We start from the raw sequence: 105,000 nt of genomic DNA, 5'->3' as shown, positions 1-105,000 counted from the left end.
AAGAAGGGAAATGTTTGCTTTTGTAGATTGTTTTGAGGATTACTTACAGAGAAAAGGCTTAGTCGTGTTACCCCTTCAAAAAAGTGTGTTTGTGACAGAAATTATGGGGCACAGGTTGTCATGGTGCAGTATACACATTTCAAAGGTATCCACATGTGGCAGTTTATAATTTCATAATATTATTATCGTAAGAGAGGTTTTTATTATCAAGGAGTATGATGAAAACGCTGTGCCAAAGTGGAATCCGCCGGCCCTCTTCCGCATCTCTGTAATGATTCCCCGATGAGATCATAGAGCTGATGTGTTGTGTAACGTACAGGAAATCTATTACCATTGACAGGCTCCGCGGAGCCAGAAAATGTCTGCCTTACATCAAGAAATTCTTGTCTAGTATAATACAGCAGTCTCGCTTGACATCTGCGAGGCATTGTTCGTGATCAAGATCCTTCAAATAGACCTGACAGCTTGGTTTGATGCTACTAAGGCCGACCATGTGACACATTGGCTATAACTTAACCCTAGAGGCTACTTTGAAAATGACCTGAATTGGATGACCTCATGTTAAACACAGATCCCCCCCCCCTTGGGAATTAGGCCCAATCCCATTTCTACCCCTTACCCCTTCCCCTTACCCCTCCCCCTTGCTTCGAAGGGGTAAGGGGAAGGGGGAAGGGGTAGAAATGGGATTGGGCCTTATTTTCCTCTGTGTTCGAAGACCCCTTATGTAATGTCATGCAGATTACGTAATAACACAGCAAGACTGCCACCAAGAATCATCATTGTGGGCTATTTGTTGACCAAACAGCTGTGGTAGAAGGGGCTTCGCAGACTGGCAAATGACGGCAAAATAAATGGTTCCACATTTTGACTGTTGCAAACCCATAATAGTGACCCTTGCAACGCAATGAACATGGTATTGGTCAGGGAACACGTCTGAACCGAAGTGGTGAAATGCCTCGAAAACCATTTGCTCTGCGCAAACAAAAAAAAGCACGGTTGGCAAAAGCTTTCGGTTGACAAGGCACTGGGGAATGTTGAAAACGCCAGAATCAATACGTGGATAAAGATTTTCCACCCACCAGCCCTGTCTGCCAGCCCTGACTTCCCTCCACCCCCATCCCCCCCCCCCCCCCCCCCCCCCCCCCCCCCGCCAACCCTAGAAGTAAGCACTTCAGTCAACGGAATGGTCAGAAACACCAAACTGCTGTATCTTCAGTCAATTCAGGATGGAACAGGCCAAGGCATTTTTTGTCATTTTTGTCATCATTTCGTCAGGATGACATTCGAAAGAGGCTGCCTTTGATGAACTTCTGAACAGGCAATGAAGACCCTGCCCTAGACTATAAGTATACAAGAACGGACCTGGGGTGCCCAGGCATAATTATGATACTTCAGAGACGTCTAAAGCTAACAGCATTCTCCATATCCAACTGGAAGAGGAAAAATATCAGGTTGTACTTGTATGTATCCCCAATGGTATATGTTGGTGTCATAGCAGAAATTACAGGACGGTAGCAGAATTAAAGAAATTTAAGAGAAAATAAATAGCCTACGCAATTTTGTCTATGCCCTATGTAATCAGAATTATAGATGCACAAAAAAACATAAATATTATCAACAGTGGAGGCCACGTGAGGATAGGTCTGTACTAATAAGCTGAACAAGATATCTAGTCATCCAAAAAATTAACTATTTAGTGCATGTTGTGTAATTAGCCTACTGCAACATTAGCAGCACAATCCCAGAATAGACGTGACAGGAAATATAATGGATGAGTCTATTGATTTGCCGTTTGGTAGACTCTGCATTCAAGTAGTCCAGCAGTGGTCCTAAATAAGCTATAGATTGGGGGGCAATTACACTAATTGGCTTCCAATGTAATACAAAGAAGCAAAGTATCCTGTTTGTATTAAGGCTGTAATACTGTTATACCATGATCCATCCATCCACTATTAAAGGCATGATGTTCTCTTTCTCGTATAGCGTGTGCGTGTGCGTGTGTGTGTGCGTGTGCATCCGCACGTACGCAGTACAGAGACATGTACACCGTCTTGAAGGAAGAAAATCCTAAAATAAAAGGAGATATTTATTAATAATGCAGGGACAAGGCGGTAAGGGAAAACAAACTTAGGAGTCTTCCCAAGCCCGGGTGTGGGACCGTCAGACTCTGTGAGACCCAGGGAAACACACAGGGAGATGGTTGGGTAAAAGGGGTCAGCTAAATGGGGAACCATTGCTTGCTTTGCAGATATCTGTAGTTTATTGTACACTTGTTAAATGTAATATGGGGCACTGCGTGTTTTCATGAGTTCATACAGGAGGAAATCTACACACTGTCCGTTTCTCCCCCAACCTTCCGAAGTTGACCAAGCAGTCCCGATGAAGAGCCAGTATATCTGAGTGACCAACCTCTCTCCCCCCCTCTCCCCATGGGTCCTCTCCAGCTACCCGTTTGCTCTCTCCTCAATTGGTTGATTGATTGCAGCTGCCTCAGCCTCCCACATCTTTAAAGGCAGCAAAGATAAGTATCTTCCTTCCAATACCACACCCAGGCACTCCTGAGTGTGTGTGTGTGTGTGTGTGTGTGTGTGTGTGTGTGTGTGTGTGTGTGTGTGTGTGTGTGTGTGTGTGTGTGTGTGTGTGTGTGTGTGTGTGTGTGTGTGTGTGTGTGTGTTGGAAATGTATGTGTAGATTTGAAAGCACTGAAAGTGGGTACGCTGTTCAAAGCTAACTATCTGCAGTGTGTTTTTGCATGTTATATTTACAGGTTTGTCTCCACTGAATTCCTGGTCCCTATCGGCAGCAAACAGGGATGGCTTGTTTAATTGCCAATTTATGACCGCTGTGTAGAGAGAGAGAGAGGGGGGGAGGGCGAGGATGAGGGCGAGGGCAGGAGAGAGAGAGATAGGGAGAGAGGGAGAGAGAGAGAGAGAGAGAGAGAGAGAGAGAGAGAGAGAGAGAGAGAGAGAGAGAGAGAGAGAGAGAGAGAGAGAGAGAGAGAGAGAGAGAGAGCACTTTGGGCAAACTCCCGTAACCTTCTGCAAGGTGCCCATAGGACATGAGAGATCTTGTGGAGCTCATGCCCGGGGCTCTTACCCTCTTACACTCTGCATTACAAATACAAAAAGGTTGGCATTGGTTTGGAATATTGAAAATACCAATGCATGATTACCATACGAAAGACAGTATTACTAACGTTTCAGTACCGAATAATGGGGGATAGTTCCTATTCTGCCAGGTCTATTTAAGCAATCCAACATCTAGACTCCTAACAGTAACTAATGATCCCCTAGCCTAGGGACTCATTAGTTGCGTGTAATATGCAGTGCCTCCTCACTTCTCTCTGTCCCATATCACTCTGAAGAACTGTAGAAGGGATGCCGCACTCATTTGTTCCTTCTTCTCCAAAACCATCTATAATTACCGCAGCACTTCAAAGATATAAGTATTTGTTTAGGTTTTCTCCCCACTGGGGAACCAGGTTGAGAAGGATCTAATTAGGTATTCTATTGTCAGCTATTGATTCCCTGCAGGAGTGCTCCTAAATCACAGTACAAGGTGCCTTCTTCTCTTTACGACTCCATCACCCTGACACGACCCACAAAGGCTCTGCTGTTGTACTACAATTGTGTGTGTTCTGCTGTGAGTATGAAAAACATTTTACTAAATTGGGGGGAAGTAATACCGCTCTTTGGTGTGGCAATAAACCACTGTCTTTCTACTATGTTTGCTAAATGTTTCTCTTGAATTACATATCTGCTGTCCAAAAAATAAAAACGGGTGCACGGAATCATGTTTTTGTATATTTTCATTGTATATCCTTTGGCTATATCTGGCTCTGTGAAACAGATTGATTAAAAAGATAGAGCGCAGCAACAGCAAACAAACAATTTTAATTAAGCTCAAGTAGTAAATCCTCTGTGTGAATTTGTAGCAATGAAACAGCTGTTCTTAAAGCCCTATAGTGTGAGTCTTTTTGGTTTTCTTCAGCATGTACAGAGAATGATCGATAGCCCAAGTATTCTGTGGATGGAGTTTAGTCCCAACATTATACACAACTCGGAGTTATGAGGAAAAGATGGGGGGGGGGGGAGGGACAAAAACACTCTATGCTAGGCTCCGAGGTAAAGACAAAAAGTGCACTCAATAAACACTTAATTTAAGTCGAATTAGTATACTTCCATGTGCGAACATGATTAATTTACTGAAAGTGTGCTGAAACAATGCACTTAATATGCTAGTGATGCGTCATCAGTGCAACAAAAGACATAGGCTACTTAAATGCACTTAAATGAGCTTGACCTACCAATGACTAATGCATGTCATTTTTTGCTAGTGCTATACTTTTTAACAATTTACCTTTCTACTATAATTATATTTCAAACTGTTTTGTTTTTTTATAACTGTTATTACACTCATACTTATGTAGAAATATATTAGTAATACAATAAAAAAATATATCTATACCTTAAAAATACATTATACTTCATTGTAATTTGCAATTAATTTCAAAAGCCATTACAATATATAGATTTTTATTTTTTTTAATACTTCCAGTTTACACCTTTTAGGGCTCTTCAGTAAAGGGCTCCATCACTTACCCCAGTTTAACCTTTTATTTAGACATAAAATATTATATTACACATTTTATGTGGTCAGCATTTCCCACTAACACAAAAAGTCTGATTTACACAAATGACCACTATTCAGTGGACTCAATAAACTGTCTATTCCCATGTAATATATATATATATCCCGTTCCAACATAAATAGATAGTCGAATGAATACCTCTGAAATAAAACTCAATCTGTGCAGTTGAATAAAAAAAATATATATTGATCGCGAATCTGAAAGACTACAATCAAAGCCTAGCGGGACAGAAAGACTACAATCAGAGCCTAGCTGGACAGAAAGACTACAAACATAGCATAGCTGGACACAAAGAATCAGAGCCTAGCTGGACATATGACTATCGGGATTGAAGACTCACGCTTTCGTCCAAACCCTTGGCAGTGAGCAAAAGAACAATCAAACCAAGCACACAATCAAAACTGCAGCGGTTGCAAAAAAATAAAGAGCCGAACAAACCCGTTTAAACAAGAAACTGGAGACATTGCAGAATGCCATCGGGATTAGAAAAACAGCTCCTGCCCTCCCCTCATAGGACAGGACAGATATCCCCTGACTGTGGCGGTTTTCCCAGTGCCTGGCCGAACTTCGGGAGTGCAGGTATAAAGTTATTTAATGTACTCGTGCGCTATACTGTACTGTCACCCTGTTCTAGTACTGTCTGCAGGCTACTTATAGGCATCCTTGAGGTGTCTAACCCCTCACTAAAGCTACTGTAGGCATGAGAACGCAGCCCAAAGTAAAACTTTATGTGCGCAATGCAATATAGTGCCACAAAGCCCCCCTTACTTCAGATATCAGCCACAAGGCCCACACACCACACACCAGAATTGCTCAGGAACTTCCTACTTAACTCCTCGCACTTCGAACAAATTCAATTTGTGGAAGTTATTTCTCTGGTGGTTCACCCTGTTGGAGGCCTGATCCTGAACAGCTGGTGGGGGTATTATGACCGTGATCTGGAAGATGGGCTGTCCCGGTGTTATCAGTGATTGGTACTCTGGATACTCAAGGGAGAACCCAGGGTACTGAACACGCAAAGCGGTGCGGAGCTGTCAACGCACGGCAGGAGAGAAACGCTGCCTCATTAGACACGGTGGATGGCCATAGACCTCAACAGCCGACAGCCGTGTTCTCAGAGTCTAAAGAGGCGAAGGGCCAAATTAAATCGATTGACGCTAGGACTTCAGCTCACCTTTGTAAACGATTATTTTTATGCGAAGCCATCCCCTATTAGTCAGTCTGTATAGTCCGTGTGTCCGTCTGTGTGTCTGATTGTTTTTTTGGTTTTTCCATTTGTCTCTGACCTTGAGGGAAATGCCATTTCATTTGTTTTTTCTGCGCCCTTTCAATGTGGTTACGTCATTTTACACAGCTCCCAAATTTTGTTCTGTTACAACCTCCCGGTGAGAAGAGATGCAAAACATCACCCAGCCCTAACCCTCCCCACCTTTCTGGTCCAGATTACCATGGACATAACGTGAGGGGAAGCCACTCAGAGCGGAACAAGACCATGCACGGTCATTTTTGGTTTCGCTGGTGTAGCCTAAGTCCAGGGCAAGGCAGAGGTGGACTGAATACTAATGGGCCTCAAATGCTCTCAACATCCACACTCTTGTCATCATTTTTCCCGGTGTCCTGCTGAGGTTAGTGTTTGGTGGAGACAAGAATGAATAATTGATATTTCTTTACACACACAGACACACAAATGCTACTGTAATGGACGGTTCAACGCGGCACGTGCACACACCTGTACTGTGAATGCTTGTGTGTGCGTGCGTGCGTGCGTGCGTGCGTAAGCACACACGCACACACACACACACACACACACACACACACACACACACACACACACACACACACACACACACAAACACACACACACACACACACACACACACACACACACACACACACACACACACACACACACACACACACACACACACACACACACAAGGATTTCCGAAGGTCGATTGAGTATAATCATAAAACCAATAACTCACAGAGCGTACCTGATAATACATCACATTAAGTAGATGTTCACTGATCATTCAACTTCAGCATCGTCCTATTGCAGCTCTAGCTGCAGGCCAGTAAGTCGGTGATATCATATCAGTCACTGGGGTTATGAAGTGGAAATGTATTTACAGTTATTAATAGGATTGTATTTGGATGTAGTCCACGATCCTGGGCCAACACTCCTCCCCCTTAATCAAGGTCCTGAGCAGCCCAATGCAATCCTGCTCGTCCTCTACGGCCTACATGCATAGAACGAAGTGCTTGTATCTATTGCTACTCCGTTATGAATCCAATGTAAGCATTTTTTTTTTACCCTAATAGAGTTGAGCCCTGTTTGCAATACATTGGTAATAACTATGGAAATTGCAATCGCAAAAGATACCATCATACAAACCGCTACAGTAAAACCATAGGAAACATAGCGCCTCCTTTGGCGATTATCGCTCTCATACTGCACTCTGCTGGTGTATGTTTATCAGCGCATATTATCGCTAAGGGCTTTCGTTCCTCTCCATCGAACCGGGATGTCTGTATAGTAAGCAAGGCATGTATAAACGAAAATATTTTTGACATTAATTTGGGCAGTTTTGTTCAGTATTTTTTATTCTGTTGTGTTTTGTACAGTAGGAACATTGTCACGTGACACATGCGTACAGGGCGCTCAAACAGGCCCACGTGACTCCTTTGTATTCGCTTCTGATTGGATAACGTGTGTTTTCACCGCCCACAGACCAGCCATGCTCTGTTTTCCCGCGAAGAGCACCTCGAAGAAGCAGGCCTGCTAAGGTAGTGCTAGGGGATAACAGGAAAGTAAATACGGCAAACAATATTTTTTTCCAATTTTTCTTTGCAAGGGTGCTAAAAGCCACGTAACAAATGGCCAAGCAAAGTTCCCTGTTCAACTTCTTCACCAAGTCTCCACCGCCTGTCTCCAAGCCTAAGCTCAGTCCTTCTCCGACCGAGGCAGACGTCCCGTCCTCCGGCCTGAAGTCGAACTCTTCCCCGAAAGAGCAGGCTAAGCTAGCTACACCGAATAAGCCCGTCAAACATACGAAACCCAAACCAAAGTCTCACTCAAAGACCTCGAATGGAGGATTCGGTAAGCTGTTTGGGGATAAAGCGCCTGCGGCCAAGGAAAGGTACGTGTTGACATGGTCCTCCTGGCATCGTGCACATTGTACACTGTGCACAATGTGCACGATCATATCTAACTAAATGTCTTTGAACTGCAGCAGACATGTCAAGATGTTGACTCTCTGATTTGCGTGCTAAGAGATGTTGGAGAGGTTTTCTGTGTAAAGGATCAAATTATTACTCGATTGAACTTTTTTAACTTTCTGTAACAGTTAGCCAACGTAACTACATCGTGCTGTGCTAAAGTAGATTGTTCCTATTGTATGGAGAGCGATGGAGCTACATAAGTTAGCTACGTCCTTGCTATGACGACGCATTTACACAATGTACACTTATGTGCCCAGCGCTCCATGCCCGTTCAACGCTGGCTCCCTGGTCTGGGCTAAGCTGGAGGGGCACCCGTGGTGGCCGTGCATGGTCGTCCCCCAGCCCCTAAGTGGACTGCAGATGAGGGGTCGTGGGCGGAACCAACGCATCCATGTCCATTTCTTTGACGAGCCTCCTACAAGGGGCTGGGTCAGCGCCAAGTATGTACGAGAATACCTAGGTAAGATGGAGTCGGTTGAACTTTATACGTATGCTGCCAGTGTTATTATTAGTAGATATTTCGTTTATTTATTTTGATGTATTATGACTTATTTTACGAATTTTAATGATTCAAAGTGTGAGTGAACCCATTATTAGAGCTCGGTTCTAGGTATTTTTTTCCTTGTTTATTACTGGAAATGTTTGATACTATTTTCTAAGTTCGTATTGATAAGTACAAGGTTGTATATGAAACTTGCCCCACACCGTGGCACTTGTGGTTAATACTTATGCCAAGGCTGTAAAATACTGAAAGGTATTAAATGCCTAACTTCTGTTGCAGGCTCCGACAGCAGTGATGCTAAAAGCGGTGGCACTTTCTTCAGTGGGAGGCCTGAGATCCGGCGTGCCATGGAGCTAGCGGACAAAGTCATGTTTGACAGTCCAGAGAAAAGGCTGCAGATGCCTCTCTCCATGGACCCATCTGACGAGGAAGAGGAAGAGGAGGAAGACATGGAGGTGGGTTAAAAGGACTATTGCCATCGTCTGATGTTTTTGTTGTCTTTTATTCCCTGAAAACCTTTGGGTTTGTTGTGTTTAGTCCTAAGGATGACGGCTGGGATTGATAAAGTAGAGTATTGTTACGTTATGAAAGACCTCGGTATGTTATGAGATTTTTATTCATCCGTCCTTACTTGTGCTTTCAGCTTGATAAGTCAACGCTATCTGATGAAGAGGCGAGTGACGAAGAGATGGAGGAAGAGGAGAAGTCATCCAAGCCCAGTCGCCGTTCCTCCAGATCCACGGTGGACAAGGGCAGTAAACCCAAGCGCCGGCGCATCATCGTGGCCTCCGACACCGACGGCTCAGACGAGGAGTTCAACCCCAAAAAAGCTGCGGCCAGCAGCGAGGATGAAGATGAAGAAGAAGAAGAAGAAGAGGTGCAGGAGGCGGTGAGCAGTTCAGAGGAAGAGGAGGAGGAGGAGGTCGAGGAGAGCGAGATCTCCGAAGTGGACAGCCCGATTAAACCTGTGAAGCGCAAACGTCCCGACGAGAAAGCCTCCAAGCCAAAACCAAAGCCGGCCGCCGCTGCACCAGCGATAACCCCGAAACGCCCGCCGGTATCCGCCGCAGACACCAAGTCACGACTGTCCGCCTTCTCTGCGGCAGACAACGGCGAGGGCCAGGCCAACGGCACGGCCGGCGGCGGCGGTGGGGCGACCACCTGGGACCACGAGAAGCTGGAGTGGCTGCAGGACGGCAAACGCAAAGATGGCCGCCGCCGCCGGCAGGCGGACAGCGACTACGACCCCACCACCCTCTACGTGCCCGACGACTTCCTGAACAAGTGCACTCCCGGGATCCGGCGCTGGTGGCAGCTGAAGGCGGACATGTTCGACGCGGTGCTCTTCTACAAGGTGGGCAAGTTCTACGAGCTGTACCACATGGACGCCGTGATCGGCGTCAACGAGGTGAACCTCACCTTCATGAAGGGCACCTGGGCCCACTCGGGCTTCCCCGAGATCGGGTTCGGCCGCTTCTCGGACGCGCTCGTCCAGAAGGGCTACAAGGTGGCGCGGGTGGAGCAGACGGAGACGCCGGACATGATGGAGGCCCGCTGCAAGACCATGGCGCGCCCCACCAAGTTCGACCGCGTGGTGAGGCGCGAGGTGTGCCGGATCATCACGCGGGGCACCCAGACGTACAGCGTGCTGGACGGGGCGCCGTCCGAGTGCCAGAGCAAGTACCTGCTGAGCCTGAAGGAGCGGCCGGAGCCGGAGAGCTCCGGCTCGGCCCGCACCTACGGCGTGAGCTTCGTGGACACCTCCGTGGGCTTCTTCCACGTGGGGCAGTTCCAGGACGACCGCCACTGCTCCCGGCTGCGCACCCTGGTGGCGCACTTTGCCCCCGCGCAGGTGCTCTTCGAGAGGGGGAACCCGTCACTGGAGACCCGCAAAATCCTCAAGTCGTCGCTGGCTTCGGCCATGCAGGAGGCGCTCACGGCCAACACGCAGTTCTGGGACGCGCAGAAGACCCTCAAGACCCTGGCGGAAGAGGACTACTTCAACGAGAGCGTCGGGAAGGACCAGGAGGCCGGCGGCAGCGTTTTACCGAGCGTCCTGAAGAGCATGACCTCCGAGAGCGACTCGCTAGGCCTCACCCCCAAGGAGGGCTACGAGCTGGCCCTCTCCGCCCTGGGCGGATGCATGTTCTACCTGAAGAAGTGCTTCGTCGACCACGAGCTGCTCTCCATGGCCAACTTCGAGGAGTACGTCCCCGTGGACGTCGAGATGGAGAAGGCCGCCGGCTCCGCCTCCAGCTTCTTCTCCCAGACGCGTCAGCGCGTGGTGCTGGACGGGGTGACCCTGGCCAACCTGGAGATCCTCCAGAACGGCACGGGGGGAACGGAGGGCACCCTGTTGGAGCGCCTGGACACCTGCTCCACGCCGTTCGGGAAGAGGCTCCTCAAGCAGTGGCTCTGCGCGCCGCTCTGCAACCCCACCTCCATCGAGGCCCGGCTGGACGCCCTGGAGGACCTGATGGGAGCCCGGGGCGAAGCCTCGGAGGCCTCGGAGCTGCTGAAGAAGCTGCCCGACCTGGAGCGCCTCCTCAGCAAGATCCACAGCATCGGCACGCCGCTCAAGGGCCAGGACCACCCCGACAGCCGGGCCGTGCTCTACGAGGAGGTCACCTACAGCAAGCGCAAGATAGCCGACTTCCTCTCGGCCCTGGAGGGCTTCAAAACCATGCAGGAGATCATCTCCGGCTTCGCCAAGGTCTCCGGGGAGTTTCGGTCAGCGCTGCTCCGCCAGGTGGTGAACCTGAAGGCCGGCAGCGGGGCGGAGGAGGGCCTGTTCCCCGACCTCTCCGGGGAGCTCCGGCGGTGGGAGACGGCCTTCGACCACCAGAAGGCCCGGACGACCGGCGTCATCACCCCCAAGGCGGGCTTCGACCCCGAGTTCGACCAGGCGCTCGGCGAGATCAAGACCTGCGAGAGAGAGCTTCAGGACTACCTGGACCGGCAGAAGAAGCGGCTGGGCTGCAAGAGCATGACCTTCTGGGGCACGGGCCGCAACCGCTACCAGATGGAGGTGCCCGAGAGCATGTCTGCGAGGAGCATCCCCGAGGAGTACGAGGTGAAGTCCACCAAGAAGGGCTGGAAGCGCTACGTGACCACGGAGTCGGAGGCCCTGTTCGCCGAGCTGCAGGGCTATGAGGAGAAGAGGGACGCCGCGCTCAAGGACTGCATGCGGAGGCTCTTCTACAACTTTGATAAGAACTACAGAGACTGGCAGACGGGTGTGGAGTGCATGGCGGTGCTAGGTACGGACGTGTTGTTTCTCTATTATTATTTTCGGCTCTCGGAACGTGGCTTAAAAATAGAAACAATAGAAAAGTGTGTGTGTGTGTGTGTGTGTGTGTGTGTGTGTGTGTGTGTGTGTGTGTGTGTGTGTGTGTGTGTGTGTGTGTGTGTGTGTGTGTGTGTGTGTGTGTGTGAAATATGTTAAAATAATGCATCTCTTTAAATAACTATCCAGAGACTGGGAATCGCTTGGTGGCTAGCCGTTGAGCCCATTAAGCCCTACGTTTCTGTCAGATAGTGTTTTACAGTAATGACTAGTCTCACAGAGATGATTGCATTGTAAATGATGGAGCTCTACAGTGGAGGCATAATGTGTCTCATAATGGGATTTCTTATCAACAGACCATTTCTCAAACACACATTGCTGTTCTATTTACAGCAGCACTCTGCCGCTAAAAGCCTGGATACACCCGATAACGGATGGTGATTAAAAACTTGGGGGACGGGCTACAAGTACTCAGCCCATGTAAACGTGTACTTCCCATTGTTTTTATGAGTGTAATATAGGGCTGCCATGATTATTTTGGTTTAATATTGAGATCACGATTAGCCAAACGATTATTTTTGAGTTTGAAAACATGATGTATTTGTTCAGCATGTTTCTCTTGAAAACACTTTGTAACTGAGAACTCTGAAATATCGCCTTAAAAAAACACAAAATGGTCCAAAAGAAAATGTTCAAATCTAAAATAATGTACAGATATGTATCCAGCTGTTCTGAAAAAAATAATTAGATGTAGAAAATTGGATTATATTAGTTTTGTGCTCGTTTGATGCAAAAGTGGATGAATCGCCCAGCCCTGGTGTAATAACGGCGGCCGATGCTCTGGTTTTAACTCCCCTTCGTATGGCCTCCCCCAGACGTGCTGCTCAGCCTGATGCGCTACAGCCAGGGGGGCGACGGGCCCATGTGCCGGCCCAGGTTGGTGCTCCCGGAGGGGGCCGCAGAGCGCTCGGCTCCCTTCCTGGACCTGCGTGGCTCGCGCCATCCCTGCGTCACCAAGACCTTCTTCGGAGACGACTTCATCCCCAACGACATCTACATCAACTGCCCCGGGGAGGAAGAGGAGGATGAGGAGAAGGAGGGAGGGGCGGCCGGCCATGCCCCCTGTGTCCTCGTCACGGGGCCCAACATGGGCGGCAAGTCCACCCTCATGAGACAGGTGTGGGCTGGTTGCCGGGCAGAGACCGGAGGGAGGCGGTGGTGTATCCACCTCCGGGCGTTTTTTATTTCTGCCATTACATAAAAATGATATAAAAAGTGACTCATCCCCTGAAGAGACCGTGAGTCATTATCGACTGACAAATGTCACATTGGTGTGTCCCTTGTAACCACTGAATACTTTCTATTTTCTCACAACGAGCAATGATGCTTTACATTTTCAGTCGGGGCATTTATCACACTTTTATCCAAAGCGACTGACATTAAGTACATTTGTCGGACGAAAGAGAAACGACATATCGCTACAGTCGCTACAGTAAGGAAGTTGATAGAACAAAGTGCCATGCACTAGATTGTTGTTGTTAACCAATTGTTGTTGTATGCAACAAGATAGCTAGGATAAGATGCTACGCAATGCTAAGTGCAGTACTTAATAGTATTTTAAGTACTTGAAGGTATTTTAAGTACTGCTAAATATAAGCGTGGTGCAGATGTTTTAGGGAAAGGGGGCCTTTCTCGTGAGCCAGCCGTCCTGAATCGCTGTGTTCCTAATGTGCATGTCCTGTGTCTCAGTGTGGCCTGGTGCTGATCCTGGCCCAGCTGGGCTGCTACGTGCCCGCCGACAGCCTGCAGTTCACCCCCGTGGACCGGGTCTTCACCCGCCTGGGCGCCTCGGATCGCATCATGGCCGGTAAAACACAAACCCCCACCTTCTCTCCCGCTCCTGCCAAAGGGACTGGTCCTCTCAACACCTCCGCGGTTAGGACACCTAGCGCCCGCACGACGAGACTGCAAAACAGCTTCTACCCTGGAGCTGTGACACTGCTGAACTCTACCCCCCCTCCAACACGAATACTCCCCATCTCATACATACGTTGCACTACCGACACTTAAGGACATGTTTTCGAAAACATTCTATCTTTAAATTGTTGATATTGTTTTTTTTATATGATATATTTATATTTCATGCATCTATATAACTGTGCAGCTGGAGGAATGCTCTAACAAAATGTTGTAGTCTTGTACAATGACAAGGCCTAAAAAAAATTTTTTGTTTGGTTCCGGTTTCCGACCGACCCTGTCCATTTGTGTGCGACCCATATTATTTTATGAGCTTTAAAAAAAAAAAGTTTTTTTTTTTTTTGATGCAAAATATAATTACGTTTTTGCACAGCTCCTCTTCATTCTGTACAAGGATGAGCGCATTCTCTCGTTTATAAATGAAAAAAACCTACTTATCATTCACTGCCGCTGGAAAAAATAAAATAAAAAAATAAAATAAATTCCCTACCTACCCATGACCTCAACTGACAACCAACAGGAACCAAACTTTTTTTTTTTTTTTTAGGCCCAATAAAGATGATCTACCTATCTATTGGAACCTCAGCCTCAATGTGTTTTGTCCTTTGTCGTTTTACCTCCAGGCGAGAGTACGTTCTTCGTGGAGCTGAGTGAGACGGCCAGTATCCTGCACCACGCCACTGAACACTCCCTAGTGCTCCTCGATGAACTGGGTAAGGCTGTGGAGCAACGGCGAGAATTGAACACTGAAATTATAGGAGTATCGTTAATAGAATATTGCTATAGTTGATTCCTGAAACTTGAAGTCCTTGAAAAGATTGATGAAACCTCTGAGCAATCCAACCGTGGATCTGTGTTCTTACAACGTAGGAGGACTCGAATACGTTTTTCATATACTTCCCATTACAAATCACATATTGTGCGGTCACGTTTCACGGTGCCATTTTAATATAGAGCTCCCCATCTTGGAAAGCTATACATGGCGCATAATCAAATTCTTCACCAAGAACAAATCCCCCCCCCTGCAATTTCAGAATCCCTTGTATCACATTACCTTCCCATGTCCCCCCCGACTTGGGAACAAGACTTGTAAGCGTTTTTTTTGTGAACGTCTTTGCAGGCAGGGGCACAGCCACTTATGACGGCACCGCCATCGCCAGTGCCGTGGTGAAGGAGCTGGCGGAGAAGGTCGGCTGCCGCACCCTCTTCTCCACCCACTACCACTCTCTGGTGGAGGACTACGCCAACAACCCAGCGGTGCGGCTGGGCCACATGGTGAGTAACAGGGCTCGATCCGTATGGATTCTTTTTAGGGGCGATACCGGTTTTAATTTTTTTTCTCCATCAGCCTTTGCCGACGACCGATACGCCGATACCGATTTTCTTGAGGCGATATTTGGAGACGATACTGCTTTTGCTCCCTCAATTTACATCATAAAAATTACACAATGATGATAACACATTTTACAAGTCTCAATTTAAAAATAACATTTATTGAAATCTCTGTAAATCATGCTGGGAAAAATAAAAAATATATATTGGTCGATCACTAGGGAGTAAGGCCTGCCTTGCCTGCAGAGAAGTGCAGTGAATTGTGAATTTACATTTAGGGCATTTAGCAGACGCTTTTATCCAAAGCGACTTACAATAAGTACATTTGTCAGAAAAGATATCGCCACTTAACTGTCCTGTCCTGTGGTGTGGTAGGTGACTGTGTATATAATTTGGATTTCAATGCAAGACAACAGAATACATTTAATGTTTCATCCAATATAACAGAAATTACTTTCAAACCAATTTTCTAACCCGTCTTTTTTCCCTCTGCTGATTTAAAATCAGCAGTTTAAATAATGAATGTCAAACATTATGACAACCACTTAGGAAGTCGGCAGTAGATCAAAAGTGATAAATGGCAGGCGGTCGCCAAATTCTGGCAGCGTTTGCCCCCCCCCATATTTAAAAATGCAAATAGGCGGCCTTAAATCTGCCAAGTATGAAGAAGCCGTCTGTCTCCTCCAGGCCTGCATGGTGGAGAACGAATGCGAGGATCCCAGCCAGGAGACCATCACCTTCCTCTACAAGTTCATCGCTGGGGCCTGTCCAAAGAGCTACGGCTTCAACGCAGCCCGCCTGGCCAACCTGCCCGAAGACGTGATCCAGGCCGGGCACCAGAAGGCCAGGGAGTTTGAGAAGAGTACCATGAGCCTCAGGATCTTCAGGTACGGCAAACGTTGTTAAACAAACTACAGTGTTGAACAGGGCTGGGTAAACATATCGATTCATCAATGCACTGCCATTTATTTTTTCTCGATTCAATTTCGACTCAGAATTTTTTGAAATTGATTATTTCCATTAAAAAAAAAAAAAAAAACGCATACTCAGTACATTTGTCCATGTTACGATGCTTGCTTTTATGCTGCAAGTTTAGCTCAGGAACAATACTAGACAACGGTGTATTCCCTTTTTGCTAGTTAAAGCACAATGAAATGGTTAATTCTACATAATATTTAGGAATTTTTGTTACGATATCGAAGCTATTTGATCAATATTGAATCAAATGAAGACCTAAAGAATTTAATTGTGAGGTACCTGGCAATACCCAGCCCTAGTTTTGAACCGTAAGTTGATTCATCGTGTGACATCATTTATTGCCGAGGAAAATGATTACTGACCGTCTTTTTGTCTCCCTCTTCACAGGAAGCTCTGCAAATTTGCTGAAGATGCCACTCTGGGAAAAGCTCACTTTGTTTCGCTGGTTCAAACGATCAGCAGTGTCTGAACCCGTTTGTTCCGGTTCCTTTCTACTTGTTCCACTGTCCCATTTTTTTTGTTACTTTGAAGACAACACAAATAAATCCACTACTGTAATGATCTAATAAAGTTTATTTAAAAAAACAAGACAATTTCTTATGTAGGAAATTGAACCCTTTAATTTCACACTATCCGCCTACATAATGGTTATTGAATACTTCACAATATATTAAGTCTAGATGTTTTGATACATGCATACAATTTAGGTTGTATGAAAACCAATACAGTTGGAGGGGAGGGGGAATAAAACATACCACTGTATAGATACTTGTCTCAGCTTAATTTGAGTAAGTTTCTTATCCTCCAGCAATGTTGGAGAAGCCACGTTTATCTTACGTTTCTTATAAAACGGCTGCTAACAAGACTTGAAGCTCATCACATCTTAAAATCCCCTACGGACATTTTTCAAATTGACCAAGAATTTCCACCCAAGTAAAAATGGTGTAGGTTTATTAGGCCATTTGAGTTGGATATACCATATAGTATTACAAAAAAAAATAAGTTTACAACAGGTACAAATTGTGCAAGACAGTGGAGCTGTAAAATGGACACGGTATACAGGAATACGTCATGACTGTATAAAAACATCGTGTGGCATTCCCATCAGGACTGCCGACAGCCACAGTAGAGGAAATCTAGAGAATCTCACCAACAAACACCATAAGAAGACAGTAAAAGTTCAGGTCAAGGATACTAAAAACGACACATAAGCTATACACGGGAGACTGGGCTTTTAACAAGTCTTGTGAAATTAAAAAAGTTTTTTTTTCTTTTTCTTGAATGATAAATGTAAATAAGCCAACATTGCTGGAGGAAATGTTTAGTGTTTCCTCGTGTTCTCTTTCACAGAAAGAAGTTAAGATACTGCGACGGGAGTACATTTACAGCGGAAGTGTGGGGGGGGAAGCGATTGCTGGGTGAGAAAAATAAAAAAATAAAACCACGTTGAATAAAATAAAGACATTCAAGTACAGTACGATTTTTGCATGAAATACAAAACTACACAAAAAGCATTACAAATTAAATCTTTTTTTTTTTTTATCGCTGAAGTGCTGTTTCCTTTTTGTTTTCTTTTTTCCGGACGTGCATACAAGCTCGACGGTTGCCCGGTGATGGAAGTATTGTTGCCATGGGGACCGCTTGAGTCAGCGCCGCTGTCCATGAGGATTCTTGTATATACGTGACTGGCTGTCGCTCAGACAGACAGACGTGCTTTGCTGGCTCTTCCTTGGCATCTCTCTCTCTCTCTCTCTCTCTCCCCCTCTCTCCCTCCCCGCCCTCCTCCCCCCATTCCCTCCCCCGCCCAAATCCTGAGTCCTCGGTCGATAAATTGTAAAAAATAAAATAAGAAGAATCGAGGCGTCCAATGGGGGAACCTTATCCCCTTCCTGTCCCACTCCTGCATATAAAGTTGCGTATCTCTTGCGTCACGTCCTCCTCGGAAGTGAATCTGTGGACTTGGAGCCCGGGTTTCGGCCTTGTCCCCCTGTACAGGCTGGCCTGCCTCCATCTTGGAGTCTGACGGAGCCAGGAAGGTGGCGGTGCTGTGTGTGTGTCTGTCTCTGTGTGTGTGTGTTTGTGTGCGCGGTGGCTCTCAAGTCTCAGTTGTGCTGCAGGGTGTTCGACTCGATCGGGGGGGCAGAGTCGTACAGCGTGTCCGTGTCGTGCGTGGGCTCTCCGGCGAGCGTGCACGGGTTCGACAGTGTCCCGGCGCCGCAGTCACAGAAGAACCTGCGTGAGGACGGAACAGTTTTCCAATCACGCACTGCAGCAAAGCTCTCCGTTACACAATTTCTTTGAGAAGTATAATTGTACATTATATACTACTTTAGTGGGATTGGGTTTGGCTTGATATTAAATTTGCTTTAATCTAAGTATAATAATGAATAATAGATAGATATATGTCACAAAGACAAACAGGTTGGCCTCTTAATGGTGGCTAAGGGTAACACACTGGGGATCGAACCCGGTACGTGTTGGAGGGGGAACACACATCCCGGCCGCTACGCTATCCAGTGCCCCACCAATAAAAAGTTCTTTCATGCAGGATTCAAAGGGTCTCCAGGGACTCACCGGTCATGTCGGATGAACTCCACGTCGTGTCCCTGGTGACACTTTTTGATGCAGTTCACGCAGATGGCGTTGCGGTCTGTGGTGTTACAGGTGTGGCACCTGTCGGGGAGCCAGAGGACCACAGCGTTAGTGACGCAGACCCAACACTGGGGCCAGAGCAAGAGGCTCACAAGAAAAAACACTTCAAACAACGCGACTATCAACGGTAAACTATCAACGGTAAGCTATCAACGGTAAGCTATCAATGGTAAGCTATCAACGGTAAGCTAACAACGGTAAGCTATCAACGGTAAGCTATCAACGGTAAGCTATCAACGGTAAGCTATCAACGGTAAGCTAGAACAGGAAGATTTACCTGTAAAAATCGTGCATTGGGTAGCTGGTGTAACTTGAAATCTTGTACAGGCACTGACCTCTGCTTACAGCCTTTTCAATGGCATCCTGATTGTTCATTATTTTGTTATCTGCAGAGAGGAACAGAAGGGAAACCACGCGTTAAGATTCATTCCTGGATCCGTTCGAACTTGAACCTTTTGGTGTGAACATGGCCCTTTTAGGAGTGCGTCATGACGGTGGTCTTGTATGGCGGACCCCCGGCCTTACCTTTCATCGTCACGTTGACGCCAGAGGCCAGGAAGAGCCCTCCGAAGCGGTTGTTGAAGATCTGGTTAGCCTCTAGAGTGGCCGTGGCGTGGTTTGTGATCTCGATACCTGCGGAGAAGATAACATGTTCCGAGTTGCTCTCCAATCTCTCTCTGGCATGTATACGTGTTTTTACAGGTTTCAGGCGAGCGAGCGAGCGAGCGAGAGAGAGAGAGAGAGAGAGAGAGAGAGACTGATTAGCCTCATTAGGCCCGTTTGTTTGTTTTATAACGGCGCCACATTAGCGAGGCTGTAACAAAGCCATGGCTATTAGACTGAAATAACAAGTTAGCCTCATGCTAAGGAGACGCCAGATCCGTGTGCGCGAGCTACCCACCTGCAGCGAAGCCGTCGAATATTCGGTTTTTCCGCAGTATGGGGTGGCTGTTGGTGCTAATGAGAACGCCCGCCTGGGCGTTTCGGAAGATGTCGTTTTCTTCTAGCAACCCTGAGAAGAGGAAACAGATGAAATGGTTGATTTGCGTTTTTTTTTTTTTTTTTCTTTCACCGCAGACCGACTTTGTTGAGAGAAACAGAACAGCATCTGGCAATTGATCTCGTTGTGGTTGGTGGGTTTTATTCTTTAGAAGCTAAAAAGTGTTGCTGTGGTGGAAAAAACGCTACGCAACGACAGTTTACATTTCAAAACATATTAGTCAAAATATTCTATAATAGAGTTCTGTCCGGTCTGATGAAGTAAGGTATTCACATCCGATCATGACAAAACCTGAAGCGATAAAGAGAATGCAGAAGCGTTTGACTGCTCACAAATTGAAAATACATGTGAATGTACCGTTCACAGGGAACCATTCAGAACAGCGAAAATACACTCCGTTACCGACAGAGGAAATCATTTCCACTAACGCGAGTGGTATGATACGAGAGCTGCTATTGACTTTTTCCGGATCATCTTTTATGGGTTCGAAATGAAGACTGAAATGATCAATCCCCCACCGTCACAAAAGAAACATGGTAATACTTTTAGGTTTTCCTCTTCTAGAACCCAAGCAATGCTGTTGTATCACTCCTGTAGCACCCCTATCCCCCCAATCAAACATCTCGCTGTTACACTCCCACCATTTCCCCAACAGACAATTCGACTGTTAAAATTATGTAGAGTCAATGTCTTTCTATTGAGGATTTGAATTGCCAACGATTCAAGATCACCCCTCGTATGAAACCGGGTCTTTGGGATACACACATCATACATTATGCTTTTTTTATGAACAGATTTGAAGTACCTCGTCCTCCATTGAAGATACAGATCCCTCCGTCCCTCCCATCGTGGATCTTGTTCCTGCGCAGCGTGGGGTTGCTGTCCGTCTTGATCCACACTCCGGCCATGGCGTTGTCGAAGATCTCGTTGTCCTCAATGAAGCCCAAGCCTTGAGTGCACAAACGGGTCTGGTTATCCATCGTTCTTGTTGCAGGTATATGGCGACTGAAGATAAACCGAGATGATACGGATGGTGTCTCACCAGAGTTGTAAACCAAAATGCCTCCGTTTTGACCGCCCCAGATTTTGTTCCGTCGGATTTTGGGATTACTGCCAGTTCTGTTCAAAGGAATAGAAATCGTCAATATGTACAATTGACGTAAATCAACAGGAGGTTGATATTTTGAAAGGAAATCTGTGTGCCGCACAAATTGGCCCTCCAAGTTTCTAACTCACAGGCCTATCAGGAGGACAATTGACCCACCTAATCTGTACTCCAGAGTACATGTGGTTGTAGATGTCGTTATCCTCCAGCACACCGTGACCGTTGTCGTAGAAGTAGACCCCGACCTGTTAACACAACCACAACGCTGGTCAGTTCCCCTCAGTGCCCCTGATGCTGCCCATAATAAAAGAGTGTCGTTTTAACACAGACATAAACACTTCACTGTCGCCTTAAAGGGGACATATTATACCACCAGGTGTGTGTACGATTAGCCTTACAAGCCGTTTCGAAAATCGGCCCCATGTGACATCAGTAGTGGGCGTGTCCACCTAGATCAGTGCTGGATAGATGAGCAACGTTCACTTCAGTCCACTGGGTAGGCTGGTAGACTGATCTATCCAGCAGGTCTTCGAAATGGCTTGTAAGGCTAATCACACTCACACCTGGTGGTATAATACGTCCCCTTTAATGTTTTCGCCTCACAAAGGGGGCGCTGAACCCAGTGCGGTCAGGTCTGCGCCGTGGTTGAGCGCGTCGTCCCTATAGGCGCCACCCTTACCTGCTTGCCGCTGTGTATCCTGTTTCTCCTCAGTACTGGCGTGCTGCCAGTCGTCACCCAGACCCCTGCCAGCGTGTTACTGTACACCTCGTTCTCCTCGATCACCCCCTGGCCCTTTTCATGCTGCGGGGGGGGGGGGGGGGGGAACAGACCACACAGGGGCGGGTACAGAGTCAGCGGGCCGCCGTGAACGTGATACGCCTCGGACTACCGCACGCCATTTGCATTTTCGGTCATCGAGCCGACCGTTCGATCCTATGCCGGCGGTCGCCCGTGTGCATGAGTGTGTGGATGACACTCCCCACTAGGACAGAACGATTCATCTAATCCAAACCAACGTCGCAATGTAATAGAACGCGATTTGCAAATCGCAAAGGCTGCGGTTTTTGGGGATTTGTTACTGTAACTGACTGGAGATCAGCGAGATTCGTATTTATTTTTCTTTTACAATTCAATAGTTGAATAAAGACGTTATAATCAATTCATGCATCAGTTCATCTCCACACATAGGCCTGGACTAAAGGAAACAGCATTTTATATGTTGACTGCTTCCAATGTTGTGTTGGTAATGCTATAGAATTATTTATTGCTTGTTTAGTGAATAATACAGAACATAAGGAACGCACACCAAATCTCAATCGCGATGTCGGCGTTAATAATCACAATTCGATTATTTCCCCAAGTCGTTCTGCCCCACTCACCACGTAGATGCCCCCGTGCTGCCCGTCGTGGATCTTGTTGTGCCTGACGATGGGGCAGCTGTTGGTGCGGATCTGGATGCCTGCCAGCGCGTTGCCGTAGATGTCGTTGCTCTCTATGAGGCCCCGGCCGTCGCCGAAGATGTAGACTCCACCCTGGTTCCCGTTGAAGATGGCGTTGCCCCTGCAGGCCGGTGGGAGAGCGCACGTCAGGGAGAGCGCACGTCAGGGAGAGCGCACGTCAGGGAGAGCGCACGTCAGACAGGAACGCTTTCGGACACCGAGGTTGAGGAGGTGGTTTTAAAGAAAAGGGCTTTCACATTGCCCCAACAATCATTTGTTGGCTTGATCGTTATTGCAAATTAAATGTGTGTGCAGCGATGGTAAAAAATAAATAAAAAATAAATACGAATAAAAGCAATAGAGTAACAAAGTGTAGGGAGAAGGCCTTAATGCAGACACCGGTGCCTAATAGAATATCAATAAAAGTCGGGTCGATTAAAGGTGTATCAGCGATGTCGGGTGACGTCTCTTCTGTTGGTACTTGAAGCGAGATCCCAAACAAACAGAGCCAGCTCGCCCCTCCCTTCTGGGTTTCGTGCATCCAATAAAAACTATCATGAACGCAGCGCAAAGCCCCACAACACCCGCCCCTTGTCTGTGATTGGTTGGAATACTATTTATTTTGGTTGAGGTGTTGGTAGTACCATTTGTTTTGGTGTACGATCTCAGAGCACAGGCTGCCTAAAGGGACGGGGTTTTTTTGACGGCCTGCTTATGGGGCAGGCAGCAAGCGGTCGTGAGGAAAGATCAGATGAATGTGATCATTTATGTTTCCTAGAATCCCTGATACAACCTTTAAGTAAAATAAATCAACCCGAATAGACAAGTACAATAGAAGAGTAATATTGAACACATGGAAACGTTATGATGAGCCACACTAACCTTATGGTGGGATCGCTGTTGGAGGTGATCCACACGCCGGCGAAGTTGTTTGCATAGATCTTGTTGTCGATGAACTGCCCGCGGCCCTTCTCGTGGACGTAGATGCCGCCCGTCTGGCCGTGGTGGATCTCGCAGCACACCACCGTGGGGTTGGCGTACGCCTTCACCTCGAAGCCCGCGATGCGGTTCCTGTGGATGTTGCAGCTGTCGAAGTAGCCCTGCGGTACGCAAACATCGCTTTAGTACCAAATCACATGAAAGCTTTTGTGCAAAATTATAAAAAACTAAATCATATTTTTTTTTTCTTGACATTAAAATTTTTCCTTGACATTAATAGATTTTCAAAAGGACCGATAATAGATAAACCTACAAAAATAATGAATCTCTGTTGTCCTAAAAAGAAGTTCAAGTCAAAAGGAGTGAATGAAAGTTTGCATTTGCTTTAGTAGAAACAACAAATAATCAATCAAGTCCGGCTCAAGTCTACGCCTAACAGGCTAGGAGGAGGAGCACTTTGAGCCGTACCATGCCGTGGTCGAAGGTGAACACCCCCACGTCTCTGCCGTGGTGGATGTGGTTCCGTCGGATGATGGGGTTGCCGTGGTTCTTCACCCAGATGCCCGCCAGCGCGTTGTTGGAGATCTCGTTGTCCTCGTACATGCCCTGGGGGTGGGGGGGGGGGGGGGGGATCAGTGAGTACTCAGCGGGTAACGTGTCGCAGCTTCAGACGTATTCAATACCGTGTTCTCCGTCAGTCCCGTGTTCTTCAGCTTCCAATACCAAGGCTGAATTATGGGGATGGGTACTGCGTCGTGTGAAGTCACGGTCGTTACCTGTGCATGGTCAGTGATGTAGAGGCCAACGTTTTCACAGTCGCTGATGTTGCAGTGCTTGATGGTGGGAAAGGCACCCTGGCCGCTCACGCAAACTGCCGACCCAACTGAAAGCGCCAGGGAGACATTAGTTTTATCACCTCTAGAAAGGTTGTACACCCAGTCCAACATTAGCCACCGTTGAAGGCTTGATGCTTGAGATGTCTAGATTTGAAATTGCAATGCATGATTGATAAGCAGGCGTTTTTAGTTCCCGCAGGAGATGCCTTGTAAATGGCCTGAGCTCTGACAAATGGAAGTGTTTTGGATCGTTCCCCATGAGGTCAGCGGGTTTGTGCGTGAAGACGTTACCTGTGCATGTGCAGCGAATGATGCAGTGGTCTATGATGGGGCTGCAGTTGACCGTGATCTCCAGGCAGTGATGTGCGTTGTGGTGCTGGGCAGACTTATCATCGGGGTTGAACTACGACAGAGAGACAAACGCGTCGACCGATAAGGATCACAAAACCATTTCTTTGACTGGACGTAACCAACACCTTTTCAGTAACATGAAAAATAAACAAATTAATAAATAAAAGCGTGGTTACCCGTATGGTCATGTATCCGACGTACGCGTCCTCGGATCCCTCCATGAATACAAACGTCGAATCGCGGGTGTTCTCAATGACCACTTTGTCGGCTACTTTCCCCGGGGCTGTGGAGTCAGAGACGCAGGAGGTGTCAGAGGGAACACAGGGACCCCTTTGAAAGCACGCACAGGGGGGAGTTGATGAGGGGGGGGAGGGGGGCGACGGTGTTCTTCTGATACACGTACCGGCGCCAACCATTGTGATGGGCGACTCGATGTAGATCCACTCGTCCGTGTAGACGCCGGAGTGGACGAAAATGAGGCCGTCGAAGTGGCCCTCCTGCACGCCGCCCAGGGCGTCTTCGATGGTGTCGTAGTACTGAAGGGAACGCCGGGAATTATTAGGAACAAGGGATGCACCGTTGATTAATTGCAATATTTAAAATGAAAAATTTGCTGAAGCTAGTCTCGCTGGGTGACTCGCGGTGACATGGGAAAGAACACACACCGCTAAAGAAGTGGTCACTTACGAGCATGCTCTCTCGTCCCTTGTATCGGTCGGGATTACTGTAGAAGTGCTCAGCGAAGCCTGGCTTTACGTGCGCTCCCTTGTACTGTGAAGGAGAAAGGTAATATGGTGAATAATGCACATTCCATAAGGAATTGGATTGAAATTGTTGCAACAGAAGGATAACAGGGTGTAATGGGCGTCTTTATTTGTAGTAAATTTACCCTAATAAAAGTAGTCAAGTGTTTAACAACTGCTATAAACTAACCGAAATGGTGACTGGGCTAAAGTGTATTAAAATCCATGAATGAATGGGAATTAATAACTGCATCAATGTCTTCATTAACAATGTGCTGTATTTGGCACAAGAACCTAATATTTCATAGTGCAGGCAAAAGCTTTATAGTGGCTATGACTACCATCTGTTACTATCAAGGGCAGTGTAGTTTCCTGTGATCTATCTGACATTTTTACAGCAGTGGATGGAAATGTTCCACGTTTAAAAACCCCAAATGGTTTAAGGCTGAATATTAACCTTCAACACAGCAGCACATAAATAATACTATAAAAGACTCAATAGCAAACAAAGACGATCTCTTGCGTTGTAAGGGTTCTTCTGTAATCGAAGGACTACCTCCATGCATTAAGTTGAATTTAAGTGGTGGGGAATTAGCATGCATAAGCAAGGCTCATTACCAGTTGCTGGAAGCTCTCCTTCCAAGGGTTGGGTTGTTCATACTCCTCTGGGTTGATCTGGAAGAACTTCCCTGCCTCTGGGTGCATCATAGGACGTGTGTATTCAAAAACCTCCATGTAAAGCCTCTTCCTGCAATGCAGCATAGACAGGGTTTAGGCTCTGAATATTGACAGCAGCAACATATTTAATCTGGAACTGCACTTTTAAACCTAAAGGATCGTTTCTAGCCCTTAGGCATGAATAACAAGACTTTTTGCTTATAGAGTTCACATGCTTATTTTACTTAAACCAATAGCACCTCACATTTTAAATTATTGTATTAGTTCCGTCGATAAACTCAAGAACTAGTCGGAACATTACTTGCATACAATTTTTATACCTCAAAAAACAACAACACAATTGACCGCTACCAACATTTCCCATAAAACAACTAATGAACGCTAATGGCCCTCATAATATAACATGTCTTACGATGGGACATTAACAAACTCGATGATGTCTTATCCATCATCCATCACACAGAAATCCGCAGTGATGGTGAGTAACAGCCCATTAACAACTGATGGAGATGTGATTATAATAACAGCACTGCCGACCGGGGGGGGGGGGGGCAGGGGGTCTCACCAGATGATTGGGTCGTTTGCCAGCTCGCTGAAGCGCTTGCACACGCATGCAGCGCGACAAAGGTCCTGCTCCAGGAGGTAGGAGAAGATCTTCAGCACCACCTCGTCCGGGAGCTTCTCCTGGAGGTACTGCTCTGCTGGCGCTGTGGGGAACACACACACACACACCGTCGTTAGAGGCGCCTACTTTACGAGAGCTTTGCAGGTGCGTGAGTTGGAGAACTAAATTACAGGCGGTTTGTCGTGGAACATCCTTTTTTTTTGGACCGGAAAAATGTAATATAGTAACCTTATGGTAACTATATAACAATGAGTATAGTATGGTCACAATGAATATAGTAACCTTGTGGTTGCTATATTCTATGCACGTATGAATGCATTCGTTTTTCTAAGTTTTTCTCGTCAAAAGATGATTGTTTTCTTTCTGATTACCTGATAAATCTTGACACTTTCCCGAGACTCTGGGGCGCTTTGCTCGATGCCCAAAGTTGTCAGTGGTGGATGTGGAAGCACCCTGCATGAGGAGAAGCATGTTTCTAGATTAAATAAGGCATTGTCTGATACATTAATTATTTGCAGGATTGACAATAGGTTCACCCTAGTTTTTCAACATATGATTCACGATAACAAAACTGATTGGTTGCATGATTTTCTTTGTGTGGTTCACTCAATTGAATGTACCAAAGACCCCTGTCAGTTGGGTTTGAGATGTCATACCTCCATGTTGGCCTTGGCTGGACACACTGTTCTCTTCTGTAGTAGAGACTTCCTTCTAAGTTGGTAGGGACTGTTCTGAGCTCCTGGACCGGATTCTTCTGCGACCATATCTGCAGGAACGTCCTCATCTTAAAAATAAATAAAAAATGAACACAATAAGACAACCATTTCTGACATGCGCGGCAAATATTGTTTCATAAGCGTGGTTTAGATTGATGGATGCATAGCTCTAATTTTAGCAGAACAATGCTTTTGATGCAGAGCTTCAGACTACTTCAGAAATCTCTCCAATCAGACGCTTGTTTTTTGAAAACTCGTACGTCTTCAGTGTTGTATAATTCTACTTGACCAGCCTACTTGAACAGTCTAAATTCATTTTTCATCACATGCACTCAAGCTATTTTCATTCCCTCTTATGTTTCATCGTTACTCAAGTATGTTAGAATGGGAACACACACACAGGCTTTTATCATTCAACATACAGAACCTTATCAATATTACCCATAAATGACAAATCTACTCTTAAGCATTTAAAGAACTATAAAGGCCAATAATCAAACAGCATCAAGCAGCAAAATATACGTACATTTACTATTCCAATTAAACATAATGTTCCTAAATCCTTCACAAAAAATATATATTTACAATACCATACAAACGCAACAAGGAATCACCTTTTGATTGAGAATAAGCCATTATTGTAAAGGTTTGAGGAGGAAGGGATGAGCTGTCGGCTACCAGTTACCCCAGGTGAGGGACGCAGACAGTGCTTGTTGCTTTGGTTGCACATGACTCCCAGGCTACTAGACCAGTAACCACTACAAACACCAGAGACCTGACTTGTCCAGCTCAATCAGCAAAGATCCCAATGCACTGTGGCAACACTCTTAACAACAATGAGCAGAGCCTTTTGAACCCTAGGCTGAGCATGCATGCGTGCCATGCACATACATGATAACATAGTATACTGTATAAAATGTGAAATGGTGGATTGCATCACTACCAAAACGAAAAAGTGGAGATGATTGTACAATTCGATGGCTCAAACCGCTAGTGCATTAACCATGAAGGTAGATTCCCACCTGTGGTCCTAAGCTAACGTTACATGCCATTCCCTCCACTAATTAAAAGTCGTTTTGGACAAAAGCGTCGGCAAAATAATTGTAACGATGAGGAGGTAGATGCAATATTAATATTTCGAGCTCAGGTTAAAACGCGCTGGAGCGAGAAAATGATGTATCCAGCATTAATTTGGGAAACAATTAACATAAGTTATGTTAATTGATGACCAAGTCTTTACACGTCGTAACGTTTACATTGCGCTGCATTAACGTCACATGGTAACTCACATAGGCAGCGTTTCGATTGCTATTCCTGTGTTTGGTCGAACAGCTGTTTAATGTGTATGAGATCTAGCGATCCTTCAGCCGGGGATGTGGGGGGGACTCGGTGGAAACCAGGGGGACCGCACCGTACGATTCAGCTTGTTTACTTTTAAGGAGATCGGTGTACACATTGTATATTCCACGCGTGTCGTCCTGCTCTCTGCAAAAAAAACATGCAATTCTGCTCTTGATGTACAGGAAAATTGACCAACCCGTGACCATGTCAATCAAACGCGTACAACGTTGACATTTATAAGGGACCACAACCATGCCGGAGACTGGCGTCATATGGTATGCTGATTAGCATGTTAGCACGGGGGATACGGATAGCAAACATACGTTATGTGGCTGGCGTTTCCCCCTCAGCGCATTTGACAGACATGTTTGAAGACAAATGATATCTGGGGAAAGTGGGAGACTGACGCTTGAAGGTGAAGCAAGCGCTGAATGCGGGCAGGGCGATAGTTGAGAAGATAAGGAGCTGGAGCAGTGAGAAGAGCCAGCCAGACAAAGCGCGGCCTGTGCGCTGGGTACAGACACAAGCCGCGGTGTTTCCTGAGAGCCGTCTACCGCGTAAGGCTGCTATTGTCTGGGGTTTGATACAAAACAAATAGGGCAACAATGTCACGCCCGGGCCAAAACGTTGACACGGACGCCTAGTACATGCAATGTGGAGTGGATGCTGGTTAAGATACGGGTCCACTTTACCTCTTTCCTGGTTATTCCTTTCCGGCTCTACCGGGCGCGGCCTGGACACTCGCCTGGGTCTTCTGCTACTTGCTCTGACGGAGTTCATTTGGGGGGGTTATTAATCTTTGAAGAAATGTCTAACCCTTCGCAGCAGCAGAGACAAAGCGGGGCACACTAGCTAATATGCCTTTTTCTTAAACATTGCGCAGTCCGCCACCTTTTCCGTTACCAAAAAGGGGAAAACAAATATGTGGTTCGGTTCCTAACCCCTGCGCCTGTTCCGCCGCTGCTGTTATGCTATAGCAGGAGGAGCCATAACAAGACGAGCAGCACAGACCATGGAGGCTAACGGACTGCTCTTGCCACAACTGCATCACATGGGACGGCCTTCCGTCGTTACGTCACTGATCAAAATAAAACGACGACTGCCCTACCATGAGGAAAATAATAGACCATGGGTGTAGGATAACGTATAGGAACACCTGTGATTACATAGCTTATGCAAAGGTTGACTTCTTTGTCACTAGGAGTGGCTGGATACAATGTGTGACAATTCCTCCATGTATCAAACTGCAGTGGCAGAACCAGAGCAGTCTGTGTTTGGTCAGTGTTTTGTGATACACATTGAAGTATGGATAGGCCTACTAATAGCCTAGTAAAAATAAAGTGTGGCCGGCCATCACATGTGCAGCCTTCTGTTTCACACGCAACTGTCAAAGTATCACATCTCTATCACCACTCATTGGTGTCCTTCATCCAATTTAATTAAAATTCTTGAATTGGATAATTATAAAAATGGTGTGCAACGATGCATGTTATTCTATCAATCAAGTGAATTCATTGGTTAGGGTTAATGACTTAAATGGGATAATATGCTGATCATTTGACCAGATTAATACAAATCAAGCTTGATATTTATTAGGTTTCATATTGGTCTTATGCGCCAAGGGAGAAACCTACACTATATTTTAAAACCCTGTAACTGCACTGTAGTCTATATGTCCACTAGATGTCTCTCCTGCAACCTATTATACATCCACTGCATAAACGAGATGGTCAGTAAATGGTGCTTTGTCTCCAAAAAAAATTCCTCTGTTCACGTCAATGGGATGTTTATCCTAATAGGATCTTTTAAGATATTTCAATTGATTTATTGATTTCAAAGTCCAGAGCTCTCATGTGAGGCATACATGAAAGACATAGTTAACTTTCTGGATCCAAACTACGGACTGCTACCACAAGTACCATATAACATGCTGTGCAAAGGACAGGGAGATTATATACCCTCACTTATAGAAAGTATGATTCTAAATTGACTTCGTTTTCGTTGGATAAAAGGAAAAGGGACTAGGTCAAATTAACTAGTGTTTCTCATGAATGCCTTAAGGTGGCAGTGTCATCATGACTTTTCAGAAGAGACAATGATCTAACTCTGATTTCTGGCCCTGGCACATTTAATTCAATTGTATCTGCCGGCCTTTATAATGTATTACCTCATGTACTGAAGACTGCCACCATCCACACTAGTGGGGCCATCTGTGCTTTGTGGCTCGGTGGCCATTAACCCATCTGGGGGTTTGTCGGTCTGACAGTTAGGGCTAGTGGCCGTTGACCTTACGAGGGGAGGAGTCAAAAGTCATGTCTCTAGAGTTATCTAAGGACACACCGTTGTTTTAAGGAGTTTACTAAAGGGAATTATGGTTGGCCTTTTTATGAATAAATAAAAAAACTGTCTTCCTTTTTATACATCGCCTAGTATTATTTTGTATGGGGTAGTATCACGTTTTTATCTACTCAATAGGTGACTTCTTGTAGGGATTTATTACATTATTTATCTGTTAGAGCAGTTGAGCTTTTTTTCCATAAACACTTTTCATAATAATAAAAAAGACTTTAGCCTACAGGCCCGAAAATTTTTACGTTTACTACTATTATAGGATATCTAAACCAATGGGACTGGATAACATTATCCATGTAAGAAAGAAAAAACAAACCCAAATGCAACCTGCCGTGTTATAACACAGCATGTCGATGATATGATAGTGAGGAACATGTGTTGGCTTGGTAACTCTTCGAGTATCCAGTGGCAACAGAGGTCTTTTGAGAACCAGTGCCTTTGGATTGGCTGTTGTGCCCACCAGTCTTCCATGTCGCCAAGTCTGACCGACACAGTCTCGTTTAACTGCAATCACTTCCTCTTCCTGCTCTCTCACCAGACGTCTACCGTTTTCATTGTGTCAAAATGACTGCCCACACATTGATGGATTTAAAACTTTGAAATAACCTCTTCCTTGTATAGCATAGCGTTGAGTCTCATGGAGATATTTTGAGTCGTGGATAACCTGTTTCCAAACCACCATCTTCTCTCTAGTCCTGCATATGTCTGAAGGCATCCACTGGGACAACGGCAGACATAACAGCATAAGTGTCTTTGTCTCAGTGTCCTGTCTGTCAGACCCCCAGCCCCTGCACACGCACCCTCTAGCCCCGCCCATATTTGGGCGGCTGTTACCGAGAGGGCAGATGGCTTATTACCATAAATAGGACAGTGAAAGAGAGAGAGGGGGAGAGAGTCAGATAGAGTGGATGAGGGAGAGTAAGAGAAAGAGGGGGAGTGTGCGTGTGCGTGTGTGTCTGTGAGAGAGAGAGTGAGAGTAAGCGAGTGAACAGGAGAACCATGCGGCCCAAAAACTAAGGAAATGGAAGGCCGTTGCTAGGAGAAGGGGAAACAGCTTTATGGCAACACAAAGGCAACCCCCCCCCTCCCCTCTTCCTCCTCTTTCTCCTTTACTCCTTCTCTTCATCTCTCTCAGCTCCCCCCCCCATTGGTCCTTGTTCACGGGACTGAAACTGCCACTGCAGGTTGGGCACAGATGGTGCATGGAGCCCAACGTCCATAAAGCTGGACACAGCCTGCGCCAATACTGTAAGACCTGGAACAAGTACATCACACCTTCTCCTTTCCAGGACAGGAGTGTAGTGCTGAAACCCAGCCCAGTGTCATCTAGGAATGGGTCACTTGATGCACACAGGCAATCTGAAGCCTGAGAGATATCAGATTTGTCTGAGGTCTCTAGTCCAAGGATGACTCCGTTTGGTTCTCTGTGCTCCGTAAGCGGTAATGATTCCTCTCCGTCAGATTCCTTGTGATGACATTCTCCTTCAACCCGAAAAGAATACGATCCTAATATTTATTACACATTTTAGTCTCCACCAGAGTGGGATAATATCCTCTTATTCTATTAGTCGAGTCACCCTTTAAAATAAGAACGCGTCCACCTTGAGGAGACACCTTAGGTGTGCACGCCGTGCACAACCAATTGCTTTAAGGTAAGAAAGGAAGATGACTCAAGCCCAACATCCTCAGTCAACCCATTAGCAGAGCAAAATGGGACAGGATGTCAGTGGACATCCTCCACGTTTAAAGAACCGCACCAAGTGATTGCGATTAAGCAAAGGCGCAGCAATAACCACAATTAACAACAGGAAACGTGGCGACGGCCATAGAAGAAAGCGTCATTAGCGGCGGCCCTGTTTGCATCGGAAAACAGGGACCATGACCCATTCCTCTCTCCCCTGTCCTCTACCATGCTTCATTACCCCGTGCTTAGCCAGGCACAGGGAGGCAGGGCAGCCCCTGTGCCCACTTACAGCCACACGACCAGGATCCCCATAGACACGGCAAGGGGTGCACACCGCCCTCCAGCTCCAGGTCACTCTAACTCCATTATGGGCCCGGGGACGCAGAGAAGACAGCGGGATATCTGTGCCGTCAACGGTACACACCAACAGCCCTCTCTCACACCGACCACCCAAAGAAATACCAATCACGAGTTGAAGCCAACTCCCAGCATGCAGCAATCGGTATGTTAATGTAAATGTAACATTTGATACATGGAAGATGATAATGTCAAATGGTCTCTTTCAATGGAAGCTGCCTTTTGGTGGTTTTTATAGAGTTTATAGAGTGAAAACTGTGCACTGCACTCAGACATGCACAGGTAGACAGGTGGGGGCGTCCAGGCATGCATGCACACGCCACCATCCCTGCCTTTTGAAGCGCTGCTAAGTCTCACACATGGCGTAATAAACCATGGAGCTGATGGTGCCAAACAACGTCTCTGCAGCCACAAGGCTACTATTGTCCTGGAAGATAACGTGGACTCTGTGACGAGGACATAGCAGGGTAATTAAGATGTGATGAAAGATGAGGGGTGTGTAGATGTAAGAAATAATCAGCACGGGGTTGCCGTGGTTTGCAGTGAGGGCGTTGGTCAAATCTTCAACTGGAGACAGGTCATGACCACCCATAATTAATAAATGATGTTTTTAAATATGCATGGGATGGTTAGGGATAGAGAATATTGTGTTTTCCCCGCTATCCTACTCCGCCTCTTGGTTAACTGACTTCCGAAACTGTTCATTTGCCCGCAAGGAGCAGTCATTAGGAGTGAATAACAAAATTTAGCTTGGCAATAGCACACCCCAAGATCAATGGCCTAATTCAATTGGCCCCTTGTGCGTTGTGTTGTATAGCAGGGCCATTTGCAGGGCTTTATAAGGGACCCATGGAGCTTTATTGTGCTTAAAACAACAAAGAAATGCTAATCACATTGGTCAATAGAGGCAAAGCAGACATAATACCTAAAAACTGCTGCTAGAATTTAAAAGAAGGGGAAAAGAGCAACCTTCAATTGTGTTTGGTTGAGTTTTTCAAGGAATTAATTACAATAAGGAAAAATTTTACCAATTAATTATCTGCATAAATTGTGATGCTTTAATGATTACAGCATTTATCGTCTGCAAGGTCTGATAACAACTAAAACGGTTTCCTAAGCATTGCTCTTAACAGTAATAACAGTAATTTGTAATAATGTAGATATATACTGTATTCATCCATCCTTTTTAGAGTCAGAAATGTTTTTCTGCATTGACTTTTTACCTTAAGATCCTTGCATTTCAGTATGTGTGGGGAATAACTGATACTTTACAGTGTTTGCACAATATCTGACCTATCTGAACTCAACAAATAAGCTGAATCAACACAAAATTACTGCGTATTTGTTTGGCGGCCGTGACAATCATTGCTCTTCAGACGCATCAAGAATGGCATTGCCTCTGCATAAAACCGAGGCACTTATCAAGCTAGAGATAAGAGACAACTATAGACTGCTGACACAATTCATAAAGCCTGGTTAGCAAAAAGGGCTTTCAAACAAAGAACTCCAGTAGGCAAACACTCTGCCATTGAATATAAACAGGCGGCCAGACACAGGAGCACCTCCAGGGAAAACAAACCAGAAAAACAGAAAAAGGTGCTGCCTGCATTTAAATCAAGTTAACCACACCTGGTTTTCAGTTAGAAAGGGCATCAGGAAATATTGTGTTTCCATAGCAATTTGGCAATACTATTGAACATGACATGAACAACATTTTGTTGTTCTTGTTAAAAAGGAACAGTTCTTTTGTTTGTTCTTTAAACCGGTTCTAGTCAGTGCGCTTACTGACTTCTGATCTTCTGGCGCAACATTTATTTACTTAAGTGTCTCACGACTGCAAAACGACTTGTTTGCAACAGTTAGAGGAAGACATCGATGCATTTCAACATTAATTATATCCGTTTAAAAAACGTTTTATCAGTTTAGAAATGTCTCCAGCAGGAGACCCATCCTCTCTGCTGGAGATAGTGGGTCAGCATCTGAAATAACTTACGGGTAGCTGTTGAAGGGCATGGACTAGGCCCAGTGAATCACAGGACAACGTATTCACTATATGTTTGCTGTTTACTGTTTCCAAAACCAGAAGTGAAGTGAAATATTTAAATTGTACTTCAAATATTAAATAAAATTCAGCATTGCATCCCAGCCTTGTGTATTTGTTTGTGTACGCGACACAATTAGCCAGATTTAGAGGGCATGCATCCACTGTACCACGCTGAGCCATCCTTCTCAAGCAGAACACGACAGCTTAACTGTCGCCTTGTTTCATTTCAACCTCTCCATCACCCGAGAGGCTTCATGTCAGTGGCCTGTTCCGCAGAGTTTAGTAAGGTGCCATGACAGAACAGGGTGATGAAGAGGAGGAGGGACCAAATCAGGGAACAGCAGAAAGAAAGGGAGGTTGCAAAGGAAGCAAAGGATGGAGCATCAAACAAACAGGAGCTGTCACTAATAGAGAGGTTTATGAGCTGGAGTCCGGGGCTGGAATGGAGTGCCGCACGCGAGTCGCAGCCTCTTATCGGCTCGCCGGCAGCACAGCTCCGACACTTGCTCTTCGTAAAAAATGGCCTGATTCATTTTCTGCATGAGAGGGTCTCGCTGGGGCGGCACCGGACCAGCCAGGCCACACAGATTTATGGACCATTAAAGCAGCAGGCCTCCTGACCACTGTGCCACCACGGGCTGCATACTCTGAGCAGGCCGCCACCGCCACCTCATTCATGCACGCTCGCAGCGCCCTCCATCAGTTCCTCGCCTCTGCTTCAGCCGCTGCCACTTTAACTGCGCTGAACAAACTTGCCCTTTAGTCTATAATTTAATTATTCAAAATCAAACCCTCTTTACACACTGCCGTGTCTCTTCTACATTGTTTTTTAAATGTTTCCCTGGAAACGCTTTATTCATTATCCCTGGCTCCACTGCATCTTTTAACCACTTTTTTTTACTCTGAACGTGTTAATCTGGTTCTTCTTCTTCTTCCCTTTCTCTCTTGCTGTGGATTCATGCTACAGAATTAAAAGCACATTTTGAATTGTGTGGTTTATTAGCAGGCCGGTGTGGACTGTGTGTTATGTGATCGTAGTCGTGGTCTTCAATAATAAACACTGGTGATGGTGGGCAGTGGGGCAGGTTGTTCTGGCCTAACGGTTTTGAAATCAGATTAGAACCATTGCAGACACAGAGACTAATGGGTCTGTCTTTCCAAGGCATCCTCGCTCGGCTCTGTTACCTTGGTGATTGCTGTTTCTAGCTCGCCTCTTTCATTTGCTGGCTATGCAACTTCATCATCCCGAGGAGTGATTCTGGAAGGAAAATGGGGCACAGTCTATAACGCTTGTTGGGCCTAAGAATAGGTCTTTGTGCATGGAAATTGTGGGGGAAAAAGGGCAACCTGCAAACACAGTTAAAGTGAATAAGCAGATCGGATTGAGCAGAGAATGATGGCCGTGCGTATGATGCCATTACCTTGTTCACAACAATCATACTTGAACCCTGTTCTGCAGCTTGGAGGAGTCATTATTATTATTTTTTTTTATATTTAACTATGCAGGCACACAATAGAGACATTTATAACATTATTCAATCTGCATAACAGTCTGCTTTACTGATGTTTAGGGCAAAAGAGGATCACTGACAAAGTTTCGTAAAATAAATGCATGTTTCCAGTAATAATAAAAAATGGTGTGTAAACATTTAGAATGAATGAATGCATATTGGAATGGAGGAGACTTGACAACAATCCCAATACAGTTACGGCCGATTGTCGTATGCGTGGAGTGGTAAGGCATCACCCTTCTGTGAATATTACAGTTAGGTGTGAAGTCACCTTGCATTCTACAGCTGAACTCAGAGAACACCCCCAGCAGGAAAGCAAATTCTCCCATGCAAACATCAGCTACCGAACAGGTTGATCATGCAACTTCTGTTTAGACTTTAATTAAAAATAACCATAGTGGTGTCTGTCATTTAATGTATCTGGTTCGAATATTTTTGTAGCTGGCACTGCAAATAAGTCGCATGAAATTGTAATTGCTATCAGCAGCAAAGATGAATTTGGCAGAATCGCTGTTTACTTTAGAAGGGGCCCAGAGGAGGGTCCGTCAACGTCATGAATATGGGTGTGGTTCCACTGCCAGCCCGTCCTTTATGTACGCCTGGGCTATTGGTGTGAATAAACGTGGCTTTGTTTAGTAGCCTACTTACAGGGTTTAAATATCAAACGGCCCCTTAATATCAATCTATGGCCCTCGTTGACTCCCAACCATATTTTGTACGAATACATTTTAAACATAACTATCCCTGAAAAAAGTAGCACAGAACGACTGATTTGTTGTGGAAGCCGTTCGCATCTGGTGGGGAAAAAAAAGGTGAAAGCGATGCACAGCACACACACTGCACGTTGCAAAGTAGGATGGCGTGCGCGCTCGCTGAGCTTCTCCGTTGCGGCAGTTGCCAGGGGATATAGAATGGGAGGGGTTCTCATTGGCTGGAGTGGGTTTGTTGCCATGGCTACGGCGAGGGGTTTGGTAGCGTTGCTGTGCGCGCTGTGATCTGCGCGCTGCGTGCATGGAGGAAGCAGCTGCTGATCTGATCTCTGACATTGTGCGAGACAGACATCTCAATAGCCCGCACTCACTTTTGTTTTTCGCGCTACCGCTTCACGAAAAAGTGCGCTTCATCGTGAGTATTCCAACATATATTCTTCGCCGTTTGACAAATAACGTGGGCCCGCGAATGTTGCGTTGGTTTCCGAATAAGCGGAAAGTAGGTGAATGTGGTCAAGTGACTTTGGTGGATCAGCCAGCATGGCAGATCAGGCGACAGCATGTGGCCAGCTAGCTACATGGCCAACAAGCCCTGCTCTCCTTTCGAGCTTTCTTAAACATGACTCTTTCAATTGACTGAACTTGTATTCCTTGACTAGACCCGGACACGTTCGTACCGTGGACCGTGAACCACCAGGGTAGCACACCGTGGCTGTGTTAAGGGGGGGGGGGGGGGGTACTGAACGTCGGGACTCGCTGAGCTAGCTTGACATTCGCTCTCATGGGCTCGGTTGGGATAAGTTGACGTTGCCTTTGAATTCCCCCCGTTTGTCCAAACGAATGGTTGACAAAATGTGAAACTTTTCGAAAGGGGAACCTATCTGTTTGTGTGGAGTAGTTGCACAATGGGCGACGTCATAACATGTTAGTAATGGCATTCGTTGCGTTGTGTAAGTGGTGCTTTACTAGTGAACTCGGGGTGGACGCGAAGTCCCCCACAAAGCTCTGTGTACAATACAATGTCTCCACTATATGTCGAGTGTGTGTGTGAGCTTTGCTGTGTTCAAAATAACGACTGCTGGTTTGCTTACAGTTGGGTCCACCAAAGCCCTGCATATTTCAGGAGCCGCGTGATAAAGAGTGGATGTGATTAATAAAAAGAACGAAGTAACTTGCCCAACTTTAAATGTATAACACATACAATGCACAATGGGTCTACGCACTATAGTTATGGATTTACATCCTACTCTTTAATAGTAAGTTGTTTCATTGGATATCCGCGTCATTGAAGCCTAGGAAGCTGCACTTAGGCTAGCTAGCTAAGCATATGATGTAATGGATTATAACAAGATTGTCCCAGATACAGAATTCAGCCTAAAACATCTCTCAACATTGATACAACTATCCATTCTGACAGTTGACGGAAATGTCATCCTATGTTGCGAATTATTATGTTGCATATTATAAACATTCCCTCATTTTGTGGTTTGGATACTTCTGTCCAGGTCTTTACTTTGGTATAGGCAGCTATTTCCATGCATATTTTACAATATTCAAACATATTATAATTTGACTGAATGCCTCCTGTTCTTTTGGGTCAGTAACTGAAGCTCCCCGAATTTTTCATAACAGTTTTATGTATAGGACTTTGTTCCATTTGGACAGTTGTACACACATCCTGTATCCCATGACAGATGTTTATGCGGAGATCCTCAGAAACAATGGGGATTATACAGAAGAATCAGCAGCAGTGATTAACCTGTCTCTCTTTTATTGCATGAAATTCATTGCCGCAACGTATGGTCTGAACCATCTGTTGTTGTTGTTTGTGTCCGTAGCATGTATCCAACTCTCTTCATGCTTTTGTGAGCTCCAGCCTGCAGAGTGGGGAGGGTTCTTACCTCCAAGAATAGATCAGGTCATGCTTACTTTTACTGGCGTCCATTACTATAAATAAGGGCTCATCATAACCCCAGAACCCAGACTTTGCTGACTTAAAACCTTAATTTTTGCATGACCACTACAATTGGCCTATTTCATTATTTTCAAATTTTTGATAGATATGCACAAATAGATTCTATAGAAAACGTATTATATATTTGGCGTTCAGAATAATTCGGCAGATTAGTTCTCTCTCGATAATCAAGGGAGTATTTTCTTATCATATATGGCCTGGGAAGCCCTTTGAGATTAACTGTTATTTGTCCTTGGCTGGTTATATCATATCAACTTGCTTGGGTTTACTAGTTGTAGAATCATTGACAATCAGGAAATATTGGTCTGTACTTGATCTCATCAGACACAGTATCAGTAGACACTCTCTGTTGGCAACCCCACAGCATATCTCTCATCCAACGGTTGGGGGCTTGTCATTTAGATGAAGACATTAGAATTAGCATTCATAGGCCCAATAAAGGCATTCTTGGAATACAGTTGATCATCATAAGCTGCATCACGCAAATGCCTGATGCAGGTACTTGGATGTAGGTAAAACCAACCTCTTGGAAGACCTCCTTTTAGAACAGTTGAAAGTGCAGCATGTTTGTCAAATATGAAGGGCACACACATTTCATTAAGGAAAAAATGATTGCAATTGTGGAACATGACCAAAAAAATGAATAAAACATTTTTGGAGGGTGAAAATAAAAGTCCAGAGAGATTTTGCCCTTTACCCAGCCTTATCAGCACACTGTGTACTCTACCCTACTGTAAATACTAGCCTCCGTTCCCTGAATTCTCTTGCGCTCTGCACGCATTTCGACTGTTGCTGTAACTTCATTAAGAGAGTTCAGCACTCATTAGTCGGACCTCCGTTGGGAAGCTCCCTTTTGGGTTTGCTGAAATAGCCCACAGTAGTTACCTAGGGATTTTTTATAATTGAACCAAAAAGAAAAGTTATTACCAGCACCACTTTATAACCTACTGACCTGTTGTTGTTAAAACAGTGTTTCGATGAGTTCAGATGCAGGCCAACTGTTAAGGATGTATCTTTAGGTCTGTTTGTACCATAGTTTTGGTTGCTCTGTTGACCTTGTACAAAGGTCATTATATTACAGCATGTGCTGATTTGTTGATGTATGTAGCTTAATTCTGTGTGGCTGTATACGATATACATGAAAAAGAGGGTCAATGGAAAACCTTGGCTAAATATGGACGAAGTAGGATATCGCTACCATCGAGGGAATGCTTATGCTGTTCGCGACAAGGATATCTGAGTTTGTGTTGCCTCTAAGGGAGGACTTACACAACATATTCAGGTATTAGACAAAAGATGTATTTGTATTCGTAAAAAGGGTTGGCATACAACTTTTTTAAAGTTTGATTAGCAGACTTCAGTAGAGGATAATTTCCTTTATCATTTGGATTTTAAACTGGCTGGTGTTTTGGTCTTTTTCGACCAGCTATTTGTCCTCAAGGGTCTAATGCCTGTCGGAATGGTTGGCTTGCACTTCCCTTGTCTTTTGGGGCCTCAGATCCTAAACGTGTCCGACGGCTATCCATCCTGGCCTATAACCAACCCACGCTCTATTCTCGTATGCCTTCTAATTTGAGTTCTGACTTCTGCTTTAGATGTTCTGAGGTCATCTATTTACAAAGTTACCTTGAAAGACTGCAGCTGCATCTTCTAATTATTTTATCATTAGCAGATCTTTTGGCCAGATTGATTTGCAGTAGAATGGGGGTTTCCCAGTAGGGTACAGGAGGTACACTCCCCCGTGTTTTCGTTTAACCCGGAGTCAAGAGTTCACTGAAATATAGGTGTGGCAAATTGAACACCTATTTTATTTGGTTCCAAATGTGTGCGCTTCCTTCCTCTTTGCTATGTTTAGCTAGCCGCTATATACGAAAGAGTTCACTCTCACTCACACAAATGAGGTGTATTCCCGGGCCTTTGATATTTCTTGTGCATCTTATTATCCGGCGTGTCCGTTCGTATGGCTGATATTAGTAGTAAAGTAAAGATCAACATTTCTTAATAATTAACCAGCCTCAAACGACTCACTTTGTTCACTAATGATCTGATATTCAGCCCTAAGTAGGAACCACTTGCTTGGGTGGGGAGTTTACTCTCTGGCAGAGCGTTCTCTGCGCGCGTTCCTGTTATGATGCTAGCGCCATTTCTACTCCAGTTCTTGATTCACATCTCCATAATGGTTGTAAGACTTGTGCTTTGAGTCATCAGGGACCTCCCCCCTCTCCCCCCCCCCCCCCCCCCTCCCATAACTGTCCCCCTCTGCCTGTCTGATTCCTAAGCGGGAGGACCGAAGACGTGCCCCCTCTCCCCCCTCCTATGAGCAGACGTCACTGAAGGCGACCCTAACGGGCTTGTTTCCTTGATTGGGTGCGGGCTGTGCCTGGGAGGCACGTCTGTGTACTGTTGTCACAATGGGCCTTTGTTCTGGTCACCCCTAGCTGAATGAACAGGGTTTACTTTATTGAGATTGTAACGTGACGAACGCAGAACCCCGGCTTCAATCCAGCTCAGGAGCTAGAGATTGGGGATTCGGTTTGAAAGCCCATCAGCTGCACGTTTTAAAACATTTATGGGATAAGCGCTGTACTGTGTTGTATTAAGGAGAGACCTCCTATTGCGCATCGCGGTTGGCATGACAACAACTGTGTCCAATAGACGGCTTACCAACTCCGGTTTGTATTGGCCAGGGCTCATCCAATGTTCAGGTTATTGGAGCATGATGTATCTAATACAGGCCAGCAATCCCGGCAAAGCGCCGCGGTGACTTAAGGGCAATTTACGAGAACTAAAAATGGACTTCCATTGTAGAAAACATCTGGGTGCTCATCTCTCTGTAATTCCATCCTATAAGCGAGTATTGTGTAAAGTTTACTGGAGCAGAAACAGCGATGCAGGCCTTGAACCCGGGCCGCCAGTACGAAGGCTGGCTTCTGTTTCTGTTTTTACAATGGCTGGAAATAAAATCCCTGTCTGGTGATGCAGGTGGTGACCCTCTCACGGTTTACCAGTCTTTACGCGTTCACAGTTATTTCGATTTTGTTGTTATTATAGCCACAATGATGGAAAATCCAACAACATCCAAGGAATGCAAATAGAGTGGTGCGGACCGATGGATTTTCCCCTGTGTGCCCCGGTGAGATTTTACAGAACCGAGCGGCACATGTGTCCTTGTTGACACTTGCACGCTCGTTGTTGTGTTGTACTGGCACTGATTTGATGAATATTTGAGCACCTAACCTTTATTATGTTGTAGGTTTGGCTTGCTTTTCTTGTTATACACCAGGTATTTATTTTACCCAGTTTTTAAGGCCCCCTTTTTACTTGCCTTCCGGGTTAGTTTTAACCATCATTTATTTACGAGTCATTAATGTTAAGTCAGAAGGCAGGAGTACAATTTTTTTATATAGAGCATATTGTGGCAATAATGTGAGGGTGGTGATTCGGAAGGCGTGAACCATGTGATGTTACTTTAGCCCTAAACAAAATCAAAATGGTCCCTGTGTTACTGTTCTTCATGTAAGAATGTGTATGGGGCTTCGTACCGCATTGCCCTCTCAAGTGGTGGGGAGTGTTTGCACGCTGCACTCTGACCACATGACCCAAAGAGATAAGGTTTCAGGGTTGGCTGTGGCTTGACTTGTACTTTGGAAGGCTGTGTGTGTGTGTGTGTGTGTGTGTGTGTGTGTGTGTGTGTGTGTGTGTGTGTGTGTGTGTGTGTGTGTGTGTGTGTGTGTGTGTGTGTGTGTGTGTGTGTGTGTGTGTGTGTGAGAGAGAGATACAGGGACATCGACAGCCATATATACATTTCTATAAATATATCAAATATTGTACCTTTTAGTTTGTCAAGGGGTTATGGGTCCGTCCTAGAGTTGCCAGGATCCATATTTAGTGAGGTGTCTGTTTGAGATATGTGCAAGTCGGCTAAATGCTTGTCACAAGAATACAACTCGGAGACGTATGAAAGCCTGTTAAAACTTTTTTTTCAAGTTTTAACATCCAACCCAGTCAAGATACACTTTTACAACTTACAAGCCAAACGTTTCTCAGAATGTCCCCCACACTCGAAGGTACCAGAGTGGAGCTGTCTGGGTCTGTAGTCTGTCTGATTTTGTTTTTGCTAAATGAACAGACCGGAGGTGTTTCCTTCCCCTCCTGCTCCTCTGTTTGATACTGTGAGGGGAATACTGAGCGCTACTGAACATTACCAGGGCAAAAACAACTGGCCTTTTGTACGCCACACATGCCCGGGACCAATTGTAATGTCTTTGTGCGAGCGATCCCCTATGGCTTGCTACTTTGGATTTATTTCCTTTAGTCATGTGTGGTGTTGTGTTGTGTGGCCGAGAGGGACAGACAATAACTTGTATGTTGTTAATGTGTGCTACTGTTTGGTTGTAGCCTGTTTAAGTTAAAGTAGTATGCATGTACTACTACCATTGTGTCGTAATCTGGTCTCCCAAGATCAGATAAGGGGCAGAGCTGTGTGAAGTGTCTCCCTACTTGGGTGACATGCTTTTGCATTTCCAACCTCCTGCCATTATCTATTCCCAGGGACTCCTCCCGTCTCCCCACTATTCAAACCCAAAGAACGTTTTGCATTGACTTCAGGCAGACTTAATTTCAGTTTGTCTTCCCAAATGGCAGCCCTTGCCAAAGGGGTTTGTGACACACCTTTGTTTATCTCATACTGAGGTGTAACTGGTTTTTGTGAACTGGTTTTTAGCTCTCGTGAACAGGGTGTGTCACAAGCTCACCTGCGTCACTGCAAACCAACCTATTGCCGGGAAATGTTGTGTAGCACTGCGAGTTGTCTGTTGAGCAGCACACTTTGTTTTGGTATGGTTTTATATGTTCGCATACCAAAAGGTAGGTTTGGTTGTGATAAAGACGTGGCCACGGATTGATGGTTTTAGGTATAAAGTAGATATGATAAATAAGGGGACCGGGCTGTGCTTTACTGACAATAGGTTATCGGTGTCAAGGCACGCAGGTCACTGCTGGCCGCTCCCTGCGCTTTTTTTCAAAATGGTTTTGTAGAGAATGCGAAGCAGACTGCTGGCCTCAGCACTTTCCGCCAGTATTGATCTCCCCACATTAGGCCCTCTCTACATGCACAGACGTGCACAATTGCTTCTCTTACAGCACTGGCTGCCGTGGCAACTGAGCACAGATGCTTAGAACGGTACCCCGGTATGCTGTCTCGTACAGTGCCTTTTTAGAAATAAACATCTAAACCGCGACCCGTAGCTTTAAGGCCGCTATTATCAACTGCTTTCCCTCGCGTCGCCCCTGTGTATTCGACGCGGAGGCTTGAATGCAGCCTAAAGATCACCTCCTTGTGTCTTTGTATGCCTATGTTTTTTTAATAGGCTAAGTGCTTCACCGGATAAAAGAGCAGTTTGAAAAGGGAGTGAGATGTGCCTTGGCACCTGCTGTTTGAGGCTGCCTGTTTGCACATGAATATGATTGCGGCGGCAGCGTGCGGAGCTATTTTAACTTGCAGATTAGCCTGTTGGGGTCAGCGGCAGTGAGGCTCGGGTGTATTTTCATGGATGGGCGGCAGTCAACAGGCCAATGCGACTCATTAGCTCCGACTCCCCCCGCACTTTTTACACACTAGTGCCCCATTATCCCCGGCTTCCCCCTGCCGCCATGCTCTTTGATGCTTTCTGATAAGAGCAACGATAGCGCAGGCACGGCGGTAATTGAGCATCAGTAATCTGGGTGAAAAAGCCCTCGCCGTGTTTGGATGAATGCTGGGCTCCCTTGTTTTATCTGTCGTCTCGCTCTCCTTTTCCCCCCACGCCCACGTTTTGATATTTAAATGAGTGTTTGGGGGAAGCCATTCAGATAAGTATCCTCAGGATCCCCCACGGCCCCAGACTACAGCTCCGTCATCACCTCCAACCCCGGTTGCTGGAGGTGATTTGGTGGTTGGTGGGGGTTAGTGTCAGGTAAAGACGAGGCCCCAGTTGCATGGCTACATGCTGGTTTGTCCCAGGACCAACGGTTATGGCTTTGTTAACAGGGGCGTCCCTTACATTTCCAGCTATAAAACCGATAACTAATTATACGATTGGTGATTTGATGGCAGGAGCGACTTAAAGAGGCCATGCAGATAATTGAAATGGAAATTATTTCTGGCGCTCACTTTTTTTAATGCGATTCCTTGGGAGTAAAAGTGGTTCCTACAGAGCGTAACATTTTAGTTAAGTCGCTTCCCTAGTCCTGCTCTTTTTAATTTGGATTTTGTCATCTCACCGGAGCAACAATGTCTACCTCATCTTTAACAAGTGGGTCCTTATTTTTGAGTCCAGGAGAGTGGATTTCATTAGGTCATCTTTGGACACTGCAGGAACCAAACGTTTCATTATTGTAATTGTACATTTAACTTGGGGCCAGAGCTATATGAGCAGATTTCCACTTTTGTTATGAAAACTGAGAGGAATCTTAACATTCACTGCGCTAGACAGTTCATGCTCCGTGTGTGAACTCTCTGATTGCTCTGCGTTTTTTGAGTGATTCATCTCAATATGAAAAAGTTGCGGGGTTGAATTTGACCTGTTTGTGGAATCCAGTTTGAACCTTTAAGTATTAGTTTCATGTGTTGTTATTTGATTCATTTTTGTATCTGGTCTCCTATTGGTTGCGTTATCAACCTTGAGTGCACATCCAGTTGAAGCTGGCCTTTAAGCAAATGTGTCACAACAACAAATCTGGGAGTTTCCCTTTAGGTGCGGCTGTGTCAGAGTGGATCTGAAAGACACAACAGCTGTAAACTCAAAGCACAGGAAACGTCTCCACTTCATGGTATTCACACCATATGTTTCCGTAAGAGCTCCATCTTGCACCACCACCACCTCTGTACGCACAAGGTATATGGAGTGCGTGTGCAAGGAGCGCAACAACAGCGCTGCGATCTGCATCTAGAATTTGACCCAATTCTTGTCGGAGCATTGGTGAAAAGACAATCTTCCCCCCCCTTCCCCTCCCTCCCTCCCTCCCTCCCCCCCCTCCATCCCTATCCCCAAGCCTGTGCCCAAGCCCCAGCCCCAGCCCCAGCCCCAGCCGTCCCTCCATCCTTCCTCCCATCCATACCCCACCCCAGCCCAGCCCAACGCTGATCCCCAGACCTCCCCAGACGGAGGCATCTGCTGCCACCGCACCGCGCCGCCGACGGGAGCATTTCGCTACAGGGCGGCAGCTCGCTGTGTGACAGCCAGCCGGGATGGATTACTCATTTTCCCATTGACTCTCCTGTCGGGCGGATATCTGCCCTTAATTGACGGGATGGCGTGGTTGTCATGGTGACGTGGAGGGCATAGATTAAAGCTTGTTTTGAGCCGAGCTGAGGAGCAATCTCTTTGTGCTCCCGGCCTCATTGAGCGAGTGTGTAAGAGCACACCGGCTGCATGGTGTGGGATTGGAAGATGCTACTGGAATCATCCAAACTATGGTTTAGCCTCTTGGGAAAATCGAACCCCAAATACCCTATGGTCCATGTTATATTCAGATTTTTGATCAATCAATTATATTGGTTAATATAACGTATTGCATCTAATTTATTTACACTGGTTCTGTCTCAATTTCTGAATTTTCCATGACTAAACAATATTTACTGTAGTATAATTGATTGCATTACTGGCTGCCTAATTATTTTCCAAGTTAGTAAGAATGAAAATTATGAGTCTTAAAAGCCCTATTCATATGCCAACATGAAACAAAGTGAAATTTGAGGCATGATACATTTAGCCATACCATTTTGAACAATGGCTATTATTGACATGACTTTATTATAACAAAGACATTATGAAGAAGTCTATTAATGTTGGCTCAATCGTTAACTACTGTTCTACTGGTATACCACGGTATTTTATTTGCCAAAGCATCTCTTCATCTTTCCTTTCTGCAAATAATTGAGCAAATATTAATGGAAGACCGATTTCTTTGTTTCATTTTCAACATGAATGTCAGTTGTTTATTAAGTAGGGCAGCTACTAAAACCCTGCGCTACACACACTCACACATGCACGCACACACACACACACACACACACCACACACTCGTAAAAAACACGGGATTACTAACATTTGCGGTAAAAGCTGGTAAGCTTTCTGTTGAATACACTTGCAGTGTTATTCAAATTCAACATTGTTTCCTAATTTCATTAAAGCGATGTGCTTGGTGGTTTGTACAAGGTGCTTTCAATCACCATTTATTAATATCAATGGGCCTCCTTTTAATGAGGCTGTGACACAATTGATTGTAATAAGGGTAATTTCTGCCAAGAGGTTTCCTTAGTCAATCATAAATCAATCTGTTAACCTACTCACAGTTACAGAAAACCTGAATCAAAATCACTGCATTACACAATATTTCCCAAATGGTTTTTCTTGTTGCAGTGAACATACACCTCACACAGGGTTCCAAAGTAAATACAAGTCATCACTTGCTGTACCAATACCCATTTCCTGTTCGCCTTTGTGTTCGCAGCGGTCAAATCTTCGAGTCGCCCTTGCAAAGTTACGATAGGTCAACCTTTTATCCACTCACAGACCTGCCTGATACGTCTAATCCCAATAAGGAGATCCAGCACACCCACCGTTGTACTACATCTTGTCGTTATTGTCCTCGCAAAAGGGGTTTTGGGTTTAACACAGGATTTAATGCAGTCCCACCAAAGTATCTCCGCCCATTTGATTCATTTTAAGAGGTTCTCTCACTGAGGTCCCTGCCACTCATTATTCAGGCTCACAGAGAGCCTTGAGTCACCTAGTGCCTTGTGAGTGATTTAGGACCCCCAGGTCTGGATCTCAACCCACCAGTTTTCTGAAGCAGGTGGAGCCCCGGCCCTTTTAAAGAGCCATCTACTTAGCGAGACACAGGCCCTCCACTCAATTCATTGCAGTCGTGACCGCCACATTTCCTTCCTCACAAACGGTTTTAATGCTCGTTGACACTCGACAAGCGGTCGGCTTAAACCGGGGTGGGCGTCGAGATTTTCCCCCCTCAATTGGTACGCGTCTCTTGAGGGGGAGATCTGCTCGGAGCTCCTTGTCTGGAGTCTGGAGGAGGTCGTGGAGGGCCTCTCCATCCTCTTAAGTGGTGAAGGGGAGGCGGGGTCCGCAGACCCCAGAACAGTGCTGGGAACTGCTCGGGGCTCCGTCGTCGACTATTACTGAGGCGGGCGAACTGTTGTTTACCACGAGCGCTAACCATTCGTCGTCTTGTTTTCCTTTTGTCTCGGCGTCTCTAGGACTCCCTGGGTTAATGGGTCCAATTATCGGGATGTCCCCAGATAAGAAAGCGGAGTTCCCGGGCATGCAGGAGCAGCGGACGGGGCTCCGGGGCGCCTGCGGGGCGGGGACTCTGCCCGAGGCGGAGTGTGCCTCCAGCCCGCTTGCCACCAGCGTGGACTGCAGGGGGGGCTCCGAGGACGAGGAGCTGACCAACCTCAACTGGCTCCACGAGAACCTGCTCCAGAACTTCACCCTGGGGGGCCCCGAGGCGCTGACCAGCGCCAGCCCGCTCTTGGACATCGAGGGCGACCACGGTGCCAGCCAGGGGCCTTCCTCTTCCTCTCACTCTTCAGCGCACGGCAAAGGCAGAGAAAGGGACTCGCTCAAGTCAAAGCCCCCTTTCTCCTTCTCCCTCCTCATCTACATGGCCATAGAGCAGTCCCCCAGGAAGTCCCTGCCGGTCAAAGAGATCTATGGCTGGATCCTGGAGCACTTCCCTTACTTCTCCAACGCCCCCACGGGATGGAAGAACTCTGTCCGCCACAACCTCTCCCTGAACAAATGCTTCCGCAAGGTCGAAAGGAGTTTGGGCAAGGTAGGTGGACAACATCTCACACCAACACACACGCACACACACACACACACGCACACGCACGCGCACACACACGCAGAGTGGCAGCGTGAGGTTTCGTGGTCTAAAACGAGCTGAACGCGTAGCAAGTGTTCACCATAACGACACTCCTGTGGTGGTTGTGATAGTTTGGCTGGCTGGGGCGGTGCGCGGCCCAACGGGCTACGTGCCTGAACTGCTATCTGTGTGTCGGAGGCGCACTGCGATGCAGCGCTGCAGTGTGTATCATGTGACAGCGGCCACAGGGACCTCTGACTGGGCTGCGATAAGGGTGGAATCCGCTCAAGGTCAGGGATCCTCCTTCACAGGAAACGCCAGCGCAGCACAAAGAGACATCTGGCTTTTTTTGTGTCGGAGCACACACACCGCTCGCAGCGTGACTCGTTTGAAAACGCCGTTCTTCACAAGAAATAATCAAAGGACGGCCCTTTTTGTTTTTTTGCCAACCTCGTTTTTTATTTTCCTTGCGTTTAATTTGGCAAGGGCGCAGTACACCCCGATCAATACTTTAGTTCAGAGGTCAATGTAGATGTCCCAGGCTTAGCCAAGAGGCTGATTTACATTCGTAGCCCCCGGGGCAGCCCAGCAACCCGACGATTACAATAAGGTACAAAAACAGGCTAGGACTGATTCATCAGACTGATGCGACAGAGGGGCATTCGGCAGGGGAATCTATTTTTCCGTCTCGGTCCCTCGCAGTCGTGTCCACTTCCTGTTTTTCTTATAGTCTCTGCGATGCAAAGGAGCAAAGCAGAAGTTGTCTTGTCACACAAACCTCCCTGTGCCAACGGCAGGGCATGTGACGAAGGCTCTGCAGTACGCGCTCCGAGCATACGTGTCAACAAAGGAGGAGGTAGCCGGTAAAGAGCCGTATTCCACGTCCGTCTCACTGACCTTCGCTGTCAAAGCGTTGGGCCGTCAACACCATTGTCACGTATCTCAAGGTGGTTTTTATTGTGTTGTGGAGTGTTCACAACCCCAAATGCCTTGTCACATCGAATAGCCTTTTTATTTCCGCTAGCTGCGGTCAGAGTCTGGCATTGTGTGTGCTGCGTTGAGTAACGTTGTGTCCAGCTCAGTGCTGGCAGATAATAACTTGCATATATATATATATATTCATATGCATCTATATGTATACACTTCCTTCTTTAATGTGAGAGTGGGTAGGCGGCAGGCAGGCATGGGGGGAGGCGTTGTGGTCGGCTTCCCAGCCAGCAGCAACACATGGCCGTGTTACAGGCTGCCTGAAAGGCAGGTGCCCCACGTGAGCCCTGCGTGAGCCCTTCCGCCAGCCATGAGAGACCAGCCACGCTTTTCACACGAAACACGCTGCGGTTCCGTTGCCATGGCTACGTTTCCCTTCCCTTCCTGCGGCCGAGCCGGCTGGTAATCTGAGTCAAGGTTACGCCCCACCTCAGCCCTGGCCATTCCAGACATGGTAAGATCACACTGGTATCATTCGCTGTCAGCTGGATGTTTCTCCACAGCGTGTGTTGGAGCCGTTTTTTCTCCTTCTGATCAGCGCCCTGTGTCTTCACTCTCATTGTCAAGAGGCAGGAAGAGAATCAACACGGGTTGGGTTTCACTGGAACCTAGAGCCGCCTTGTTGGATCAGAGGGTGTGAGGATTGTTTATTTTTCTGGTTTGCGTCGGGCTCCTGCTCCTCCTGTTCACCGGCTCTGTCTGGCCGCGGACAGACGAGTTTCTTATCTGCGGTACTGCCGTTAATCGTATTTTCTTTCTAAGTAACTGCCACAGAAAGGGAATAATCAGCTTTACGACACTCTTGCCTAGGAATGCACTATTGTGAAAAATGTGGGAAAATAATGATGTTAAAAACAAAATTGGCAGTAAGTCGCTGCCAATGTTTTTCTGTTTGTTTTGTTTTTGTTCTTTATAACCCCCTTTTTTTGCCGGAGAAAACGAATAAACCTTCATTATTAAAAAAAGAACAGAATGTTTTTAAAGTCATTCAGACATTCATCACGCTATCTTTGAATGAGCACAAATTTAAATTATACAAATTTGTGAGACATCGCTAAATATAAACTTCTTTCACACAACTAAGCTTCTTCATGGGAAAAGTAACTCTTTCAAATGGATTAACTTTGGCCACAGCCATCAGTGACTAATTGTATTTGCCCTTGGCAAATACTGATCCGTACTGTTGCCTGCCCTGAACATCAGATACAAAATAGGTTTTAGGGGAGGGTGACTGCTCAGAGTGTCGTTCTTGATAGTGCTCCTGACCCAACACTAACTGGCTTATTCAAACATGTCTCCAGACATGGTAACAGCGAGTCTAGTTGTTTATGTTTGTTAGCAGCATGAAGGCATTGTCATGCTGGAAGCTTCATAGCAGCGAGTTGACACATAGAAAAACAATGACTATTTGACACAAATCGATTGATGAAATGACCTCTGTATAGAAATGGCTTGATGCTATGCTGTTTGCTTTTTCTCCAAGGGGTTGCGGTGGACCTGACCTCCTGTGCTTGTTTTGCTCTCCTGTTTTCAGGCCAACGGAAAGGGCTCTCTGTGGTGCGTCGACCCCGAGTACCGGCCCAACCTGATCCAAGCTCTTAGGAAGCAGCACTTCCCCACCGCCGATGCCTTCTGCACGCCCCCTGCCTCCCCGCCCAGGTACACACGGCGAGGTCCCCCAACACCCCAGCCCACTCACTACCACCTCCTACCGACAGAAGACCTGCTGTTCACAGCCCGTCTCCCAGGCCGTTACACAAGACTTGAATTCGCACATGAGAGTGGAGATTTTTCACTTTTGCTTTTCTTTATTTGAGAAATTGCTACTGGTGTCAGAATTGTCGACTTCTGCCAGGTTGTGTCTTCACTGGCACTGACGCGAGTGTGTGTGTGTGTGTGTGTGTGTGTCTGTGTGTGTGTGTGTGTGTGTGTGTGTCTGTGTGTGTGTGTGTGTGTGTGTGTCTGTGTGTGTGTCTGTGTGTGATTTATTACAGTGCCTCTTCACCACCTCGACATCTCTTCCTCCAAGGCTGCTCATTTAAAGGTACAGATTATCCTTCTCGTAGGGCTATTCCTACCAGGACTTTTTCTCAGGGGTTTTCAGAAGCACATCTGCACAGGATGCCGCTGATGTGAGCTTTAATTTGTGTCATATTAAACATTAATTATTATTTTTTTCTCTGGGCACGTATCTACATTCCAGCCAAAGGCCAGCCATTATGCTTTCATCCTCAGCACATCTGTGGCATGTCCTTTTTTATTTTGTTGTTGGTGTTCAAGTCATCTTGGTCTGAGCATTATCTCTCTCACTCTTTCTCTTACTCTTTATCAGTCTCTCTGTCTGCCTGCCTCTCCCTCTCTCACTCTCTGTATCTCTCTCTGAATCTCTCTCTCTCTCTGCCGCTCACTCGGTTAAGGGTTTTGGTAACCTTGACGACAGAGGTTCTGCCGGTGTTGAGTGTCAAGGCACTCCGACTCCGCGCAGTCATTAATAATTTAAAGTCCCAGAAGTGACTTGCACTTCTTTTTTGATCTGAAAAGATCAGCTGCAACTGTAAATATGAAGGGCACGGACTTCATTCATACGAGAAAGGAGACGGTGTGTTTTTTTAGGCACCTCTTAGGAGACAGCCCTTACCCCTCCCCTCGAGATAATGCACTTATTATTAGCTGAATGTCTCAGGGTTCCCGGCCCCTCAAAGCCAATTAGAGGAGGAATCCTGCCGGCCCCTTTCTACTGCCACACCCAGCCCATCCCACCTACCCGGCCCCCCCTAGCGTCCCCGGGCCCCTCGGCCCCGCCACCGGCCCCTACGGCCCTGTCTCCGGCCCCCACCCGCGACTGACCCATCACCCTGGTGTTCTCTCCTCTTCCAGAGTCTGACATTGATGCTGCCACTGCCATGATGCTCTTAAACTCGGCCCCAGGGCACCACGACGACCCATGTAAGACTCTGCCAGCACCCCGCTGTACCCCGCCAGACCCCCACGCCTCTCACCCGTCACACCGCACACACACCGCTCCATGACCCAAGCTTGATGTCCTTTTGTTTTTTTGTGTATCCGTCTTGGCCGTTAGCCGTTTTCATCGGTAACTCCATCCATCGCCATTGTTTTTGCGGCCTATTTGTGCGCTACATGTTGCTACACGTTCCACTGCTACGTCGACTGCTTAGCAGCGTAACACGGGGGGTCACACATCGTAGAGGGGGTATTAGCCCTTGTCTTAGATATGGACTCACAATTCGTATTACCGCTACATTTTTTTTATGTAATTTTTTATTATTTCCTTTGTCCGAATTCTCGCTACTTCTGGAGATGCTGATTTACATTTTGTGAATTCTACTTACTTAGAATGAAGAGCATTGTGTTTTTGTACAGTTGTTTTAACATCATTGTCTTCACATCATTATGTAACGTTATATAACAAAGGCGACATTATGTAACAACAGTGAGGTGTCCACTAGGTGTGAAAAGATATTTAAAGACTTTAAAGAAGCTTCTCTGATCTCCTCTCCTCGTCCCTCCTCCTCTCTCCTCCTCTCCCCTCCTCTCCTCTTCCCTCGTCGTCTCGTCTCCTCTCCTCTCCTCTTCCCTCCTCTCCCCTCCTCCCCTCCTCCTCACCCCTCCTCCCCTCCTCCCCACCCCTCCCCTCCCCTCCTCCCCACCCCTCCTCCCTCCTCCCCTCCCCTCCACCACTCCTCTCCCCTCCCCTCCCCTCCCCTCCCCTCCCCTCCTCCCCCCCCCTCCTCTCCCCTCCCCTCCTCCCCCCCCCTCCTCTCCCCTCCTCCCCTCCCCTCCTCCCCACCCCTCCTCCCCTCCCCTCCTCTCCCCTCCTCCCCACCCCTCCTCTCCCCTCCCCTCCTCCCCACGCCTCCTCTCCCCTCCTCCTCACCCCTCCTCTCCCCTCCTCCCCTCCCCACCCCTCCTCCCCACCCTTCCTCCCCTCCCCAGGCGACTCGGACACCCCTCTGGACCTCTCGCGGCCCGACTCGGTCCTGGTGAGCAGCGACCCCAAGCAGGACCACAACTACAGCAGCAGCGGCAGCGTGGGGCTGCCACGCTGCTCCTCCCGCTCCTCCTCCTCCTCCCTGTCCTCGGTGGACGAGGGGGTCCCCCAGAGGGGCCCCCAGCGGGGCCAGAGCCACCGGCGGCGCCGGGCGGGCAGCGAGGGCTTCCACAGCGACGAGGACTCGGACCTCTGGGAGGAGCGGGGGGGCCGCTCCCGCCCGTCGGCCCCGGCCCGCCGCGCTCCCTCTTCCTCCTCCTCCTCCTCCTCGTCCTCGTCCTCCGCTTCCTCCAACGCCGCCTCCTCGGGCTCCAACGGCTCCTCCGGCGCCGGCAAGCGGCCCGCGGGGAAGCGGGCGCGGCGGGAGGTGAAGCTGGAGCTGGACGAGGAGCTGAAGGAGGCGGCCGGCTCTCTGCTCCACCTGGCGGGCATCCGCAGCTGCACAGAGGCCTCCAAGCGCGGCAAGAGCAAAAAGCTCGGCAGGAAATGAAAATAGCGGGTGTTTTGAGGGCCTTTTTCTCGTTTTTTTTTTATTTTTTTATTTTTTGCTTTACTCCTTTTTCTTCCTTATCAGACTCCTGACCCTTTGAACCATGACCCCTGACCCCCGATCGTGTGCTCCGGTGTGCCTCCTTCTCCTTATCCGATCGCCATTTTGAGCCTTTTTTGTTGTTGTCGTCGTCGTCGTCGTCGTCGTCGTCGCCGTCGTCCGAGATAGCCCTGTCCTCCAAAAAACAAAAAAAACAAATGGCAATAGTATCGTTCACAGAGGAGAACAAAGCCATATAGAGACTTGTGTGACTCAAGGTGGAGGATTTTCTAGGTTGGGGACCTGGGCTACGGAGAAAACATCACCGACGCCTGTCCGAAATGACCTGCCTGCTTCGGTTGGATTGGATGACGTGAATGGAAGGATTTCTCTGGAAAAACAAGACAACAGAACGGGGGGGAAGGCTAAAGGTTCCCCAGCTCAAAGCGTTGCATGCTTCCTCCTTGAAACCTGTATCCTCTTGGAAGTGGACATATTTATGAAGCGAATGAGTGCATGTTTGTAACAGACACAATCTAACCTCCTGGTGTGGCCATTTGATTTTGTTTTTTTTCCTTTTGTGCTGAAGAGACATGCTACCATTGGAAAGGCATTCTTGATCTACAAGTCTTTTACGAGAGATGCAATAATTAATCCATAACCTTAACTTTTTCCTTTTTAACCTTTTATTTATTGGTGCCATTTGTGTATACACTGGTTTGACTCCAGAGAGTAGTATTATAGTCGTACCCACAATCCTGGACGTATTCCACGTAAGAAACCAAGCAAGATATAGTATAAAACCTACCACTGCCAAACTCGGTTGCCCAGTCGTTCAAACTCCCAGGCTATGAATTCGTGAGGTAATCCTAGCTTCATGAGAAAGTAAGCTATTGTATGAATTCTATAGCATGAATTTTCAATGCGTCAATGCATTTTTCTTTTATGTTTGTCTTTGCCTTTTGTGAAGAACTCCAAACATTAGTTGTATCATTTTTATATGATCTCTCATCCTATGCAAGGCGAGAAGTGAACACACACACACACACACACACACACACACACACACACACACACACACACACACACACTGCTAGCATAGGTAATTGTTGAGGTGTTTAAACTGTACCTCACATACACTGGTGTGACAGAGTGTACATTGAGTTCTGGGCCATGGCGGTTGGCTTGACACGAGTGATTGAAATTGACCCAGGTCTCAAGTCAGACATGTTATGCTGAACAACCGGTTGATCACACTGGAGCACAGCTGTCTTAAGGGCACATTGAATTCCCTCTCGTGCTCAGTGCATTCACAGAATTAAGGGATGCACAAAGAACCATGCACAAAAATGAGCAGAGCTATTGTCCCGTTTCGCCCAATAATAAGAATCGACTAAACGCTATGCCGCAAATTGCCCTGTTCAACCCTGAACTGGAACACACAGGCCTATTATGTCGGTCTATCTTCTAGGTGTGGGGCGGGGAGTGTTACTGTCTCGTGAGAGAGTAGGTGGGGAGGGATTGTAGGAAAGCCAGAAGTCGGACCGCGGAGAGTGGGAGCGTGGTGCAGGGAGGGGGGGAGCCATGTGATGCACGGCTCGCTGGAAACTGGGACGTGTGGCGCGATGTCGCTTCCGGGAGCCGTCGTGACTCACTGTGGCAGCCTCGGACTGGCCCTCCTCTCTCTCGTTCTCGTTCTCGCTCTCTCTCTCACACTCTCTCCTATGATTTCCGCCCAGAACAAAAAGAGGAAGCGATCAAGCTTCTCTTTGCTCTACTTGTGAAATGGGATGTTCATTGTGCTGCCTGGGCCGCACTGTTTCAGGGGGCGGAAGTCACAGGAGACCCTCTGGGACAGGGGCCGCGATCGGTATTTGAGCTTTTCATAAAAGGTCGAGTATGTGTGAAATGGGAGATAGAACTGAAACATAAGCACACACACCCCGCGACAAAGTGTTAGGTTTCACCGTGGCTTCATTACAAAAGAATATGGAAAACACAATTTGTCTCTGAGAGTAAATGATTAGGCTAGTAGACCCACCGCGACATTAGCATAGTTTGCATGTCCAGTGCCAAATTTGTTTATTTCTATTTAATTTCTTGTGCCACTGTTGGGAGAGTGAAAAAGGCCATGAACTCATATTTTCCCGTTTCCCAGAGCTTTTTGGACTCGTCGTAACAAGTGCACTGTTTTCTAGAATCAGGAATTTGGAAAAGACTCTGAATAATAAAGGATTATTTTATTAGGTTTTATTATTTTATTTTGCCTCGGACCGGGAACTGCTCTTTGAGATACTCAGCGGTTCTCTAAAACCACAAATAAGCGTACACTGGTCTTATTTAGCTGTGAAAGAAAGATCAAATTGTTAATTGTTCAACTTATTTATATGATTAATTTATGGGATTATTGAGTGACTTCTTTGTTAAAATTATAGTTTTCTTGAATTAAATGCCTTCTCGCTAGTGGGCACTTATATATTTTTTCCTCTGGAATTATCTGATAGTTGATTTTCCTGTTGTTTTTCTTTAAGTGATAATAGTTCTGCCAATGTCTCTCTTTCGCGCAGGTGTTTTTGTTTTACCCTTAACTGCCAGGTATTTTATTTTTCTTCTTCATTTTACTTCGTTAAATTTGACTGGACCGATGACTGCCAATTAATGCATTGTTCCGGAATTAATTTTTTGCCAAAAGTAATGTACATTGAAAAGCAAAGACGGAATCCATCCCCAAGGAAGAGCTCCCTTCGATGCTATGCCATGACTTCACAGGCCTTCAGCTGGTGTTTGATTCATATTCAGATATTGGGGACATGGTTGTCAAACATTATTATGTACGTATGAAGCATTGCCATTGCTCAAATAATTTAGCATGTACTGCCATCTGTTAAAGATGTGTTGAAGTGTGGCTCATTGGCTCAAACGTGTTTAGAACCTTTTTTCTAAAGTCTGCAAAAAAAGACCAATTGCGTTCCCCAGGCAACTGCTGTGTAGTTGATCATCCCACCAACGTTGGGAGAGATGGTTGGGGAAAGTGTAGAGGGGTTACAAGGGGGTAAATCATACGTGTTGTTTTTGTAGCAACGGATGGGTTCTGACGGTGTCCATGTGATGTTGATTCTGAACCGGTGAATGACCGAATGATGTCCTGGAAACATGGAACGAGTCAAAAGCGGCCATTGTTTCACTGCTTAAAATCTGTTAATGATTATGTGACCTTTTTTATTTTTTTTTGTTTTTATGAATTACCATGGTAATGATGAGCCTTTTGTTGTCCCTCATTTGACTAAGTAATGCTGCCAACCCAGTATCAGTTTGTGTCAAGTTGTCTGCCATGTCTGTTGGACAGGTACACCTTTGGTTTTGTATGCTAACCTCTGTTCATAAAAATGTTTATAAGATTTATTTTCGCCAAAGATATGCAATTGCATTATATATGGTATTACAAAAATAATAAAAACATTTTCTTGTTTTATCTCTTTGTATTATTTTAAATCTTTTGCCTTGGATACAACTTCATCACATAATACCAATAATTAAGATGTTTCACATTCCCAAACGCAGATAATTGAATACCAACGCCTTGTTTGCTCTCAAGCCAAAGTGTTCAATGTTGCCACCTGCTGTAGTGTATCAGTCACACCATTTAAAATGAAAAACAAAAGCCCCTTTTTATTTTTACTAGAGACTGCAATGTCAAACCTTGCACATTTGTGTGTGTGTGTTTGTGTGTGTGTGTGTGTGCGTGCATACATGCATGCGTGCACCCAACCGGGCCAGCAGTCCTGTGCCCTGTAAACGGGCCAGGCTCAAACCCCTCTCCACTCTATCGTCCTGCTAGTCTTTTTTTATAATCATAAAGCAGCGGTCAACGAGATGCTGCACGGGCTACCGTGCCCTGTGTGGCTTCTCGAGGGTTATGCCTGCGATGGAGGCGTAGTCAGATGTCCTAACGAATGTTGCCTGCAAGTTAATTAGTCATGGAGGACTGCAAGATGAACAGAACATGACCCTGAACAAGGGCTTGTCTGACTAGCCCCGGGCCTATTGGCACGGCTTCTATTGTTCAATGGAGTCCTGTGTGTCTACTGCAGAGGAGGGGGTCTCCCTTCTGACTGCCTCAATTCAGATAGAAATCAGAGCAGGCCCCCCCCCCCCCCTTTCCCTTCTCCCACATGGCTCTAGCTACCACGCCACGCTGACAGTTGCCAGGCAACCAGACAATGCTGGAGCCAATGGCTGTGGTGCATGTGTGTGAGAAAAAGGAAGAGTTTGTGTTTTGCCTGTAAACATTAAGGATCGATGAGGGGTATATCGTCTCAACATAGGAGTGTGTCGTTGACAATACAATAACACTACGGAATTTGCCGCACCCTTGTATGTGATGATCCCTTATTGTCTATTTTTTATTGAGTTTAAAGCTGATATAATACAATATATACGAGTCCCTAGATAGTATTTAATGTCCAATATGAAAATGCCATCATCGTTTAAATCTGTTAAAAATAAAATTGAGGAATTGTGGCTTGATGGGTAGACAATGGGTAGAAACAATGAATTACATTTCTATGGTGAGGAATGCTTGATGAGGTAATTTTAAGGGTGAATCCCAATTTCTACCCATAATGGAAGTAGGGCTACACTAAAGTGACCCAATTCTGAGTTAGTTTGTTGACAACCAACTGATCAATGAGGTGAAAATCTATATTACTAATTAATCAATCGATATATCATGTTGATATATAACTCATAACCGAATGCATTGTTCTTCTAAAATATGACTTACTTTTAATATTCAATCTTGCTTTTGTTGGGTTAGTTTTAAATAGATGCTAGATAATTAATATTATAGGCCTATATGTCTTCCATGTAATCTGACCTCCGGCCGCTAGAGGGCCCCAGTGTCTTCAATGGCCGTACACTTTGAACCCCTTGATTGGGTTATGTTGCTGTCAGGGTCAGAGGTTTGCGATGGGACATCAGATGCGGATTAAAAAAAGAAAGTGTGTTACGTTGACGGGGAGAAAGTGTCAATGATGTTCTCCTATTGCAACCGCAGCAGTTCATGATTACACTGGATCTGGCCAACAGTGTGTACCAGACCAGCTCGTCGTTAGTCGGTGCTTGTAGATGCACTGCTGCAACCGCTATGCTACAAGTCCGGTGGCTAAACGGTTGCTAATCAGCTTGCTTGGTTACGTTATGTGTCGCGATGCTTCGGCTATAGCATCATAATATCCGGCTTTAAGATAATCACGACTGGGCAGGCACCGTCCCGCTGTCACAATGTATCGACAACCGACGGGAACAACAGACCACGAAGCCAGTCGTGAGGATATGATAGTTAGCGTTAGCAGGGCTACGCCTCGCTCGGTCTAACTGTCGCCTACAGCCACTGTCAGGGAAAAACAGCGCGAGGAGAAGCCAACCGTCCAGCGCGAGCGACCTCGCTAGTTGGCGATCATTCTTTAAGACGGTGACTGACGTCCCGTAACCATGGCTGCGGACCTCCAGGCCAAGTACAGCAAGTTAGCGCAGGAGTACTCCAAGGTAAAGTGTGTGTGTGTGTGTGTGTGTGTGTGTGTGTGTGTGTGTGTGTGTGTGTGTGTGTGTGTGTGTGTGTGTTGTACAACGTTGATCGTGCATGATGCGCGCGCGTGTGTGTGTGTGCGTGTGTTGTATATCGTTGATCGTGCATGGTATGATCACTGATCAATGTTTTGATCCCAATGTCCCCGTCATGGGGCCTTTGCAGTTACACACTGAACACGAGTGTTCATGAACCATGTGATCCGTGGTTCATGTTACCATTGTGTTTTTGTCATATGTAAACATGGAAATGACTTCTGCAGTTGATTAAACACGAAAGGATCATATCGATTTCACTAAATAACCTGGTTGAATAATGGGGTAACGCCATGGTTGTAGCTGTGACATGTTATAATTCAAACTATTATGGTCAGTTCTCAAAACATAGTCTCCATGTATTAAATATCTGCCATATATATATATATATATATATATATATATATAGATATATATATATATATATATATATATATATATATATATATATATATATATATAATTCTAGATTGCATAGACCTCCTGTCTAAATGTTCATAAAAACATGGTATAGTGTTGAGCTGTGTCGACCCTGTGAGTCACCTGACAGCACGGGCTCTGTCGGCAGTTTACTCGCCATTCAGCCGACTTCTCTGTTCAGGAAGTGCTGACACAGCACGTTTCGTCCAGTGTGCTGTTTTTTTTTATGTAGTATGTGTTTTATGCTGGAGAAAACGGTGAAGCTTTAGTTCCATCAATAATCCCGAAACCGATAAATAATTGTATACTTGTTTCTTTTTTTATATTGTAATTTAGAAACTTCTCAGGTAGTTGACCTGTTGACTGAAAACTGCTACGTTTGAAAATCTTTTTTTTCATGGTTTTGAGTACACATTAACCCCATCTCTAGTCAACCTGTGGCCCTTTTGCTGTTGATTTTGCAAAACGTTCGCACTATTGGTTTTTGTCAGTTCATGGTTTCTAGTGCACAATAATGTCATACAAACACCTTCCCATAGGGAATAGTGGAATACCCAATTCAACAGTTGTTTCTGTTCCCCAGCTCCGGGCCCAGAACCAGGTGCTAAAGAAGGGAGTGGTGGATGAACAGGCCAACTCGGCCTCGCTGAAGGTACATGAACAACGTGCATTGATTGAGTTAGTCGGAATTTGCCTGTATTCTATTTTGTTGTTCAAAGAGTGTGATGCTGCTAATCAGTGTCTCTCTTTGATAAGAGCTGCTGGCTCTCATACAGATTTCACCTGCATATATATAAGGTCAACTTCATAATAAAGTAATGGATAAATACAAACCTAAACCAGAACCCGAAGTCTCAATAGACTCAAATGTGTGTAGATTGGAGTTATTGAGAGTTAAGGTTCTGCTCTTCGTTCTGCATGTATAAGAAGGTATTGGCTAAATACAGACCTAGAGCAGAACCGCAAGTCAACAAACAGACACAAATGTGGCAAGTAGAGTTATGGTTGTTCGCTATCAACGTCAACACCACCCACCTCCACCTCCACCTCAGGACCAGCTGAAGCAGCGGGACCAGAGCCTGAGGAAGGTGGAGCAGGAGATGGACAGTCTGAGCTTCAGGAACCAGCAGCTGGCCAAGAGGGTAGAGCTGCTTCAGGAGGAGCTGGTCACCAGTGAAGCCAAGAGCAAAAAGGGCAAGGTAAGCTAACCCCGACAGCTGGAGTCTGTTGTTGTTGTTGTTGTTTTTCTAAAGATGCCAACGTTAATGATTTGGTCAACTGTCGATTCAGTCACTAAGAAAAAAGGTGACAGTGTATTACCAGAAAGTTCATTTGCAGTGTACTTTTGGCATGATTGACGGTGCTTACCTAAGTAAATATCTCTGCAGCTCAATAGTTGTTTGTGAGATAACGTCAACACTGATATTCCGTCAGTCTGTTTATAATCGTAGTTCATTTTTGAACGTTTCAAACGAATAATCGTTTGAAACGTTGCACCACTCGGGTCCAAAGTGCATCATCTCTTGACTGACCGGGACTGTAAGATCCTTTCAATAGGTCACGCTTTTCAGACTGTCTTTCTCACATTACAGGAGCTGTGTTAAACTTACTGCGGCTCTCTAAAACCTTTTTCAGTAGTTATGGCCGGTATTTACTTTTTGTACGGTCTTTAATATTATTGGTGCGGATGGATTTAGTAACTTTATGTTGACTTCATGATGTGGGCTCTGTCTTGGTTCCCCCAGAGTAAAGGAGACTCTCCGTCACAGCAGGGCCTGCAGACCCAGAGTGTCTTCGACGAGGACCTGCAGAAGAAGATCCAGGAGAACGAGAGGCTACACATTCAGGTCGGCAGCCCTCCTCCACTCAACTTCAATTATTCATGGAGGGGTTCCCTTGTGCATCTTTTATCTAAAGCGTCCACAGTGGAAAACAATGTTCAAAAACAATGTACACAGTCTCCCCGCATCATTGAGCAGGATGACTCACCCCGATCAGCTCATTAGGACATTGAAATGGAAAGAAAACCACTGTGCACTCTCTTTTAGATAAAAGCGTCTGCTTAACGACTCCATAGTATAAATGTGTGTTGATGATCCAATTACAATTAGGGCATTTAGCAGACGCTTTTATCCAAAGCGACTTACATCGGTTAATACACACATTGACACTCCGACGGCAGAGTCCACCCTGCAAGGCGACAGCCAGCTCGTCAGGAGCAGTTAGGGTTAAGGGTCTTGCTCAGGGACACATCAACCCTCAGCTAGGAGGAGCCGGGGATCGAACTAGCAACCTTTCGGTTACAAGACAACCGCTCTACCTGCTGAGCTAAGCCGACCGATCCGCTGGGTGATGCAAAGTTTGGGTGGGGTCTTAGTTGGATGCTTCCTGGGGTTGTTTTGGTCGTGTCGTCGTTGTTTATGTCCTCCCTGTGCTGCGGCTCCAGTTCTACGAGGCCGGTGAACAGCACCGGCATCAGGAGGGCCAGATGCGGGCGCGTCTGGAGGAGCTGGAGAGCCAGTCGGCACAGCACCAGGCGGTGGTGGACGGCCTCAACGCCAGGTACACAGAGGCTGTGGAGAGGCTGCAGACCGACAAGGCCCGCATGGAGGTGAGAGACGAGGGAAGACAAGAGACGCCTCAATGGTGGCGGTTGTTTTTTTGGTGTTACTTTTAAGGGTGCAGTGGGTAGTCTTGAAAAGCACCTAGCAGTGAGGTTTCAGATTGCCATAAACTGCACCAACCCGCCCCGCCCCTCCCTTTCGAACGACTGCGGTGGCCTGTACTGGCCCGTATTGTCCAAGAAGCCAGTATGCGTTTCCGTTCTGCATAAAAGCGCCATTCATTTAAATCGCACCGAAGTCGGTTTTGGACGGCTGTAGCCTGAGATGGATAACTTTTGTCCAATCGCAAACGGGCATCTCTGTCATAGTCACGATGGTCAGTGTTTATGATGTAGGAAAAATGCGGATGGAAAAGCCTATTAACATTTCTCAACACACAGACCTCTTACTGCGGTCATAGTGGTAAACTACACATTCATAGACTCTCTCACTTCCTGCAGAGATTTTTATTTATAGATCTATCATCTCGATAGCAGTCTGCGACAAGCCGATGTTCACTTGCTCTGCGGTACCTGAATATACTTTGCTCTTGATATAATAATGGTTGGCAGTTGTATCGCAGTTTTCTTTTGGATAACAACTGTCTCCGAAAGAGAGATGGCCTACTTTTTTAGTTTTCAAACAGGGAAACAACCTCAAAAACCAGGTCCACAAAACATTATTCTATTGAAAGATTGCACACCCGCTTATTATAAACCCCCTTATTCGCAAACTAACATTCACTGCACTATTTATCAAAGTTTGAGGTTAAACACACTCTTTGAGTTATTTGCTAATGATATATGATACAAAGCAAAACATGTGCAAATCTCATCTTGTACAATATGATTGTGAATGATCACTTGTTGCAGTACGGGAGACTCTTGCCATCACCCCTGCCCCAAGTTTCCGTCTTAGTTCTGTGGAAAGGATGGAGGTGAAGGCTGCTTCTCTCTTTTTATGTGATCTGCTGCTCCCACTGTCCCAGGTCACTGAGTGTGTGTGTGCGCGTGTGTGTGTGCCTGTGTTTGTGTGTGCGTGCGTGTGTCTGTGTGTCATTTGCAGACGAAAAGCCAGACTTTGGAGCATGAATCTAAAGAGTGCAGGATGCGGGCAGAAGAGTGGTTGGTCCTCCTGTTTGTTACCACTTGATTTAATACAGGAACACAGCCCTGGCAGTCGTAGAGGGCACAGAAAGCACTGTTCGATTTTTATATATACATGTATATATATATATTATATATTAGTTTGTGTGCATTGCTATTTACAGTTTTTTGTTTTACAGTTTGTTCTGGGTGATTTTGTGATGCAGTGTTTTGACATCCTTTGCCACACTAGTTTTTTACAGTAATAAGGCGTTTTAATGTTTTGGATGCAGTTTAATGCATTGATTGCTTCCATCAACCCTTTTAACTAGCGTTAATAATAACCAATGCACCAAGTCACCAACTTGGTGCATTCTGGGTCGGCCGAACGGCTGATGATGGGGTACGAGTTTAGATACGATGACGTGCGCATCAAGGGCAAAAAGGGCAACGTTGCCCTCTGTCACGAGTCTGAACACCTGTGTGTCCTCCATGCCCCCTCCCCCTGTGCAGTCAGCAGCAGTTGCGGCGATGCCAGGCTGAGCTGAGCAGGCAGCTGAAGCAGAGCAGCAGTGTCATCCAGGAGAAAGTGCCCTTTAACGACACCAGTGAGTCTTCCCCTGCTCACTTCCCCGCAAGCCTATCTCTATCAGTTCGGGCTTCTGTTTTTACCGGGGCTTTTCCTGTTTTTCTAAACACCAGTCAGTGATCACATCCTGCCAGGCAGTTACCGTTGGATGTAAATATTGCAATGCAAGAACAAAATATGTTAAGAGTTGCTCTGGTCTTACAGTAGGGTTCTCCTCCTCCTCCTCTTTGTAGAATTAAGCGACTTCAACAGCCTGAACGTTCCAGCGCACAATCGAAGGCACCAGGTGAGTGATGCATCCCCCTCAACCATATGTATGATCGCCATACGTTACACAAAAATAACGTCATCACAGCCCCCATGCACGGTTGATGCGGGGAATCGCCGCGTGTTGCGCACCTCTGACGTCTGTCTGTCCGTCTGTCTTTGTGTGTGTGTCTGTTGGCTCCAGCTGAAGGCTCGTGACTTGGCGGGCCAGGCTCTGGCCTTCGTGCAGGACCTGGTGGCCGCGCTGCTCAACTTCCACTCGTACACGGAGCAGAGAGTCCACATATACCCCCGCGACTCCTCCATCGAGCCCATCTCCCCGCTCAACCAGAAGGTCTTTCCCTCGCTCACCCCCCACCCACCCCCCCACCAAACATTTCTTTATCTCATTCATTCCCTCACTCCGAAAGGTCTTTCACTCACACACAAACACACACGACCGATATTTAAGACATACACACACGCATGTTGCTTTCTCATATGAACAAGGGTGTCATTGTGCCGCTCTGCCTCCCTAGTTTTCCCAGTATCTGCATGAGAACGCAGCCTACGTGCGCCCCCTAGAGGACGGCTTGCTGCAACTGCACCAGAGCATCACAGAGGACACTGTCACCGTGCTGGTGAGTGGGGTTCATGTGCTCTGTAGGGATGGAGCCGCTCGACGAACCCTGGAAACACTGATTGGATTTTGATTGGATTTGTTTCAAACTAATAACCACAAAAAAAGAAAAGAAATGTAAACCGAAAAATGCAATTACTACATATTTGAAAAGGATTAGGTAGAAGTGAAATACTTGATACTTTGATCATTTACTACTCCCCATTCCCCGTGTGTAATTGCAAAAAAGACAAACGTATAATTATAACATACCAACTCTCTTGTTGTTGTAAACTGTGTTTGTTGATACCCGAAAGGAGACCGTAGGAAAGCTGAAGCTCTTTGCCGATCACTTCTCCGCGTACTCTCACTTCCTGCAGAAGATTCTGCCTTACCAGCTGAAAAGGTGAGCACTCTCCGTGTGTGTGCGTGTGTGTGTGTGTGTGTGTGTGTGTGTGTGTGTGTGTGTGTGTGTGTGTGTGTGCGGAGCAGAAATGCTGCGTTCAAGGGCACTCGGAATCAACGAGCTGCGAATTGTTAATGGGAGATGAAGGTTGTCAAAGTCGGAATTGCAGTTCAGAAATTAATTTCAGAGCTCTGGTTTAACCCATTTGACCTCATAAAACATGGTGGCCTTCGTTGTTAATAGGAATTAAATTCTAAAAGAGTTTTAGCACATCATTTGAAATCATGCAATATGTGTTTGTATTGTTTATATTCCACTCTGATCATAGCAATATGTGGAATTTCACAGCTATTTAAGCGATTCAACTAGATGGTTTATTTTCCCTCTCTTCTTCATGTTTCAGAAATAAGCATAAATTGCTGCTGCATATATCTTTTGTATTCCTCAAACATGCTGAACGTCTTTCAGGCATCAGTGGTTTCCCCCCCCCCATTGTTAACCCACAGCGTGAACTAAATAACATTTGTAACCTCAGTGTTTAGGGTTCCGAGTGGTTTTGAACACGTTTTAAAGACAGTTCTCGTGGGTCACCATTCCCCCCTCTGTCTCTTCCTCCCCCCCCAGCCTTGAAGAGGAGTGCAACGCACCTTTCTGCACCGCCGCCCTTACTGCCAAAAACCGCGAGCTCCAGAGGGACGTGACGTGCATCACGACGCAGTTTGACAAGCTTAGCAACTACATCAACCTCTTGGCCTTACCCAGTGAGTAATAGCTGCTTCTGCCTTTAGATACTCTTATTCAGCCACACATCTTTCTTGTAAAATCACATACATTTTCTTCAATCAAGGGCAAAAAGGGCTCTTGAGGGCAAAAAGCCTGCTCCATTTTATTTTTATAGACCTTAATCACTGACTTATGGGCTTTACAGGCAATATATTGATCAAATCCAACCTATTTGCCTTTGCCAAGGCGCCCCCCTAGCTCGAACACGCACCCTTTTCCACCGCCACCTCCATAAGCAGATCGATGGGGCAGAGAGTGTCATATTGTTTCATTTCCTGTGTCTCAGGCGTGCGGCAGGACGCTCTGCCACAGACCAGCATGTCTGCCGTCTTCACCCAGCTGTCCGCCTGCCTGCACAGCCTTCAGGATGCTGTTAAAGGTGGGGTGCCACGCGCACACTCACACACGCACGCACGCACACACACACACACACACGACAGTTGCCCTTAGCCAAGTGCGACTTAATCCTCCTCTCACCGTTTGCTGCATCGCCTCCCCTCCCCCCCCCCCCCCCCCTTTAAGTTCCAACCAATCATGTCCGGGTGACGAGCGTAGTGGTGCCGGGGTTGATTACCTGGAAGGGCTAAGCCTCTTACACAGCGGTGGCGACGCATGGGGGGGGGGCGCTGCATCATGTGTGGGGGTGGCCTTCCCTTCCGCAGTGGCTGTGCCAGCAAAAGGCTCTCTGCGCCCCCTCCTTATTCTATGTTAGGTTCCTGCCCCCGACACAAGCCGGGCTTAGTATCCTTTGGTTTGTCACGGGTAACTAACAGCGCTTCATTATGCTCGGATCCCACGCCCCCGTGTGCAAGCCGTCGAGTTATTTTGGCGTCCCGAAAGCAGGATGTGTTCATCCCTGGAACAAACCGCCCCGTCCTACTCCCTAAGTATAGGATGTTTTAACATGGAGCCGTGTGTGTGTGTGTGTGTGTGTGTGTGTGTGTGTGTGTGTGTGTGTGTGTGTGTGTGTGTGTGTGTGTGTGTGTGTGTGTGTGTGTGTGTGTGTGTGTGTGTGTGTGTGTGTGTGTGTGTTTCTGCAGAGATGTCAAAGCACTACAGCCAGAAGGCCAGCTTGGAGGGAGAGCTGTCCAATGTCACAGAGAAGCTGCGCACCACCACAGAGTGCCTGTTGGGGTCCCTGGTTTCACTCACCAACTGCACTAGCAAGGTATGGCCACAAGGGGGCAGATGCAGTGTCTAGAGCGGCTTCGTTCCCATTCATCTTCCAACTCGAGAGTTTCTCCATTACCAAACCAATTCCATTTCCTTTGTCTGCGAAATACGTCTTTTGTCTTTGGCTATTTAAGGAGGATTAAAGGCGATTAACCTTAATGACCTACCGAGTACATTTATCTGTGTTAAGCGGAAGCCACGCTCATTCTCTCGTCTCTCTCAATTATCTTTATTATTATTATTATTAACTCGCTCCTCCCGGCCATGGTGAAATCAAGGGGCCCGCCCTCGAATTGCTACTTGAAGACTCATCCACTTCAGTGTTCTGCTTAAAACATCCTGCTCTGTCATTATGTAAAAGAAGGAATGTTTCAATTCCATTCCTAAAGGGCTTTTTATGGTTCCACGTTCCAGCAACGCAAGGGGGTTACGTACCCCTTACGTCCTTACGAACCCTCCTTGCGTCCACCGCGAGGGCCGGACGTGCGCTTCCCAAAAATAACGGAACCTTCCGTCGAGGCGACGCAGAAGCAAGGGCTGTGATTGGTCCGCTCACTAAAACCCGACGCAGAACCATAAACGTTCACTACTGCGTTGAAGCGTCTGCGTGGTCATTGCGTTGCGGTGGTGTGGTGGTGTGGTGGTGTCTCTCTGGAGGACCGCCTCCCATTGTGTTGACGTGCTCATGGCGTCGGTTCATAGTGTTTTTTTTTTTTTCCTGTTTTGGTTGATCTGCAGATCGCCACCTTTTTCAGCAACAACCTGGACTTCTTCACGTCGTCGCCGGGCTACGGGCCGAAGGGAGGCCCGGCGACCCTTGACCCCCTGCAGGCAGAGAGCATGCTGGCTAACAAGAAGAAGGCTGCGACCTACCTCCACGCCATTCAAAAGGTCCGTAATGATATCGGTACCCTTCACTGTGTGCATGTTGCTGGGGTTGAATGCATTAATTTTAGTGCCGTGATTCACGACCTCAGGAACTATGTGCATATGGGTTTGCAGGAGAATGCTGATGTTTGAGCTGTAATCATTTGATGACGCGTGTTTTGCTGTTAAAGGGATACGCCGAGCTATCTGTAAATTGGCAGGGTGTTCCGAATAGTTGCTTATTCGAATGGAGTGCCAGTCTCAACAATATTGTAGTTTGTCTACAACCACACGGATAATTGGCCCTATTTTCCATCCGAAAGCAGCTGTTTATATAAGTGCTGGCCCAATTACATTGACTAATGATTAATGACAAACAATTCTAGCCATAAGCAAACAAATACTTCACTAGGATATTATGATATAAATGGCAGATGTTGACGGTGTTAAACAATGTGTTGAGAAGCAGATGCACAACAAAATGGCGTTGGCAAAGTTGGAGTCGGCAATACATTTTCGGACCGAAAAATGTGGTCAAAAGCATTTGGATGTACTGTATGTGTGTGCGCGTGTGTCTGTATTGATTGGTATGGTTTGTGTGTTGATCGGTAAGGTTTGTGTGTTGATCGGTATGGTTTGTGTGTTGATCGGTATGGTCTGTGTGTTTATCGGTATGGTTTATGACATGTTGATCGGTATGGTGTGTGTGTTGATCGGTATGGTGTGTGTGTTGATCGGTATGGTTTGTGTGTTGATCGGTATGGTCTGTGTATTGATCGGTATGGTTTGTGCATTGATCGGTATGGTTTGTGTTGGTTTCAGCCGAGGCCGCAGTCGGTGCCATATAAGGAGGCTCTGGCTAACCGGCGTGTGCTGACTAGCTCAACTGAGAGCCGGGAAGGCCTCACCCAGCAGGTCTGACCCCCCCGCCTCCTCTCCTCTACATCAAGCCAATACTGTGGCTCAAACACGGTTCTCTGGTTCACAATCACACTCAAAAGGACACATCTCCTAAGTCTGAACTTCCTCCCTGAGGCGAAAAATGTCACTGGTGACCTGCTGGTGCCCTAACCTCTCATGCACTTTGAGATCATTGAATTGATATAAAGTGCGTTATAAATAACATTTGTTATTATTATTATCATGCACAGTGTGCCCTGTAGCAGCCAGGTTCGGTCCAGATGCAGTCCAATGCTAATGTGTAATTGTCTCTCCCCCCATGGGCTTTATTTACTCGAGACGAGAAAACCTCAATATCCGTATTATATTTCATTTAAAAGACGCATTCATTTTATCACGTTTTTTGATAATTCAGTTAAACCGTGGATATTTGGTGTCGAACCCGGCACCTTTCAACAGGGAACACTTAGCACTGGACCATCCTGCTAGAGAGGGTTTTAAAAGGCACCATAACGACGCTCCCTGTGTCTCTCCCTCCTCCCCCATCTCCCCCCTCCCCCCCCCCTGCAGGTGCATCAGAGCCAGGAGAAGATCGCCCGCCTGGAGCAGGAGAAGGAGCACTGGCTGCTGGAGGCGCAGCTTGGCAAGGTGCGCCTGGAGAAGGAGAGCCAGCGCATCGGGGAGCTGGAGGCCCAGCTGGCCGCCGCCGCCAGGGGGGCCCCGGCCTCTGTTGCCCCGGCGACGGCTGTCCCCCCGGCCGACGCGTCCGCCCACGACCAGGACGACGCGGAGGCGGCGCCAAAGTGTCCCGGGACGGAGCCCACGACGAGCACCAGCCTGGTACGCCCCCCCCCCCCTCCTAACCAGCCCTCCTTGTCCTGGTGTGGCGGTTCTCCGATATCCAATCGCAGCGCTCGGGCGTGCGTGCACATGCTTCAGCGACTGGGAGGCCGGCTGCTCCCACTCTGGGCATAGTTTGAACACAATGCAGCGGTGCTTTGTGCTGATGCGGCAGAACGGTTGTAGAATAGCCTTGTTTACAGAGAGCTCTACTGTTCGTCTTGGATACTCTGGCTGAATTCTTCCCCCTCACCTATAGTTATCTGTTTCTGACTCAAAGGTGATGTTAGTGGAATTTATACATACAGTCAAAGCTCCCTCTGAAGCCTTTCTACGGTCGGTCAGGTGCGACTAGACCCTCACATGGATGTGTTAACCAGTTCTACCTTGTCAACTTATATTTGTATTATAAAAAAATATGGAAACATGGGCGGTAGAGGATAGTCACTAGGATTAAGGACTTTTTTTTTTTACATAAAAAAACTCTTAAAATATAAAGGGATCAAATTGGGATTAAATTCAGCTCTCAGAACCTCCATTTAACTGAATATTATTCAGTTAAATGACGAGCTAGCTAGCACAACATTGGATATTTTGGTCTGCGTCTACGTCCCTGACGCTTTGGCATTGTTCGCTCTGTGTCATCACCAGGTTGGCATGCTATCCACGACGTTCAGCACGGAGAATGTAAGTGAAAGAATGCCAGACAAAACACGATTCCCACAGATGGGATTCGAATTTCTTTTCTTTTTATTCCGCTGAAAAGACAGGACTGCAGTGTCTCCCTTCTTTAAGGCGGTCCTCCTCCTTCTGTGCGCGTGCAGGTGGGCGACGAGGAGTCCAGGGAGCAGCTGATCAAGGACCACTACATGGCCCGGGTGGGGGAGCTCACCTCCCAGCTGCAGGTGTCCGACAGCAAGGCCGTGCACTTCCACGCCGAGGTGAGTCGGGGGGCCCCCGGCTCCCAGTCCTGTTTCACGCGGGGGGGGCCGTCACGCCCCGCATGCACTGCTGCCATGGCTCACGGAGGCCCCTGGGTCGGTGAAAACGAACCCAAATCAGGGGAGCCAATCAGAGGAGGCTGCCACCCACCACCTCCTCCACCGTGTGACTTCCTGTGACTGATCTTTCCGCGTCTATTACCGCTCACTTCCTCAGTTGACTCGGGCGTGAGGTGGACGCGCGGGGCTAATTATAGGGAACGCACAGGCTCACTTTGGTCGCCTTAGGGGTCATCGGGGACAGGATAGTGGGAGGGCTATAGCAACGGGAGTCTAACTCAACGCCAAGTCGTGCTTAAGGGCATCCATGTGTGAGTCGCCTTGGATAAAAGCGTTGGCTAAATGATTTAAAGAGCATATACTATTATTAGCACTGCAATCCTTTTGGCTCAGCCGTGTTGGGGCGGTGAAGAGCTCTTTTATTTTCTTAGGCGGGATTGTATTTGCAGCGTTGTCTGGAAGGGATGAGTCAGGGGCAGGCTGGATGCCACTCAGATTTGCACCCTCATGTTGTGCGTCTGACTCATTTGCCACATGTCTGTTATCTGCGTCTTGTACTGACGGCCACCGGGAACAGAACGCGTGGCATGTTGTCTGAGGCCCCGGAGAGCCAAAACAGTATTTTTCCCCTTTAACAATAGTTCTGTCTCACTGTAATGCATTGGAATACATCCAGAGATGTACAGACAACTCTGTGTATGGCAAAACAAAAACGTTGTACTCCTTTTTTTCCTAATGCAGTGCCGGGCGTTGGCCAAGCGTTTAGCGCTGGCTGAGAAGTCCCGCGAGGCCCTGAGCGAGGAGGTGAAGGTGGCCAACCAGAACGTCACCCGACTGCAGGTAGGTCCTCTCGCCCCTCGTCCAACACAACGCCCCCTCCAATCTCACACGCATCCCCCACCTACTAACCACAAAGGGCTGATTGTGGTCCCACGTTCACGTAACGCAAGGACCCATTACGTCGTTGCGGCGTGCGCCTCCCAAAAATTGTAACCTTCCCTCGAGGCGACGCAGAAGCAAGGGCTGTGATTGGTCCGCTAACTTAACGCAGGCACAGAACCCCAACAGGTTCACGACTGCGCGGTCATTACGTTGCGTCGACGTGGACCCATGATCAGCCCTTAAGCCTCGCCGTGTTCCCCGGCCACAGGACGACCTGGCCACCACCAAGCGGAGCTACGAGGACCAGCTCAGCATGATGAGCGACCACCTGTGTAGCATGAACGAGACGCTGAGCAAGCAGAGGGAGGAGATCGACACGCTGAAGCTAGGGAGCAAGGTACCGCCGCCGCACTCGAACCATGGTCCCTGGCTAGGCTAATGCTCCACGGCTCTTAGCCTAGCGTTAGCCTTGTGTGTATGCACTGCATGTGTCCACAATGTGTGTATTAAAGGGGATCTGAATACGTGATTTGATTTTGACTAGGTTAAAAGTCATTGGATTGCTGTGTGTTAGTCAATCTTTTGAAACGCGCACTTCAGCATTTTTCCTTTTCTGGAACCGGATGTCAACCCGTGAGATTATTTTGGGACTTTTTGTCGCCGCTCTGTACATGATGGTGTCACAGCATGGATGACCAATCACAAGGCATTACTTGTCCATGGAGCCACCCTAGAATCTTGAGACCATCCAGTTATTTCCTTGGCTGGACAGTGATAGATTTCCAAATATGGCTGCGGCCTTACGTAGTTCAAGAAACTCGGCAAATCAGAGAAACACTCAAGCTTCACTCTTGCCTGAACCAACACAATACACAGGCTGGTTTTAATTCAACATACAAAAAAGAGACCAATATAATATAGCCCATATATACACCTTTTTTATTGACACGGCCTTTCACTGAAATTAATTTCTCACTATACTATGATTCTCATATTGAGATGCAGTCGCTGATATGAAGATGCCCGAAAAACAACAACAACAAAGTTCCAACTATTTCGATATGAAAAAGAGTTGCTTATCTCAATATTAGGTCCTTCCATAACACACTTCTGCTGTGGGGTCAGAGCCAACTGTCTACCCCCCTTTGGTCGCTTGAGGTTAATCCGTAAAATGGGTCTTAAGACGATCAAAGTTCACCGGCGGCTGCTGGATTCCTGCAGGAAGTGATGGGAAAAGCACCTGTAAGAACCGTCTGAGAAAGTAATTTAGAGGAGGTCGCAGTGGAGAGGCCTGTGGCTAGAAGTGTGTGTGTGTGTGTGTGTGTGTGTGTGTGTGTGTGTGTGTGTGTGTGTGTGTGTGTGTGTGTGTGTGTGTGTGTGTGTGTGTGTGTGTGTGTGTGTGTGTGTGTGTGTGTGTGGTTGGTTTAGCCTGTACCGGATACTGTAAGGATATAACGTCAGAAATGTTCGGTGTTGGTGTTAAAAAAAAAAAAACGGCGGAAAATGTGCGAATGTGTCTCCGTTATATATTCTTCTAACCCGTGTTGTCGGTGGGCCACCACCTGATCTGCTCCCATGTCTGTTGATGTCTTAACGAGGCGCTAAGCATCTCTCTCTTCCTCCACTTTTAGGCTAACGCCAAAAAGAACAAGGGTCGCTAGGGAGGGCAGGGAATGCCCCCCCCCCCCCCCCCCCCCCCGACGCTGGATCTGTCCTGCCCTCGCGGGGCGGGGCATCTGGCCTGCGGAGGCTTCCCATTGGCTGCCCGGTTTACAGGCTGGGGACATCACATGGAATCCCTTCCACGTCCAACGTGGAGGTCGGCGATGCAGATGCAGACGGGCACATGTCTTTATGTCTACCAGATGTCCTATATAGCTTTTTTTTTTTTTTTTTTTTTCACCAGTTAATTGTGACTGGAATCATTTTGTATGATACTCTCGTGAGAACCATGGCGAAGCAGTTTTGTGACGTGTGGGAAGCAGGCGATTTTAGCTCCCTTCAGGGAAGGATGAGGATGAGCTGTGAGTGATGGTGATGTTTTCCTGAAGTCCAGACTTGAAGACCAAACTCTGTTGACGTGTGTATGTACTTTGTTTGCTCTCGTCGCGTGTGCGGATGCGTGTGCGTCTGCGTGTGTATGTGTGTGTGCGCTAAAGACGGCAATTTGTATTGTGTTAACTGGACATGTGCAAATTTTATTTGGTAGCAGAATGTGTTTGCCTAATCGTGAGCCTTCTCAAAGGACAAATGAGGGGGCTTTTCTTTCTTAATGACCGTGAACGAAAGGACACATGTAATTCTACATATAATATCCCTGTTAACATTTGACCAACAATTAAATTACACTTGATTACATTTTACTCAAGACAAGTTGTGTTTTCCTTTGGGTTACACAACACTGGACGTACAAATGTCAGTCCAATACAAATGTCAGTTGCTGTGAACTAGCCCTATTGTGTCAGTTTTTATCCCCAAAGGGTGTATGGATGTACACTAAACACTTGTGTATAATGTCATGCTCCATCGTGAATGGATTAAAAAAGGGTAATTTTGAATATAAACACATTTTAAGTCATTAAATCCATTGTATCGCTTGTTTGTTTTTGAGCCACTAGTGAAATAACACCATAAGGATATCATTAGTCATATTAAATGAATGATTTAATGCTATGTTGCAACATTATGTTTGAAGGAGCAGTAAAGTGTGAGCTTTGCCTAGTCAATTTAAAATCAGGAAATATGACCTTTAAAGGACCATATTTATATAACACCAATTATGCATTGCAGTCTAACTTGCGATGGGTTATTATTTACATTAAGCGTTCTATTTTCAGAATAGTTCTGAGGCACACGGCTAGGATATGATCAACAGCACGCCTTCCATAAACCGACGTCAATCTCGACACAATATTACCTAAAACCCGTGACCCAGATGAGCAAGATGAAGGGGATTTTAATACCACTACAGAGAGTCTACAAAGTCATGCAAACAAAAGCGAGTCTTCATGAAACACAACTCAAAATAAGCTTCCACTTTTAAAGCCCTGCCCTGCCTCTTTAACGGGTCATGGGGAGAACATGGGTTCAGGGAGGTGTAGGGAGGGCATCCTCCCCCGTTCATTCCTTGACAGGGCTGTCCCGTTACAACACCAGAGTGTGGAGGGGGGAAACGCTGCGTTATTACAACTACCAAGCTTTTGCGCTCTGCCATTTTGACGAACACCCACCGACATCGGAACTCGGACGTGGCTGGTCCACAGGAAAAAGTCCGGATAACGTCCCGAACGTGTGGCCTGCAGATGTTTTTGTGTGAGTATATCACCTTCGCGGTTTTCTGACACGTTTGTTGCAGGTTTTACTCTCGACTTACCAACTCGGGATGAATGTGTTTCGTCTAAAAGTCAGACGTAGTTAAATGAACCCCCCACATGTGTTGCTCATGCAATAACATTGTGCGCATACCGTTATGTTAAGAGCGACCCAAACAACGCCAGACGCGACTAGTTATACTCGGGACAAGTTTTCGCTCCCAAAACAATGGACCGTTTCGGCACCAGAAGCGGGCCTCTTTATAAACATCCCGGGCCTACCTAAACGGTCTCTGATCTGACCCACTTGGAACATTCTCCGGTTGTAAACCTACGTGATTGTAAACGCATAATGAGTGCAATCCGAGAATATGCGATCGAATAAGCCAAGGGAAGTTGGACTCATACATATTATAGGTTACAGAGTGAGTGTGTTGCGTAGCTCGGACCAGGGCTGGGATCAATCAGATCTCTAAATCGAACAGGAAACATGGGAATGTTTCGCTCCAGGGATTAAGGCTGTTCTTTCCATTCTGGATGGACGGCTGCTCATCACAAACAATAACTTTTTGCAAAAGAGTTAAAGTGCTCTAATTAAGGAAAACTGGATTTCATTATAAAGCGGCCGGTTGAAAACGTGAAAAGAATGCCCTTCTTGTTCAAACACAGGCATGATAAGGGTGATAAATGTCCAGTAGGCCTAAATCAGTTGTAATTAAATATCACAGCTTGCAGCAACCTGAGAGAGCTTGCCAAAGTCTTGAGGCAATACAGGAAGCAGCCAGGCAGTTAACATTGGCTCTCCGTTGGTTGCTTAAATGCTCTCATTTAATTTTTCGTTTTTATTGTAAAACACTAATTATTTCCTGTAGTCTCTGTGACCCTTCTTAAAAAAAGATCCCACACCTGTAAACCCCTAGGCATGGGATAGTCTGTTATTCGGTAAAAGCTTTGCTTGGTCATCTGCTTGTCTGTTATGCCATGAAAGGCATCACTGCTTTGAAGAGCTGAAGATTAGATAGGCCTATCTTAAAGTGAGTTGATAAAGACACAATCTACCACATATTTGCTGTCAAATCTCATAAAAAAAAGCCTAGTGGTATTTCCTGTGTGAAAAGCAGCTTGTCCCAGAGGAATGTGTGGAATTCCTTCCCTGTCCTCAGCAGAGAATAAGCTTGGTTGCTAATAATGTTACCGGCCTCTACAAAGTTTACGCATAAACTCCGGAGTTGATGTTGACTCTGTGGTTCTTCCGAACTGAGACAATGGCGTAACGAAAGTGGATAACTTGCTCCGTCCTTCTTTATTTGTATTGTTTCACTCAGACAACATGCCTCTGCCCCTCCTCATAAAACAGAATGGGCATCAGTGGACAGAAAACATGGACAGATCTGAATAATTCACTCATCACAGTGTAGCTGAAACATTCTGTCTGGTCAGCCCCATTATCTTGAATCGCTTCTCCAAGTCCCACAGTTATTTATAGAGAGAGGGGGTATTTGCACACTGGTTGTCTTCACCATGCAAGAAATAGCTGTGATCACGAAGCAAGGCTGTAATTGTGGTTTTGTGTCTTCAATTATTTCTTTCCCTCATATTCAAATCTGCAGGGAAATGAGGCTCTGTGTCTTGTGTCATGATGAGAGGTGTTGGAAGAGGATCAAAATGCAGATTTAATGTTTGGCCCAGCAATGACAATGAAGAACAACAAATGGTTTATAGTCTATATAAAACTACAATGACAACCTTTTTCTGTATCCAATCCAATTGTTCTAACCCCATAGTACTGCAATTATTATGCTGCTACATCTTCTAATGTAGTCTAGCTAGCTATTCTCAGTACCAGCTAGTGTAGAGTATTACAATCTGCTCTGAGCCGTAGCCTAATTCTCACAGTTGACTTGGCGCCTGGATGATGAGACAGGAAGATGTTTGGCACTAACACTAGTCTCATGCCATTAGGAGGGGTAAACATGTGTTCCCTAGGTTTAATACTAGCATTAGTAAATATTTAAATAGGATTTTGATGTCTGGGATGTTATTTGTTAATTGATGTGAACTTCAGCCTGGAATACAGCCTCAAATATTAAATTGCCTGAAAGAATGTTTAAAAATCTGCTACAGCTCTGTTAAAATATTTGCATATGCCCGATTATTTTGTTATGTAAAACTAGATTACAGGACTGCTGCTGTGGCAAAGAGATTGGCTTTTTTCCATTGCATGTTATAACATCTGAATGATGTCAACTTCAATCTCAGAGAATGCGTCTGTTTGCCATGTGCTGTTCAGAAAGTTATTTAGTTGAGAGGAGAATGCACTCCTGTTAACCGTTTTTATATAAATGTTTGTATTTATATACATTTTAACATTTAAAAAGAGATCTAGTTAAAAAATCTCTTAAATTAAATTTGAGTGGTGGTGAATCTTAAGAGTTGACTAAATTACTAATTTACTTAAAGGTTGTTAATATTCACAAGAGAACAAAGAATAGGCTGTTGTTTAGTCATTTATCAGGAAAAATCAATGGCGAATGGTATATGGTCTCATTAGCTAGTTAGCTTTAAGTGTGTGTGTATGTGTAAGTGTTCTGTTTTCTTAGACTGAACTTTTAGGAATTATTAACAACAATAATAACTTGGATGTTTTCTTTCCTGTTTTGTTACAGAGGTCCAGTAAAACAGAGTCCAGCCTTCCCAGGAAGGAGGATTTGATAACATCTGGCAACCAAGATAAGCCCAGTGATGTGTTCCATGAAAAACACAAACTGGGTGACCTTTGAGGATGACAGCACACCCATCTCCTCGCCCCCAAAATCCCTATCATCATCAGGACAACCCAACAAACGATCGGTGCCCCGTCCTAATGGCCTCAAATTGGAGATTCCGTCTGTGAGGGATACCTCCTGGAACTTCAATGGTCTCCTCGAATCCCCACACTTGCCATTGAGTCCCAATGGAAGATCCTCCGTTCCCTGCAACACTCCTTTTTGCACTCCTGTCAGCAGCATTCCAAGTACAACATCTCCATTCAACTTTGCCCAAAGGACACAGGAAAGGAGTGAGGTCGTTCACAGTCTCTCCAGCACGTCTCCTTCATCGTCCACGGGGACGGGGAGTAGCCCACGGGCCTGCAGTCAGACGTCAGAGGGACCGAGCCTCTCTACCTCCTCACGGGGGAACCGTGGTCATTATAACCCCTTCTGGGACGGAACCGACCCCAGTGTGGATTTAGAGAGCTCCTCTTCCGACTCTGAATGTGACAATGCCCCGCCTCGCTTTTTTATCCGGACCAAAGATGGCGGCGTGCCGCAACGTGACCAACTTCAGAACTCATTTTCTTATATTTGTCACAAACTTGAGGGCCTACGAGCAGGGACAGAGGGGTTGGAAGGAGACAGAGGCAGGGAGTCGAGTTGCAAAACAAAGTTAAAATCCAGGCTGTCACAGGAGGCAACAACACAGTTTGTTCCTCAGGGTCTGTTCCGCGGCCAGAAGAGAGACGGCTGGTCCTTGATGCTCCGGATTCCTGAGAAGAAGAACCGCATGTCCTCTCGCCAGTGGGGGCCCATCTACCTTCGGCTCCTGGCAGGGGGAGTGCTCCAGATGTACTACGAGAGAGGGCTGGAGAAGCCCTTCAAGGAGTTCCAGCTCCTCGCTCACTGCCGACCGTCGGAGCCCAAGCTGGAAAGCCACGGCGAGCCCCGGAAGATCCTCACGGTCAAGGTGGAGCACTTCTCTTACGCGGAGAAGAAGCGCTACCATCCCAAGCTGGAGGTGACCCACGAGGCCGAGGTAGAGCAACTGCTGAAGTTTGGCACCATGGAGCACGGCGACATGGAGGACCTCCTGGCCTCCATCGAGGAGGAGATCTTCAGGTTGCCCGTACCTCACCAGACACGGCGGCACTATGAGGAGCAGGAGTTCGCACTGCAGATAACGGATCACCTGTGGGTACAGCTGGACAAGGCCGGCGGCGTCATCGACCGCGCGGCCTTCACGCAGATCCACTGTTTGGCCTTTCTGAACGGGGAGGCGGACTGTTTCCTGGCACTGAACGACCTGGGGCTCCTCCGCTTCGACTCCAGCTACACTAACGAGGGGGACTCGGAGGCCTGGATGGAGATCACCGACTGCCACTTCCACAACTGCATCAACGAGGTGGAGTTCCAGAGGTCGCGGCTCATTAAGTTCTCCCCGCCAGACGCGTGCCGGGCGGAGCTGATGCGGTTCAAGACCATGGTTCTGGGCTGCACCGAGCTGCCGTTCTCCGTGAAGGCGGTGGTCACGGTGCAGGGCGCCTACGTCGAGCTCCAGGCCTTCCTGAACGTGTCGGCGGGTTTCCCCAGCTCCGCCACGGCGAGTGACACGCAGCCACTCTGCGAGAACTTGGTGATTTGGATCCCGGTGCCGGGGGACTGGGTCAAAGTGTCCCAGACGGTGGCCTTACTGCGCCAGAGGTCGCTGAAGGCCCGCATGAACAGGAACGCGTGTCTGGGTGCTGTCAGCGCCGAGGAATCCCAACCGGTCATGCACGTTTCTCTTGGCACCGTGAAGTATGAGAATGTATTTTCGGCTATCGTCTGGAGAATTGACAAACTTCCGACGAAAAATACCGGTAAGAAGACGTCATATAATATACTCGACTAAGTGGGAACTTGAGTGTTTATTTAAACACACTTTCAAACAATTCCAGAGTGGTCACGCATCGAACTGCTAGGCTTAATCATGCCATCAACATATTGAAAGCAGTTGAATCAGATTTGCCTGCCGTCTAGTGGTCAAATGTATTAACTGCAACTGTTTTTTATTTATTTTTTCTCTTCTCGCAGCCGTCAACCATCCTCACTCATTGTCTTGCAAGCTGGAACTAGGATCTGACCAGGAAATCCCACACGACTGGTACCCCTTCGTCACGATGGAGTGTGAGATCCTGGGGGCAGTGGTCTCCCAGACCAGAATCAGGTCCCTGGGCACGGTGAATGACATCCAGCCACAGAAACACGTCACCAGCTGGACCCGGTATCACTGTCAGGTGAGATGTCGAGCTGTGCTGGCCTGATGATGCGTACAAAGTAAACATCAAACCAAGATGGATGCTGAGCTACAACATCTCTAACCGACTGATCTGTCCTCTTAGGTTGAAATTGAAAGGAAGTGGATTGAGACGGAGACGGAGAAGCAAGCTGCGTGTGTGACACAGTGAACTCTTTGCCAAATCGTCTTCTCACAGAGGGAAATGACCCTTGGTGACACTCGTGGTGTTAAATTCATCTAATCACATGATAGTAGCCTTTGTACCATTATAGTGGACCAATTCTGTTTCCTTTTACAAAGGCTCAAATAGTCTTAACATTTTAAACCATATGATATGTCCTTTGTCTAGCACTTTATATTTTTAAAATTATAATAATATTAATATATGTATGTCTGTATTTGCTTTTGTATGCCTCTGTCAAGGACTGGCACCCTTTGCAAACATAATAAATGTGGTATGTATTGTATTGTATATTGTGTATGTAATAGTAATCAACATGGACAATAATCAATATTTGGTGTAAACATTTATTCAGGAAATGATTTTGCGTTGTTGACCAAATGTTTTATGTACACATTTTCGAACATCCAAAGAGAAATTGTATTTGTCATTCATATAACTTTATATCAAGACAAGGCAAACGCTTTGATCGATGCTCCCGACCCGCTCGCTCTCATCCTGGCCACGCCCCTTACCTCACCTGGTTCCCAGGCCTCTCTCGCGCACCCCGGAGCGGCAGTGATTGATCATTGATTGGCAATGCCATGGGACACGTTGTCACCTGTGTGCATACGGCGATGCAACCGCATTTTCCCTCTGTATAGTGTTCAGCGGCATTACATGTAGGCTAACTGACAAAGTTGCAATTTGAATACTTCATGTTCTAATACGTTCGTCAATTTGAACACTATGTTGGGCAACCCGGGAAACGTGGTAAGCGAAGGTTTTTGCTGTCGTTATCTGTCAATTCACGCGTCTACTGAAATGTGTGCGCATAGCTAATGTTAGCTTTGTGAGCTAATGTGTTATTAACCTTCTCTATGAAATGGCTGTCTCAGGCCAAACTGTACATGTCTATCATTGAGGATGTGGTTGAAAGTATGCGGGAACTTATTTTGGACGAAGGACTTGAGGACCGCGTCCTAGACGATTTGAAGCGAGTGAGTCAAAGCTTTCAAACTGTTAAAATGTTCTTGAGAAACGCCGAACTTTCGTCAAAAACACATTCGTCAAAATTATCAAGACGCTATTCTACATGTGGCGGCTATTCAACAGATGTGGGAGGCAAAGGTGATGGCGTCGAAGGCGCTGGAAGACATAAGGCATAACAACATCACCTCTTCAAAGTTTGTGCTCCAGCTCCCTGCCCATTACAACCACTCAGATGAGGACCGCAGGCCCAGAGGTAGACATGGGGACACGGTCACCTACCCCACCTATTGATGTCTTCTTAACTAAAACATCCGTTGTTGGTTACTTGAAGATGATTACATGATTTGGGCATGGTTTAATTATTTGAATCATCAATTGATATTTTTTATATATTCCAATGTTACAACTTCAGTTGCAGTTGGGATACCTACAAGTCAAAATGCATTTCATTTCCCTCTCAAGGTAAGTTTTAAAATTTACAAAATAAACTGCGTTACATATTTTGTGGTCATCCGATATTTAAAATTACTAAATTACATACGAGAAACATCTCAACATTTACAAGTTAAAAAAAATAATATTAGATTAATCAAATGTTTGATGTTGGATCATTAATCTCTAATCAGACTGCCATATGTGGGTCATACTACATTTCAGACTGGACACTTTTCCATTCATGTTTTTTTCTCATTAACAAACGGCACAAAGTGCATCTTGGCTTAATCTTCCAGAAAATTACATATTTGCACAATTGTCTTGCATTATACAGAAAGGCACTGAGACCGTTGCTACATTCTCTCTTCCTCCTGGGTTGTCCTACCCAGTGCAAATACCAGCAGGGGTGACTCTGCAAACTGCCTCAGGTAAGCCATTTGTAGGTTACCTTTCACAGGACCACATTTCTAGTATAACATGAGCTAATTCGGTTAAATTTCCGTCTTGTTTTCCCCAGGTCAACTTTACAAAGTAAACGTTCCAGTAGTAGTAACCCAGGGCCCTGCTGGCAGCAACCCCTTCTCCCAAACCACACAGAAGATAATCAGTTGGAGAGAGTCCAGTGCCCCTCAACCAGCCGGCGGCACTTTGTCGGTCAGAACTGTTGTGCCTAAAGTGGGGCCAGCTTCAACAACAACCCTCGTACCACCACCACCAACATTTCAGCCACCAGCAGGATCTCAGCCACCAGCAGGATCTCAGCCACCAGCAGGATCTCAGCCACCAGCAGGATCTCAGCCACCAGCAGGATCTCAGCCACCAGCAGGATCTCAGCCACCAGCAGCATCTCAGCCACCGCAGCCACAAAAAAACCTCAGTTATAACCCAAGTCAGGAAAACGCTGCTTCCCATCAGGTTCCTCCGGTTCCTCTTGCTGTGAACCTTCACTCTCAAGTCTTCCAACAGCAACCAGAGGTGATGATGGAAGGGGGGTTCCAGCCAGGCCAGGAGCCTGGTGCAGTAGGTGTGGACACACCCATCTCCGAGTTCTTCTCGGAGTCTCTCGAGACGTTGGCACAGGCCCCAGCAGGTTCGGTCTCTAAAGACATTGACGATATCCTGAAACAAGTGATCGAAGATGAGATGAACAAGGCTGTTACTGAGGTAATACATTTGTTTTCATGTTCATCCATAAGCCATAAACATACTTATTTTTCACGTGCTTAGGTCTTATCCCCGCCCTAAAACTCAGTTCGGTATCTGAGGTTACTTTCCATTCCGTAATTTTATATCCCCCCCCCCCCCCTCCGATTTACCACCAAGCCGGTATTTTCTAGCTACCCTGAGTTGTTGGATATTGTTCAACTGGACGGTCCTCTTGACAACTCGGATATCGAGGCAGAAGATGAAGTCGCACTGGAAGATAACGATTTCCTGGGCATGATCAATGCAGAGGCGATCAGGGCCGGCAGCAGCGCGGGGGACAGCCCCTCTTCCAGCAGTGACAGCGATGCAGTGGATGAGCTCGCTGATGTTGTTGAAGAGGTATGTTCGGACTGGTGTAAGTGACTGCTTGATTCCCCCAAAGGTTTCAATATGCTGGGCTTTTTTTTTTAACATTTTGGGTAACCCAAACATTTTGATGCTCCATATATCTAATGGCACTTCAAGAGATCATACAATAGTTTGGTACCTGTTTGAGCCCTTTAAATTCAACTTGTATATCAGCCCTTTTAACGTATCTGAGTAAAAAAAATAGGATTTTGGATCATGCAAAATGTATTTGAATATAACGGGTGCAAAAAACCTTTTTGAAACTTCACTAGGATCCTTTGAATTCGGGAGACGATGTGCAAGACCAGGACATCCCTGACCTCTTCGACACAGACAATGTGATCGTGTGCCAGTATGACAAGGTACTTGGTCCATTCACCACATTCACATTTGCCCTTGTATGCTTTCACTGGTATTACTTTGGTTGCTGTTTACTCTGACAGATTCACCGCAGCAAGAACCGCTGGAAGTTCCATCTGAAAGACGCGGTGATGTGCTACGGAGGCAGAGACTACGTGTTCTCTAAGGCAATCGGAGAGGCAGAGTGGTGATTACTTTAGTGTCTGGTTTCAGGGACTGAAGAACCAAGCACCGATCACGACATGAGTCCACCTTTTATTTAGTTTTTTTTTCTGCCTTTCTTGCATTGCAAAGAGAATTTATTGTCTGTATTTATTTATTTATTTTTAGTTATTGAGGAGTATTCTTTGTTGTTGGATGTATTCTTTATATCGCGTTGCATATGCCTCCATAACTATGACGCTGAATGAAAAATTCTACTCTTTTCTACCAAGGCACATAAAATATGTTACAAAACCAATTAACGCTGTTGCTTTCTCTGAAATCCTATACAAAAAGTTAGACACTGAACAGAACGGTCCTAAATACTGAACTCGAGGCATGGTTGCCTGGCTCCTTGGCTTGCTGATTATTCATTTGTCACATTTCTGTTCTTGGGCGGCATGTTTATTTACTGCGAAACTAAAATAAACACATGCAAAAATTCAAACTTTTACTTTTAGTCTGACACACAAACTGGACTGCAAACTAAATTTCAACTCCATCAATCGAGTTCTATTAGAAAATAAGTGAGGCCTACGAATCATTTTTCAAGTAATTTTTTATTACAAAAATTGAGTGTGCATTACATTCATATTAAACTGGACAGAAGTAGTGTGTGAAAGAGTTGGTGCTGTCTGCATTCATGGGATATTTCCTGAGTTACCCTCAGGAGCCAGTAACCCTTGACTCACAAGTCGGTCTCTAAACGCTCCAGCGAGATCTCTAATCATCAGGTAGCACCAGACTACTGAGGAACCCCGTCTCATGATGCCATCGCGGTTCTGCAGAATGTCTGAAGGAACTCTGTCTACCAAATACACAAGTGTAACGATATACAGTTGTGACATAAGACATAATTAAACCAAAGAAGACTTGGAACCACATGATTTCCCAGTATGCTCTTGTGTTCCCCTAACAAATAGTCTGTCATTGCAGCCCATTTTATCTGTACTCATCTCTTGAATTGCGGTACTTAATTCCCTTTTTGGTGGGCTGTTCAAGTGCTAATGACCTGTCTACATCTTTGTTGATACATGAGCTGCTAATCGTTCTCTTGACCGAAGCACAACGAAAAGGTTTTTTTATTGATGTTTTCAGCAGATAGCCATTCCGAGCCGGGACAATTTTTGACCAATCGAGATAACGACCAAGTGATGATAGAGTCTGTGATCATGTCTCTCCTTTGTTGAGTAAGCAACCCTGCATTTTGATGTGATAGGCATAGAAGTTAAACAAGGGGGGTCTGACGCCTGACAGTTTGTTGTTGGCAATGATCGTGCGCACGGGCTTCTTCTGGTTCCTGGAGATCCCAGGCTTGGTTTGGCAGGAGTCCCAGCGCTGAAGGAACCGCCAGAGGTCCCTGCGGAACGCCCTGGTGAAGATGGTGTACAGGAAGGGGTTGCACAGGGAGTTGATGGGGTAGAACAGGATCAGCAGGATCTTGGAGTGGGACACCGTGATGAGGGGCATACGCAGGGCTGCCGAAATGGCAAAGAAGGAGATGGGTGCCATGCAGAGAAAGTCGGTGAAGATGAGCACAGCCATGCGCTTTGCGATCTTGGTGTCTCCGTGGTGTGTGGTGAGCGCGGGGTTGCGGACGCTCAGGTAAATGCAGACATAGCACAGGCAGACCAGCGCGAAGGCCACGACCTTGAGGATCAGCAGAGCCATCACGTAGAACTGGGAGCCTCGCGTCTCGATGTCCATGGGCAGGCAGATGCTCACTTTGCTGTAGCTGCTGACCCCCACAAGAGGGAGCAGAGCCACCAACAGAGAGAAGCCCCAGCCTGCGGCCATTATGAACGACACGTGACGTAGCCGGAGCCGCTTGTGTAGGTGCATGGCATTGGTGATTGTGTGCCAACGTTCCAGGCTGATCACGGTCAGGGTGTAGACCGACAGTTCACTGGCAAACATCGTCAAGAATCCTGCAATGCTGCAGCCCGGACCGGTCTGCCAGTCAACGGCGTGGTTATAGTACTGAGGGCTAGAGTAGGAATCCATGGCTGCAATCAGCAACAGGTAGAGCCCCATGCAGAGGTCTGCGAAGGCCAGGTTACAGATTAGAAATCGGGAAATGGTCAACTTCTGGTGGCTAACCAGGAGGATAACCAACACGCCCAGATTGCCGGCCACTGCGGAGAGTGTTATGACCCAGGTTATGGAGCGGAGGAAGGAGTAGCCCAGCAAGTCCTCGCAGGGGTTGAAGGCATCGGGCTTTGGGGTGCACTTGATGAAGGAACTGTTCAGGCAGTCCAGTTCCATGTCCGGATACTGGGAGGTGATGTAATCGATTCCGTACAAACCATCGTCTGCTGGTTCCCTATGGAGTAAACACGGTTAAAATAATTGTAAAATCTGTCAAGCTGGTGAAAAGCTAGATGGGAAAAATCGAACAAGGCCTTGTGTGTTTGCGCAACAAAACATGTCCTTACATGTCCGCCTCGTTGACATCACAGAGCCTTGTGAGGTTCTTTAATGCACTTTCCCTTTTGATGTAAATGTTTGGGAGACAACATAGTTACAGCAGAGTACCCCGGGAATTAAAACATCCATCTGTCACAGTTAAGCCTTTAAGGAGTTGTATTGTTGTTTGTGATGGCGTGAAATGATGAGAAGATTGTGTTTACTGCTGCGGTTCCTGTTCTGCTACCTCTGTTTCCTTTGGAAGGCACAACAGTGGCTGGGGTACGTCAGGTTAGCTTCCCGCAGTTCAGTAAAGCTTTCTAGTGAGGGCAGGACCTTCAGAGTGTAGGCAGACACCGCTGTCAGGAACCTCACCTGCGTCAACCCTTCAGCGGGGAACGAACTCAGGGCTGTGGAGGAAATATCCCTGCAGAAGGAACCAGAGAAATGTATAAACAAGCATTAGGCTTAGAGGGATAATTAGCTGTTTTCCAAGATATTGACATTAGAACAAAAGCCAAAGGCCTGTCTAGCTCGTGAAGAATGTTTGATGTGTATGATATGCAGGTTTGCCGTCCATTACCCAGTTTGTATTCTGTATGCTGTGTTAATTGCACCATTAATCATGTTAATGTCCACATTCAATTGAAAAACGAATTGATGATGACCAGATTTTCAATAGAATCATCGCTGAAGCATGCTATGGCTCGATAGCAGTTATTTTTGAGTGAGTTGAGAGGTTATTAGAAGTGCCTATTTTGTCCAATAGGGGGCAGTAAAGGCAGAGACACACGTAAAGCCAACTGCATTATCAGCCACTGGCACTTACAGCACCATTGGTCCCAAAGCACCGTCAAAAGCACCTTCATGGATATGGTAGAGATGTTTGTTGTCTCTTAAATCTCTGAAAGACACATTTAATTATACAGGTTAACTTAGAAACTTTAATTTGTAGGCCATTGAAAGATAAATCTGTGCTATTTTCTGGATTTTTTTGGCATCTCGGTCGAAGCAGCAAGGAACTATTAACATTCCTGGAATTGATTGTCTTCATCACTTTACTCTTAGTAAAGAACTGAGTGGACTTCAGTACAACTTGCGTTTCCATTTACAGAGACTAATGCACGGGGACAAAATACATGTCCTATCTATGTTTTGGCTTTTATAACTCCTACTTGCTGGTACATCGTGTTTCAACATCATTAATCATAAAATTAAATTCAACCATCTCACACATCTAATATTTTAGTACTTACAGGCTGTTTATTTTGGTTCCATTGAAGGCATGAGAATGAATTTCCTTGAAACCATTTCTGTACAGGTTCCTGTCAGGGACATTTCACAAATATTGCCAGTCAAATGGATATATCCCAGACGGATGTATCAAATACGGTTCACAAACTTCTGCATTCAATTATACATGTGCACTGAGACCTACCAAAACCATTCCTTATAAATTATGTCCAACAATTGCTCCTATATTAACCATGGTGGCCATGAAACATTTATATGCCACACATACTCACATGAAGATATAGTCCTCTGCAAAACCGTTGAAAGAGTTGGCCGGGATAGAGTCAATCTTTGTGTTATCCGCCATTTCTCTGGAAACGAAAAAAGGTTAAAGGCTTCGGGAACACCTTCATTAAGAAATATCCAGCGTTACGATTAGGTGGGGGAATTATTATTATTCATCAGATCAACAGTGGAGACAGATGCCTCAGCCCTGTGGGAGACAGCGCTGAGAATTGTGCGTTGGCGGTGTGAAGATAAGATAATAGTAACTCTCAGGCCTCGAGTTGACAGCCTTGGCCCCACACAGGCATGTGTTTGACGTGCATGACAAGATGATATAGGGACACAAAAGGACACAGTACCAGCCTCCTCTTCAACCACCCAACTCAACCCCCATATGCAGCTATAATACGCATCCACTTACATGATGAAGTTGGACATGAGGGAGGAGACAGAGGTGAAGTCGGGGAAATGCACCATGCCGGTATTGAGGATGCTCCTTTAAGACAGAAGTGGATTAGACCAAAACATAAAGGTTTACGCAGTTCAAGCTTTATATTCCATGGTTAAAGCACTACATTATTGTGACCTTTCGTTGATTAAAGAAACTCAATTGACACAACTACAAGTATGCGTGCTGTCATTTTGTCTCTATTGTTTATATTTAGTAGCATAATAGCTTCACAACTTCTTAATGGAAACAGTGTGGTGATTCGATTAGCCTGACATCAAAACATAAAATACAGAAGGCCAGGAGAGAATAAAATGCGTGCCTTAGTAAAATAACCCATACTGTTTACGAAATGAAATCCTTACAAGTACTCGAGTCTCGGAAGGTCAGTGAAAGCTCCTTTCTCAATATATCTCAGACTGATGATGTTCTGCAACGAGCTGCAGGAGCAAAATAAACGACCAAAGAACACACGTGACCATAAATAAGGCTTGATTAAGGGCAACAATGCTGTGTGGTATATAAGTTTGTGTGTGTGCGTGTGTGTGTGTGCGTGTACGTGGGTGTGTGTGAGTGAATGTGCCTGCCTGTGTGTGTGTGAGTGTGTGTGTGAGTGAACTGGACTGTGTGTGTGTGCGTGTAAGGGTGTGCGTGTACCGGCATGTGTGTGTGTGTGTGTGTGAGTACGTGCACGTGTGTGTGTGTGTGTGTGTGTGTGTGTGTGTGTGTGTGTGTGTGTGTGTGTGTGTGTGTGTGTGTGTGTGTGTGTGTGTGTGTGTGTGTGCGTAAGTGAACTGGAGCCTTACATTTCAGACAAGCAGTGCAGGGAGAGGAATGCATGGCGCTGTATTTCTGTGACAATGACACTTTGGGAGATTTCACTGTGAGAATACAAGTTGAATTTGTTAATACTTTCAACAGGAGAAGTTAAAAGTCCTTATGATATTTTCAATTGATTCACTTCATTTCGCAGACAGAGATTTTCAATAGCTTCCAGGTTAACACAATTAAAAAAGGGACACAGCTCATTATATTACAGTATTATATAACAACAAACATTTTAGATGTACCGGTGACAATCCTCTCTTTTCAATTTGATAATGCAGTTTTCTGTTTTATTTGATTATATCCCCCCTATCCTAAATTGTACAACACATTGCATTGTAATTACAACTGATAGGGGCTCCCATGGCCTTAAGATTGGGCTTTTAGAGATGCTGTGCCAAGATTCTCCACATTAGTATCAGTGGTGGTTTAATTTGAGTCTCAGTGACATGAGATTGGTGCAATGTTAGAATTGTCTCAATTGTATTGTTTATATTTAACTTGTAGATACAAAATCCATCGGTTTATTCAAACAATTCCTGCCTATAGATCTGCTGATTGGCGATTGATGCCTGCGTAAAGGTGACCCATTTACATTCTACATGCATCTTTCTAACTTACACATACATTGGTGAATTGACTGCAAAAATTTAATTTGATTAATAATGACAAGATACATACAAACGATATCTTCTTTTATTTTAAGTTGGCTATGAATTTGGTAGTTTTTTCCTCCTGAAATTATCTTTAAAAGCAGTAGCAGTAAAAATCTCATCGACTACCATGGATGGTTTGAAGTTGCATATGCGTAATATTTCAATTATTAAACGTGGGCCGAATCTATGTTATATATCTCTTCCTCTAGGGCTTTCTACCCTCGGGGTAATAGCAGCCTATCCTAATCCAGACCAGAGTATTGATACATGCACGAGGGCAACTCACATTCTGGTCACGTTGATGTCTTTGAAGGCATGTCGTGGAACTATTTTCACGGACAAATGGCTGAGTCTTCTACAAGGTAACAGACAATGTGCACGGTTAGACATGATGACTAGAAAATGTCAATATATATGTATCAATAATTTATAAATGTATTTATAAATAAATAAATAAAATACAAATAGGCTACTTACAATGGCCGAAAGGAAAGCCCACTTTCATGGATGCCCTGGGTCTCTTTGTTGCATCGAAACGTCTCCACCTTACAGCGACAGATCGCCGGACAGATGTAGGTCAGGCCGAAGCAGGTGTTCACCACACAGGACAGCGCAAAAAGTAGCCGTAGTGACCCCTGTGGAGCCATATGTGTCATCCTTTCTCCCGTAACCAAGTGGCCTGTACCCAACCACACGGTGTCCTTAAAGCCAAGGAGATCTAGGTCTTTCCTAGATAGATAATGACTTTGTGTCTTCAAATGGCAAACTCCGGGAAGAGATTGAACCACTATGTCTGTTCACCTGCGCCTCGATTACGATTCCTCACATGCACGACGTCACTCACACACACAAGGACAAGCAGAAGTGAGCGCCGTCACTTGCGCTCTGTGCAGCAGACCAACGTGACGAGTAAACGCCCCATCAAGTTCATCAAGACGTGCGCGTCCAGCAGCCTAATCAAAGCAAAACAAACAAAATACAAAACAATGCACTCACTCATGAAGTCATTTTGAGACTCAAGGACTCAATAGGCGGAGAGCCAGCTCTCTGCATATGCCTGCAGTTTAGGACAGCAGACCAAATACTTGAGCAAAAACATTTATATTGTGAGCTTGGCATCTAGATATCGACAGCTAAAAAGATAGGCTAGGTCTTTTGGTGCCATGCATGCCTATGCAGGAGCTGTTTCTGAGCCATCTCAAAAGATTAGTTACCAATTCAATTGTGTGTTTAGTTGTTGTGGATACAAACTAAATCCAAACTAATCCTGATTACAAATGTAACTAAGGGGCAAGCTTTTCTATGTGGGGTGGACTCCCAGCTGAAAGGTCCTGGGTTCGATTCCCTTTGTCTCCTCCAACAGCGCCTTTCATGAATGACATACATGTGTTGAAAAATATGTCTGAATTGAAATCAAACATGGAGTCCTAACAAACCATGTGTTCTGTTTTCTGTAAACTACCTTTAACAAAAATGATGTATACGTTTTTAATTTTAGCAACTGATCAGTTTTTCAATCTAAAATTATTATAATATAATGTATTGATATCTATGAAAGTGTTTTTCAATAGAAAATAAAATATTTGTATACCTCTCACCCAACAAAATAGTACAGGAAAGATAATGTCACCATATCTGACTTCTCCTCAAACCCTACGGGCTACGGCCTCTACAAACCTACATTAGTATTTCACTTCATACTGGCTGTGGTTTTTCAATAGATAAGCCCCTTTCATGCACCTACTTCAGCATCATTTTACAACAACTCGTAAAATGATCCTTGCCCTTTCCAGACCCAACAGCCTTCCTGATTCGGTGACCCTGACCTGCTGTCTCCTTTACAGCAAGGCACAGCGTTGTCGAATTTAAGTTTACCAGTTTAATGCGGAAAGCTTCCCCACTAAGTAAAGTATTTTACGCTTAAAATAATTTTGCAGGGATACAGTGTTCTGAACATTGTACACACATGTGTCTGGAATCCAGATGCATCAAATGTATTTGGTTCGGGATTGCTCTGGAGGTATAGCGGGTTGACTGGTAAACGGAAGGTTGCTAGTTTGATCCCTGGCACCTCTGAGCTTAGTGTCGATGTATCCCTGAGAAAAACACCAAACCCCAACTGCTCCCGATGAGCTGGCTGTTACCTTGCATGGTTGACACTGCCTGCGGTAGGCAATTATTAATTTAAGCGCTCTGAGTGGCCTACGGTTATAAAAGCGCTTAATAAATGCAGTCCATTTACCTTTTACCATTCTAGGATATAAGGTTATGAATTCAGGTGCATATTTACTTCTAGATAAGGTTAAAATAATCATCAGAAGTCTTAATTGGTGGTATTGTATCCAAAATGGGTCAGCGGTCTATTATGGAACTAGTTCAGTTGGATTGCTTCTTTGACAAAAGCAGATTGCACGGCTAAAAATAAGCCCTGCATTGTAGACCGTGGGATGAGAGCCTTTTGAGCAGGCCATCATCGGGCGCCTCTTTTCCACCGTTGTTATTACTAGAGGTCCTTCCCGGTGGATGGGTTTTCTCACCTCTGGCGGCTGGCGGTTGGCCTGCAGGCTCCCCGCTGATAGTCACAGGTCAGAGCTATGGCTCAGGGATAGTACACACACACACAGGACACACAACTATACAACCATACAACGTTACAACTACACTCTGACTCAACAACACAATAACACAAAGACAGAAATATTCTAAAACTACATAACGAAACTATACCACAAAGACAAAAACAACACTACTATACAATGACATTACGACACAATAATACAAATACACGAAGACACAACAGAAGAACTATACGATGACTCAATGATACGTAACACAAAGACACAACAACACAACTACAACTACACAATTCGATGGAAAAGCACAACAACACAACAACATTGCACAAGAAAGCGATGTGACACAAATAGTCTGAACACAAGCCAACACAAATGTAAATGGACTGCATTTATATAGCGCTTTTCTGACCATTAGCCGCCCAAAGCGCTTCACAAAATTGCCTCACATTCACAATTCACGCACAATGGTGACACATGATTAGGGAAACCAATGCATCCCAACTCGACATGACACAAACAAATAACAACAACTGCTCAGTACACTGCAGTGTCATCCAATTAGGGTCTCTGCATACATGTTTATGTCATGTGAATTTATGAAGACTTTACAACAACATTCAGTCATAAGTCATTTATAAGCCTTTCGTTTAACACAAACTAATTAGTAACAAAACATTAACATACATTCGTATATGTTAAAGGATCCTATTTTAAGACGGTAGGTAGGTGGTGTGATCAACCATTACAAGCCATCTCAACATCTACCCTCGAGTGACATCACAAGTGGGAGTGTCCCCCTAGATGTATGATGGATAGAGCAGCCTACCAGTTGGGACAGTCCACTGGATAGAATGGTCTGCTGGGCACTTACTATTCGCCTACAAATGTGTATACATCATCTGGTAATGATGACCTCATCATTCACTAAAGGCTTATAGATATGAATGAGGGTGGTCATGGAGTGAGATTTTCTCAACAACCATTTTCTCAACAACCATTCATTCGATCGACCTCATACTTGGCGGGTGAATTGCCGAGGACCCAAGGAAGTGTCAAGTGTGAGGCTGTTTGGATGAGCGATTCTGGAGAAAGTCTCTGAGGCCGGTTCGCTACACGCACATTTTGACCCGGCCATGCACTCCTTCATGTCACCGAGTGTTTGTTAAAGTTGTGTTGGACTTTCTCTTTCAATTTTTTTCTTTTGAGTGAGAGTAGTATTATAACAATACAACATCATGACATTTCGCTTCATCATAATGATAAGTCATTGTAAGACATTGCAGTACTGTGATAGAAAGGATTTTGAACTGCCCATGTTCCTCAAACAAGGCTTTCCGATCGAGGGTAGTGCCTTCTATCAACAGCCACTAAATGATGGCCCAGGGAAGTCAACCAAGAGAGTACAGCATGACTCACACACACACCCACACACGCATGCACGCACGAACGCACACAGACACACGCACACACTTATATGCATGCATGACGCACACACACTGATACACAGATACTCACGCATGCACAACACACACACACACAGACACACAAACACACACTCGCACTACATTAATGTTGTTCAAATGTGTTTGAGGTTTTATATATTCCATGTTTTTGGACGCTCTCGCTCTGTTGCATGAATAGGAGATAAACAACCTTCCAACAAACAGGGGAGTCATTATGAATTATCATGCAAAATTTATGCAGTCTTGAATTTAATAGCAAATAACCTTGCGGCTATCCCCCCCCCCCCCAACCACACACACATGCACGCACACACCCACACAGACACACACAAAGTCCTAACACACGCTTGTGTGACATACTTGTGTGTGTGCAAGCGCACACACACAACACTCACCCGGGCATGTAGCACACATACCCAGATGTGACACACAAACAAGCACACACACACACTTCACAAGCACAGACACACATACAGACACACATTAACACACACACACACACACACACTCACACACACACACACACACACACACACACACACACACACACACACACACACACACACACACACACACACACACAGTGCTGCTGTCTCTTTTATCAGGACACTTATTCTTGGGTCCTTGGGCATCTAAAATGCATTAGAGAAATCTTAACCCTAGAACATTAACCATTTCACACGACCCTCTTCACTGTAGCACAAATGCCAGCTAAACTTGTACAGCAATAAGATAATAGCTATTTCATGAAACCCGATCATTCCTTTTTTCTTTGAAATAAAAATATATTCTGTTCAGTTCTATCTCACGGTGATCATCCTCATCCCATTTGTACTTGCAGTTCCTCTAACTCACCAGCAGGTGTCAGGCTGAACATTTTAGTCATACTGAACACAAGATCCCACAGATTACGCAAAATATATGTAAACATTGGAAGCACTCGGCCATCATAATTTTTTCATCAGTATCTTTTGCATAATACACATATTATCCCACAAATCCAGAAAGCTTGTTTCAATTTGGAGCTCTTTGTATCGGAAGATTTTATTTTTTAAAGGATTTTTAAAGGATGCACCACAAACGTAAACGGTCATCTGCATCTTGGAGTAAGCCGTCACTTCATCCTCAACATTTTGCACTTTGGTCATTGTGCGCCATAGTCTCTCCTTCTGTGTGTGCGTGTCTGTGTGTATGTGTGCGTGTATCCAAGGTCACAAGTCAGCCAATAACAACGGGCTCCTTTAAACACACATAATAATGTGCATTTATCAGGCGTGCATCTAGTCTAGAATAAGCACTGTGTGTGTACTACAAGGTGGATTTGGACACTGGGTAAGGATGCACCTGGTTCGGCTCAACATCTTCAAGGATATTTTCCATATCCAAGCCTATCTCCCACCTTCCATCGAACCACTCCAGTCTCATCCCTGCAAAGTCCCCCTCCATCGCTTATGCAAGAATCTCCTGGATTCCTGCACAGAGAGGATGTCCTCTCTCAGAGATTGCCTATATTATAACTGTGATTGGATGGATAGCATCCGTCTTGGATTTTAATTCATATGAAGCAGACGGCACTGAGTTTTAGATATTATTACCGGGCCACTTCATATCTGCCCTAGAGGAACGCTGGGGTTGGACAGTGAGGTCAGTGTGACTGGGAAATGCACATGGTGTTCCGGAGGAGTATCACTGATAGCAGAGAGACGAGGCTAAGCTACCAGAGAGAGAGAGGTAGAACTGGAAAGACAGGGAGACAGAGAAGCAGAGTGAGACAAAACATACAAAGCCGAAAGTTTGTGTTTGCGGTTAGACAACGCAATCGCTAGATATGGATCGCTCGTTCTTTTCTGGGTTGGTTTTAGTACATAGTTCATGTTGAGTGTTATCAGTCTGAGTACTTATTGACATTTTTCATAATAAAAAAATGCAGGCTTGTTTATGAGTCAGACTAGATAGAGAGATAGGCTAATTCAGTCAGAAATCGAAAATCTCATATCAAAGACAGATGGATATAACAAAAAGCTCCGCAGTTGCAGAAATACAGCCACAGCTATGAAGGTTAATCACATTTAAAATTGACTAAAGTACAGCAGTTTCTGCTCAATCAGTTATGCATTGTGCAACAAGTATGCATTATGTCCGTTGCAAACTATACATTCTAAACTGAATTACGCAAAGGTCATTAGAGTTTTATGTGAAATCTGAAAGAACGGAAAGCTTCAAATGCAGTAATTTAAAGCCCTTCAAATGTTCCTGTGGAAATACCTTATTATAGAGGGATCATCTCTAACACACAGAGGTTGATGCAGTGAATGCACTATTGACTCATGCTATCTCTGGATTCCACAGTGCGCTTCAACAGGATTGGCAGCTTATCCAATAATCAGTAATGTCATCTGATGTGGTTTGGTTTTTGCATTATGCCCACCCTACTTATTCATTAGCCTTCGTTCATTTGGCGTGATTGTATTAGCCTAAATCTAGCTGCGTGTGAATGGCACGGGCCCTTGGTGATGCACAGCGTGAAATATTGGTCTCATTACACTGTTGCTGATGAAAACTAGAATTGGAGTTCAGCTAGGCCTACCTGATAACGATTATGAACTATCAGTACGTATTTGTATGGGATTATTATAGAAGTAGAAGTCATTGGGAAAAACACAGCACAACACCACACGAGCACATAACCAAACACCACGAAGATCTTACATTATGTAATGCAGCATAGGCCTAAATCCACCAGCAGAAACGCAACGCTGCATAACATCACTGCTAACAGAAACAACAAAAACACCCAAACAAAAAACGCTGGGGACGTCACCGCGGCTCCCACCTCTTCATTCAGGGGGTCGGTTCACCTTACAGCTCAGGGTGGCGTCCAGGGGGCAGCGCCGTATAGCCAGGTGGACCCCGCAACAGATTCAGGCCCCGTCCACACGAAGCCGATAGATCTGTAGAAACGCTGTAGTAAACATTCCAGGCCCATAAGGGGCGCTGCTTCTGGTACACAAATCCAGAAGAAGAAGAGGCGAGCATGCGCATAAAGGCTGCCCCCCGAACAACTAACAACACAAACAAACAGCTCTTCTACGAAGGCGAACTAGATTCTCAATAAATAATGGCTTAGCAACCCAACAAGGGACATGATATGCTGCAGAACGTTGGGATGTTCCCAACGTTGTTGGGATTTCTGAGACTCCGCGGGCTTAAGAGCCATTGGCTAGGAGGTCGAGGGGTGGGGCGATGACGTCATGGTTTGCAGTTTCAGTCGGTTTCAGGCGTCCACACGAAACCAAAACGAAACCGGATAGATTTGAAACCACCTCCGAGGGTGGTTTCAGAAGTTTGCGGTTTCGGTCAGCGGATTCGCCGGCTTCGTGTGGACGCAAGGCCGAACCGTACAAGACCTTTGCGGTTTCGCCATGAAATCGGCTTCGTGTGGACGGGGCCTCATACTCCGTACCTCCGGAGCCACCCGCCCGGCCGAATCCCCCCCCCCCCCCCCCCCCCCACACGCACACCCCCCGGTCCCTAATGAAGTTAGAAAGACGGGGGGAGCGAGAAGATCATTAAGCACTTATTTATTTGGCAAACCGCTGGTACAGAACGGCTGTCTTTCGCTCCGCACCGGGGTCATATAAATTGCCGCGGTCCGCGATGAGCTTAGCGCAGGTGCGGGGATGGGCAAGGGCACGTTGAGGTGTTTTTAAATGGCGCTCTGTCTGCGCGGCACATAGACGTTGATCATTAGGCTCTCAGCGGGGGCTGCGGCCATGATGGATATCCTTGTTGACCTCATCGCCACTTAAATGCAATTGTGGAGTCTATGGCCGAGAGAAAGGCAGCCCGCAAATTATACTTTATTGCTGAAAATTGCAACGAGAAAGGTGTCCTGTGAGAAGTGGTTAAATGAAGTGCGCTAATTTAAAAAAGTGTATGTGCTTACCTGTGTGTGTGTGTGTGTGTGTGTGTATGTGTGTGTGTGTGTGTGTGTGTGTGTGTGTGTGTGTTTGTGGTTTATGTGTATGTGTGTGTGTGTGTGTGTGTTTGTGTGTGTGCGTGCGTGTCTGTGTTTGTGTGCTTGCTTATGTGCATGTTTGTGTGTGTGTACCCGTGTGTTTGTGTGTGTGTGTGTACCCGTGTGTGTGTGTGTGTGTGTGTGTGTGTGTGTGTGTGTGTGTGTGTGTGTGTACCTGTGCGTGTGTGTGTGTGTGTGTGTGTGTGTGTGTGTGTACCTGTGCGTGTGTGCGTGCGTGCGTGCGTGCGTGTGTGTGTGTGTGTGTGTGTGTGTGAGTGTGTGTGTGCTGTGCACCTAATACATAATACAAGTAAAGTGGCACTGGCCTGTCTGTGTGAAGTGAGTGCAGGAGAAAGCGAGTTTCTCGGCCCATCTCTACCGCGCGGGAGAAGGTTCTTTATGCTTATCTGGGAGAAAAGGCAGACTGAAATACAATAAGTGTCAGTGAAGGAAAGGTCAAGGACGTAGTTAGGGTACCAAAACAGATGTTGTTTGTTTGATCGCTGCACTGCAGTGAATGTATCATTCTCTTTGGCCCTGTTTGGATTAAACCACCGCTAGCATGAAGCTGGGAGAGATAGCGGTGTGGGATAGAAACAAACACATTGCGACAACTAAATATTCATCGCATTCGCGCTGCGTGTGTTTTTACACACAGCTTTGTCCTCGTTCAGATCATAATGTTTGCCAGAGGATCGCTTTGATGAAAGGATTTATTGTGGTGCTAGTAGGCCTACTAATTGAAGGGTTCAAAAGCCCACAAATTACTCTTTTTACTGGTACCATTAACGCCTTTTAGCGTAGGCCTACCTCTGCATTATTTACAGTCTGATAGATTTAAAATGTTTATGTTGATAAAACAAAGCAAGTGTTCTAAAAGCCTTGTGCACTGTAGAGATTCTCCCCGTAAAGGGTTGTAACACGATGTGGTATATGTTATACCCATAAGTCATGGACTAATTGCTTCCTGACATGAACTGATGAAGTGTTTAATGTGTGTGAAAAGTGAAATTAATGACGCTTTCGTTTATGGCACCAAAACGTGTTTGGATTCAATGATAAGGTGCAGACAATAAACAATGTCGTATGTTCCCTATCATTCACTTTATTCTATACATCCGTATCCTATTAATAAATTGTGATTATTCACAGTTTTCATTATGCCCCCGCCCCCTCCCCCTGCATGCAAGAAAAATGAAAGATTAAAGTAGTTTTATTGTCAGACTATAAGCGAAAAATAATGAATAAACTCATTAAGCAGGGGCAATATATAAAATTAAAAAGGCCAGATAAAATGGCATTCTGACAGTCAAATCAGAATAAATAGTTGCAGAATACACAAAAGGATTGCTCTCTTAAAATGTCCCATTCCTACCCAGTTGCAAGGGCACAAAAAATGGTAAAGTGCAGTTGTCATTGTTAGCAATTATTCTTTTTGAAATCAGTAAGAGCCCAATTTATGCTGCAGCACAGGACGCACTGCTAAGCCGTTTGGCCCCTAGTGCATACCAATGGCACATTTCAATACCCACCTACAGCTGTCAGGGCCCTATTAGCATCCGAACAGCATAGCGGGAACGGGATTCGAAAAATACTGAACTTTCCCATGCAGATGAGCTCACGTTTTCAAACAAGGGAGAATACAGACTAAAACATGACGGACCGACAGTGTGAACCAGTCGTTAACAGATGTGATGGTAGGACATTTAATCCAACAGGCTTTTTGGTCCGATATCTTCTTGTATTCGGGTTTGGTCTAGCGTTTAGCGTGTTTGGTAAAGTCATTGTCAAACACACACTGAACAACATCCATACATTCTACGATTTTGTGTCCGTGTGTCTAATTTATTGATCGTTGTTTCAACCGGTATTTCTAGAAGACTACGCCCTGGGCATTTACGCTTGGTCATAAAGTTTAAACCTTTCCATTCGGAACGAAGATAGGCTTTGGTGTGATTTATAAGTTACAAAAGCAGGCATGGATATTAGGTATTTGTGAGACCATAAGCTACAAATCAGTGGCGATGAACCGCAGCCCAGAAGAGGCTACAGTATGCTTTTCCAAGCGGCCATAAATACCCAGGAATTATGGAGAGGGTTCGACGTTCATGTATCATCACTTGTATTGATCTTACTTCATTGTTTGGGGATAATGCTGAAAAAAAAGATTAACTGTTCATGATCCCAACAGCTCTTCAATGATTTTTCGCACGCATGCGCAGACACACACACACACACACACACACACACACACACACACACACACACACACACACACACACACACACACACACACACACACACACACACACACACACACACACACACACACACACAAACAAGCACACAGGAATGCATGCAAACATGCACATATACATTCACACACACACTAGCATGCAGGAACACACAAACACGCACAGGCACTCATGCTTACACACACACATACACACACACACACACACATAAACACACGCACGCACAGACAAACTCAAACATGCACATACACAGACACACACACGACAGACACACACAACGTGACCCGTCACAGTGATCTGATGTCTGGGTGTCACAGTTGAACAATGGAGCCATTAGCATGGGGCTATACACAGCAGTGGTACGAACGGCTTTTCTGAAGAGCTCATCGATACCAACGTCGACGTCCGGGGGAAATATCAATAAGCTAAATATTTCTCCTGGGTGAGGATGCGCGCCGCAATAAACAAGGTTCAGCGCATTACCGACTTCTCTGTCCACGCTCCCTCCAGCCTCACACACAGTTATCACTGCGTCCATCTGTACCATAAAGGATCAAAATGATGAACTAATATCGGCCAGCGGTATAGCGTGGTAAAGTGCTACAGCAGGGCCATCCATCCTGAGATGCGGGGCCCGGGACCGACGTAGAGGGAAGAGGGATGTCAGTCCTGCTGATATTTAAACGGGTCAAGTGCCATTGATCGCACGCTTCCACGGAGACACTGTCCTGTCGCTGATAAGATGGATTAGGCTCTTACTGCCAGTACGGACACCTCTCTCTCCCCCTACACCCACACCATCCAGTCCCCACTACAACACCATTTCCCACTACTCCACCACCATCACTCCCTGCTGTCGCCTGTGTCTCCACCGAGACCCCACCTCCACCTCCTCCTCCTCATCTCTCTGTTCCTCCACGATGGGTCTCACTGACTCTGGCTGGGGAGCCCCCCGCTGTAGTATAGTAGTCGGTCCTCCTCGCTTGTCCCTGGACGTATGTAGGAACACAGAGGAATGTATAGGAGACCTCTGGGTGCCTCATGGTGATGATGGCACTCGGGCTGAACTTGGTCGTGTGGTCCTTTAGACAGCAATCATAATGATTGCAATCATGTTATAATCGTAATGATGGTTGAGAGATGTAATGTGTAGATCATGTGTGTTGGCTGCTGCGAACTCAGTGCAGATATTGAGCCTGCCACGGCCGCCTGGGTCTTTCATTAGGCCACAGATATCCTCGGAAAAATGTGTGCATATTATAGTTCAGAAGTAGAATGTATATACTGTAGGCATATAAAGAGAGAGAGCAAGAGCGCGAGAGATAGAGAGAGAAAGGTAGCGAGAAAGAGAGGGGGAGGGAGAGGGAAAGAGAAGGAGGGGGGAGAGGGAGGGAGAGAAAGGGAAAACAGAGAAAGAGAGTGAGAGAGAGGGAAAGAGCGAAAGAGAGAGAGAGAGGGAAAGCTAGAGAGGAAGAGAGGGAGAGATAGAAAGAGTGAAAGAAGAGAGAGAGGGAAGGAGGGGAGAGAGGGAGGGAGAGAGAGAGAGAGAGAGAGAGAGAGAGAGAGAGAGAGAGAGAGAGAGAGAGAGGGAGAGAGAGGGAGAGAGAGAGAGAGAGAGAGAGAGAGAGAGAGAGAGAGAGAGAGAGAGAGAGAGAGAGAGAAGGAGGGGGGAGAGGGAGGGAAAACAGAAAGAGAGTGAGAGAGAGGGAAAGAGCGAAAGAGAGAGAGAGAGAGAGAGAGAGAGAGAGAGAGAGAGGGAAAGCTAGAGAGGGAGAGATAGAAAGAGTGATGAAAGAAGAGAGAGAGGGAAGGAGGGGAGAGAGGGAGGGAGAGAGAGAGAGAGAGAGAGAGAGAGAGAGAAAGAGAGAAGAAGCGAGAGAGAGCATTGATTTTATGAGCTCACAAGACCCCCCCCCCCCATCCTCACTCGTTTAACTCAGCAGCGAACCTCCAGAGAGCCGAGCTGCGCTCTCCTTTAAGTGGGTGATATCTCACAAGGTACAGACTCTGAGTCCACGACGTCTCCTATATAATCACCATGAGAGCCCCACTGGATATTAGGGAACAAATTATCAATGGATTACAGACACACTTTGACTCCAGTCGCCGGGACGTGGATGTGCGTGAGGGAAGTTTGGTACAAATAAATGGGACAAATAATTGTCCCTTGAAAGATTGGTGCATCCTTATCCCATCCCAAATTATGGTGTGTCTCTGTGTCATAATGAGCATGGTTATTTGTTGCATGGAGACTCGTAATCTCTATTCGTGTTCACGGTTATTAGTGACTCTCATTGTTTCTCGCCGTTATTTCTGGAAGTTCATGTTATGACCAACAGATGTCAGTAGTGTTCCTTAAAAACTAAGTCATGCGTGATTCTGCTGCCCATGTTCTGCGGCCGACGGAGAGTGATCACTGCCATTCAAGTTCTTCCCTGGAATAGTTGCTCATGGAATATGAATGGCGTGCCATATTCAATTCTCGCAACGCGTTAAAGGTGTATTGTCCTTTGTTTATCCGCGGATCTTTTAAGAAATTATGCAAAACAGGATGGTGTTTGTCATAGGTAACCTATGTGTGTGTGTCTGTGTGTGTTTGCGTGTGTATGTGTGTGGGTGAGTGCGTGCGCGTGTCTGTTTATGCATTTGGTGGGGAAAGCACTGAGCATATCCAACAACACAACACTAGAAAACAGAATATGTGCAGAAGCTAAACAAGAGGCAAAGAGGAGCTCAGTGTTCGTCTCTTTAATTCGGGAAGCGACAGCGCACGATAAGAAGTACGACACACACGCACACACACACGCACACACACACGCACACACACACACACACACACACACACACACACACACACACACACACACACACACACGCATACACTCACACACGCGCGCACACGCACGCACGCACACAGCTATCTCTCCGTTCAGGACTAGAAGACACTCGCGGTCGCGCGGACGGAGCGAGAAACAATGCGAACTACGCCTCACTCTCCGCAGTTACCATGGCAACCGAGCACCTGAACTTCTAGGTGAGTCCCACGAGAGCCTCGCAACGAGAGGAGAGGCGGGACAAGACCTATTTGTCCTGATATACAGTCGCTACACCCCTCGCGCACGCAAACACACACACACACACACGCACACGCGCACGCACACACACACACACACACACACACACACACACACACACACACACACACACACACACACACACACACACACGCACACGCTGACACAGACACAAACACACACACGCAGAATCGTACGTGTGCGGGGCAGCGATGGGGGCGGTGTCTCGTTTGTCTGTTGGAGAAACAAAATCAAGTTCAGACAAAAAAGTGAAAAATGTAATAATATCGAACCTGCTCTGGGTTGTAATTGTGCATCTCTTCTGCAGAACAACAAAGTAGTTAACAGTGCGGTGGCTGCTGCCAGTCTTTTTGTGTCTCTCGGTAGCTGACCCTGTTTTCTTGATTTCTACTCTGATTATTTGTTTTTTGTTTTGTTTCCAATGTTTCAGTTGGGTATGATTTGATTTATTTGATCGAGTTGTGTATGATAAACCCTTGAATATTCATTTGTGTTTGACGTTTATCGATATCATATTTAATAAAGGGTTCGGACTTGAGGTTCTCACTTCTTCCTGCTCCATTTTGGACATGGAATATTTATTATGTTTATTGACAATTTGCTGTATGTGTTTGCAGCACATTTCATTGGTTATTCTTGTTTTGTATTCTGACATATATCAGAATATAGTGCCGTCGATGATATGGACAGTGAAGTCTTATCGATAAAGTTCAGGCATTCAAACTACATTTGAATCACAAGCCTGTGCTCTGGTCACAAATGGCCCAGTAATGCTGTTCTCCAGCCAAGTCCAGATGACCAATCACTACCCCAAAGATAAAACGGTTACTTGGTTTCTTTCTGTATTATGGTGCCGTAAAGAGGGTTTGAAGCCATGACTAGTCTTAAAAAGGAAAGCCAAACAGACTCCATCATTTTTATGCATTGGGTTTGGGAGCACACCAGTGAGCTTTGTTAGGGGGAAGGCCACACAATGGGAACAGATTTATTCTGTGTTTATAAATAAGTAAAGAGAGAAAGAGATAGGGAAAGAGAGAGAGAAAGGGACTGAGAGAGAGAGGGAGAGTATGACATATACAGAGAAAGAGAAAAAGAGACAGGGAGAGAAAGTGAGAGAATTACGTATATATATATATATATATATATATATATATATAGAGAGAGAGAGAGAGAGAGAGAGAGAGAGAGAGAGAGAGAGAGAGAGAGAGAGAGAGAGAGAGAGAGAGAGAGAGAGACAGACAGACAGAGAGAGAGAGA

The 105,000-nt window shown here is 46.0% G+C and overlaps 7 protein-coding genes across 8 annotated transcripts; 5 read left to right on the top strand and 2 right to left on the bottom strand.

The window, feature by feature from the left end:
* The first annotated feature begins 6,143 nt into the window (after positions 1-6,143).
* On the top strand, positions 6,144-16,710 carry msh6 (mutS homolog 6 (E. coli)). Its single transcript, XM_030378818.1, has 11 exons — positions 6,144-6,276; positions 7,383-7,791; positions 8,131-8,333; positions 8,655-8,830; positions 9,019-11,635; positions 12,537-12,838; positions 13,411-13,528; positions 14,262-14,351; positions 14,759-14,913; positions 15,658-15,857; positions 16,336-16,710. The coding sequence occupies exons 2-11, from the start codon at positions 7,529-7,531 to the stop codon at positions 16,415-16,417; spliced, it is 4,206 nt and encodes a 1,401-aa protein (XP_030234678.1). The 5' UTR covers positions 6,144-6,276; positions 7,383-7,528; the 3' UTR covers positions 16,418-16,710.
* Positions 16,711-16,882: 172 nt separating this feature from the next.
* fbxo11a (F-box protein 11a) lies at positions 16,883-29,409 on the bottom strand. Of its 2 annotated transcripts, none has more exons than XR_003979630.1 (22): positions 29,067-29,409; positions 26,974-27,101; positions 26,689-26,770; positions 26,258-26,399; positions 25,633-25,762; positions 24,959-25,042; positions 24,675-24,807; positions 24,448-24,554; positions 24,212-24,323; positions 23,861-23,967; positions 23,553-23,690; positions 23,028-23,245; positions 22,086-22,266; positions 21,385-21,507; positions 20,865-20,950; positions 20,643-20,719; positions 20,406-20,549; positions 19,502-19,612; positions 19,126-19,233; positions 18,936-18,986; positions 18,523-18,621; positions 16,883-18,180 (listed from the first exon to the last, which is right to left on the bottom strand). XR_003979630.1 is itself a non-coding variant. In XM_030378819.1 (22 exons), the coding sequence occupies exons 1-22, from the start codon at positions 29,152-29,154 to the stop codon at positions 18,051-18,053; spliced, it is 2,637 nt and encodes an 878-aa protein (XP_030234679.1). In that variant the 5' UTR covers positions 29,155-29,409; the 3' UTR covers positions 16,883-18,050. The 2 variants fall into 2 exon arrangements, 1 of the variants encoding a protein (XP_030234679.1); XM_030378819.1 differs by having other exon boundaries at positions 18,878-18,986.
* A 7,887-nt stretch (positions 29,410-37,296) lies between these two features.
* Positions 37,297-57,871, top strand: foxn2a (forkhead box N2a). The gene is made up of 6 exons (XM_030378948.1): positions 37,297-37,447; positions 48,264-48,841; positions 51,396-51,520; positions 51,856-51,905; positions 52,739-52,807; positions 53,816-57,871. The coding sequence occupies exons 2-6, from the start codon at positions 48,278-48,280 to the stop codon at positions 54,358-54,360; spliced, it is 1,353 nt and encodes a 450-aa protein (XP_030234808.1). The 5' UTR covers positions 37,297-37,447; positions 48,264-48,277; the 3' UTR covers positions 54,361-57,871.
* Positions 57,872-59,322: 1,451 nt separating this feature from the next.
* ppp1r21 (protein phosphatase 1, regulatory subunit 21) lies at positions 59,323-75,018 on the top strand. Its single transcript, XM_030378834.1, has 22 exons — positions 59,323-59,946; positions 61,025-61,093; positions 61,494-61,640; positions 62,187-62,288; positions 62,888-63,052; positions 64,110-64,168; positions 64,643-64,737; positions 64,952-65,004; positions 65,170-65,319; positions 65,504-65,605; positions 65,901-65,989; positions 66,614-66,750; positions 67,059-67,151; positions 67,813-67,940; positions 68,684-68,836; positions 69,635-69,727; positions 70,283-70,552; positions 71,204-71,239; positions 71,377-71,493; positions 72,295-72,393; positions 72,704-72,832; positions 74,067-75,018. The coding sequence occupies exons 1-22, from the start codon at positions 59,893-59,895 to the stop codon at positions 74,094-74,096; spliced, it is 2,370 nt and encodes a 789-aa protein (XP_030234694.1). The 5' UTR covers positions 59,323-59,892; the 3' UTR covers positions 74,097-75,018.
* Positions 75,019-75,451: 433 nt separating this feature from the next.
* Positions 75,452-81,247, top strand: ston1 (stonin 1). The gene is made up of 4 exons (XM_030378835.1): positions 75,452-75,747; positions 78,413-80,361; positions 80,576-80,778; positions 80,884-81,247. Exons 2-4 carry the CDS (start codon positions 78,489-78,491, stop codon positions 80,947-80,949), a joined length of 2,142 nt encoding a protein of 713 aa, XP_030234695.1. The 5' UTR covers positions 75,452-75,747; positions 78,413-78,488; the 3' UTR covers positions 80,950-81,247.
* A 264-nt stretch (positions 81,248-81,511) lies between these two features.
* On the top strand, positions 81,512-84,742 carry gtf2a1l (general transcription factor IIA, 1-like). Its single transcript, XM_030378836.1, has 9 exons — positions 81,512-81,714; positions 81,840-81,941; positions 82,057-82,186; positions 82,346-82,395; positions 82,703-82,796; positions 82,886-83,532; positions 83,692-83,913; positions 84,195-84,284; positions 84,366-84,742. The coding sequence occupies exons 1-9, from the start codon at positions 81,691-81,693 to the stop codon at positions 84,471-84,473; spliced, it is 1,467 nt and encodes a 488-aa protein (XP_030234696.1). The 5' UTR covers positions 81,512-81,690; the 3' UTR covers positions 84,474-84,742.
* Positions 84,743-85,038: 296 nt separating this feature from the next.
* LOC115560447 (lutropin-choriogonadotropic hormone receptor) lies at positions 85,039-94,389 on the bottom strand. Its single transcript, XM_030379873.1, has 11 exons — positions 90,814-94,389; positions 90,623-90,691; positions 89,662-89,736; positions 89,221-89,295; positions 88,829-88,903; positions 88,416-88,493; positions 88,146-88,214; positions 87,719-87,793; positions 87,137-87,316; positions 86,919-86,972; positions 85,039-86,806 (listed from the first exon to the last, which is right to left on the bottom strand). Exons 1-11 carry the CDS (start codon positions 90,990-90,992, stop codon positions 85,654-85,656), a joined length of 2,082 nt encoding a protein of 693 aa, XP_030235733.1. The 5' UTR covers positions 90,993-94,389; the 3' UTR covers positions 85,039-85,653.
* Between the last annotated feature and the right edge of the window lie 10,611 nt (positions 94,390-105,000).

Source organism: Gadus morhua, chromosome 15 (genome assembly GCF_902167405.1).
Source record: "Gadus morhua chromosome 15, gadMor3.0, whole genome shotgun sequence".
Lineage (NCBI taxonomy): Eukaryota > Metazoa > Chordata > Actinopteri > Gadiformes > Gadidae > Gadus > Gadus morhua.
Note: the sequence above shows the minus strand (reverse complement) of the source record. Positions and strands in the feature narration are given on the sequence as shown.

Bases quoted from the DNA above. Each gene is read 5' to 3' on its own strand.
- fbxo11a (XM_030378819.1), bottom strand. From the start codon at position 29,154: ATGAACTCCGTCAGAGCAAGTAGCAGAAGACCCAGGCGAGTGTCCAGG. The intron at 26,771-26,973 runs GTATGACATCTC...CTCCTCATGCAG, and splicing joins CAGCCAAGGCCAACATGGAG to GGTGCTTCCACATCCACCAC. The intron at 24,808-24,958 runs GTAAGTGACCAC...CGTTCCCTTCAG, and splicing joins AGGGACGAGAGAGCATGCTC to TACTACGACACCATCGAAGA.
- foxn2a (XM_030378948.1), top strand. From the start codon at position 48,278: ATGGGTCCAATTATCGGGATGTCCCCAGATAAGAAAGCGGAGTTCCCG. The intron at 48,842-51,395 runs GTAGGTGGACAA...TCCTGTTTTCAG, and splicing joins TCGAAAGGAGTTTGGGCAAG to GCCAACGGAAAGGGCTCTCT. The intron at 51,521-51,855 runs GTACACACGGCG...GATTTATTACAG, and splicing joins CCCCCTGCCTCCCCGCCCAG to TGCCTCTTCACCACCTCGAC.
- ppp1r21 (XM_030378834.1), top strand. From the start codon at position 59,893: ATGGCTGCGGACCTCCAGGCCAAGTACAGCAAGTTAGCGCAGGAGTAC. The intron at 62,289-62,887 runs GTCGGCAGCCCT...CTGCGGCTCCAG, and splicing joins ACGAGAGGCTACACATTCAG to TTCTACGAGGCCGGTGAACA. The intron at 72,394-72,703 runs GTAGGTCCTCTC...CCCCGGCCACAG, and splicing joins AGAACGTCACCCGACTGCAG to GACGACCTGGCCACCACCAA.
- ston1 (XM_030378835.1), top strand. From the start codon at position 78,489: ATGTGTTCCATGAAAAACACAAACTGGGTGACCTTTGAGGATGACAGC. The intron at 80,362-80,575 runs GTAAGAAGACGT...CTCTTCTCGCAG, and splicing joins ACTTCCGACGAAAAATACCG to CCGTCAACCATCCTCACTCA. The intron at 80,779-80,883 runs GTGAGATGTCGA...CTGTCCTCTTAG, and splicing joins GGACCCGGTATCACTGTCAG to GTTGAAATTGAAAGGAAGTG.
- LOC115560447 (XM_030379873.1), bottom strand. From the start codon at position 90,992: ATGACACATATGGCTCCACAGGGGTCACTACGGCTACTTTTTGCGCTG. The intron at 88,494-88,828 runs GTAAGTGGATGC...TTTCGTTTCCAG, and splicing joins CTCATGTCCAACTTCATCAT to AGAAATGGCGGATAACACAA. The intron at 86,973-87,136 runs GTAGCAGAACAG...TTACATCAAAAG, and splicing joins GCCTTCCAAAGGAAACAGAG to GGAAAGTGCATTAAAGAACC.
- msh6 (XM_030378818.1), top strand. From the start codon at position 7,529: ATGGCCAAGCAAAGTTCCCTGTTCAACTTCTTCACCAAGTCTCCACCG. The intron at 7,792-8,130 runs GTACGTGTTGAC...TTATGTGCCCAG, and splicing joins GCGCCTGCGGCCAAGGAAAG to CGCTCCATGCCCGTTCAACG. The intron at 8,831-9,018 runs GTGGGTTAAAAG...TTGTGCTTTCAG, and splicing joins AAGAGGAGGAAGACATGGAG to CTTGATAAGTCAACGCTATC.
- gtf2a1l (XM_030378836.1), top strand. From the start codon at position 81,691: ATGTTGGGCAACCCGGGAAACGTG. The intron at 82,797-82,885 runs GTAAGCCATTTG...TGTTTTCCCCAG, and splicing joins GACTCTGCAAACTGCCTCAG to GTCAACTTTACAAAGTAAAC. The intron at 83,533-83,691 runs GTAATACATTTG...TTTACCACCAAG, and splicing joins TGAACAAGGCTGTTACTGAG to CCGGTATTTTCTAGCTACCC.